The sequence below is a fragment of the Strix uralensis genome, chromosome 1 (genome assembly GCF_047716275.1).
Source record: "Strix uralensis isolate ZFMK-TIS-50842 chromosome 1, bStrUra1, whole genome shotgun sequence".
In the NCBI taxonomy this organism is placed as follows: Eukaryota; Metazoa; Chordata; class Aves; order Strigiformes; family Strigidae; genus Strix; species Strix uralensis.
Genome location: NC_133972.1, coordinates 66,411,110 through 66,555,288, shown reverse-complemented (window position 1 = coordinate 66,555,288; position 144,179 = coordinate 66,411,110). Strand labels below are relative to the sequence as shown.

Here is a 144,179-nt window from a genome sequence, read left to right as displayed (position 1 = left end):
CTCTGGTGCTGCTGCCCATCCCAACATCACTGTCAGCCCTTGCCTTACCCTCAGGGTGAGGGGTGATTCATGGTCTCCACCATGCTCCATCACCGCTAGATCTCCAGAGAAAACCTGCTGAGCTCTGCAGGTCTGGCGTGGTTCATGTTCGCAGCTCATCTCCGCCAGCGGCTGCTGACGTTAGTTTTCACTGGCAGCCATAGCTCACACTGGAGTCTGGAGAAATGAGGCCATTGCACCTTTCAAAGCAGTGTGGTAACTGTGGGGATGGTTTTATTCTCTCTGTAGCCAAGCGAGCAAGAGGCAATAAATAACATTTCCATCCAGGGAAAAGGCAGATGTTATATGTAACAGGGGAATCTAGCCACCGTGGTGAGTAGAAGGACTGGCTTCTAAGGAGAGACAGGAGAGATGAATAATAACATATATATCTTAGCTAACGGCAGCCATGAGAGGCAGCACTTGAATCTATATGTTTTTCAAGAGCATATCCTAAGACAAAGAATATTTAGTGACAGGCCAAAGGGACAGCAGTCAAGAAACTGATGGTTTTTCAATCTGTCTTAGTAAGAAAAATAACGTCCATGTAGATATACTGGAAGTGATAAACGCCAAGTAAGGAAATGCCTGAAGAGTCTGAACACAGACAAAGCAGCCAGAGTGGAAATAGTAAGTTTGCCTTTGTGGTGAGTGGCAGGGGATGGCTTATCGCAGGGCTTTAATCATTCATGTTAAAGTAGTACCAAAGAAACAATCAAAGAGCAGAGTACCAGGCTCTATACATCCTGCAAGATCTTCCCTGCACTAAATAGTGTTAGTTTAAGGTATTGAATGAAAGGTGAGGGATGGAGACAGGCAGCTACCAGGGTCTTACAAGGGAGGACCAGGCAGCTCTTGCACTCCAGCAGACAGTGGGCCTTGCTGTCAAACCCTGGGCAAGGGACTTACAGAGGGTAAAAATTATTTGCTTGGGCAGATCTCCTTTCTCCCAACAGTGAGAGGAAGCAGGGAAGATATTGGTGCAATGACCTGAGAAGGAAGGATCAGCATGTTCATTGCAATGACATACCTGCACCATACCCTCTCCTTCCAGCACTCCGCTCCTCCTCTTGCAGAGCTCAGTGAATGTCATGGGGTAAACTGGCACCCATCTAGGCTGGGGGAGGGAGACCTACAGCCCTAGTCTTGAGGGCACCTGGGCACGGTCCACTTCTCTGGACCCCTTCTTCCAGTATTCAGTACTTGGGAGCTTAGGATAGATTGAGAGGCCACATTGTCAAGCAAGGAGTTGTTTTAGACAACAGTGAGGGACCCAACCACATCAGATGAAAGTGCTTGTAAGAAAGACAGAGAGAAGCCTCTCAGGAGCTTGCAACTCTCTTAAAGAGAGAGGAGGAGAAAAGCAAAGGGAATTTGGCATCAGCCATGAACACCCAAGAGGCAGAGGCCTGAAGAAAGAGATCTCCCATGACTGCAGTGAGTGGCAAATTGTTCAGGCGTCCTGGACAAATGCGGAGTTAACCTTTTCCCACTGCTCCTTTGCTCCCTCCTTGGTTCTTTCACCCACCCATGATCTGTTTCATCACAGGGACTGGGAAAGACCTTAGCACAGAGATGTGCTCTCTCTCTGTCTGCTGGCAGGACCCACTGTGCTGAGTGACACAACCAGCATGTCCTTCTGTCCCCCAAATTTCCTCCCCACGGAGCTCCTCTTGAGATGCTGTTCCCTTAAAGATGTCCATGAGTTGCCTCAACACACATAAATTGATTCTACATGGATCTGCAAGTGACAGACCAGGCAAAACATCCTTGGGGTGTTAAAGCCCCAGGCAGTGTGTGGATGCTGGTGACTCTGGAGCAGGTTGTCACCCTTCTGTGTTATCCACTCTGCCTGGGAGAAGGAGAGGACATAATCCTGTTGGAATGTTTCTATGATCATTCTTTGACTCTGCCACCAGCTGCTTTCCGTGTCCCACAGGCTCTCCCAGGCTCCTGTGACTGAATTTCTGAACCACACACTCATTTGACAAAAATCAAATCAGACGCTGTCATTTTGGTTGATGCACTAAGAGAATAGTTTCAACCTTAGAGATAAATACCTGCATCCCAAGTTCAGTTTGTATTAGAGGGCACAGTCGAAGGATCCAGGGTGTAAGTACCCCAATTTCCATCTGTGCTGCCAACTTGTTACATGCCCTTGGTCTATTCACTCAAATTCTTCACCTTGTTTTCCTCATGTATAATGGGGGGTAAGGATGCCATGTCCCCTGAAGCTCTACAAGAAACAGGGTCTATGCTGTGTAAAACACACACTATATGGGGTGGTGGAAGCAGAAATGCTTCTCTGTCCTCCATACACACTGAGGGCTCACTTGGAGAAGGTAAAATCATGAAGCAGCAAGTATGGAAGAGAGAGAAATCTAATATCACACATTTTTTTAAGACAAGTATTTGACTTCTAGAAGCCACCAGAGGATATTTAATGACAGACTGAACATGTCCTCTGTCCCATGCTGATCAAAAAATGCAAAAAATCTCTAATCAAATGCTCATGAGCACTTTTTACCTACTGTAAAAATGGAATTTAACTAAAAATGGAGAGACAAAGACTCAGTTGACTCAGTGGGACTTTGGCCCCTGCCTTGCAGAGCACTTGAGGACATGTTTTAAGTCTCAGCTGACGGCTCTGGAGTATCAGCTACTGGCTGGCTCCAGGGTGGATTCCCCACCACGTTTAAGGACTGTGGTGTTGGGGGATGAATTTAAGCATATTTTTAATATTAAGCACGTGCCAAGCACCTTGCTAATTCAGGGCTTTTATGAGAAGGTGCTGGTGTCATTGTTTCTTCTAGGAGCCTGTCCCTGTGCACATGTGAGCAGGCACATCACAACAGTCTGGAAGAGCAAAGCATTTTGCAGTGCTTTTCCAGACAGCAAATTCAGGACAAATTTGTTTGGTTTGAATATTTTGGCACTTGCAAATGTAAAATTCTCCTGTTTCCATCTTCCTCTGCTTTCCACTTAGAGCAATATCAATATCAAACTGCTCATGGACTGAGCTCTCCAGCCTTTAAGTAAAGTAAGTCTATAAGTGGGCAAAGGTATTTGCAATATCCCAGGGCAGAGTTGGGCCAAGCGCATCTTCACACATCTGTAGCTGCACTGCTTCTGGAGCCAGGATGGGTCCAAACTGTTCCCAAGTATCCCAGCACACCAGACCTGGGATAACAGGGGCTGATGGTGGAGGGTCCTGTGTTCATTCTGCTGCTGGAATACCTCTTCTCAGACCTTTAAAGGCTGTCAGAGGACCTCCAACTGCCAAGGAGGAGATAAATAGAATTAATAACTTGGACTCAACCTCATGAGCAAAGGACCAGCTGCATGGTCATGCCAGAGAAAACCACTGGGAGCCTACAGCAGGACAGACAACCCTCGGGACAGATGGCAAAAGCTGTAAACATCCTGCAGAGATTGCTCCCCAGGGTGATGGTATTGATGTCCAGAAGGATGACTGAGTATACTTTCTTGTCCTGGGGTGATTTCAAGACAGCCCTTGTCTGTGTGCAAAAGATGCGTTTAAATTCCAGTTGAAGGTGCTAGAATAGCAGATAGCCAGTGGCTCTGAGACCCAGGGTGGGATACCGGCCTGCATTTAAGGGGTCTAACTAGGAAATTAGGCTGCCTCTCCCATGCCTTCTACCTGCCCAGCCTGATGCTGTTCCTCTCATGACCTGTGCTGCTGCTGAACCCAACGCTCAGATACAAAACCTGTCACCACTGCCTTGTTCCTTGAGGGACACTGGAACGACCTGCCTGACGGGGAATGTCATAATTAGCGCTGCCTGTATGCTGCTGAAATGTTAACGCTTCTATTAACACACTTTATTGACTTGCTTTTAACACCACAGGTGGCTTTTCAAGAGCTCAGGCTTGATTTAAATCACATCCACTACTTATTGCTTTAATTATGGAAATGGCCAGAGCAAGGGAGCTCATTTCTGGAGCCAGGCTCTCATGAAAAGCAGGAGGGAGGCAAAGCTGCATGGTTTTATTTTCTGAACAGGTATATGGAGATCAGGAACAGGAATGGGCATGGATGCTTCTCCACAGCCTGGCTCAGACCTTCCCCAAAGATTTACCATGGGCATAAAGGGAATCCACAACTCAGCATTTTCTAACCATGTTAAATTGTGTCTGTGGTGAAGCTGGGGTGAGAAATACAAGGACTCTAACTTCATCTTTTAGCTCAGAGCCGAGGGCTGTGACCCAGCTCTGGCCCCGCTATTGCTGACAAAACTTGGATCCCATCAGGTTGGAAAGCCGCCAAGGCATAGGACCACAGCTCCAGCCTCCAGACATGAGCAGGAGCCTCCTCCGGGTCCTTCTGCAGGGAGATAATCAGTCCGAAGGCTTCACTGCTCTGCTCCCGACTGGAAAGCCCAGCCAGGAAGAAACAAGTCCTCTGTCCTGTCAACCCTCCCTCGTGTTACCTCTTATCTAAACATAGTGCTGGATTCTGCAGGGAAGGCAGCTCAGCGCAGAGCAGAGCAGGCAGAGTTCCTCCTCCCCCCAACACTGCCTCTGCCAAAGGGCAAGGGAAAGGGGCATGACTTCACTGGACACCTCAAAAATTTCTGTGATGAAAGAAGCTGGAGGAGTCCTTCCCTGCCTTTTCATGCATAGCATTCAGCTTTCCAGCAGGGTCTCTTCACTTTCTGGGGTCTGAGGCTGAAGCACGTAAGGCCAATGCAAGTCCAGCGTAAAACCCTCTGTGCAGGAGAGCAGGACCCATGTGCACACTTACAGATGAGCCTGGGTTCAGTCTCAGCAGACAGGGTCTGCACAGAGAGGGTGGAAGATGGGATACTCCTCTGTGACCATCACTGCTTCTGACCCCATCATCACAATGCAAGAGGATGTGTTTTTCCTACCCCTCAGTGTCTGTGCAGTTGCATCCAGCCCTTGGTTTCCATCACACATCCTCCAACATGGCTCCTTTTGTGTATCTCCCACAGTCTGCTCTAGGGGCATTTCACAGCTTCTCCTGAGCCTCCCCCAAGCACATTTCCCTGCATCCCCACTCCCCTTCACTCTTCCACCAGTGCTTGGCCTTTGAGGGAAAGCCTTTCTTCCCTGTTTTTATCTGCATACCGTTCATCGCACTCAGCCCTTGTGCTGTCATGCAAAACTGTGAGGAATGAACCAAGTGATAAAGCAGCCCAAGCCAAAGCATGGAGGCTTCAAACCCTCTGGTTATATTTTGGAGCCATAAATTACACCCTTCAGCAGTGGGTTAAGTGGGTCATTAAAAAGTGAAAACACTGGAAAAATATTCAAAAAGCAGCACCCCTTCCTCTCGCTCCTCCTTCACTGCAAGGGACCTAAATCACAGCCACCTTTACCTGCGTGCTGGGATGCGGTCATTTATGCCAGAGATTTTTGGCATTGACTCGGCTATGGCTGTAAATTTTTATTACTCTGGCTGAGCTGACACCCTGCCAGAAAAGTTTGTTATGGGATAAACTGAGTTACCCTGATGTGGGAATGTGTAGTGGGTGGCTAGTGCATGGCAGGGCGGATGGCAGGGCCTGCGTGTGTCATATTGTCTTGAGCTGGAAAATATCTGTACAGTCTCAGGTTCATTTCCATAGTCACTGTCAAGCTAAGGGGCTGCTGGACTCAGGAAAGTACCGTCCCCTGAGCACAAATGTGGAAGGAAGAGATGATGAGCAGGTCCCCAGGGTTAACACGGGTAAGAACCAGAAAAGATTGGTCCATGGGTACAGCCTGGTACTTTCCAGTAAGTTAGAGGTTATAAATCATTTTGACAAAATAATTAAAGCATGTATATGCTATGATTTATAATACTGCCTCTTGCCTGTAATACCCTAGACCATAGCGCCTCTGGATACAGTGATGTATAAAACCAAGGGAAAACCAGTCTGAGATACAACTGAAAAGACTATTCTTGCCCTTGCAACATGAAGCCCCGAATTCAGAATGACTCCAGATGAAAGGCACTACTCTGAATCAATGCTGATGTAGGTTGGGTGACTCCATTACAGCTGAGGTCTGATGAGAACAGTCTCCATCACAAGTCCAAAACTGGGGCTTGGTTGTCTGAGTGCATCCCCCATGCTACTTGAGTGGGAATTGTGAGGAAGACAGGATAAAAATTGAAGGCACAAATATCCACCTTTTTTAAACCATACAGTATTAAACTAGAAAGAAATCCTTTTGTGGAGGCCATTACACAAATGCACATATGGATTGAGAGCTTAGCCTGACCTATCACTTTCAGTGATGGGCAGACATCATTTAATAATAAGTTCATCAGACCAGACCCCACGCTGTGGGGGCCAGCTGAAAACATCAGAAAGATGTTTACTATTTGATTTTGCTCAATACAGTCATAAAAGGGAGAAATAAAGTAATTTAGCATCAGACTAGTCATTTGGGTGGAAGAAAAGCATTTGTCCTGGGCCTTTAACGAGGAGGTGACCCAGAGAGTTTGAACAGAAGGGAATGGCCCCTTGCTAATGTGCAGTGATGATCCACATAGGTCTTTGTGAGGTTTTTATTTTTATTGTGGCCCCTCTGAGGGCTAGTCCAAAAATTAATAATCCAAAATTATTGTAGAAGATTAAGAAGAAAGAGGTATACGGGATTCAGACATACTGTCAGATCTCAGAAAGAAAAAGATGCAATTTCTCAACAGCTTCATCTAGGCCACCCTTTGAGGACACACCCCGTGTACCTTGAGATCCTGGCCCTCTGAAGAGCCAAGGCAAGGATGGAAGGGATGCATCAGTGGTCCCACCTGGGCTGTGCTCCCTTCTTTCCTTTCCAAGGAAGGCAGAAGGGAGCAGGAGGAGAGAGGAAGTGGGGCTCAGCCCGCTGTGAACTCAGGACACAGCCAGGAGATGACCACCACATGCCAAATCAACAATTCAGGCAGAACAGCTCAATAAATGAGAAACTATTCAAGGAGGAAAATGAGACAATTTGGTTCTAAATTATTTGACTTACCCAAATAACAGCAGAAGGACTAGGTTGGGAGCTTGCTTTTAAAAGTTTCCCCCTTTTTTTTTGGTCTAGACTTGATCAGTTCTGTAATATACACATTCATTTCCCTCTCCCCTTCCAAATCATCTGCCAGTGAGTGACATTTGAGTGGAGTGGCATCCTACTGGTATATAAATTAAGCTTTTATACATTCTTGGAAGAGGTAGTCGTCTTCTGAGATTCTTGGAATTCAAGTAAAAGATGAAAAAAAATTTATTTTTTTAAACCTGCAAAACTTTTTTTTTTCCTAACAGATGCTCTATGCAAATGTTGAAATAAGTGTATTAATATCAAGCTCAGCCATCTGTTTAAATAATTTCTCAGGGGAAAAAAAAATTGCAGCAAGAGTAACATGAAAATATAAAGCTGGGTAGCAGGTTTCAATAGGGTATGTCCCATCAGATTACATGGACTAATGAATGAGGCAGTTACTGCATGGAGCCGCCCCGCATTCAGCAGAACTGGTGATTTTCCAGCAACAGCTCCAAGCACTGTACCTTGCACTGCTGTCACTGCAAGATCACCTTCTATCACATTAGTTTTAATTCCTTCAATGCCAGGATGCTACTCAGTTTTCCAGAGTATAAAGGACCTGATTCAGCATCCAAAGACAGTCAGCTCAGCTCTCCATCCTAGCATCCCATTGGAGCTGATGGAGAGGTATAGGCACCTGGAGGATGTGAATCATCTGTCCTGCTTTGGGATGAGCTGAATCATGCCCTGGGCCCTTGGGGCAGGTGTGTGGGAAAGCTACAGGGCAAGGGGGGAGCCTCTCAAATACCCTAACCTTGCTGCTAGATGGGAGGGAGGAGGTCAGAGCCAGGTGGGCATCATACAGTGCCCTGGAGGCTGTGCAAACTTTGTGGAGGTTAAACCTTCTCCAAGAGCAAGGCTGGAGGGTATGCTGTCTTCCCCCATTTCAGGGCCCTGCATTCCTGTAGGGTCCCTCCATCCTGAAGTGGGGCATGGCAGTGATTGATCCATACCCTGCTTATTTGCTCCCCAAACATATCGTGACCTGCCCACCAGCTCCCCATTAGGTGCTGAGCAATGCTGGAGAGCGCAGGGTGAGCAAACCTGCCTGGCAGGAGGGTGCTACAGCGCTGCCCACACAATCAGCGCAAAACAAACCTCCAGCAAGGCGAAGGCTCATTAAAAATAATCAGCAGCCCTTTCAAGCTCCAGGAAGCAGCGCTGCTGAATGGAGCCGCTCTGAATGCGCACAGATGAGGGGAGCAGCTGTGCAGAGTCGGCCAGCATGCAAGCACGCTGGGGCTCTGCATCCCCAGGGCTGGCGTCTGCACCCCTCAGGGGACCTGCTCCCCATCCCTGTCTCTCCCACTAGCTCTTCCTGGACCTCCACCTCCCTCCCTGTAAGGCAGAGGTGGACTTAAGCATGCTGATGTCTCTCAACAGGAAGAGCGGCAGGAGAGGCAGCTGTTAACCTGGCATTGCATGCTCCGAGCACCATTTTCCTGTTCCCCCTGTGCCTCCCTCTGCATCCCGCGGTTTAGCATCAGACCCAAGCACTTGTCTGAACTCTTCCTTGATGGTTCTGCAGTGAGGATGGGGAGAAATATATCAGCCAAGGCAAGGCAGGGAGTTGAACTGACTTCCATAAATCCTCTGTCTCCAAACACAGATGGAAGGAACAAACAAGGGGACTTCCCCACACCCCCCCCCCCCCCCAATCCTCTTCAAAAATTACAGATATTGGGGGCTGGGTGGTGACTGTCAGCAGCACATGAGGTGGAGGGTCTACAGCCTGAGAGACCAGTCCTCGGCCATGGGACGGGACGACAAAATGCACCCCTTGCCCACAGTGTCCCAGCAGAGAGATGGCCGTGCTCTGCCCATCACTTCCGCATCATTGCATCAACCCAACCTGGACCTAATCAGCTTATTCCAGTTCTTGTTTGGGTTTTTACAACTGCCAAAAAAAAAGCTCACTCACAAGGTGTGAGTGGAGCTCAGCACCAGTGACTTAGGACATGGGTGGTGGAGACAGGTCCCAACACAAAGCCAGCCTCAGTGGCCAGGTCCCTGCCAGAAGTTTCATGGACAGCTCTTAGTCCAGAAGAGAAATTTTCTGCATGTTTCTGGACAGATCAGACAAGGCGTTTGGGAGGCTAATGAGGCATTGAGGAACTGTGCTGGGCTTGGCTCCCAGGCTGTTTTTCTAGCTTATTTTTGCCTTGGCTCATAGTTCCCAAAACATCCATCTACCCTCAAAGCCCAGGCAGGTCTGCAGGGGAATGATGCCCTTGGCTCACTTTGGGGAGGGTGTTATCTTCCCATGTAGAGATCAGTCTGCATCCTACGTCTATACTCGAAAATAAAATGGGTCAGGGCCAGCTTTCTTCATCACACAGCTCCCATCCTCACCTTTTTGTTGTCCCAAACAGGGCTGTATGTTGGGAATGAGACTGGGTACTGTCTGTGGGAGAATTAAGTGGACTGGGACACACATGCTATGGATCATGATGTGGAGGATCACAGGAGCCTGTGCTCTGGTCCTGGTCTTGTTTAGGTTAATGGTCCAGACATAGCTGATGTGCTTTTAAGACAGAGACAAAAGTTCTTAAAAGCCAACATTAAAAGACCCTTTCAGGACTCTCCTGCATATTATCATTTAAACTTAAGCCCTTGAGTTAGATCAGCACATTGTATTACAGCATCATCCTTAGCAAAATTAAGCAGCAGATGTTGACCAGTCCCTGCTCCACACTTCCCAGTGCCACAGGGCAGAGCAGAGAGACCCATGGAGCTGGTCGAGACTAGAAGTGGATTTGCACTCATTCAGTCTAACTTCTAAGTGGCCACAGTGTGGGAACCTCCATCTGGTGCTCATGGCTTGTTTGAGGTACAACAACCTCCTTTAGGAGGACAACCTACTTTGATCAAAAGACCAGAAAAACTGTCTAATTTTTACATTATTTCCTCATAAATGTACAGTGAGGTTAAATCCGTAAGGTGCTGATGACCCATGTTGGGGAAGACACATCTGAAGCTTCATGTGAAGGTAGATAAACTCACTATTTTAGTTTGCAAGGGTGGTAAAAAGGCTCTTTTAGTTATCTGTCTTTAATCTACTTGATAGATTCTCTCTTTGGAAAGCTGAAAGATCTACTTCATTTTTTGGACCACTCGCCTTGTGGCACCAATCTCAGAAAAGCAGTTTCAGTGGTGTCACATATGAGTAAATGACTTTTAGTTCTGGGGAAACAGCATTAGTGGGACCTCACATCATGTCCAGAGCAGTATGCCAGGAAAAATGAGGCTTGAAGCTGAGGAATTCAGCTGACAATGCAGCCGCAGTGCCTTTTTGACCCATGCTGTTGGGAGAAACTGGCCAGTGCCGTTATTTATGCATCGTCCCATTGCTGTAGATGCATTTCAGGTGGAAAGGAGCTAGGGTATCATCTGCTACAACCATCCCAGAGTTTCTCTTTGTGAATGGCCACTCGGTGCTGGATCCAACATGATGGTCCACACATCCCATCAGCATCTCATGGTTGTCTCTAAACCCAGCCTCTGAAGCAGAGTCCCAGGTGGGACCTATCCTCAGGTCACCACCCCATGGTGAATCCAACCAAAACAGCAGCAAAGTCCTCTGGATGTGGAGTAACCACAAGTAGAAGCCACGAGTAGAAACATCTTAATCTTCTCCACCCCCTGCCTAGTTTGGCATGTGAATCTCTCAGCTTTAATGACGCTGCTTGAGTAAGGCCATTGCATCACCAAGGAGGTCCCAAAGGAGGGAGATTGGAGCAATATAGCAACATACCAGCTCTGTGGGTAGCAGCACCCTGTGTGATGCCATGTGGATGGGATTTTCAGAAGAGTCAGAGCACCTTCCCAGTTAACATTCAGGAGAGTCAGTTTGCCAAGGGAAAGCTTGGCCAAAGCTTTGGGGCCCAGAGGAGCCACATTACACCACCCCCATCCCCCTGCCATGTCTTCTGCTCTGTTTCTTTCAGGAAATAGCCATTAATTACCAAAATACCAAGGCACAGTCTTACCCATATCTGCATGACAGTCACCTCAGGGAGCCCAGGTAAGATCTCACCCTCCAGGGGGAAGTGCCAGTTCCTTTCTCCCAAAGAGAGAAAAAGCAGAGAGGATGAGAACTATCACAGGGGCCTCAGAGATGTGTCTCCAGCCAGGGAGAGTGAGTCCAGACCCTGCCATCTCACCCCATCCACATGTACTGTCTTCCTGCATTGCACCTGCCCTGCAGAAAGCCCCATCACATCTTTGCATTTAGCTGCAAAACACAGATCAAACCTTTGTTTGTGTAGTGTGAGACTGGGGCTGAGAAACACCAGAGATCAGAGAAGCGAGAGAGGCAGCAGGGAGTAGCTTTTATTTACTGGAAGAACAGGGAGTGGGGAAAGATGAAGCTTTCCTGCCCAAAGAATTTGGGGGGTTTTTTGGGTTTGGTTTTTTTTTTGAGATGTAAGATGGACAATTAAAGAGTTTCCGACCCTGTTTGCAAGGATATGAGTATTTATGTCTCACCCTCTGGGCAAATCTCAATGCAGGCAATCACAGTTGCCATTCAAAACCATCCCTGGGGTTTCCCTTGCACCCAGAGCCTCTTCCCTCATCCCAGACTTTTTCTCATTTACCCCAGCACAGACAAGAGTGACTGCTCATGAGATAACAGCATAATCCAAGAGGCTCAGCCTCTGTCTGCAAATGCATGTAAGAAATTTCCCCGGTGCACTGAGGCCAAACCAAATCACTCTGGGCTGAAACAAAACCAGCTTTCATCAAATATTAAGCGAGCAAAGATTATTCTTTTTTTTTCTCATTTGGGGTTTTCTTGATCTCTGGCCATACAGCTCTGTTCCATCAAGGTGGGGAAGAAGATGCCTAAAATCCAAAAAAGGCTTCCTGAGTGAGAAGTCCTGGGAAGGAGGATTATTTTGGTTCCAAAGCTGCTACACAGGCTGTCACACTCATCTCTGCTCCTCCCCGAGCTGCCTGCTGCTGATCACAGCCCCAGATCCTGACCGTGAAGCTGCTGGTGTTGCTCAACGGGTCACCAGAGCCTTTACCTCATCACTCCTATGAGTCATCTCGACTCCTTTTTATAAAGGAAAAGCAAGGCCTGCCAGGCTGGAAGCAGGAGAGCACACACAGCAGTAACAGGACCAAACAACTCCTCTAACATTAACAGCAGGTGATAGATTTTCAGTTGCTGCCTTGTTTTCTCTTTTGCCATCACCCCTTTGCTAGTGTGCCTCCATTGCCCTTTGTTTTGTGCTTCATTGTGTGTGGGTTTTTTTAAAAGCAAAATAAAACCCCACATTTTACACCATCCGCATATGCAAAAACAGCAAAGGGAGCCTTTAACAGAAGCTACGTTATGTTTGGAGCAGGTTCCTCCTGCCAGGCGTGACGTGACTCTCCTTTCCAAGTCTTGGCATGTTTCAGAAAGGGTCCATCCTTCCTGCAGGCACTCAGGATGACCAGGGCCAGAAACCCGACAGCTCCACTCATGGCTGCGCACAGTCCTGTGCAAACCTTGCGGGCAGCCGGCCATGGCATGAATCACAGGCCCCATTTGTTTTTGCAGGTTCAAGCTTCTGGTGGGATTGAGGCTATTTTTGTCCCCTCTTGGCTTATCCAAGAGAGGTGGGTTGTCCTACAGCCTCTGGTTTAACATTTTGAGGATAAATCCCTTTGTCCTAAGTTTCCAAAGCCTTTAGAGATGAAAATGGGTAGTTCTGTTATCCCACTAAAGGCTAGATAAAACCAGGCATGTTTAATTTCAGTCCCTGACAGGGAGGTGCCCATGGAGACCAGAATCAGCATAAGAAATCTACTACTTGGGGCTCACAGTCCCTAAAGCCCGTGGGTCCCATGGAGTGTGAAAAGCTGTCTGGGTCTGACTATGGACACCTACTATTGAGCCACTGGGTGTTCAGTGGACAAACCCAGGCACTTCTGGAGGTGTGATTCATCTGGCATATTTTGGACACCTACCTCTTGATATTCACTAGATCTCCATGGCCTGCAAAGGGAGATGACATCATGAAATCCACTGCTGGTGCCCACCCAGGGCATCCCACCCTCTGTGTCTAGGAGAAGAAAATGAAGGTGACAAGGAGACACACAGACAGCAGCTGGGTAGCTTGTTCCCATCCCCATGCAGACCAGGCCAACCCAGTGACATTACCAACGCAGAACCCAGTGGAAGGGAAAAGGCAGCAAAATATCTTGGTAGACCTCTGGACCTTTGAGCACATGAAGTATTAGGATATTCCCTAGCATTTGGGTGCATAAATATTAAATAAGCCGCAGTGAGGAGGAGAGAGATAGATGCCTGCACTGTTGGCACCCTGGGACAGGGAGCAGGAACTGGGCCATTGCATGCACCCCGATACAGCCCTATGCCAGGCACAACACGACCCGCAGGCTTGGACAGCAGCACCAAGCATCCCTCAGGGGGTTTCTACTTTCATACGGCAGCTCTTCAACAGAGGCTGGCCCTGAGGTTTCCTGCTTGTTGTCGGGACCGAGACACTTAACAAATCCCATGTAGCTCATTATGCTCCAGTTCAATGCCTCGTAGCCTCTGGTACCATTTCTTACGTTAATTAGCAGTACCCAGCAGGGGAGCACACATCCCCACCGTGTCTTGCTTTCCCCATGCTGTGAGTGAGCAAGGAAGACCACTGATGGGAGCTCTTCTCCATGTCCCACGGAGATGGAAGAGGGGGACACACTCCACCACACAGCCAGATTTGCTGCAGTCGGTTTTTTGTGGTGCCAGAAGCAACCTTCTCAGTGGGATAGAAAATGTCCCTTGTCAGGACCTTGCACACAGTAGGAAAACTCATGAGATGGGTTATGGTGTGGGCAGCCGGTTGCAGAAGGAACAGACATCCCTTCTCCTTGGGTCAAGTCTTGTGGCCATGTTCCCTATGGCATTACCACGCTGCAGAGTTTCCCGTGGGCTGAGCAGCTTGTAGCACCTTTGGGGATCTGTCTGTTCATTAATTTAGTCTAGATCAATCACTCCTGGTCCTGTGAGGGCCGACAGCTGGAGGTGAAGCCCCTTGACAGCACGTGAAATCTAAGGAGCACTGATGCAGGCACAGGTAGGGGACAAGCAGCCACTGAGTTTGCTGAAAAACCATTATGTCTTGGCTTGGGAGGAGACTGGAGGCAGATGATCTCCAGCTGGCATGATCCCGGTGGTTCCTTGGCACTGAGCACACAGCCAGTGACATGGGGCATGGGGAGGACTTGCATACATCTGTAGCCATGAAACAGAGGTGCCTGAAGCCCTGATGGGCTGAAAAGCCAGTGGAGTGAGTGTGGGTCAGCTGCTGCAAGCTCACCTGAAGAGATTCTTCAGGAAGGTCAAAAGGAGTTGGACATACCTCACAGGGCATCTGCAGATGACACTCTTTTCAGCCAGGATATGGTCAGACATTAAGGGTCAGACCCAGATGACCTGGCTGGTGGTCCCTCAGGCTGTGTCTTTGGTTCCAGAGGAGAGGACGCTGGAGGAAGTGTATGGCAGTAGTACCTAGGCCCATAAAGGCACTAGAGATCTGAGGGAGGCAGAGGGGACCTGCAGAGTGGCAGACTTGGGTGCAGTGTTGCAATGAAAGCTGGAGAGCAATGGTCTGGACCCATCCTCTCCTCAGCAGCAGGAGGAGAACATCCTCAAGTCATGACCACCAGTTCTCTAGAAACGTGTCCCCTCAGTGAGCACCTGCAGAAAAGGGGAAGCAGGGTCTTTCCCTTCAGACCTCTCCACTCATGGGGGTCTGCAGGGACCTGACCATTTATACCAGCTAAAATCCAGCCAAACAGCTGTTGAGGTCCTGCACAGTGAAAAATCCCCAAACTCCAGTTAAAACCCATTAATATCCACAAACACCCAGAGCGTGGAGAGGCCCTGGGACACCCACTCACCAGCAAAGGTGCCGGGGTCATGTCATGGCTACCTTGCCATCTTGCTTAGAAAGCTGCAGTTGCCTCTCTCCACCCCACCCCAATAATTTTTTTCTTTTCTCCTTGAATTAAACGAACCCTGCGGTGTTTCCAGCGTGACTAATTCCATAATGACAGCAATATCCCCTGCCTCCCATGCAGCCCAGGAAGGTGCCAAGCGCCATTAATGTGCTGGTACACATTGCTATTGCATAATCAGCTGGATCTTCCCGGGGGAAAATGAGCTGAATTAGACAGTCTCCTTCTCTGGAATAGCAGGGACCAATGGGGATTTCCACAAGAGAGATTGTTATAAAAAGAAAATCCATATGACGCTGTCAGGAACAGCCTTGAAAAACTGCTGTTACCTAACAAATGCCAAAAAGGAGTCTGTATCTCTATCTAACACACATTTATGTGTTTGTGAAAGTGAAAGGCCTCTTTTCTTCAGTCCTCCCATGCTTCATACGCTGTTACTCTCACACACTGCGTGATTCTGTTCATTTCTTCACTCCAGGGCTGAACTTACAGAAAAGGGTGCAGTAGGGTTTATCCAACACCACTTGAATTGAATTGAGTTGAAATGTGGCCCGTGTATCTGTTCTTCACCCTGGACTGCTAAAAGAAAGTCTGGAGAGCCCTGGGACCACACCTGGAGAGTTTGAGCACAGCTCCCAGACTCCTGGTGAGATCTCGGCATGATGCTTTGCCCCTCAGATACTCCATCTCTGCAAGGACAGGTGGTGATGTGATGTGGTGTGTGACATGTGGCTGTCACACACTGAAGCAAAGGACTGGATTAGTCTCTGTCCCATTATCCCAGAGCGATTTTTGACAAGTAACTAGGTAAAGAACGGAATTAATTATTCTTTTTTTGGCAAGGAAGATGCTATGCATGAAGTCTTATTACTGATGCATTGCCACAGAAATGTGTGTCAGGAGGGAGAAAATCTCACCTGCAACACCTCTAACGTAATTCCCTTCCTTGTGCCTGAAACTGAAAGCCAGTGACTGGAAATGCAGCCGAGAAAGGCTTTAACTTCCAGCCGCTAAGTATTCAAAACTGACACACCTGATGATGGATAGCTAAGCATCTCTTTAAATTCATTATGGTTGCCAGCAATAATAGCCTTTGTTGGCTCTGATTTCTGGGCTGGCTCTCATGAATCAGGGACAGGCAATTCCCCAGCCCCTCCTCCTGGGATTCATGGCTCTGGGTACAGCCCTGTGCTGACATTCCCGTGTACCCCTGCAGTCCCTCTTTGCTCATCTGCTAAATTTCCCTGACTTGGAAGCACTAAACCCTACGCAGGATATATGAATGTTCCAGATTACTCTGTTTATTATTAATAAGTTTCTATACGTGTGTGAAAGTCCCTGCAGCTCCCTGCAAAATGAACCTCCAGATGCAGATTTTGTACTGCTTCCCTTGGCTGACTTTTCCCTCTCTGTAGAGCATGACACAACCAGGTTTCTAGCAGCACGTAGAGGCTAATGAGTAAAGAGGGACCTTCTTTGGTTGTGACCAAAGGTGTTTTCTAAGTGATGGGTGATCAGTTAATTGGAAGTGGTACATGGATTATTTCCTGCCCACCACCTATCGTTTTATAGCCTGAAGAATGGTTTGCTCACATCAGGTTGGTTTGGGAGAGGGATGTTGGTTAGGACATCATCCAAGTAAATCCAACACACAAATTTAATAAGAACACTCAGTGTTTGTCAAATGCTCATTGAAGAACTTTGCAATGCTTTGTAAGTATGATTACCCCATCTTACAAAGAGGAGACCGTGAAAGGCAGACCACAAGAGGAACAAGCGTGGAGCTGGGACTAGCACTGAAATCACGACTCCCAGCATGGTGCCTTTCCCTGTGATTTATGTAGGAAACAGGATGAAAAGAAGATTTTTAGGTGAATCTTTTTTCTGGGGAAACAACAGCCTTCCCAGATTACCACCAAGACTTTTATTTGTTATTATTTTTCAGCTCAGCCAGGCTGGATTAATTGTCCTCCAGTGTAAGCACCAGAGCTGCCTCTGATGCTGTGCTTTCAGATAGCTTTGATCTACAGCACAGCAGTTGCCCAGGGCTTTTTGTTGGAGTAACTGAGTGGAGAGCTCTTAGTTTCCTCTCCCATAAAGAAGTTTTCCCCAGGCTTTGGTATACACGCATCCAGAGAGCCATCACCATGCAGGACACACACACACACACACAAGCTCTGCCCCATGTTCCTGATGTCCACTTCCACAGCTTGTGCACTCTGCTTGACCTGAATCAGGGATGTGAAATCCCTGTTGGGTATGGAAGGACCCTGGGCATATTTTACACTCTTACCTGTTGAAAGAGGGGGGGACAGTTAATAGGATGGTTGCCTGGACAATGTCAGGTGATTCACACACACACATATCCCCCCCTTCTCACAAGTGGCCCACTAAAAGAAATCAGATTGACCTCCACTTTATTTATCATCACCATCACTTACTCTGCCTTGTCAGAGATTGATGACTGTTCCCAGTGTTTGCCCCCCCATAGAGGACCTCCATCAAGAAACACTATAAGGCCTCACTGTCTTTTTGGATAGATGCAATCACAGAGCTATAGGCAAATGGCCAGATTAATTCCTGATTACAGTGCAGAATATATGGCCAGTGATTTCTCAAATCCCACAATCAGCTGTTTTAGGCAGCCATAAAATATAATACTACACATATAATGACTGAAATCTATCTAAAACACCAGGAAGATTTAGTCCCTTTTACTAGGGATGACTCTCTATTCCTCTGACCTTCCTCACAGATCTGTTCTGCACACTCGTTTTGGTTGAAATCCCCCTCCTTGTACCCAGGGGACCTGCATGCAGCATTCAGGATGAAATCTCCCAAGCTCTCCATAAGCATGATAGAAACACTCCCCTGATTTTGAAATCCAGGGTAACTTGGGGTTTTCCTGGCACATTTTTCTGCTGTCTTTTGCTGACTTTGTCACACTTCGTGGGCATGCTTAGATGAGGAATTAATTAGTTGATACAGGATTGCCTGGGAAAAGTCAAGTGAGAAATGCCTTTTGTAGAACATCAAGCTAGATTCAGCATTCAAAATCACAGAAGTGCTGTCACAGGACATAGTTGCTTGGTAAGCCAAAGGAAAAAAAGTGACGAGGGTGAATACCTAAGTGGGCTGGTTTATTCTGGCCAGCTCTGATGATGGGAGATCCCCGCCAAAGCCCAAAATGTCGATGTTAAGGCTACTCTGCAACCTGCTCTGTGCTGCTGGCCCCCTCAGGTTCCTGAAGGAGTTAAATGAAGCCCCAAAATCTCCCTTGGTGCCTTCTCCTAGGGGCTGCCTCTAGCAGGTAGACATGATCCCAAAGGATTATCTCCCGCATCTTCACACCCTGCCCCAAGCAGTGCTCCTGACCCAGCAGATCCACAGAGTGGGAGCTGTTATCACTCTGAGCAGCCCATGATCCTCTTGCAGAAGGCACAGTCTCCCCCAAACCATGGTCACCCAAAGCTCCTTGCCATGCACCGGCACTCTGCCTGCTGCATATCCACACCACAGCCATCTGGTAGGGTGGCATGCTGCCCACTCACAAGCATCATGCCAACAACCCCCAGCCCCCACTGACAGCCCACTTGCAGGGGCTTGCAGTCAGGGTCCTCTTGCCTGGCCACCGGCCCCTCCAGAGGGTCTGCATTCCCACGTGAGAGCCATGCAGGTGGCCAAGAGAGGCTTTCCGAGGTCTCTCCTTCCCTGTAAGCCCCTCTGAGGGATGCTCACACGGAGGAGGAAACATATGTGTGGTTTTGCTAGAGAAGCAGCATGCCATGTGTCACCTCTTTTGGACATCTCCCTTGCTGGGGACCTTTCCCATCCTTTTATTCCTGTATATGCTGGAGACCTAAACCGCTCTGCAAGCATGGGTTATTTTTAGAAGGCTGCACAGCCAGAGGCACCCTTTCACTAGCCAAAGTAAGAGGACACCAAATGGCCCTGACCTTTCTCTCCAAGGCCCCATGTCGGGCCTGTACATTGAGCAGAGCGGAGAATGGAAGGAGGGAAGGAAGGAATTTGTGTATATTTACTTGGCCGACTGCCCTTGCCTGGGACATGAGTTTATATAAAGAAGGTGAGGACACCACATGGGGATGAAGGTTTGTTGGCCATCACAGGGTTCAGAAGCTCAACTGACAAGGTCACGGGCTTGAAAACACTTTCAGAAACCTCCCCATCAGGTCTCTTAGAAATGTTTCTCCTTATCTCACCCAGATGCCAACCTGAACATGCACAGTGTCCTTATGACACCCTGGTGCTGCAGCAGCAGCACGGGTGGTTCTGCATGCATTCAAGCCATCATTTAAAAAAAAAAAAAAACAGTACAAAATGGCAAGAGGTTGATCCCTGCTTGCAGATAGGAGTTCTGAGAGTCAGATAAAAGGAGTCCACATTTGCTCTGCCTTGTGCAGAGCCTCAGTTGCCCCCTTTATTTAAATCAAATCTCATTGCATTGAGGTGAAGTGTTAATTTCCTCACTATTTGATGTCACTGTTCCTGCAATTGTATGCTGCTGTGACAAGCTCTGGCTGGAGAATGTCTTGGCTGCTGTTTGCAGGGTGGTGTTTAGCAGACAGCCCGGCTCTGCTCCACCAGCCCACCTCCCTTCCTTTCCTACCCTTTAACGGGTGGTTGCACAAGGCTGGGCACTGCAGCCCTGGGTGGTAGATCCAGACTTGAACTATCCAGGTCTGATCCCTGCTATTCCAACAGATTTAAGAAACAAATCGCTTCCATCATCTCTCCCTCGGATTCACAGCTGTAAAATGGCACTGTTTCAGTTAAAATTATGCTCCCTGGTCTTGCAGTGTTCGCTGCTACACAAACATAAGAAAGGGAAACTGGCTCCAACAAACTTGCAAGATAATTTTAAGACAGGAGAGAGCACACCAGTGCAGATGAACAGGATAACAAGATTCCTGCTGTGCCTTTTCCCTTGGCTTTATAAACTTGCCCGTAAGTGCACAGCAGCGAACACAACGAACTGCAGGCCCAGAAAAGGGCTCAAGCAGGTACCACAATTTGGATACTTATTATCAACAGCCTCTCTATCAGCCCCAGCCCTTGCCTGGATGTGAAAGCCACGCCAAGGAAGCCTTTAACATGCCTGGAGCTGTAGCAGACAATGGGGAGGCTGGATCCCCGGGAGAGCAGCAGGAGGAGAGGAGGAGTCGCCACTCTGAGACCCGTCAGCTCTCCCGAGCATAAGGAAGCCTTTGTTTGCTTCTCCTTCAGCCTCCAGTTACCCAGAGGGCGGAGAGGCAGGAGTCGGCAGAAACCTGGGATTTTCAAACATTTTCTGAGTCAGATGCAGTGGGAGAGGAGGAGGAAAGATTTCCTGCACAGAGCCAGGCTGGAGAGCATGCAGTACTTGCCTTGGCCAAGAGCAGAAATCTTGACTGATAAACACAAGTGCCTATGCAAACCCTCAGGGACTTGGGGGTCCTCTTGGTTATCTCCCCCCAAATCCATCACAGGCAGCACCTTGCCTGGAGGCAGCATCACCCACAGCCTTGTGTTAGTGGGGGGGGGGGTATCACGATGGGGGCTGGGAGTTTTTCTCCTCGCAGCCAGGGATGTGCACACTGGTCAGCTTCCCGCTGTCCCGAGCACAGCCTGCTCCCAAGCCACCCCAAACCAGGGGTCCCCCCTTGTCATGCCGTCCCTTCCCTAGCTCCTGCCTGCATCTGGGCTGGAGCAGACGGAAAAGTTTTCTGGTCCCAGTGTCTGCTCTGAAACAGAACCTCCCCACTAAGTTTATTCAGAGGTTTTTCAGTTTGGGGATTTCTTTTTTTTCCCCAGTTACTTTGGACAGGAGTTTTAAATTACACTAAATGTCTCCTCCCTCCCTCCTTTTCCTCCTGTGAAATTGTTGTATGAGACTGGAATTACCTGAATGTTGAGATTTCATCAGGAGGAAGAAGACAAAAATGCCATTATCTCCAATTGCTTTTATTTATCAGGTGTAAAGAGCAACTGGAAGCTAAACAGACATGAGCAAGTATGTTCAAAGGGGCTGATGTCATTTAATGGATGAAATGATACGGAGTTTTAGCATGAGGTTGAATTTAGGGTGATGCTGGCAGAGAGCTCCAGGGCTCTTTTTCCAGGTCAGAAGGAAAAGCTGAGGACAGCTGCGCTGACTTTTGCTAAACTCAGTCAAATTTTGCAATGGCTGTTCTTAACTTGTAGTCAGCTCAAAGGCAACAAAAGCAGCTCCAAACCTGAAGAAAAGGATCGCGTGCCTGAAATCTTGCCTGATTTTTTCCAACTGTATTATCTAGTCTAATAAAAGACAATAACTCCTCCTCCCAACCTTGCCTTGCTCATAGCCTGAAAACACCAGAGCTTCAACAATGCTACTATAACAAAGGGAATGAGTCATTCATCAAAGCAAGCACTTGTGCTCGAAACCTTCAGAAAAAAAATTCTCCATATTCATTTATTCTTGTATTTAGCTAAAAAGATCTGTTTTACCTGTACCAAAAGATATTAAAAAAAACCCAAACACACACACACACACAAAACCCCAAACAAAACCCAACTGTGGCTTCTTGAAATTCAAAATATGGGTGCAAATGACTGAAAGATATATCTGGGCATGAATAACAATTTTTCAGTCATAAGCAGAACAGTGGGAACAAATGACTTGCCAAAGGATTACAGCTAGCGCAAGCTCTGGGGATTTCAACAGATAGGTGGATGTAAGGACACCCAAATGTCAGGAAATGGCACCCAAAAACTGACAGTATCCAGATTTCCTGAGCACGCTGGGCAATGAGGAAGCTGCTGCAATTTCATACCAAAAATACTGATCGTCTGCATACAAAAAAAGAAAGCCACGTGGCTTGAGACATTTTCGCAAGTGACAGAGATGGGGACACCACAAGGTGGGCATGTTGTCAGCTGCAAAAGTTTAACAACATTCCAAAACCCCTCTTTTAAATCAGTTAATACATATGGCCTCTAGTCTACAAGGCAAGCAGATGCTCTGGCTTCAAAAATTTCCCTGGATCTTCATAAAGCTTTTCTTTAAGTGAGATCCATGCTAGTTTGTATCTCTAAACACTGGGGTACGCCCCCAGGACCAGCATAGCCTGGAACTGCAGCAGTGCAGAAAGCCACTCCTCTGAGCTGAGGCTGCTCCTGTCTGAACAAGGTGTCTTCGCCCCAGCACCTGAAGAAGTAGTGGTTTTTGGTAGCTTCAGTGAATCTTAATTGCACCCGTCCAAAAGTAGTGACCTCAGCTCTGCTAACCATAAAACACTGCTCGCTTCTTGGGCTTAATGGTGTGTGGCCTGCCAAGGAATCTTTTTTCTCCCTTTCAGAGACAATCTGTGGGAATTTATTGGCTTTTTAAAGCTGTCTGATCTTTCAGTGAAGGAAACTAATGGAATATCAATGACACCAGGTATTTGTCACAAGTATCATTTATGCAGGAAATATGGGTCTGGCTCGGGAAAGCTCTCCTGCACATGGTTAACTGATTCCACGTGCAGGTCCAGGCGGCAGCTTGAATCAAACCCATGCTTCTCTGCGGCTGCAGGCTTATCAGTCTCTACCAAACACAGAAAAGCAAAAAGCATTCCTAATTCAGTTAACTAATTAAATTTAAAACCCCGATGAGGACGAGGTAGCTTGAATTTTCATGGGAGGTTGAATTTAGGACGACAGCTTTGCAGCTGGAAAGAAGAATCTTTGGTTGATTTTAAGCATCTTTTCAAAACAACAGGTAAAAAAAATAATTTTTAAAATATGAAAACATTCATTTTCCCATTTTTGTGAGTCTCATCTTTTTTCAGCTCTAACTATTCACTGAACTACACCCTATTTGGTGAAAGGTCTGCTCTTCCTTAATCTCTTTTTCTGACAAGTTAAGAGTTATCTAACAGAAAATACCATAGACGTGAGTCTTCAGGTTTTAACAGAATAAAGCTTTATACACATGCTACATGCTTACAGGGTCATCTACTCCATGTGGAGAACTCAAGCCTGCTTTGCCAAGGTCTCATTCCAACAGGGCATCATCAGAGCTGCAATCAGGTCCCCAGTGCTGAGATGTACAAACATCCGACACTCAAACTCTGGGCTTTGGGTCACAGATTTGCGTTCAGGTTTTCTCACCAGCATTAAATCCAGCTCGTGTTTTCAAGAGCCTGCTAAGGACCATGCCCAGCAGTGAGCCCTCCTGCAACATGGTGGAAAAAAACTGCTCTTAAAAACATGAAATGTGCCAGAAAGAAATAAGCAACATGGCTCATTCCTCAGATTTTTTGGAACAGTGTTTGAATAACAGAGGGGAGGGAGGCAAAGGAAAAAAAGACCACTTCTGTGCTCAAAGACTGCAGAAATGTTTAAGTACCTGAAGCTTCATTTTAAATTAGTGCAAAACATGGTGATCTGCTGCAGGGTTTGTATTTCAGCTACTGCAAACCTCAGGGGAGAGGTTAAAGGGAAAACACAGGTCCTTATTTGGACCTGAGCCTGAAAACAGTGAATAAATTAAGCCCGGAATCCTCTAACTCCAGGAGTGTGTCAGGAGAAGCCTCCATACAAAGGCAGCGGGAATTTCCTGCAGAGCTTTGACAGCACAATTAGCAGTAGGGCTTGATCGGGTGGGGAATGAGAGCAGGAGTGAAAGTAACCAGGGGGGGAATTACTTGTTAGTTCCCATGCTGCTGAGTTGCAAAGGCCTCTAGCACTTACATTCACTTAGACCTGACTTAAACCATTATGCCCTGTCCCCTGAATTCAACCCCCCATTTGGTGCATCTCTGCCATCACTTGCATCACCAGCCCACAGGGGAACTGCTCCTGTCTTACTCAGCGAGCTCCTAACACTTGCCTGCTTTCATGGGGAAATGGGGCTGTGATGGGAGCAGGGTTGGCCTAACATCACTGATCCCTTTAATTCCTCTGTTCCTTCAAAGTACCAGAAATGAGCCGGAGACCCAAATTATGGTGGAAAGAGGGTTCAAAATGTAATCTTTTTTCTCAGGTCAAATGCTGTGAATGTGTGTTCTGTGGGTTTTATGGACTGATCCTGAAATCAGAGCATGGCAGTGCTGCAAGCTCACATCTGAGCTGTCTCTAGGTATATCTACATTAAATGCTGGCAGTTCCTGAAACAGAGAGCAAGGGAGAGATGGAAGGAGAGAGCAAGCAGAAGGGAGACATGCTACAGATTCTTGTACACTAGAACATCACATGAACATGTTTAGCATTTTTCCAGTATTATCAGGGGAAAATATAATCCAAGAGGCATAATTATATCTTAGGTTCCCCTTTTTTTTACAGGGCTTTTTAAGCAGTTGTTTTGTTTCATTCTTCTCCTTTTTCTATTTTCAAATTACAGTGTTTGCAGAAACAGGAGGAGGGTGACAGTTAACACAAGAGAAAAGCCATGGGTGCTTGAAAGGAAGAGAGGGGGAGAGAGATGCTGCCGTCCCTCGCCATTTTGGCAGAAACCAGCACAGTTCCAGCTATGCTGCTAAGGTTTGCCTTGCACCAAGTGTCTTTCACCACTTGCTAGACCCTCTGTTCCAAACTAAAGGTCCAAGACCCATTATGCAGTCATAGCCACCAGGTTCAGGCAATTGAGATCCTCCTGGATGTGGAGGCTTAGGCACCTGGCTCACATGAAGACATCTACACAAAAGCAGCTAAATTTAGGCCTTATTCTGCAAGCTGACTCCCACCCATGATAATTTGCAAAGGGATTCTTGCTTGATGACCTATCAAAGGACAAGACCTTGGAAAGAGAGAACTCCTCTGGGTTCTCACCATCCCAAGATGTCTGGAGCTCCAATTTCCCTGGGAACATCCACAAGAAGTTGGTTAAAGCAACTCAGATAAGTTGGCTATTTTGCAAGCCTCCATCCTGACAGGTGAGATGTTCACCCATGGTCACCATCAGTCAGCCAGGCCTAGGGGACTGCTCTCCCTTTTCCCTGTTGTTGCTCATAATCATTTTGTGCTGCTCCACTGGCTCAGTGCTGCAGCTGGAAGGCAGCAACCCTTCCAGCTGATGCCAGGGGAGCTGGAAACACAGCATGCTTTCACAAATTAAAGTTCCCAAAGGCACCTAACATTGCATGTTCTATCCTTCTAGGCTGTCACCACAGTAACAGGGGGCTTCCCAAAAATAATCAACAACATGATTATGAGCCACTCACTTGTCATCTTGTAATTAGCAGCTACTCAACATTTTGGCTGAAAAATGGTACCAGCAGGCATCAATAGTGGATGTTTCAGAGGGGACTTTTACACAATGCACCTTGTCATTTGTCACCTGTGGGCATCTGTGGTGCATGGAGGACCAATTCCTTCCCGATGCCAGGATGCTTTCTGTCCTGAAGCATGAGATCTGATTAGAGCAGAGAACCATGAAAGCTATTATGGGTCATAAAGCCACTGAAGTATAAAAACCTCTATTTACTGTTTGAGATCCCAGCTCTAGTCATTGCCTCCTGTGGCACAGACAGACACTCTCCAAGGAGGAATTTCTCAATGTTTATTCTCAAGGCATGGAGGGGGTGATGTTTTCAGCAATGTTTTTATTCATCATTCCAATGATGGGCTTTGACAGTGTTAACCTCTTCAGTGAGGATGTACACTCATCTACCAATCTCAGAGGGATGTCATTGACCAAAATTAGCTTTGCACTTTAGGGTTTGTCAAACTGCAATTTTACTAAATGCTCTGCTGGTTGCAAAGTGACAGTCCCAATGAAGCTAATGCCATGACCCACTGGCTTCAAAGCAGTGTGAGCAGACCCCTTGGTCCCTTTATCTCCTCAGGATTTGCATCTACTGAGATATATCACAATAATATTTTGTTTTGTTTTTTTTAACAGGATACTTTTTCTTATGTTTTCTGAGAATTTCAGAGCTGTGCCTAGACCATGTTTTCAAAACTTCTTCCATATTTACAAGGCTCAGAAGCACTTTTTTATGTCTGCACTTATTTACCTCACTGAGCATCAGAAGCAGCACTGAATTTGGGGTTGGGGAACACAATGACCAGGTATTTCAGGTCTCACAATAAAATCAGGTAAGACAGCAACACAAATAAGCTGCAGGGCTTCAGCAAGGACAGGGAGAAAGGACTTCTCATGCCATTCTCTAGAGGGAAAAGAGCCCAATGAGTGCAGTAGTTTGGTGCCCAGACCTAGCTGGACTGTAAGCCAAAGGGTAAGATGTCAATCGGTCCAGAAAAGATTTAGTAGTATCAGATCTCCTGGTCCTTCCTGTACAGATACATTGTGCCATCACACAAGATGGTGCTCAGAGCTCAGAGGAACCAACAGAAAAAAAGTCCCACCGATCTTAGCTCATAAGGCGCTTAGTCCTATTCATAAATCCATGTGTCAGCATTAGGCAGTGTAAATTGCTAGAAAATGCCAGCCCGTCTGCCCAGCAAAGAGATGCTATTTTCTTGTATGATGACAGCCACTCTCAAAGTGGCACCACTGCGACGTGACACCACTGAAGCATACCTGGCTGATGAGCATTTGTGATGAATTAAACTCTCATTGCCCTCCTGTTTTCTCTACAAATGTCCCATTAGGATCTAAGCAACAGTCAGAGTCAAGAATGCAAAGACAATTATGCACTGGAATTTAAACAAACCATTAATTACTAAGATACTCTGGCAGATGATGGCTCCAACAATGCTTATTACAAGAACCTTCATCAAGTTATCTGCTTTTTCATGTAAGCAGAGGTAATGATCTTAACTGAGATGAGAAAAATAATTAAAAACCATATAACAAGATGTTTTATTAATGACACGCACGTCTCCATCGCTCTAAGAAAATTGGGCAATCTGTTCCTACACCACAGCTCTCCATCAAGGGTTTATATTTACCATCACTTTAATAATGACTTGCTAAAGTGCTATCTCAGTCCCTTGGGTTAGTTTGAAGGAGGAGGGGAGAAAGGAAGCATTTATTTATTAATGGCACCCATTGAGGAGCAGTTCTGTGGCACAAAGTGCGGTAAAAGAGGAACAGAAAAAAGCATTGCAAGAGGATCCCTGCTTAGCTCATAGGTCTGTTTTTAAAGAAGGGCCTCAGCAATGCAATAACAAAATGCAAATTACTTCAAAAAAATCTCTTGGAAAAATACTTCCTCCCCCCAAAACCCCACACTGGTTTCCCTTTACAAATCTAGGTCTATTCTCAGTTGAGCTGGTGTCAAAGGTCTTCAGTGGGAGCAGGAGCAGATCCATGAGGGAATTTGCAAAGTTCAGTGAATCTGAGTTCAGTGATGGGACTGCAGAGCACAGCCCTGGGACATGAAACTTATTTTCATTTCCCTTCATAGAAAGCATGAGGTTGACGTGTCTGAAAATTGAGATCCTCTTCTGATCTCTGATCAAACCCTTAACAAGACAAGCTTTTCTAGACCACTCCATCAGCTCTCCTCCGTGCTGCCTTGGAGGACTGCATACAGGAGCAGCAGCTCCTGCAGTCCTCAGGCTGGCACTGACAATGGAGCCACCGAGGACATGACTCACCAAGGTGCTGAGCACCTCCCCTGTTCCCACTGAACTCTAATTTACTTAATCACCACAGATTAAAGTGTGTATAATTAAGGACAAGCATTAGATCTGATGGGGACCTGGTTCTTGTTCTGTTCACACACTATCTGGCTGGGCAAGTCCAGTGTCCCTCACCTAGTTTCAGGCTTTCAAACTGAAATGTTTTCTTACTTTTCCAACAGAAATTCAAAGTGTACATTTCACCTAAAAGACAAGGGTGTAGAATAACCCAGTTTTCAGAACCCCCAAAATTTTTTAGGGGAAACTTTCTCTCTGTCCCAGGTATTTATATGAATGCGCTGGGTCCCAGCAGGAATTCAATAGCTGTGTTTATGAGTAGGCTGAAGAAGCAACCAAATATTGTTATGAGTAATACAGAAGGAAGCTCTCTCACCACAGGCTCACTGCCCAACATGACCATAGCTCTGCATGGAGACCAGGAGGGACCAGGACCTTTCTCTGTAAGGTCTGCTTTGCTCTGCTAACCTGATCTTTACTGAAGGCGCAGCCTCAAGCAATATGGCACTGAAATCAGTCCCACCTCTTCCACATATTGCCACATAGCCTTGAGTGAGTTACTTAACCTCCCTTGGATGCACATTGAACAGCTAGGGAGACATGGATACTTCCTTTATGCCATCATTTGGCTGATGAGATCGTAAGGTCTCTGTGGTGGCATCCATCTACTGCTAGGTGTGGACACACTTCTGACATTGTAATAAACAATAATAATGATATTTGGCTTCTTTAAGGCACTTACCACAAGCAGATATTGAATTGTTTTCCAAAAGGTGTAAAATTTCATTATTGATTGGTAAGCCTTAAACATGGCACAAGTGTCTAGAGACTACCGCAGTGTCTTTCATTCACTGTTGTCTTTGAAATACAGTAAGGAACTGAATTGCCTCATAGGATCATTCAGGGCTCAGGGCCACCAATGGTTCATGACTCTCATTCATCAGAGCACTTTCACAGACATGTCTCCCTGACCTCCAGGAGAGCCATGCACCCACTTCATTTACACACAAGCTTCAGAAGGCATCTGCTGGGCTGGCATGCTGGAGAAGCTCAAGTTTCGCTTCCCAAAATGATGAAGCACTTGTTTAGCACTTGTTTGGTTGGATGGTGCTGTGAAGTTATTTGACCCTGTCAAAGTTTCATTATGAGAAAAGACAGAATAGTTGAGGTCTAGCATGATCACGGCTTTTTTTTTTTTTTTTTTTTTTTTTGTGTTTAAACATAAATAATTCAAACAGAAGAAGCCTAATGCTGAAAAGAATGAGGGCACGCACAGGACTGTGCAGCACAATGAGCATTGCAGCTGCCCACCCTGACACTATCATTGTATGGCCAACACAGCCTTGAAGACCTGCAAAGGACCTCTCATAATAGGTCACAACACAGATGTGCCAAGGGCTTCCCAAGGGTCTCGCAGCTCCCTTCTAGCACAAGTTGGGCTTGTAGGATGCAGAGTGACCATCAGTGTCAGCTTTCTAGTTAAAGAGACTGCTGCAAGGTCAGACTGGGAAAGCAGGATGCTGTGAGCACCATCTGTGTTGTAAAAACAGCCATGCTGAGGGAGTGAGAAGCAGTCTATCAGCTGGGAAGAATACGAGCCCAAGGCCAAAACCAGGGATATCTGCCCAAGAAGAAGGGAGGAATCTCTCCCTCAGCAGACCCTGTGGGCTCACAGCCTCTAACAGCTGGCAATTTGGACAATGCAGACACCTGCTGCTGGCAGTGCCCCGAGCTGTACGCAGGGAGCCATGCACAGAGGTGGCCACTGTAGCAGTGGGGACGTTAATACTTCCCCAAAGCTCACCACCCCACGCATACTGTGGTGAGGCCCCAGCTCCGCGGATGTCTCATTGGGATGCCAGGTGACGCCAAAACCGTCGAAACCGCATCTTTTCAAAGCAGAGAAGGAAACAGCAGGGAGTACACGTCTGCATGTGACCTGGGTGACACAAGCCTGCAGGCACAAATTACATACTTTACAAGCGACATTTGCTGTCATGGGGGGAGGTTTGAGTGAGGCTGTTTAAAATTCAACTAAACTCTGCCTGGAAAGAGGACGGCATGTGATCTTTTCTTTTTCACTCCCCAGGGTAACACTGTTATGTTTCTAGCAAGGAAATCCCTCTCCTGCTTCCAGATTTGGCAGTGGGTTTTGCCCCAGTGATGGGATTCACATGTTGCATGTGAATCTCTGGCTGCTTTGCAAGCTCCAGGCCAGAATCCCTGTCAATAAGCACCATGGGAATTGATTTACACCATCAGAGTGTCTGAGTTAGACCAGCTAGAGTTACACAGCTCAGGAGATACTTAGTAGATTTTTCCTACCAGCTCCACTGTGCAGATGGAGAAACCAAGGCACAGTAACCCCACATGCCTTTCCAGTGCACACAGTCATAACAAGAGGTCATAACACAGATCTGCTCACCTTGTTCACATCATGTGGAACAGCGTCCACCTCTTCTTTTGCACTACCTGCAGTGAGAGTGACAAAAGAAATGGCAGCCATGCACAGAGGCTCCACCTGGGATCAGAGGCTCTAGGTGATAGTGAGTAGGGGGTTCCTTAGCACTCTTTTCTGGGTTGTCATCCAAGTTTTTCTCTTGCTTGACATGCAATACCCAGCATCAAGGGGCTTCTCTTTTACTTAGCCTCGAACCTTACTGACTGCGGGTATTCTACATGTCTATCTTCTTAGCATCTTTTCATGGGATATGAGGCCAAGATCATGACCAGTGATGGTGTCAGGACCCATTCTGAAGGAGATGGGACTACCTGCTAGCCTCACAATTACATTCAGCCTTCTCTCCTTTGAACTTTTTCCATTGCCTCTTTAAGCTGTTGTGCAGTTTCAAAGTGGGTGGCAGAGAAGACCCAACATCCCATTTCAAAATCTGGGATAAAAGAGGTATTCTGAAGAAAGTAGTCAGAAAGCTTCAAGAAAGGCATCTGTTCTGGGTTATGCTGAAGCAGTTGGCAAAATTCAGGGATGCTTCCACCAGGAGGAATTATTGCAGGATCAAGATCTCTGCAGTGCAATCCTGTTTATTGAGAAAGTCCTTTTTTTCTCTAGAAATGGTGGAAAAGAACTGAAATCTGTTTCTGAGTTCACAGCTCTAATCCATTTTCCAGATAACTCAAGACATGAAGATCATATGTATTATCGCTCTCCTTCTCTCCATTTTCTCAGCAAATGCTAACAGCATTCCTATGACTACATCCATTGGATATTCTATCTCCAGTTTTCTGGTCTTTCTGACTCTCTTTGGATATACACACTTTGATATTCAGTTAAAGTCTCCCATTCATATATGGCTTGCACATAGCTTTACTTTGATTTGTCATAGATGGCTGTATCGCGATGATGTTATTAAGTCAGTTATCTCGTAACACAGAATTACTTAATAATTTGCTCCATTTGTCCTCATTGATGGAAACAATGTGTTCAACCATGTGTTATCTCAGTTCTTAAGAATTTTAAGCAATCTTGTAAGGCCTTGAGCAGCTCCAGCTCTTTATTTTTATCAATGGGATGATCAGAATATATGACTCACTGCAGTGCTAAAGGATCCTTCAATCTACTGAAAAGAAGCAGGACATGCCAGAATTTCAAACCAGGCAAATTCAGATGAGACAATTACCAGTCACAGGGAAAATCTATCAAAGGAATTGGTGGACTACATATCTCCTGAAGATGCATGTCTTCTGATTAAATGACTGTATCTAGAGGGGAAAGCCAATGCTGACTCCTATCGTGCTATGCACATTTTAGACACTGTAGAGATCTAGTCTATGTGGTAAAGAGAACCAAAGGGTTATTCTCATCTTCCTGGAGAAAACATCTAAAATTGGGCAGATGAATCATGCCCTTGGAGTGCACGTTTCCTTATCACCTATGGTAAAGGGAGCCAGGAGTGGCCACATTAGATATAACCATCTATATTATAAATGTCTAGTTAGGAGACAACAATTTTGGTGGTCAGCCCAGTTTCCACACGGACATGTCTAGTGCTCTTTGGATATGTTAGGTATCTGCACACATATCTGCTGACAGATATAAAGAAAGACCTATGGGGACCTGCACCTCTCTGGAATTTGATGTCATCCAGACCTGGGGCTCCTTTAAGTCCTTTGTCATGTCTGCCATGGCAGATGCCATAGGTATTCTGGGTACCAGCTGCCTGGGATAATCTGAAGCATCTCACACAGCAAAAGGTTTCAGTACTTAGAAAACTGAGTCCCTCCTAATGCAGTCAACAGAGTTGTCCATCTGACCAAATGAATCACTCTCCAGGGTCCATTGGCTGGATGGACAAGATCTCCACTGACTGTAACTCAGACACTCAATGCTCTTTTGGACACCATTCTGCAGACACTTGAATTTAGCTGTCTCCATCTGTGAGCTGAAGCCCACCCTTCATAACATGCAGGGAGCTTAACTCTGTTGACAACATAGATATCTCACACCTCTTGAGGGTGTTGGAGGTATCTTGCCCAACTTCCAGCAGCTGCTCCAAGAGGGAGGGAGCCTGTAGGCCTGCATCATTTCCTACCAGACCTGTGTGAATGCCTCAGATTCCCACAGCATCTCAAAAAACCCATACATCTCCAATTAGGCAACTGAACAGTGCCCTGTATGTTTTCCAGGAACCGACGCATTACTCAAGAATTCATTGTTGGACACAACGCAGAAATACGTGGGTGAATTTTTATGGCATGTGTATACAAGTACTCAGACTCAAAGATCCGATGGTGTTTCTGGACATAAAGTTTCTAAATGCTCCTTACCTATCTTACAGGATGCTTGCTTTGCTCAGTTCACTGGTGTAGGCAAGACACTTTTACCATGCTTTATCACAGGATCTCAAAGCGTAAATGATTTATATGAATACCAATGTTTATTCTACCAATGGGAACACTCAGTGAAGTTAAAATACAGCCAAACAAGATGCACCAAGACAGAAAACCACAAGCTGCATTTCATGCATGTCCATAAACAAGCTAAGCTTATAAGAAAAACAGGTCCAAATATGTAAGGAGGCCAAAGCAAGCTCTTGATTACACAGCTTCAAGTTCATAGCCAATGTGACTATTAGACTCTTTTCACTTGAGCAAGTTATAATCCATGTTGGCATGTGTGAAATAAGGAATTGGTGGCACGCGTTAAGAAAGAAAAGAAATGGAAGAACATGAAAAAGTAGCTTTACTAGTGTTTCCAGTGTTGAATCATTGACACTCAGGGCTGTGGCCAGGTTAGGGTGAAAAGGCATCTAATCTGGGTGCCCAACACTGACAAATCCTACTAGGGAAAAATGCTAACCCTCTTCCCCTGGAAGCAGCGAAGGAAGGAGGGTTAGAGTTCAGCTGCTGCAAGGGATTCCCTTTCTCCACCCTCACCAGGAAAGCTATCCCTCTTTCATGCTCCCCACTCCACCCTGGCCAGATCCCAGTCCCACAGGCTGTCTTAAGCCTTATCCATAAAGGCTGCTCTTAAGATGTTCAACCCATTGTTTCCCAGAAGAGAGGGAAAATCCTGGCTGTTTGGAAACCAATGGCAATATTCTCAGAGACTGACGGGAAAGCAGAAGAGGGTTTCAGCATTTTCTCCATCTTCCTGTGTCCGAGTCCTTACTGGTGCAGACTGGGAGCAAATTCTGGCCCCTTTCACAAGCAGTGCTTCCCCTATAAAAGTAGGAGTTTCCAACAGAACGAGTTTCCCTAATCATTTCTGGCAGCCATTTCACAGTCAGCCTCTCAGTGGGCAAACCGGCTACCAGTCCCTCCACTAAAACCACAGCAAACAAGGTCTGGAGAACAAAACTCAAGATGACAGAGAGAGCCTTAAATGAAAAGGAAGGAAGGAAGAAAAAAAAAAAAACAACAACACAGCAGGCGCATAATCAAGTGAACTAAAATGCTTGTCCATGCTACCAACAGCCAGATGACAAATCTGGCCAGCTGTGGTGCGAGAGGCAGAGCAAGTAGCTCAGGAAACCATCCAGGGGCTGAAATTCACCACCCTACGATGAATTGCTGGGGCCAAGACTTGACTTTGAGGTGGCTGGGAGTGGAGAGGACAACGTGGTGCTTGCAGCACCTGCCTTCTCCAGGGAGATGCCTGTCGCCTGCCAGGTCCAGCACTAGAGGGTAACAGTGAGTCAGGCTGCTGGAGCCACATGGCTGGGACATTGCTGATGGAGGTGGAGGAGTTGGAAGTGGTGATCCCAGAGAGGTAAGAGCAGGCAAGAGCAAATGAAGGGGCAGGTTGCTCTCCCCTCACTGCCCTTGCTATGGGGCATTTGTGGGGCTGGGCTGCACCGAGGAGAGAGCAGCGGGTGTGCTGGGAGGGTATCCCTGTGCACTGGTGGGAGAAGAAATAAGGTGGCATGAGAAATGGGTCACTGAGCTTTGAGGAAGCGCAGGGCCGTGGGGTGAGATCTCAGGGAAGGGGATGAGGAGCCTGATGGCAGGCACTTTCTACCTCACACAGCATGATTTTGTGCAAAAAGCCAACTTACTGTTCTGCTTCTGCACACAGAGCAGGAGGTGCGTCCACTAAACTCCACATGTTATTCTCAAAGCCTGGTTGCTTGTATTTAGCAGCTAAATTTGAACGCATAATGCAACAGAAGCCCAGTGTAACGAGTAAATCCACAGCTTGCTGCTTCTTTCAGTTCAGGACCTCATCTCCTGGACATGGACATGCAAAGCCCTGCCAGCCACCTGAGCTACCCGTGATGGCAGGAGCCAGACCTGCTGCCCATGTCAGTTGGCATCGAGCCTAAGACCTCATGCGTATGCAGAGCATACAGCAGAACAGCTCTTCTTAAATAGTGCTTGTATTCCCAGAGGGGCTGTGCCCGGTCATGCATCACTTGGTAAAGTTGTAGTGAATTATTTTTTCCTTTAACGCTCCAGTATTTTTTGAATCTTTAATCAAAATTGTAAAGCCTAAGAGCAGGTTCTCTAGCAATTGATGCTAGGTATCTAGTGGTTAGAAAAGACCAGCAGTCAGGACTCCTGGGTCCCATTTTCAAATCTCCCACTGACTCTCTGAGTGACCTTGAAGAAGTCAATTAATTTCTGTGTCATTTTCCAGACAGGTAAAAATGAGGAAATAATTCTTCCCCAGCTCACTGGGGGATTGTGAGACTTAATTGTTTGCAGGGCACTTCACTATCCTCAGATGGGAGGTAAAGGACTGGTACTATACCATCGCTGGAAGAAGGCTGAAGCTCAGCATGGAAAGCCATGAATATCTGAGGACTGAGACTGCAGTCCTCAGAAGGCATATCTGTCTTTGCTGCAAGGAGGCAGAACCAACTCAACCCTACATCCCATGTCCTATATGTACAGATAGCAACTTTCCAGCTGAAAAAAACAGCAGTGCTCTGCACCTGGGAGTCTAGTTCTCCCCATCAGCTGCCCCAAGGCTGCCCTGCCCCAGACTTTCATCAGCTCTGGAGGCTGATGTCTCCTTGCAGTTGTGTTATGGAGACAGAGGCAATGAGAAGGAACCAGCTGCCTTCATTCAGAGCCACTAGCACGTGTCCATGCATCTCGCATCCCTCCAGGCTTCCAGCTTTGGCACATCTGCCAATCCTCACTGCTTACGTGCTGATACCTCACCAATGGGGATGCATTACCAGCTGGCAGCCTCTCAGCATCCAGCCACAGCTATGAAGTCCCATCTGGGCTATCAGCTGCTCTGTGGAACCTACCAAAAAATCCTTCAGGGCCTTAGTTTTGCTGGAAAACTGATTATTTTCACATATAGAATGAGGTGATCCTTTTGCTGGGGTGCTCTGCTGAGGTCAGTGGAGCTGTGTCAGGCCACACCAGCCTGCCCTGGGGTGTAAATGACTCCTGCAGGAAAGGATCTCTGAGTTTATATATGTGTAAGTTTATTTTTGCCTTGAAGGGAAGCTTGTCACTGCCCTGTCTGCAGAGCTGGTCACTGCACAGGTTTCCCCAGGCAGAAGAGAAGAAGAGGACCTGCCACCAGGGAACCCCATCCAAATTAACCTACTTATCAGGCATCTCTCCTATCTGCACCAGGAGAGTGGCTGTTTGTTTGCTTTAGGCCATTTCTGTGTGAGGAATAACGAGAGATGAGCAAAATTCAGAAAATTTCTGCTCCCATGGGAAATTTCAGCCTTTCAGAGGTCGGTCTTCATCTCAAATCAGGCCAGTTCAGCAAAATTAAATTCTGGTTGAACTCACCTGAAACTTTCTCCCTCGTGAAAAACTGGAATCTGGGAAAGAAGAGGGGAGAGGAATGGGGGAAATTTCTCTTACTTACAGGAAACTTCCCTTTTAGAGAAATTGCATTTTTCACTTGTTCTAGTCCCAAAATGCTCCAAAGCTAATGCCAGGAATTCCCTCATCTATTTATACTCAGTTTTGCTGTCTGGGTCTTATTGTACCTGGCATTTGCTGTGACATATGACTGTGCTGCAAATAATACCAGGAACATTTACCTTGTGGAAGTATTGTGGAGGGAAGATTTCCAAGGGCCTTTTGTTAACCTGCTGTCACCAACCTTCAGGGACCATCCCAGCTCCCTCCCACCCTGTCAGCAAGGGTCCAAAGCCCTGTGGCTTTTCAAACACTGCAGTTACAATGGCGTGGGAGTATTTGGGGGGGGGGCTAAATGCTGTTTATGGTGAAAAAAAGTAGCAACACTGCGAATTTGTCAGTTTTGCCAGAGAATTTGTCTAGAATTAAAAAGCATAAGTTGCTTGAGACAGATTTCACTATGAAATGTCTCTTTGTTCAGAAATTTCCTTTCACTCTGTTTTTCTTCTTAACATGAAAAATGCTTAACAGCGAACTGAAATGTTTTCTCTGGGACTGAGTGAAACTTTTTATTAGATCAGGAACAATATGGATGTGTGTAATTATCTTTCAGCATTGCCATCAAACCAAAACATCTCTTACTCACCTCGTTATAATTGAAAGCATTGTGGGACACCCCATTAAAACTGAAGCCGTTTGCAATTGGCTTGAATCCAAGCAAATTACTCTTAACTGAAACTCTTGTTTTTACACAAGGAGCCATGAAAACATTACTATAATGAATATCTGTCAGAGCTTACTTTGGGAGACAACTGCCAAATAGTGGTTCAGAATCTAATCTCATCAACACTGTTGTAATTACAAGTAAAATCAGGTCCATGAATTGCTGTTTTCTTGGTATTAAGCTAATGTCAATGTGAGACAGACCAGATCCAGGATGAGGTTCATCTGATTGCATGTAAATGTCTATATTTGAGTTCCCTCTGCAGACACAGAAATCTAGTTATGACAGTCTGTGGGGTCTGTGGAACAACTCACCTCCTCCTGAAATAGGTGTCTAAAACAGTTTGGCTAAACCATGCCTTAAAAATACTTATGTCTCTACGCCGACTGCAAAAACAGTCCAGGGTGACCAGCTCTGATGGAGACACCAAGGGTGTAGATGTGAAGGAAGGAATGCAGGTGCCTAAATACATGCATCTCACACCCTTTGAGATGCCCTGGTGTATCTCACCTGGCTTTTTGTTGCCACTCAAGGAGGGCTCAGATCTTTCACATTCCCGTCTCCTATCTGCCAGTCTCATGCAGATGCCTGTGATAACATGGGGCATCTAAAGTAAATCTTGATTCATTCCCTTGAAGTTGCTTGAGATGAAAATCATTCCCAGCATCCTCAGGATGGCAGGACTTGGAAATGCACAGTTTGGAAGTGCTCCTGATGGGACCGTATTTCCAAAGATGGATCATGTAACGGCAGGCTGCAGTGTGACAGTCCTGCCCAGATTTTTGGGAGGTTACCCAGCCGAGTAAATCTGTCTCTTGTTACCTTACATAAGACACATGGTGAGAAGAGGAACAGCCTTGGATGCTGTATGGTGTTTTCTTGGAAGGTTCCTGCATTAACTTCCAACCTTTTGTCACCTTCAGTATAATCGCTTCCATGATTTTCCTGCTGACAAGTCACACCTCTTGCTTGGGGTGGGGGGCAGCACCATGCCAAACTGCCCTCCCTTTTGCAACAGTGGAGCTTGCTTGCATCACGCTAGGAAACAGGAGATTTACACCAGTGGGATTGCACAATCACCCCAGATAGGGGAGTGTAACATGTCAGCAGTGTCCATGTCTTTATCTCTGTAGGAAAGACATAGAGGAACATGCAGATCTTTGTGGGGTCAATAGAAAAAAATATCCTTCCTCTGCAGTTTGTCTGAACATGAGTGGTGTAGAGTGGATAGCACCATTTGACCAACAGCCTCAGTGCTGTTTATTTGCTATTAGACCAGAGCTGTCACTGCTTTAAATCACACATTTCCCTTTTGCTGTCATTTATAATCAATAGAGTTATATAGCTTCTTTCATCCTAAGGACCCCATGGTGTGTTATAAGGCATGATCCAGATGCAGCTCTCCTGTTCTGCAAGTAGATTGGCTCACAAAGATATCATGATGGGCTTTGTCCAGGGGGAGCCCATCTGGGTTTTCTGCCCTCGTTGTTTTTTTGCTCATGGGTCTTCTGCTCAGTGGTGGTTTCCCAAGCAGTAATGCACAGAAACACAACCACCCCATTCAGATTCCCCTGTTAAAAAATATTTCCTAGAGGATGGTTTGAAAAAGAGATATGGTCCAGGGCAAGAAACTCATGAAAGCGTGATTTCTGCAAAGGGTCATATGTACAGATGTTTTAGGGACCAAATTCACATCATATCTTAGAAAGAGGGCAAATCTGTCTCCAGAGATTACTGACTGAAGTGAAAATAGACTGAACAGAGGTTTGATTTTAAAATCCTGAGATCCAGTGAAAACTAGACTGTAAATCTGAGGCTCTCTAATCAAATCTGGATACCTCAGCTGTAGATATCTATCTCTGAGCTTATTTGCTAGACTCTATTATAGTCCATGAAGACAAACAGGGTATTTTACGTCATAACCCAATAGGGCATGTCTTGCAAATGTCTGCATTGGGATGAGGTAAGTTGCTGGGCTGAAAGGGGGTCCAGGATGTCTACTCAGAAGTAAACGTTCACATTGCAGATGTGAATCTTACCAGTCTGTACATTGTAGCAGCACCTGTGAGTCCAAAACAGAGCAAGGGATGTAAATAGAAGACAAGAGTCCTGTATTCATCTTGATCAACACCTTTGTGTTCTCTATCTTACACCTTTCAGAGCAATGGAGGAGATCTGGCAAACAACATTGGGCTCTTTGTTGTTTTGGATCCATATGACAAGCCAGTGAAACAAGCCTTGTCAGACAATCTCCCTAAAAGTAGTCAAAAGTTTGCTTAGTTTAATTACCCAGGCCAGAAGGTGGTATAAAAATCAGCAAGTGCAGAACCACTGTTTCACACATACACAGAAATAACAATCTCGATATTTAGACCACTGAAATAAAAAGAGTAGGCTGGAGATGGGATGAAAAATAGTAATCTGTAAAACATAACCCATTTTAATGTTTCTTTGGAGATTATGAGAATTGTGAATTTACAGATGAGATGCAAGTTTCCTATTTAGCAAATTAAAGAGAGGTTTCTAGGCTTTCCAGGAGCTTCAGCCAGCTTCAAAACAGAGCGGACCAAAACTAGACATCACTCAGACTAATCACAATCCTGGTCAGAAGAATAGATTTAAGAATACTCTCTGAGCACCTGATTCACAATTGATGGGAGTCTTTCCACTGACTTCTCTGGGTTTTGGACACATGTGGAGCTTTTTCCCCTTAGACAAAGATGATCTTAGACCCATGCCTACAGCTGCTAATAAAGGCAGTGTTTGCCTGTCTGCATTCCAGAGCTAATGCACATTCCAGCCCATGCAGAGGACTTTGCCTCACCTCCGATGCACAAGGTCACCTCACCTTTGATCCTCTGCGTTGGTGTAAGTCTATCTGAGGAGGGCTGTGTAATGACTCAGCAGCTTGCTGTCTGCTATGTTTCTCTCTTTAACTGGATTTTTTGCTCCAGTGAAGCTCTTCTCAGAATGGCTGAAGCTCACATGCCTGATCTTGAAGCTAGTGAGAGTGCAATTATTCAGCAGGTGTAAAGCCAGCTGATGCCAGTACAGTGCAGCTCAGGCATGCATCAGGCAGGATGATGTGTCAAATGATTGTTGTTGTTGCCACGGGAATAACAACACAGGAGAATAGCATCATGTAACATCACAGCAAATTGTCACATGTCAGTAGAGCATCCATCTTCACCTGCTTCACCTCAGCTGGAGAAGGGGACCATGATTTGGAGACAATGTGTACATTTGGGAGAAGTTTTCATATGAACATGATGAGTCCTATTTGTGCTGCTAAACCCCAGCAGTGACTGGTACTGCAGAGCTCATGAGACGTGTACCAGAATCTTAAGATGGCCAAAAGCCACAAGACAAGTGACCTATGGAAAGACAAATTGAGGGGAGGGCTTAAGAAATAGCACATAGACCAGATACATCAACTGTTTCTTAGCTTCCCATTGTCCCCTGTGGGAAGGGGTCTGGTCATCTGTTTTAGTCCTAGTATGGACTCATGATGTCAGCCTGAGCAACCTTGCCACCCCCACTCTTTCCTCAACTGAAATTCTAAATCACACAGCTGCCTCAACACCAGCAAAGCCTGAGAGGTCTCCACATAATCTAGACCAGAAGGGAAGATGTACATGAATCAACATGCAACCCAACAGCCCTAGCTGGGCCACGCTAGAGACTTTAGTAGAAAACTTGCCCGGAGTCTTGCCTAGTTTCCTTCACTCCATATCACTGGCACTCCTACTACTACCACTAGTAAAGTTCCACCAATCACTGGCCAACATACCACCACATGACACAGCTCTTCAAACACCTTTAGAAGGACATGGCTCTGAAGACACCAGAAGTACCCCCAACACACTCACTGTGTTAGTTCTGCCCGAATTTCAACCATCATTAACGTACGCTGTTGGGAACTCTTGAGAAAAGCATGGGCAAATACTGAGAAATTACTTAATGCCAAAAAGCCTAAAATGTCTTGGCTTTACCTAGTTTATGATAGTATCCAACTTACAGCACAGGGCACAAAAATAGCTTCCAAAGATATTATCACTTTGTTATAATGGGCTAAATTCAGCCCTGAGGGGCTGTAGAAATTAATGGAGTTTGGCCCAACATGTGGTTAATGAGGGTGGTCTATTTCAAGCCCATAAGGTACCACACTTCTGCCACTACAGATTGGCTGGGAATAATTCACCTCTTCAGAGACGCTGTATTCACTTCCAGCTCTGGCTATGTTTGCTCTAAATTGAGGCAGCAAAAATAGACATCAAAACCAAAAACATTTCTTTCAAACTCCAAACGCCTCTGGCTCTGATTTTGACCTCGCATGCAGTAGAAGCTTAAGTGAGTGAAGAGGTTTATTTCTCATTTGTGCCACTAAAAATGAAATGGGCCCACTATGTTTAGCATTGCTTTAGAATGCAGAACACTTAAGACAGTATCTAAACACTTAGAAAATATTAGCCCTGATTAAACAAGGCTAACATTTACTTCTTCAGATCTCTTCCTGTGGATCTCTTTGTATCTTTTGATTTCTGTAACCACCTGGTTTCTAACTTCCCTGCCCATACCGTTAAATCCACTTCCCCAGAAGTCCCTTCTCAGGAACTTCAGAATCAAACTCATCTAGCATCACTTTTCTAGTTCTGCACAACCCTGTCCTCTAGAAAGTGTGTAAGCCTGTGTTCACCTATTCAGACCAATACATAAGTGTTTACCTGTAAGAAGAGGTACATAAGGATGCTTTCTTGGAGTTGTTCCCTCCTTTTGCATCTTAGACTTAGCCTCCAGTTTGAACTTGGCCTTTATGTCTTTGCTGCTGTCTGTTTGCTTTGAAACAGGGCACAGCCACAGAGGCTCAAAATATACCTTCAATTCTTATATCCAAATTCTTCATCATGCCCTGCATTTTCCACAATCACCGAAAAGCTCCAAAAGAGCAGAATGCTCCAGAAAGTACTAAACTGCAATTCAAGTGGTGGCAGATCTTCCAAACAATCTTGTTATTTTTAATGTGGATGATTTGTGTAAAAGATCTCATATATTCCCTCTTCCTCTTACAATTTATCTGAGCTATTCTTAGCTTAAGAGGTAACTGAGGAAGGATCTCCCCTGAATGTCTGAATATGACCTAACAAGTTTCAGCTACACCTCTTCTAGTGGACTAAATTGTGCCAGGGAGCATTTTATGGTCCAGAGGCCAACTACCACAGTCTGGCTGTGTCCATACTATCAAAGTCCTTCAGCCTCCAGAAAAAGGTGGCCTCAGCCAAATTGTGTACAGGGAAAGGTCCCTCATCCATGTGAACTTCCAAACAGTGAGTGGAGGCTGTTTGGGACAGCGCTAGGTGGCCTGGGCCAAAAGTTGTACAAGGGATCATTATAACAACCGGAAAAAAATAAAAGGCAAATTCTAATGGGTCAACACTGTTTGTTTCACTATTGCAGATGTATCCCTTAAAACCTTCCCATCATCACCAAAAAAAAGACTGAATCAATTTTTTCTGGACTACTTGCTGTTATGTTCACTGCTGATAAAAGCTGTGCTGAAGTGGAGCACATCCGCATCTTTACTTTGGGATAAGCTTATGATTTCAAATGCTCATGAACTTTCTATGGCTCATAAACTTAACTCCCCAAACTTCTTGACTTTCAGCAAGCCAAAGGTGGGACTTGGGACTGTAAGTATGGACTCATGTAGGCTACAGCTGTGTAGATCAGGACTTTCTAAGGAGGTTAAAGAATTAAGTGCCTGGCTCCCTTCAGACCCAAAGGCTCTACTTGGTCTTCACTGATACAGACAGTACCTCCCAACAGCACCATTCTATGTTCCAGCAGAGATGAAGGGGAAGGTACTATGTTTGGTCTTTTACCACCTCCAAGCATACTACATTAATTACTTGGACGACAATGAAATAAAGAGCTGATTTGAGATTCTCATCTACTTAGTAATTTGTTAACTTCTGATAAAACTGAGCTTTGTCTTCTTATCTCTCTTTGCCAAACAAAGAGGCCAAGGCCAGCAAGTGAACCTCATCTTTCACACTACTCACCTGATTCAATCAGTCACGTATTTTAGTTGATCATTACATTTTCTAGATAACTACTTGCCCTCTATTCTCTGATGTAAAAAATATTTGGTGTGCTAACCAGCATTTAATGGGAAGGAGGAGAAAAGACAAAGCTCCACTGATATCATATCTTTGTAATCAGTTTCATTGGTGCAAAACTGGCAATAATCTAGCAGTGTGTTTGGTCCATAATCATCAGCAATAACTTGTCTCTCTAGAATGAAAACATAATCTTTATCCTCAATATACAGTCATTATATCTCATTCTCCATGGACCACTGTAATACAAAAGTTTCCCAATGAACAAACTTCACCATCTTATTTTTTATCATTATGATTTCTGAATCCTCAAAATATGAACCTAGTCTTTCTCAGGGAGCTTTGACCCCACGTTCTCCATTATACAATTCAGATTAAAGGCCTAGCCCTTACTCATGGATGGCCTATGTTTCTTGGGAACTACCTCTCAAATACAACCGCTATCAGCTTCACTTTCTGGCTAACGTATCTGCTCCCATCTATCAGGCCTCTCATTTGGAAGATATTGGCACTTTCTTGGGAACAGGCTGACATCTCTAGCCTACAGTCTTTAAAGTCACAATTCCTAGTCACCAAATCTAAGGGAAAAGGGAAACTGAAAACTTTGAAAATCGACTTCACCATCAATTCTGAAAATCTCAAGTTCGGACTGATGCTCTTATGGTGGAAAGAGATCTGTATTCATTGGGTAGCAGTGATAAACTTTTGCTGTTGTTCATAACAGCATAATTCTGGAAGGAGCTTTAGTTAGTCCCTACAACTATTTCCTTTGGCTAAGGGTAGATTTACACATATGTAACAGATATGACCTTTCTCCCTCCTACTCCAAAGCTTTGGCACCACATGTATTTATAGCATGATGCATACCCTGTAAAATAGGAAGGCAACTCCAGAGAACAAGTTGTTGCCAATAGCGAAGAACTGGTTAGTTAAAAGGGTGGTTAATGTTCTGAAATAGTGAGTGGTTAACAACACATCAAGTGGCTGTTGAGAGAATGTTCATATTTACTCAGAGGCCAATTATTCACTCATAAATTTCTCGGTTTAATTTCCTTTTAGTCTATTTCCTCTATTACATATTCATAATCATCTTCTCATAAGTTCTCCTCCTACAGCTACTAATTATTCTCTATGTTCACCACATACCCTTCTTGTGCCATATAGATGGTGAATATTAATTTCTGTAGAGCAGAGATTTTTTTTAATTAAAGCGATGTTCTTTAGAAATAAATGCAATAACCATCAATTAATTTTAACAAATAAGGAAAAGTCATTAAACAAGAATGCCAATCAAGATGCCGAGCTGAAATTCAAATTACATCAATCATGCTTCTGTTGTTCCAAAAGGTTGATTTAATCAATACAAAGTCCACAGGGTTTCAGTAAGGGAACCATTCACACATGTTACTTTTTATTTCTCTGGAAGATGCAGTTACCAGCTCTGTACCGGGGGCAATCAAACAGCATCTCAGCTACTTTGGAAAAAGGTGTGTTCCACACAATGTGCTTCTGAGAAATCAACAGAGAAGACATCTCAGACTTTGCATGGTGTCTTCACTCCTCCACATGAACAAGATCAGGTACAGCGAACTGAAGCACTGAAAATACATCACTGAAAATAGGGGCTTACATTCTCTGGGGACTCAAAACTATTTACTTCTACAGGAGACAATCAGATGTCGTTCCTTTTTCAAGAACGATCTTCCAAAAAAAAGATGCATGGGCCTTTTAAGGTCTGCAAGGGTGTTTTTCTGCATCAACGCTTCACTATTCTATTTGATCAAAGTAGTTGAGAGGGAAGGACATAGTCACCAAGAAATTGGAACTAGATTAAGAAAAGCAGCCTGGTGGGTCTTACAAAATGCAATACTTTGGATCTTGGCTTCAAGGGAACGGGGTAAGAAACTTGCAGCTCTGGAACTGGTTATCATCAAGTTTTTTATTTCATACAGCTACATGTGACTGAGCACTTATATGTGGTCATTCATACTGTAGTTACACAGAACAACAAAAAAAGCATACAATAATGTGCATCTTGCCAATTATGTTTTAAATACCTATTTGGCCCTGAGCAAGAAAGAAATCGTAACTTCTGCGGTAGAGCAATCTCTTGGTCCAGAAGTTGGATTGTGTCCTAGAGCTGTCTCATAGATCTGCTTTCCAGAATTGCGGCCAGACACACACAGCTCCCATTGTAGTAATTGATTGCACTGTGAGCTTAATACTTCAACATCCCAGGATCTATAGATTACAATACAATACACTATATCATAATATATAGCAAATAGCATTGAAGTCAGTTGGCACTGGCTAAGTAAAGACCAAACAGAAGATGGATATTAGAGTCCAGAAAGAGGCACAAGGGATATGTTAGAAGCCAGTAGCTAGCTGTGCAGAGTTTAACCTGTCTGTGATATTTCTGTGAGGGCTGCAAGCAGAAAATCCCATCCCATTATCTCCAGAGAAAGAAGAAGGATCGTGAAGAGAGAAGGGTGAATTATTAAAGGATAGGCCAAGTATGACTGAGAGCTTATTAAAAAAGGGAGGAGGATGGGTAAGCGGAGAAACAGCTTGCTAGGCTGGTTCTATTAAAATCTAAGGCCAAATCCTCCGTGTAAATTAGCATAGCTCCATTGATTTGGGTTGACTGGTTGACTTCTCTGGCTTTATGGCAGTTTACCAGCTGACATTTTAGCCCATTAACTTGAAGCATTTCATGTTTTCCTGTGAGTTTGGTCTTTGTTTGTTCTGCCCCCCATACTTTTTTTCTGCCAGAACTGACAAAATTCTTCAGCTGAAACATCTGAGGAACGACATCTCATCAAAGATGGACGTTTCCATGGAAATATCTGTTTCAGATGAAATTTTTTGAGTCTTTCACAGATAAAATATAAATAACTGGTTGGACAAGTTTTCAATAAATCAAAATAGAAACTTTTCTGGAGAAGCTGAAATGTTGTTTGGGTTGCATTTTTCCTCTCTTTTCTCTAATAAAGAACATTCAATGCCTGAAGAAAAAAAAATGACCAAAATGAAAATTTACTTAAAACTTCCAAGAGGAAACAAAACCATATATCAGGTTATTCCCTCACAGATACCCATATTTATAGCCCTGAGGGCAGAAAGAGATGATGAAGAGCTGGCAGCAGTTAATGCAACGTAGCAGTGAATGCAAGCTGGTAGCAGTGAATGCAAGCAATGAATGCAAGAGGAGGGAGAGGGAGAGATAAGAGCTCCTTGCTTCTCTCTAGATGAGGGCCTTTTCCTTTTTTTCCTGCTTTTCCCTGCTCCTTCCTTCCCACTCATTGCAGCTAGTGCCTCAGACTGTAATCTGCTGGAAAAAAAAAAAAAAAAAAAACAGAGCAAGCTGTGCCTCCCCTGCACCAGCCGTTGCTGACAGAGAGATCCTCTGACATGAATCTAGTGGGGTTTTTTCTTCCTCATTTTGAGCACTGATTTACCCATACAAATGGACTGATATTTAATCATATGGGGAAATACATTCCAGGGGTGAAAGTGCTGTGACTGTTTCCTAAAATACGATACCAAGGAAGAAGAACTGGTTATGGAAGATTATGCACTGAAAATTATTTTACAAATGAATATGTAAAATAAAATGCAGAGTTCTGTTCAAACACATAGAGGAGTCTGACCACAATGAAAGTTGGTAACTAGAGCCCCGAGAGTCTCCACTGGGAGTCTCAGTCCAAGAATACTAGAGGGAGTAGGAATGCATCCCGGATCCTGGACACACCCTACCACCTGCACATCTGCTAGTAGTCCCATGCCCCAAAATAGTGCTGGGGAACCACTCTTGGAGGTCTTACCCAATATGTGTAATGACAGCCAAGGCTGTGCTTTACAATGCAAAGATAGTATGGAAGATAAAAGATTCAGCTGAGTATTTCCAGGGCTTTACCTTACCACCACTACCCAGAAAGCTCTCTGTAAATTAAATGTTCCAACTTAATCTATCCCTGCTTCTGTAAATGCAGTACCAGCTTCCTTGGCACAGTTCAGAATAGCAAAAAATGTAAGAAGCCTCCTACGACTGGGGAAGAGAGCTAGAGCTACCAGCTGCTTTGAACATTTGTAGAGGAATACTTGGGGACTGGGTTGCAAATACACCAATATATTCCACTTTCCAGAAGTCTGAAGTATGTTTGGCAATATACAGGAGAGAACTGCTGTTGGTGTGAAACAGCAGTTGGGAGGCTGACTAGAACAGTGCATAATCCTATACATGGATGAATATGGTCATGCTATTTTATTACTGTGCATAAGGTCCCATAAAGACTTACTTTTCCCACATAAAGAATAAAAGAGATGTTTAAATCATTGCTTAGCTTTAGGCAGCACTTAGCTGCTGACCAATGTGGATATCCCATCTGATGGAGCTAAGGAAAAGACATACAGATTTGTCATCACTGCCAAAGTGGTTTAGTACAGCAAGTGCTAATGCAGAACGAGACAAGACCTACTTATTTTGGTGGAGGCAAACTCCAGCTTTTCCCGTGAGCTAGTTAGGTGAAGTCAGTCAGAATAAAAAAAAAAAACAACAGTTTGTTAAATGATAAATGCAATTAAAACCAAAGAAACTGCACTGGGGATAGGTGTTATTCAGTGTGTGTGAGGGGGTGCCAGTATCTGGCTCTGAATAGTTTTGATTAACAAACCTGAGTCTGAATTGTTAGAGAACTGTTCATTTCGTTAAGCCATTATTCATGGCCTGTGACTGGTCATAAGTAATGTTCTGCATCCTGATGAGACGATTGAAGCTTACACTGGAATGATGAATGCCTGACAGCAGATAATGAATAGTGTACTTCCCTCACAATTCACAAATGCTCTAGGGTTTCTGAATTGTAAACTACCAGGCCAACTCACTGAACAAGTACATTGAAATAACATTCCCAAAAGCAGCAGGATTTCAGCTCTTTCTATGGGGTAGAGTTTAATTTCCCTAAATCAAAGCAGTACAGGTCAAGCAGGTGTCCTATTGCTGCTTGTTGGTTTTGTCTCAGGCCCAAGCAGTCTGCAAATACAACCCAACCGCTTAGCCACAAATTTGTCCTTAGGGAGCGAGCTGGGGGGGTTCCCCATGAGGTCAAAACCCTATTCTCCCAAAAAAGTACTATCACCCCATGACCCAGGCACTTCCACTTGTAGTTGGAGCTGCATGAATATCTGGAAATAATAAACCGCATGGTCACATGAATAGCAGCCAATGGAAGCCAAGTAATTCATTTATCAATATATTGGCCAACAGACTGTTTTAATTATTTAACTATTCTGGTAAAAGCTAATGCATAAAGAACTTAAAAGGTGCATGGATCTTGCACAGGGCCTTCAGCCAAGGGGAAATTTCACACAAACTGCCAGGCAGTTCAAAGTCTTCTCTGCATGCAGATGGAACAGAGTATGCTCCTGCTACATGGAGCTGCAAGATGACTAGCCAGTAGCAAAGCATTGCAAATGATGCTTGGACCAACACACTGTGATACTGTTTTCCTGTTTTATCACAGTCTCTAAACACCAATTTGGCTTGTACCCAGTCATATATATCCCCCCAAATGAACGTAATGCAAGTATACAAGGAAAATGTTTAATTTACTGACCCAAGGGAAAGTGAAATGTAGAATAGCTGTCAAGTGAAGCTTGGAGAAAATCACCTGAGAACACCAAGATGCACATGTTGCAGCTGAACATGAGATAGACAATCACATGCAGAACACTTTACCCATGACAGACAAGAAAAAAATTGTTTGGCTTGAGATATTTGTACTTCACAGGTTGATCTTTCAACCAAGCTGAAGAAGCAATTAATTGAATTAACATGGCATATCAATCTCTGGAGCACTCAGCACTTTGCAACTGTGTGAAGTCTGTTGCCGTGGCAGGCCTGCCTACACATCTTCAGTTAATAGCGCTACAATCTATTTGCTTCCATTTACAGCCATGTCTTTGCTAGCTGTAAATGACAGCAATGGTACTCATCGAGTTGGTGGCTTGGGACAGGCTTCAAGTTAGGAATGGCTTACGTGAGAATCTCAGTTCAGTGGTACCCTCCTGGGATGGCAGCTCCAAAAATAAACAGGCAGAGGCTTCCAACCGACCCACTGACACAGCATCAGCTACATTTTTACACTTGGCACCTTTTTAACAAACGATTGCACTGCAGTTGCATGAGGCAATAGTACACGCTCTGTGAATCCTTTGTGTCTGCTCACAGGGCTGAGCTTCTGCATCCCAGTGAGCCACTCAGTGCTTCTGTTTCTGATGGATGGGTGATAGGACCAGGAATTATGGACTTAGCCTGTCTTCCAGGAGTAGTACACAATTTATCACACTGTATTCCTTCCTGTGTCTTTACTGGGTTGATTTTCAAAATCTTGAAGTACAGTTTCAGTCTTGAACTAGAGAGGTAGCATATTGGTAGTCCCAACCCTGCCTAGCAATTGCCTATGTAATCTCCATTGAATTACTTTTTCTATGCTTCGCTTTTCCGCATGAAACTATATTTCCTTTTAAACTTAAACCGTAAATCTTTAGGCTGTGAGTCACTTCCTACTTTTTACACAAAATCCAGCACAAGACTAATTTTGAGAATATTATTGAGTTATCCTGATCTCACCACCAAATATTTTTATTAACCTCAATTTCATCCTGGTTGTCCTACGTAAGCACATCTTCCTAATGATGCTTAGACCCTTCTGTTATTTGTAGATATTTATCAGAGAACCTGTTTCCTGGCCCTTTTACTGGAATACAAATTCTACAGTGAAAAGTATAGGATATCACTCCAAACTATTTGCAAATGGCCCAGTGTCTCCTGCTTTGTGAGTCGCCAGGAACCAGTCAAGCAGCAGCACCTCCATAACTTTGCATATTCAGGAAAGCAAAGTTACATGGAGCTCCTGGTGTTCACTGGACTCCTTTTCATTACACAGGTGGCAGAAGAAACAATTGGAGGAGAGAGTAATACTATTCCCAAGCACAGCCACAGAACTTCTTTAAATTATCTCTGCTTTTCTGAAATCTAAAGCTCTTTTCCCCAACAAATGCCACCAAGTTTCTTTGCAGCTCTCCAGCAACCGGGTGCTGAAAATCACCCTACATTTGAAATGTCCTGCTGGAAATTCTTCAGGGGAAAGCCACTAAGATTGAAATGCTGAGAGTTGTTAGGAGCTGTTCTTCAAGGATTTCCTATTTCCTACTCTTTCTGTGGTTCATTTTCCTTTCCTCTGCCTTACCACTTCTTCCATCTACCCTTCCCCCTCATAGCTTGTGTACAGAATTCATACATGTCTAGGGCTCCCTTTTATTACATCTGCAGATACTGTCTCCTCTTTTCCTTGCTCAAGTCTACCCACTTTAACTCCGATTTCTCTAGTTCCAGCCACACGGACCACCGCACCACATGAGAAATGCTCTTCCACATTACTGACACTCCCACATTCCACTAGCAGCTGCGTGAACAAATTTTCAATCAAACAAATGGTCAGAGTGGCAAGTAAGCATAGCTCCAAAGACTTCAAAGAGTTTGTGGTTTTCATGCTAGCATTTTTTGTGGTAGTCATTCACTGCTAGTTAGGTCTAGTATCAGCCTTAACCAATCAAGCTGCTTCACTTTCCAAAGCCAGCCCATAATTAAAAAAGGTCAATCGACTCTAAATGATGATGCAATGATGTGTTCTCAGGTGCTCTTCTAGGCATGAGGCCAAAAGCAAACTTACCATTTATGCAATTTGAAATGAATGGCATAAAATTAGGCACTGACTAGAATTTCTCATTGTAGTTCTTAATCGTTTTGACTTTATTTTTCCAACAGTCAGCAGGTTTTTCTTCTGAGAAATCCTTTTAAAAAAAAATTAGATGGCTACTTACCATGACTATCAGTTGACTCGGATGACAGGACATTTCACTTACAAGACCTTTCATGTTCCTCACTCCTCCTTTTCTATTTCTCAATCAGACCAAATTCTACCGCATTTATTCATACTATTGCTTTATTTCATAGCTCACACTGATGATTTCAGTAGTGACTCCTAGAATAAATTACCACTTCAGTGTGCCAAGATGACCTGAAGTCCTTGTTGAGGGCTGTTTCAGGCCTTTGTCATGTCCTTCTTATCCCATCTCAGCATCCACAAAGTCAGGACTTTCTCACAGCTCATCAGCTTGTTCCCCCAGAATTGGTAGACAAATACCTTCCCATGTTTACTGTGCTTAATGGGAAAGAATAACTGCATCACTAACATGGCACGCATCTACCATCGCTCTTATTAACTTAGCAATCCCACCATGTACCTATCAGTAAGAATGGTATTTGCTATCCTGTTTCAAGGAGGCAAGTTTTACATGTGACAATGGTTGTATTGGTCAATGCCTCACTGAATCGGGTATTATGTTAAGGTTTCCCACATTTGGGGGATAAAATACCCGCTTCTAAGAATGGGTACTAGCGATTGAAATGAGAATTGAGAACATTTAGAAGCATTTTAAAATATGAACATCTAAGTGTTATCGGAACATTGTGTACCTATCCTATTTCCCTCCAGTGAAAGTCCAGACCAAAGTGCAGACTTTTAAGTGCTGTGAAGATACCCACCTGAGCTGGTATGCAAGGTAGAGCTTAGTTATGGAGCCTCTTCTTGGAAATCAGTTGGGACATTTGGAAGTATAAACCGCAGAGCAAAATCAGTTGCTTACCAATCATGTCTCAGAGAGAATACAAGAGCACAAAGTCAAATCCCCAAAAGATAGGGAATGCCAGAGTTAAGATGATCATGACCTAGTCCGGAAAGGACAAGCTGCTACACTTGATGCTATGTAGCCTCAGCGGAATGTGCAGTTAACTGGTTACCGCAGTGCCTTATAAAACCTACTCCCAGGCTTTCCACAGTTACTATTAATAGGAGTTATAAACAGCCACAGAACCATAACACGAGATTAGCTGTTATTATATCTGTTTCACAGATAAACTATCTGACAACCAGTAAAACTGAAATGGAAACCAAGCCCCTACAGCTGTATTGGTAGGAATGCTACAGCAGGATACTGGAGAACAGGGTGCTCACAATGGGTAACCAGGTAAGGGCAAAGCCAAGTTTTATCCTATTCCACTGCTGTGCCCAAGGGAAACAGAAGTACAATTGAAAGTGAAATCCTGCTACTGTTGTCATATCTCCACTGTGGTCCCTTGATGACACAGAATTCCCACCTCTCATCTCTGACCAACAGCAAAATGTTATAACGTGGTTGTGGTCTAAGGCTGCAGATAGACAAGCAATGACGCTACTTGAAGTTGCTGTTGCCAGCTGTCTGTTTCTGGCCCTGTGGTACTGCTTCTGCAGTTTAAAAGATCCACAGTAAACCCTAATCTGGTTTAGGCCTAATTATTTAGGCTAAAGAATTTAAAGAGTCACCTTGAGTCAGCTGGTTTTGACTAGGTGTAAGCTTTCTCACAAACGTCTCTGCTAGTTGAATACTGGTGGCAGCTCACCTCCCGCTCTAAGATGTGGATGAGCGCCTCAGGGCAATGGGAGACTTTGCCAGTCTTTTAAAAGGTTGGAACACAATTCAGTTGCTTGCTAAAAAAAAGCAGGCTCTCTTACAAAGTTGTATCATTTGCAATGAGGGAGGACTGGATATGTCACTTGTAGGTCACCAGTTGATGAGCTCTACAGAGCCTTCCACCTCTTGGTCACCAGTTGAATTCAGCCCAGCACCAGGCATTTTAATTATACGTTTTCTTCACACTGGGTTGAGTGCTTTTCAGGCATTGTTTCTCATGTGGGTGTCTAGCATCTGGCACAATCAGGCCTCATCTTAGTTGGGTTCCTTAATCAAAGTTTCCAGATTAGCAGTCTATAGGAATTTGGGGTTGAACATAAATTGTTAAAGTTAGCAAAAAACCCATTCATCTTATCTACATCACTAATTTAACCCAAGTCAAGGATCTACATTTTCTGCTATCAAATTCACAGTAAAAAGTCAATAATTAAAAAAAAACCCAAGAACACAAACTTTGCAGTTATTTTCTCAAAAACCCCCACTTTTATTGGGGAGCAAGAAGGGAGACAATTTATGTTACAGTTTTTGAAAGCAGGTTTCATGAATCTTTCTCAGCTTGACAGTAATACCGATTCCTCCCAAACAACTCAGCCTGAAACAGACAACTCATAATGTTAAAGTTAGGTATAGTTACAGTTGACTGAAAAAGGAAATTGTTATGCAACTGCTACTTTATGAATTGCTGCCAGATCTGAAGATAATACTAAAAGCAGCCATTTTCTTCTGATTGATTTGGTATACTCTTTTATCCTTCTGTGGAACGACAATAGTAACCTCTAAATGATAGTATTGCTTGGAGTTTTCTCATTTCTTTTTGCACAGACAAAGAGAAATAAATGCATTGTATTCAAAAGCACAAAATCTTTGGAATTCACAACACTTGGAGAAACCAAAAGTGATCAAGTAAGTACTAGTTTAATAAATTCTGACATGCACTTAGATTCCAACAGGGAATATGCTATGTTTTACTTTGGTGAAAGCAGAGTCCCAGAACACTTAATGTTCTACTGTTTTCTCATCAAAATCTCTTATGCCATATCACTGCATTGAAATCACAGCTACATTTTAAGTAGATTGCGTTAACTTTATGAATACATCATAAAATAGGAACTCCATAACTTTGTATTGACACTGTTTTACTGTTGCAATTTACCATTGTAATGGCACTATTTAGGAAACAATGAATGAACTGCAATGAGATAATTAAGGAATAATCTCCATTACTTCGAAATATACAAAGCAATAAACAGCTGCCAAAACTGATTAAGAGCTGAAGTGAAGTTAAGACATTTAATCAATCTAATAAACTATTTATTGCAAGAATATAACAGCTTACACTAACTATGAGACATTTATCTTATTGATACAAACTGCAGTATTTTCCTTTCTTTAGGATGTAATAACACAAGACCTTGATTGTTCTTCTATTAAAGTCAAGGATAAAACTCCCATTGTGGGCCCAGGGTCAAGCCTTCACTGAGCTGATATCAATGAAAATAAATGCTTCCTTTTAATGTAGAACAGTTCTGCTAAAAAACATTCTTCCCCCTATTATAAAACATCCTATGGCATTGAAAGGGGGACACATTTTAGTGGCAAGGACAAATGTCAGGAGTCATGATGAAAATCTGGATCTCCTACCAGCTCGTACTGCAATTTCCTGCAAAGTATTGTTTTGTCTGTGCCTCCACCCCCCATCTGTAACATGGAGATGAACCCATTCACTTGTTCCACAGGATTATTTAGGATTTAGTTCATGTAGCATATAAAGAAACAGAAGATACTGTACATGCTTCAGTGTCTCTGAAGTAAAAGCAGGAAGGAAACAACATGGATTGCTCTTGGTTCTGTTACACCTGTCTCATAACCAGTACAGAAATGGGAGTGAGGGGGGTGGGAGAGGCTGAACAACACTGCTCAGAGGAATGGACCTGTTTCCTATGTTACAGCAACGCAGCCAGTACAGTTACAGCTGAGCTTCCTAAATTTGCACTCTGCTTCCCACTGCCCTGCAAGAGCATGGACTTTCTACAGCTCCTAGTGTGGTACTGGTATCCTGCTTTTCAGCTCTCCACTTTAGACTGGAGGGGCAAGGGAGACTGCATAACAGTAGCAAAGGGACAAGCACAGGGATAGATGGCCCCTCCTGGCATGTTCTCTCATCCTACTTCCACTTTATGTATTGCCATAAACAGCAGTTCCCCCTCTAAACTGAAGTTAGTACCAAATTCCTTAATAAGATGAATAAACAGCTAGCTGTTCAACTGGAGTTTTACAGTGTAAGTTGCAAAAACAATCTTACCAGCATTTAAAACACACATAACACATTGGCTCAAGGCGAACATCATATTTGTCAAGCCTTGCAAAACATGCTTTTCATCAGACAAGATGTTTATATCTCCTCATACCTGCATAGAAAAGAGGCATTAGAGTACATGTTCTCCTACCACACGTTATAATTGCCCTTTCCATGCAATGAAGTGGAAGATGTTTTTAGTACTGGATGACTCTCAAACCTGCTCTGAAGCCACCCCTTTGTCTTAATGTTAGTAGGAAGCTACTTTGGTTTTATCCAAATATAAATATGGATACAGAAACTCATACCAAATAATAACAGACATATGAATTTATTGTTTCAGCAAAAGCTTCCATGCAAATTAACCCTCAGATAATTAAAAATGCCTCCAGTGCCTGGGCAGGTAAAAGATCAAGCACTTGCTGGATTACAACATAACTAATGCTGTGATAAAGCTTCATAATAGCTTGGGAGCAGGAGCTCTCAACATTTATAGGTAGCAGGACTAATTCAATCAGCCAGCATGTACTAGCTCCTATTCACCTGTGCCCAATCTAGCCTGTAAGGGACTGTTTGCAACTGCAAGACTCTTGTTTTGAGAAGCCAAAGCTAAACAGCAGGTTGAAACCTGCACAATTGGATGCAACGCAAGCAGTGGCATTGCACTCATTCCCTGTGCAAGTGTTTGTCATAAGAGCGGGACGGGCAAACCTAAAATACAAGTCCCAGAAACCTGCAATACTGGTATCTCCACATGTACTGCTGTTTAGGGAGTGTTAGTTTTGTGAGAGAAAACACAGCCAGATTTTAAACAACTTTTTCTATGCTGAACAAATGCAGCGATTTGAAGACTCACAGCAACATGTTTAATGTGTTGACTGTAGGAATACACTCACTGAGAGTGAAAAAAGGCCCCAGAGCTTTAAGCAATTTTCCCCAGAAACAAGATGTGGCACTACAACAGACTAGAAATTCCTCGAGGCTGGGCCTGTAGTCTACGGTAAAGCACTGCAACAAGAACAGCTGCTTGCTGTTACTGGAATTAAACACAACGGTCATTTCTGCAACCTAGCTTGGCAGTTGAAATACTGTGGTTTTGCTACTGTTAAGTAAAACTGTTCAGAGCTATATACACATTTTTATATATGTATTTTAAAAATGCACACAGGGAGTGGCTTTCTCTTTTAAGGCAAAAAAAAAGATTGTTGTAACCAATAATACTAAAATTTATATTGCCTGGGTCTATGCCAGCTACAGCAGGATTTTCCCCAATTAGTTAATGGAATTTAAAAGGAGATCTCTCCTTTTTGTAACAAGGTTGCAATAGCACTTGTATATACATTAGATTTTTTTTTTTCTAGGAGAGAAAGGAGGCTGTAATTCCTTATTTGCATTCAATACACCATCATGCTTTCTTAAAGGTTTTCTCTTGATTTTACACTCTGACAGCCCTATAAAAGAGCCATTATCCTGGGTGAGCTCCCCCACCTACCTTCCCCACCATCATGCCCATGACCCTAGCCAACAGCAAGCACTTGAGAAGGGCAGGAGGAGCAAGGCACGCACACTGCGGTCTGTCTCCTGATGCACCAGCAAACAGCAGCATCGGGAATTCCTGGAGAGTGAGACATGCTTTTCAAGATGTTCTAGGAAAAAAATAAAAAGTATTTTCTCTGAAAGAATCTGCCAAGACTGCCCTTGGTACTTTCTAGTTACACACTCACCTCTGAAAAACACCTCATAGCCACTTGTAAAAATATTTCACTCCCCACATCTCCTCCTCAGACAATTTAGACCTGTTCCCGAAGGAAACCAGCTCCCACTCAGCCCAGCAAGGACACGGTACAAACTGGGGGGCTGAGCGAAAACGGCGCACAAACCCCTTTCCCGCCTCCCGAAGGCCTCACAGCTCCCACGGCCCCTTCAAATGAGCGCTGGCCCCGCCCCGCGGCCCCGCCCCGCCGCCGGCCCCGCCCCCTCGCGGCAAAGAGGAAAAAAAGCCTTTTGTACGCAACAACAATAGCCGCCCCCCGCGCCCCGCCCCGCCGCCCCCAGCGCGCCGTCCCCTCAGGCGCCTCGCCACGCCCCCCGGTGTGGCCACGCCCCTCGCCGGGGACCCGCCCCCCCCGTGGCCCCGCCCCCTTGTTTACCGCGCAGCGGGGCCCGGGCGCTGCCCGCTCCCCGCCTCCATGTTGGAGCGTCCCGCGGCGCGGGGGCGGGGCGGGGCGGGGCGCGGGCCGCGCCGGGCGGGCTGACAGGCTGCGAGCGCGGCGGCGGCGGTGGCGGGCTGTGGCGCAGCGCGGGGAGCGCGGCCGGGGCGCGCGGCGCGGCTCGGCCCCTTTCCCCTCCCTTCCTCCCCTTGCACCGCGCTTTGCTCCGCGCCCGCGCACGGCGGCGGCCCGTGACCCGGGAAAGGGGGGAGGAGGAGGAGGAGGAGGAGGAGGAAGAAGAGGAGGAGGAGAAGGAGAAGGAGGAGGAGGAGGAGGAGGAGGAGGAGGAGGGGGCGGCCCGGCGTCGCTCCGCTGAGCCCGCAGCGCTGCCCGCGGGAAGGGGGGTGGGGGGGAGGGAGGGCCGGGGCGGAGGTGTGAGGGGGGCCGGGGCCGGGGAGGGGGGGCGCGGGGATGAGATAAGCGCGGAGGAGGAGGGCGGCGGCGGCGGCGGCGCGGGGGGGTATGTAGGGAGCGGGGGGCTGTACCGGGGGACGCGCTCGGGGGAGGCCCCGCGGGGCGGCTCAGGTGGATGCGGGGGGCGGTGTGAGGCGGGGGCTGGCCGCGGGGGGAGGTGCGGCGCGGAGGGCCGGGGGCACTTCCCCCGCCTCGGGAGGCGGCGGCGGCGGCTCCGGCGGGGGCTCGGGGGGAACGTTGCGGAGGGCTTCCCGGAAGGGTGAATTGGATTAATTACTAGGTTTTTTTAAGGGGGGGGTTGATTCACCTCCCCCCCCCCCCCTCCCCTTCCCCCCCCCCTCCCCCCCCCCCCCCCCCCCTCCGGCCTCCGTGGAGAATTGGCGCCTGGAGGAGGCGGCGGTGGCAGCGCTACCGGAGGGGCCCCTGTGCGCCGTGCTCCCCCCTTCCCCCCCCTCCCCCCGCTTGGCTTCGCTCCTGGAGGAGTTGTGGTTTTTTGTTGGTTTTTTTCTTTCTTTTTTAAATACAAATCTGCATATTGATTTTTAAACAAACAAACAAATCCCCCCCGCACACAAGCCTGCCTCTGGGAGGGAAATAGCCAGGTAGAATCTCACTCTGTTTCCATGGACAACCCGTCCATTATCACCCAGGTGACTAACCCCAAAGAGGAGGAGATCCTGTCCTGCACTCAGGATAAAGGTGAGCTGCCTTCTCTCTTTCTTCATGTTTGTGTTTGTTTTTTTTTTTCTGGAAATCACTGCTTAAAAATGCATGTAGTAACAACTTGCATTCTTCAGCGACCGTATAATCGTCTCTCTAGGCTGCTGGGAATAGAGGAGGGCTTGTTGGGTTTGGGGTTTTTTTTTTGTGGGATGAAAATATTTGCGTGAAGGTCTCTGAAACTGCTTGCTGGATACAGCTGAGAACTTGTTACAGCATTTAAATATTGACTTTAATCAGCAGTTATTTAAATAAAATACTCTTGCTTCTTGAGGGTCGATGAGGTAACTTTGTAAGGTGGTCACTTTGCAGTTAGTACCCTGCTTCAGGGAGGGGATACCCGTGCTGTGTGTGTTGGAAGGTTTTGAAGTCTCTGCTGTAAAGTTTTCAAAATTTTTTCTCCAAATTTTTTGCAAGGAAAGGTTTCCTGATTACTCTCTGCTTTTCTGTATTTCTTCATGCCTGACATTTAAGAATCTGTAGCTTTCAGGTTTGTTGTTGGAGCATACTTGTGCGTCTCGGAAAGAAACATGGGCTACTTTTAAAAGCGGGCTCTATTATACTCTGGAGATAAGTAGTTGTTGCTGTGCATAAGCCATCACACTTGTTACATTTTACTCCAAAATAAGACGAATCTAGCCTGGCCAGAGGAGCTGCTTCTCCTCAAAAGTCTAGGTGTTGACGATTGCCCTTAACCTCGTTTACTTTTGGAAGCTCAGAGGGATCTTGGGCTGTAAGTGGTTGTGTCCTTGCAGCTGGCGATGACAAAGGTACTGGTAAGTGGCAGGGTTCAAGTTCTGGGGGAGTTGTGTGTGATTCTTACAGATTTTGGAAGTTATTTGGATGTCGAGTTTATGCCTTGTACAGGCAGTGCTGATAGAAAGGGGAGAACGGACAGAAATTAAAAATGAAGTGTGTGGCGATGATGCCTAGTAGGTATGGTAACAGACCTCTGAGTGGTCTTCAGAAAATGGTAGATGGATGTATCTCCCCCTAAAATTGATGCCTTTAGTATCCAGAAAGCTTCCATTTTTGTGTGGCTCATCTTGTATCATTGGAGAAGTTGCTCCCTGTTACTTTCGAATGAAAGGCTATACGTGAAATCTCTGTCATCTCACCGGTGCTGACTGCAGAAGTGTGGAGGTAGAGTTAAAAAACAAGACATCACGTGGGGGGTGTTTGCACGAAAAATTATTTTTTTGTTCAGTATAGGAGTGCTCACCTAACTCACTCCCATCACTTGTGAAGCGATACTTGCACCATGAGGCCTTGTTTGTCTCTGAAGTTTTCTGATGTTTTCTTATGTTTTGGTAATGTTGAGCATGGGGTATCTACAGTAAGTTGCTGTTGCTCTGCCTATGATGTCTCCTAAGACCTGGGTTGGAGTAGACTTACGTGATACCGTGCTCAGATGTTGTTGGGGTCTTAATGGCCTATATAATTGTACATACTGGAAGAGCTTCATTAATATTGTTAGGAGCTGGTTGAAATTTTAGTGTGTAAAAGCCAGTTGGGACAAGTAGAGGAAAATTCAACAGTTCAAAATAAGAGTAAGCATCCACATCAAATAATTGTCTTCAGACTCTTTGGTACAGTGAGCTACGCTGTGTAGCGAAAATATGCATATAACTTGCATAACTGTGCAGTAACTTGCATAATGTGCATTGTGTCCTTGCTATTGGTTTGTCTTTGGCAGAAAGTCGCAATGGTCTTAATTGCATAGCAGGGACTTTTCAGGCTGCATGTTAGCGAGTGTGGACTGGGGAGAGTGAAAGGAGGGTAGTTGGAGTTTGAGACAAGAGGAAACTTCAGCATGATCTTAATACAGGACTTGGATTAATGTTTTTTCTGTATTTTTTTTTAAATGTGGTTAAAGTGCATGCTTTGGATCGACTATGTGCTCTGTGGTGAGACTCTCAAATCGTGCCAGAGCAACTTTTGCAGAAAGAGAATTGCAGGTCTGTCCGTCCTCGGCTCTGGGAGGAGAGTGCTGCTTGCTCCTACCTCTTCCACTACAGGTTTTCCCACTGCTTGAGGTACGGAGCTTGTGAAAACCCGTCGTGCGACCAACCTTCCTTGCGTAGTTGCATATCGCGTCACCCAATTTTCTGTTAGATTTCTTAACAGTTTTAGCAAAGCCTTTAGGTCCGGTGAGTTATGAGAGAGCCTGAAGCTGAGATGGTGAATACAGATAGGTTCTTAGTGGGAGGCTGATGTTTCCAGTGAGTCTTCACTGCTAATTCCAGTTGAACTGAATGTATTGGTACAAAATGGCTAACAAATATGTTAAGGCATAATGAATTAACTCTTTATTTAAAGAGTACAAGAATCACCTGAGCCTATCTTCTGAAATTTTTAATACAGTGAATTACAACAGCACAGTACTGTGTGAGTGAAGGCTGTCCAGTTTAATGAAAACCTGCTTTTTCCTCCAAGTTTAGCATTTGTCTGCAGAAATATGTTCCAGGGTACTAAGTGGCATGTAGTGGCTCTGGGAGTCAGGGTTTTCTTAGGGTTTTGGGGACCTTCTGTTGGTGTTTCCCATGGAAAAAAAACATTTTTTTCTTCTTGTTAAGCTGCAGCGAAGCAGTTTTACAGTAGCTGAGCAACTGCTAAATAATGCATGTGTATACCTTCAAGTGTTTGATTTTTTTCCAAGATTTTTTTGAAGCTTTTAATCAGCCATGAGTCCGTCATGTAGCTTGATTTATTTTTTTAAAATGTATTTCTGTTTTAAAAGGAGCTTGATGTGCAGTCTCTGCTCATGCCCAATTTCTCTTCTGCAGGGGAGTGTGATTGGCAAGAAACAGAGCCATTCTCTGGTTGTGGGTCAGTTAGGTTTTTAGGTAAATAATGTGCTTTACAAATAAAAATACCCAGATGTTTTCTTGCTAATTCGGATATATTAAAAATCAGCTTTTGGGATAAGTGAAGCTGTGAAAACTTGTAACACAGGAGCTTATTAATACTAAGATGGAACTGTCCACATTTATTTTTAACAAATAGTAAAAAATTTTGAAGGTGGAAACAGATCTCGGTACATGAACCATTCCCTAATACGTTGCCACATGGTGGTGCACTGTATTTAGTTGTCTGTCAGAATGAAAGCTGAGCATGGAAAGTTGCTACAATCATATTTTATTATTATTGTAATGTTTGTTCTGAAATGCCTGTGGTGTTCATGCTCCTGGAGGATTTTAGTCCCTATTTGTCTCATTAAATTGGTTCTGGGAAGTAGAAGCTTATGTTCTCCCAGTTGGAAATGAAACATAGGTGGTTAAAAATATTTTGAGCGCTAGATTAATGGAGAATTTAATTCCCTGTAAGTAACAAAAATAGTAGTTCTTCGCAGAAATATTTTATGTTGTGGTCATTTGGCGCTTCTGGAAATTGGAAGCATTAACAAGACTTGAAATTAAAAAGGAGACATAAGTATGTGAGAAGGGGTTGTATCAGTAATAAAAAAAAACAGAAAAAATGTAAATAACTACAAAGAAAAACTGAAAATCTGAATTTCTGTATAATCCATTCTACAAATAAAATCAACCTTATTTTATAAGGGAAGTATTAATTCTTATTTATTAGTTGAACAGTGACCTCTAATGTAAAATCTATACAGATAAATCTATAGAAAACAGTGCAATCCTGACAAGTCTTTGTACTGAGTGTAATGTAGGAAGTGTGGTCACAGATGGGTAATAGGCATTTAGTCCAAAGAAGTGAATCTCCCTTTTTTACCTATGTGCTTTTATTTGATCCTCATAAGTGATGCAAAGTTTCGGCTGTTTCCATGTGCCAGGTTAATTAGTAGTGTAATAATAGTCCAGTCCTCCTTCAGGTACCAAATCCTTCAGGCTGTGGTGTTGCATTTTCTCTCTTCAGATCCATCTTTCCTGACTTCTATAAAATTTACCTGTCAGCTGAGCATCTATTTTCAGTTATTTAGAGTAACTGAATGTTTTAGTGTCCCTACAGAAGTGTATTTTCTTCTGCAGTAAGTTATTTGAAAAAGGTCCACAGTGGAACCTAGACCATTGTAATTTTTTTTTTATTTTTTAGTGAACAGTGTAATTCCCTGAGGATGTTTTTGCAAACAGGCAGACTTTTTTTGCCTTCCTTTCTTTCAAATAATATTGGAAAAAACAGCAAGGAGACCAGTATTCATTATCATTTAAAGTAACAAGTTCTTAAGATCTCAAGTTAAAAGCCAAAATAAGTGTCTTTAGTTGTGTCTTCAGTAAAAAGCATTTTGAAAATATATGAAAACATTTAGAAAATTCTTTTTTGCCATTACATCATCAGGATTCAGAGTACTCAAACCTTTGAAGATATGTTAATGTTCCTGAGACATTGTCTCAACAAATTTTTATAATGTTAACTTAAGAATTTTAACTTTCAAGTAGCATTTAAAAAAAATGGATGTGGAAACCACTCCAGCACTACATTGGAATGTGAGTTGCTTGCAGAGGGTAAAATTTTAAATCATTAACTAATGACATAGTTGTTATATGAAACCAGAGAACTGTACAGTAGGTTTTATGTTCCAGGGAGACTGTAGTAACCTGTAGTAACCCAAGATTTGATTTAGGGTAGCAGTTAACAAGCTGAAGTGTACTGGCAGTAATGTGAATGATAATTTGCATGAATATCTAATATTCAGTCCGTGTCTGTAAGCTACAGCATTATCATTTCTTCATAGCGCATGTCATCTCAAATTCATATTTGTTTCAATGCAGTGATTTAACTGAAGTGTTCAGAAGTTTAACATGCCTTTAAAAAGATAAAGTTGACCTACATTTTGTAAATTCAGTATTCAGAAATGCAAATAGCATTTTCTGAGATAATCGGTAAAATGCAGCGTGATCGATGCTTCATCTTTCAGAATTTAATCTGAACATTACAAATAAGCCTCTGGATAATGGAGTTTCTTTAAAGGGATACAAAACTAAAACGCTGAGAAAGTGAAAGCTAAGAGAAATGAAACAGTTATTTGGTCAGTGTTGGTGACAGACATTGCTCCTGTTTGCGTGGTAGATAGATTTAACTGTGGGAAGCTTATTTTTCTGTTATGAAACACTTAATTTATGAGTTTTACTATCTTGTAAAAGTCATCATTCAAATATTAAAATGGTTGCAAATTAGTTCTAGCCTGCAATTTTTATATGTTGAATCTTAAATATTCACTCTGGAAGCAAGTGCACCTTCGTTTTTTGCTAAATTTTGGGTTGGAAGAGTTGTTGGCAATGGCCACCGTGGTTGGTGCTCAGTATAACATTTTCCATTAAAAACCCAGTTTTGGGCAATCTTGGGTATGGAAATGTTAACTTGGGGAATGAATTTGTCCATTACTCAACCCTACTCAACGGAGTATTTCAGATGCATTGCTTTGAATCATATTTTAAGTGTTTCTATCCACAAGATTTAACATTTTCCTTTTTCTAAGAAATAGGAAAAGCAGATAGGTCTAACTCTCTACGTTCTTCCTTAGGTTTTTACCCACTGTGCAGATCAGTAGGGGAAGATGTGGCTTATCCCTCCTTCTCCTCCCTGCCTGTGGGATATATCTTGCTGGGAGGAGAGAAGCTAGGCATGTGGATGTATGTAGGACAGGGAAGGAGCTGCCAAAGTGCTCCAGCCTATTTGAGGGACAGAGCAGAGGGTATGAAGTCCTGGCTCTTGAGGGCTGCTGAGCCCATACGGGGACTGATGGTGGGACAGGGAATAGGTTCAGTGTCTGCAACGGGCTCCCTGACCCCATCCATCCTCGTACCACTCCTGGGCAGTGCTACTCTAGCGATGAAGTTGGTGGGTCTCTGTCTGCCCACTTGGGTGGTTGTGTGTGTTCCCTTATCCCAGTTCATAAGTATATCCAGAAAGGGGCAGGAATTTTCCGAGCTGAAATAAGAGAACAGCTGATAGAGCTAATGAGCAAGCCTATTTAGAAGTTTAAAGACCACATCTGGATTGGTAGTAGGGATTCCTCTCAGCGATGGAGACCTGGCTGGAAAATCTCAAAAAAAACAGCAGCATCTCTGAAGTCTCCATGTGTCTATTTTATTGAATGATATTGATATAAGCTGCATTTTCAGTGCTCATCTTCCTGACCAGGAGGCTCAAATAGGATGACATGGTATCAGGGGGTTTAAACGCTTTGCTGAACTTCCAGAGCTTTTCTGTAAGGGGCTGCGGGCAGGCACAGAGGAAAGATGCCTTTTGTGCTGTAATGTAGCCAGAGATGTTTTTAAGAGTTTCACATTGGAAATGTCAATCTTCTATAAATTCTACTTTTGCTGGAGTTTGATGGAGTCTTGCTTTATTTTTACCTGGAGAGGTTAAGACATAAAATGGACATAGATGTGACAAATACGGAAGGCGTAACATCTAAATAGATCAGAGTAAAAATATGTTCCACGTGGTCTACTGTGGTATAATTTTGGCCTTTTTTGTATTTCTAGAATGTTTGCTATAGGACAAAAAAAAAAAAAATCAAAGTGAGTCTTACACAGTCCAGTCCTTTCAGTACCAGCTACTACTGTGTAACATAGATATTAGCGGTAGAAATACCAGCTTTAGACAAATGAGCAGCGAAAGTTCTGTGTGTGGTGTTGGGCCTACATAAAGTTTTTAGGCTTTATTCAGTACGTTATCAAAATGATCGCTTGCATAAAAGTGCCATGTCTTGTTTTCTTTGTACAAGATAATAAAATATGATTTGTAAAAAGAAAACACCATTATTAGAAGTGATGGACTGTACTAAAAACTAGAATTCTATTATCTAGAAAATTTATTGTGAGTTAAATATGAATAAAAACATGGTAGAGTTGGATTCTAAGTATGTCAGTGGTTTTTAATAAGATTTTTTCCTTATTTCTTTTTGCAAGGAAGAACTGTTGCTGTCTTCTGAATGTTTCTTAGTATATTTAAAGACTGACAGGGGCAAATAAGATACTGCAGGACATATTTTGACCAGAAGAGCAACCCCAAATGAAGGATGCCTGATCTGTCAAAACCTACTGTGTATGTAACTTTTTAAAATGCTTATAAAAATTCAGGTCAGTTTTGTAGGAAACAAGTATTTCATGAAGGACAACCTGAAGTTACAGTTTGTATATTGATGGTTTTGTTTAAAGTCGAGTCATCTCTGGTGACTAACTGGTCAGCCAGTTCTGTCAGTTATTTTCTGCTACTGTTTCAGGACCTCCTTATTTTCTTGGTAGAAAATGATGTATTGATTTTTATTCACCACTGTGCTCTCCCCCACCCCCGCAGCTCTCTTGCTTCCTGAGTTGTCCTCCAGGATTCCCAGCAGAATTAGCAGTAAAACTAATCTTGCTGTTTCCTTGTCTGCTGTAATCAGCAGTAAAATTTTAAACTTCTTGTTTATTTGATGATTTGCAAAGCTTGGTCATCAACTTGGTGTATAGCATTCCTCTCCTGGCCTCTGGGAGGAAGAGGGAGACATGTATCTCCAGCGCTTGGGGGTGAACACCTAGCCTCAGAGAACATTTTGGGTAGATGGATCAGTTTCCATCTTCATAGCTGTCAGAAAAAAATTCTGCCACAATGGATGCTATTACAGTGGACACATACAGAAGAATCCAGGCATGTTTCTTTGAAGTAATGTTAGTAAAAGAATTTTTTTAAAGGTATGAATTTTGTAGAAAGTTGTTCTGAGCGTGCAGTTAACAGTTTGCATGCAATGCTTCCTTATTTTTGTCCACAAAAGCTGTTTTGTATATAAATGCTTGAATATTTACATACTTGCATTGGTTGCCCATGAATGCATGTACATGTGGTTACCAGAAAGCTTTGGTAAAGTTCAAAATGGTGGGTGTAGGTTTTGAAGTTGTTTTGCAGTCTAAGGTTTGCTTGAACTGTGAAGTTGGCAATTTTTCCTGTGATGGTTCAGCTAGAAGTGTTCTGCAAAGAAGTGGTCAATGGTGACACGTTCCTAGAACTTACATTTGCTTCAGCCAAGCACATTGAAAGATCTGATACTTACTACCTGGAGAGAAAGGAACTTTTAAGATTATAAAGGATCTCAATAAACCTTCACAAAAGCCTTACAAATTAAAAAAAAAAAAAAAAGGCTCATGGGACTTCTTGTAAACTAAAACTAAAATTGGTTAAAGATACACATTAACAATTTGATGAATGCAGTGTAAAGCAAAGCATTTCAGGAAAAACAGTGTAAGCAAGTATTTTACAGGGATTTTTGGAGTGAAGCTTTGTCCTTTGTTTTGTTTTGTTTGTTTTTTTTTTAATTCTGTGCCTTGCTGTATTTTGCTTTCTTGCCTTTTTTTCTTACCATAAGTTTCTGGATTGCAACATCTGCCTCTTTGTGCTCTGATGATGCTGAAGTTTAAGGGACTCAGAGGCCCTTGGCACTAGTGGCAGTGTCCAGGAATAATTCTGGTATGAGAAGCTATAGTAGATGTTTGTGGAGTGAGATGGTGCAGTGATGAGGAACCCGGGACCATACTGCATGGATGGATTGGTGCCTGTTAAGTTGGCCAAAATGACAGAGGAGCTATCTTATAAGGAGAGATGTTCTCACTGTTTCTTAACTCCCTATTAAAGTCTGGGAAGATAAAGGTCTTCATCTTATGTGTGATGCAGGATCGCCACCGCTGTATAGCAGTTTTGGTTCTTAAAACCAAGATGTTTATGTCTTTGTAACAGTTGGTTAAAAAACTTGAGTGAATGTTTTGCTGCATTTAAAGGGAGGAGGTGCATGAAAAATAACCAGTAAAATAGAGTAAGTATGCCAGGGCTCTCTCCACAATACAGCATGGCTTCAGAATTAAAGACACAATAGACCTAGACCCTTTGGGTAAAAGGACGCGTTTGCTCATGCATCGTATGGGTGACCTGCATAATCCTTGAAGATGTGGTTGCCAGAATAGTTTATCTGGAAATTCCTAAAGAGGATTAACTGACAGCAATTTGCATTTATTATAATAAAAGTAATCTTATGAAGGTACAGAAAAATAATGTTATAAAGGTACTGATCGCATTTCAGCATATGAATTGTGTGTCATCAGTCAATAGGGGAAGGAAGGGGAAGATATCTTTACATAGTGACCAACTGAACATGTCAAGTATCTGTACTTAGAATTATCGTGAACTCTCATCAACAGTTTTCCTGTGATGGGTTCTGTGTGCTGGAGGATGATTCCCTCTGCCAAGTCATTTGTTGGCCAGTTGCCAATTCTCATGACTTTTTATGATATGAAGCTGATTTTGTTGAGAATCAATAAGCTGAAAATGATTTGAGAGTTTTGGAAGTGGGAGGAGGAGGTTATGTTAGTTGGGGAATTAAAAAAAGAAAAGGAAAAGAGTACTGAATGCAATCTACAGCGCAATTCATTTGCTAATTACACATTGACATAAATTGAAAAGTCCCAGAAGGAGGGGGTTTACAACATAACTGTAAAACAATTTGCATCTGTGTAGAGGTCTGTGCTTATCCACAAAGGAATGAGATTTTAAGTGGATTTGTTTAATCGGGTTTATCGTGAGTACATAGTTGTGGAACTCCGTTTCCCTCACATTTCAAAATCTCATGTCTTTCTGGAAGTTTCCCTCTTGTGTTGAGATTAAAGATGTCAAGGAAGCAAGTATGGTGAAGTTTAATGGAGAATGAAAGCGAAACCTAGAAAAACCAAGAAATGTCCTTCTAAATGTTAGAGTGCGTTGAATACTGGAATGTTTCTGGCTCCAGATTATCATGATAAAACTGACAGCTTAATGCGAACTGTGCCCTGAAGTTCAAATGCCTTTCTTTCCTGCCCCATAAGAAATTTGAAACACTCCAGCAAATTCACGATGTGTGTATTGGAAAGGATGATAACGATTTAGACACACTAACTAGTATTACTACAAGGAGCATTCACTGTTCGTATTATGATAGTGTGGGGGTTTTTTTCTGTTAAGTCTTTCAGACTTGTTGGTGCTCAACATATTACCCTACAGTTGTCGCCACTTTTTCTTTTGTAAACATGTCATGGCAGGAAAAAGAATAAAAATTTGAACAAAACTGTAAGTCAAACTTGGCAGTTTTGAAACAACAATCTGTTCAGGTCTCATTCTTGTATTTACTTGTACTATTACTGCAGCACTTTATTATAAATTACCTGTTTAGCATCATTCTGGCAGGCAAGTGAGCTCTGAGAGCAGAGTTTTTTTGAAAATGTCACTACCTCAGTTGTTTTGGTAGTGGTGGATTCTTTTCAACGCCTTTAAGTCAAACAGTTGTTTAGTTTAAACTTAACTAAATACTGTTCCTATTGCCTGTTACAAATCTGTAATATTATTAATAGGAGAAAGATGAGCTTTCAGACAAAACCTGCCCCAGATGTAAGAAACAACTTCAGTAGATTCCTATGGAGCAGGTGTCTTTAGGTTCATCAGTAAGATACCATTTCCATTAGATGCAGAGTAGCATTAGTAACTACAGTATCACATCTCAAGAAAAGATGAGATCAGAAGAAGGTTTTGCTTTATAATTTCAGTTCAAAGTGTCATTTCAGGAACCATCCTAAATAGACCGAATTAAACTAAGCCATTTAATTTTGCACTAATATGCTAGATTGAGCCCTGAAGTGCAAAACTTCATGTTGACCTTGCACTACTGTGGTTCTGTTCAAATACAGTTTCCACAGTGGTTCTTTCACCAAACTCTGTTCAAGTAACGCTTGCAATCTTCCTAAATGGTGTTTCTAAAAATATTTATTGAAGCTTTGCAACATAAAAAATAACTCTCCTCTGCTCCTAAACCCAAGAAAACAAAAAACCAACACACACACACACACCCCCACCCACCCCCAAAAGAAAAATGAAACAAAAAAAAATCACAGTAGTATTAGCAGGGATGTAAGAACCAGCCTTGTGATGATGACCAGAAGGACATAGCAGTACACGATTTTTAGCAATGTAACCTGGCATTCAGTCTGTACAAAACACACTCCCCAACCCCTTGAGAAAGTGTGATGTTAGTGTATGAGGATATGCACTTGAGTAGTGTTTGTACTAAAATATAGAAGTAACACTGGTTTTGTTTTGGAAATGTCTTCAATGGGCACTAAAGAAAGATAAGAGTAGAATACAGCTGGGTTGACTCATCACAGGACATGCTGAGATATTAACTTTAGCATGTTGAATATAGGACTACCTGTTTAGTGTAGGCTTTGTTTATCCTTAGTGCTATGGATGGGCAGATGTTGAAATTCACTTCAAATAATCATAAAAGTCCATAGATAGAAGATAATTTTTTTTCAGCAAACAGTAATGCACTTACTACTTACCAGAACACTTGATTTTTATTTTTTTTTCCTTTGCAGATATGCAAGGTTGAAGTAAAATATTTCTATTGTCCACTTTAAATTACCAGTTGGAGTCAAGGTGGGAAAACAAAACCAGAAATCTGTGGTGGTGTTTTTAAACTATTTTCAAGTAATTGCTGGACCAATACATGCTGCTCTTATTAAAAAAAAAAAAAAAAAAAAAAAAAAAGTGCAATTTTTTACTGTGAAGATGATTTCCTAAGTCCCACTGTAGGTGGTCTTTGTATGATAGCCTTCAAGTAACACAAATGGCTTTATCTTCTCTTCTGCTAATCAGGTCAGCAAAGATTTCTGGTTTGGATGATTATGACAGTTTTGAATGGATAATAATTCTGACTGGAAAACAGGTTCACAGTTTTCACCTTTTCAGTAGCTGATTAGGCAATATTCAGCTAGCTGGCTGTTAAGTATTTTACAGGAGTAAACAGGCTTTCTTGCTTTAATTAAGACCATATGTGTACAGCAACTGTGTTTGTCTGGGAATCTCTATCCTGTATTTTCAGTTAAATAGCTAATAAAATGTTGCAGTTGTGGAAATGACTACCAAGTCCAGTAGGCAGATGTCTTTGAAAGCAGTTTCGGTTTCGCTTTCTATTTCATCATACAAAGCAATGAAACATTTCTTGAGGTTTGATGGTCTTGTGCTGTAACAAACACTGAGTATTTTCCTAATGTGTTAAGGTTACTGTTGGGACCCAGTATTCAGAAACACTTTTTTTTAAATCTCAAGTTTACTAAGTGGCAAAACACCTATAGATTCTTGTGTTTTCTTTGCAAAGTCTGCGTGAGTTAACTTCTCTGTAAACAATTGTCTTGCATGTTAAACAATAGTAAAAATATATTGAGCAAGAGTCGAATATGAACATGTTAAATTCTTGATTTGTGTTCTAGTGAAAGGGAGCATCAGGTATTTACTAGAAGAAGTCACTCTTTAATTCTTCTAGAAAAAATTAAAACATATAAACTGAGTGAAGGACTCTAATGCTTAACCTGAAGATGCTTCTTCAGCAATGTTTGGGTAAAACTGACCCTTCCCTCTGGAAAACATCACATCTATTCATATCACTTCCCAGAGGTTAAATGCAGCCCTTGGAACACTCACAGGAAATAATACCAATGTGCTTCTAAACCATGACCCGCCTTTTGGTCGAAGTGGCCAAATATGCCACTTCTGTTGATTACTGGGAGGACCACATACAATTATTCTTGCCCCATGGGGAGCTGGGAGGTGCCAGGGCCTCTGCACTCACTGCCCATCTCTAACTCCCCTCCCCGCTGCCTGGGGTTGTTTTGCCATGTTTATTCACAACCACCACCTGTATATTGATTTCAGTGTTTTGGTGCTTTTTGAGGAAAAGCTGAGCCGCATTTTCTGTTTTCCCTCAGCTGAGGATGCGTGACTGGAAGAGATGGTGTGCTGCTCATCTTTGATGCTCTTAGTTTGGCAATATTTTCTTAGAAACAAGGCTTTCTGCCGTCACTTGTATTTTAAGTATGGTTATTTGCCGTGCTTGGAGGAGTCCTAAATAATGCAATACTTAAATATCTGGTAGAACTTTTTCAGTCAAGTACTTGAGCTGTTGCTAGCAATGTTGGGAATGTTTTCGTGTCTGAAAAATGGAAATGTTGCTGTGCCTTACCAGGTGGTCAGAAATGGGAGAGTTTTTCTTCCTTTGGTTGATAAAGTTAGAGGTCGGGGCATCTCTCATTTGTTCAATGTGTTCGAATATTTTTCTGTTTTTTGATAAAACAATCTTTGATGCTCAATAAAAATTAACATGTGGCTTTGTCATGTGTGCCAGTGAATAAAATGGGTTTGTTTTCATAATTGGTGGAGGAAAGGCAGGCACTTGTAGGATGCAGTTCATTGCACTGTTGTAGTTGTCTGCTTTAGGATGATATGAATCATGTCCTGGAGACTCCATTAACAGTAAAGGAAGCGTGCAGTTTTTCACTGACCTCTGTGCCTGGTTGTGTGCAAAGATAGGTTGAATGGCGTTCAAAATCCTAATTTGACAATTTTGTCATCAGCTTCACACGCTGTACTTGCCGCACTGGTGTTTGGCTGCACTGAAATGTAACCAGGGATACGGACTTGCAGAGTCCCACCATTTATCTTTAGCTTCTCCTCAGAGGAGGAGGAGAAGAAGAGGGAAAACTTGGCAAAAAAATTTCAGCGGTTGTTGGTGGTGTTCTGCTTCTCTAAGTTTAGCAGCGTTGGGGGTGGTTGTTAAAACAGGCTTTCAGATTTTAAAACCCTCTGTTCTGAGCAGCATTAGGTAACGTGATGCTTCAGCATGCTGGAAGTCCATCAATGCTGCAGCTTCCAAAGCCAAAATACCTGGATGAATTTAATCAGTAATTCAGTAAAAATGGAAGAGATTTTAAAACTTTCCCTGTTGCAGACAGGAATTGCATAGTTTGCTCACTGATAAACTTCAGGCAGCATATTTAAATTGTGATGTGTGGAAGTTTCATGTCACACTGAAGTCATATCGCTTTACTCCATAGAGGCAAACCTGATCTCAGCATCAGCAGGGGCTTGTTGTTTTGCCACTGTAGAGAAACTTCTTGTGTCTGTTACGTAGGCAGGAGAACAATATAGAGGGTTATGGAAAGGCTGCATTATTCCAGGGGCCTTTCTGATGGTTTTCACAGTTTCTATAGGATGTTAACAAATCTCCCATTGCAAAAAGCTGCAATTGGATTTAATAAAATATCACCTCTTCTAATTCCTTCCCTGATGGATTTTGTCAGCTGGCTTCCTGAGTGAGTACCAACAGTTTTATATGCTTACTCTTCAGTATTTCCACAAAACCTGTTTTAATTGTCTGTTTCTGAATTAAATAAGTATACTTGTAAGATCATGGTCCTTTGCATAATTATTTATGAAAAGTCTTTGTAAGAAACTTTTAGTTCCCTGCTCTTCTGAAGTTTCCAGCACTGAAGAAAAATCAATACTCAGTTATGGAAAGGGAAGGGGATTCATCTGGGATGATTGCTAACACTGGCTATGGAAGGAAATGGGATGCTGTTGTGGAAGGAAGGGGAGACATCACACATACATGAATATTTTGAGTGGATTCTGACTGGATTCATCTAGTATACTTGTTGATAGTCCTACTAAGGGGAAAAAAAAAGAGATCCAAAGTCTGCATCCCATTAAAACAATTGGTATACTTCTCTTTTAGCATTTATATTTAGGAAGCATAAATTTACTGCACTCATAGCAAAACTGAATTTTCACATCTCTTTAGAACTAAGACTTTATATTTTTTATAAATTTCACTTGATTTATACTTTCAGTGATTTGGGTGATGGCTTCAGGTTGCTTTCACCAGTGGAGGGAAAGACGATAGCGATAGAGAAGCCTTTGCAGAGCTGCGTGGCCATGCCTGGAATGCGGAGGGTCTGGCCAGTACTCTGCTTGCAGGGCTTCCATCTTCCTAGTACCCATCTTCCTCCTTTTGTGAACTTAAAGCTGTAATATCTTGTCTCATCCCGCAGGTATGCATGGCTTGGCACCTGTACAGGACTTTGTGTGAGCTTAAGCTCTAGTTCAAGGGGAGGCATTTTAAAGCAGGTACTTGCTGTGCGTTTTGGGTTGCGAGGGTGTGAGTTTACAGCCACCTTTAAACTTCTGAAATTCTACTTTAGGACTGGATTAAATCATTTTGTAAGCTCAGCTGTATGCTCAATGGTATGATTTTAATGATGCTGGTCTGTGATACTAAGGATAAAATTTAGCACGCTGCTGGAGCTTGAAACAGATTCATGATGAAAGTTCACAATTTAGTAAATATTTACAAGGCATTTAGCAATTAGTCAGATGCTAACACTTTTCACCCTTTTTCTGTGATGAATGATTAGCAAGATGGTATTTTTATTTCCCCTGGCAGGCTATAGTATTGCTTGCTCTACCTCTACTATTAATGTCCCAGGAAGTAATTTAAGGGAATGAGGATGCCTGAATAGTAAGGATCTGGAAAAAGAAGATAGACTGATATTTCTGGGATAAACAGAAGACTGAGAAAAAGGAGAATAAGGTAGCTAACATAAAACTGGAGGAAAGATGGATGAAAGCTTTTAAAGAATTCAGTGTGGTGTAAATGTCAGTTTAAAAAAAATTACCTTTCAGATGTCACACAAGCCATTTTTAGGTTTTCTTATTTGGCAATATAGTTTTTCAAGATAAAAATACTAAGCTTTAATTTTCTGCTACATAAAAGAATTTAAAAGAAAAAGCGTATTACTCATACAAGACAGGCAGACTATTGTTAGAAAAGGATTTTTTTTCAAGAAGTATTTTTTTTAACCCATTAGTGGCATTTCAGTCGTCATAAATACTTGTGTATAATTCTTTAAATAACTGAGAGGTAGGTGTTGTGTATGTGTACAGGAGCACAAACTATATGTAGATACCTGTTATTCAGCTTCAGGTAACAGAGTTTGTTGTTGTGATAGTTGGTGTCCGGGTTCACAGCACTGTACAGTAACTCACATTGGAAGGGACAGCTCAAATCAGGGCTGAGGACACTCTTAGAGTTGTCCAGTCATGTTTTGAGTATCAGCAAGGATGGAGATTTTGCAGCCGGTCTGGGACCTTCTTCTAGTGTTTGACCACTGTAATTCCTAATATTTAGGAGGAATTTATTCTGCTGTAACTTGGATCCGTTGCCTCTTCTACTATTCCTGTGTGTACCTCCAAGAGTCTCACTCCATCTTCTCTGTAACCTCCCCCTAGGTGGCTGTATCTGCTTAAAATGTTAATCTAGATGTACAAAGGAATAATAAAATGCTTGTTTGTCCAGTGTTTCCCTCTCCCTCAAGCAGTTCCCTGTTCACTTAAATATAATTCATCTGCAAAGAGCTTTCTCTTCTATTAAGTTTGTAGTAACTTCCATTCTGTTCTCTCAACTACCTTGACTGTATTTTTTCCTGAAGATAGGAAGATACTGTAGCTATAGGTTCCTCAGTTTATGAAATAATGTGATTTTGTCATGGTCTGATATACTCATCTAAGCCATTTTTTGGTTTAGCATAATCACATGTTGAAAGTACTCATCCTACTGTCCCTACACAGCTTTTAAAATTTTCTAAACAAAATCCCATTTTCAACAAGGTAATACTGTCTGTCAAAAAACCCTCAAAATCATTAAGTCAGTTAAGACAATGGAAGCTTAGTACATTTGAAAGGGATACTCCTCTTTTCCAGTACTCTTGTTAAGGATTTGACATGCTGGTTCTTGAGACACTGAACCCAAGTTACTAAGTGCTTCAGTAAATACATACTATTAATCCATTAACTTTTTTTAATTGCCCAATGACATATCCAGAAAAATTATTTGTATAAGGGTGAAGACAAAGGCAGAATCAGGCTGACAAACACTAGTGCCCATGTGTTGGACAGGGTTGTATGTCTGACCTATAGTTAACATCCCCTTGCCCCCCTACACGCCCCTTTTAATTGGGTTAATTTTCTCACAAGAGAGAAGATGGGAATGTGTGGTCTGTGGCAAAGAGTTCTGACAGTTTTAGCAGATCATGTAATTGTGGCTTTACATCTTGAACATGTTAAGGTAGGTACTGTTGTGTGTTAGGGTGATAGTTAGAGCATAAAAGTAAGGAAATAGAAAGCACACTTTTACAGTGTTATAGTGCTTATATCTTCATTACAGTAAAAGCCAAAACAGTTAGAAAGCATGGTCTCTCTGGAAAGCTAGAAACAGGTAAGCTCAAGAGATGCTGTTAATAAGTGTTGTATTGGTTCCTATTTCAAACAGAGCAACAGCATGTGCTTACTTCAAAACAGACAAAACTCTCCAAAAATGAAGAAGGGAAAAGGCGGGCGGTGGGGGTGGGGTGGGGTGGGGGGGGAGAAAAAAAACCAAACCCCTTCATGGGTTTTTTTTATCCACTTTGAGAACATCCTACAGAATACCTAGAGATGCTTAGCTATGGCTGTAGACAAACTATTTTTTCTAGGTATGTATTTCTGTGAAGGTAATAGTGGTATCGGCTCACCTTTTCAAAGATGGAAAGGGAAATAATGAGATGTTATTGATGTTGTTATTATTATGTGTTTTTTCACTCCTTGACAAATGTGTTCCTAACTATGTAGTTGTCTCACTCCTGATGCTGTTGTTACACAGTGTATATCCATACTCAATCTTGAAATCAACTTCAATTTGTCTGCATTTAAAATTAAGATGGGATCCTTTGCCTCTGAAATTCAACTTTTCTCTGCTTTAAAACCTTGCAGTTCATAATATCTTGCAAAAATTTTGCATGGCAGTTTGATATATTTTCTATAAAACACACAGAATCTGAGGCTATATTCTTTCAGTGAGTAGTAGTTATGATAATAGCTCTTATATAGTATAGTAGGAATGTGAGGAAACTTTGGGCACTAGTATCACTGCTCTACCGAAAATTAGACTGAGGACATTAACGGTATCAGGTAGTTATGTCTCCCTCCAGAAATGACATGATGATCCATTGTTCCTGAACAAGAAGCTTAAACAATGGGTTACTTTTAAATAAATTGCCATCTGACAACTTTTTACATTTTTTTCTGTTAGTTGTTTTTTTTCCCAAATGTATAATGATTTAAAACAGAATTTGAGATTATACTGTAAGGTGATACAGGTGTGGACATCATGTAGAGAAGGTTGGGTTTTGGGAGAACAGCAGCATAGAAGACCTTGGTGGTTTGGGGTGTTTTTCAACACTTACTTCATTCTGCCTGTTCTTATTTTCTGTGCCAATTACATCTTACGTTGCCGATAAATTCTGCAGGTCACAAAAGAGATGTGAATGTCAGGCTGGAGTTTGTATCCTTGAAAATATTCATCTTTACTCCACTAAACTGTGACTAGTATTTGCAGCTGACCTAAGTCCTCTCTTTACAGTACTGTGCTTCCCTGATTTTCCTCACCTGGCAAGACAAACCGCTGACAGTCATATCTGCACAAAGGTGCAGGAAGAGCAGGGGTTAAAGGTTGCAACAGGGACAACTTACCCCTTGCAAAATGCTGTTCTGAGGTTACAACAAACAACTGTTAAGACTAAGTAGGGATTTTTTTGCTGGTATTGGTGCTGGGGGTTCTTTGTATTTTTTTTTTTTTTTTTTAAAAAAAACCCCAACTTGTAGATAGGATAATCTCTTTGCTGCTTGAGTTTAACTTTCCCAGGACATGTAGGATGACAGTAATTTAGGTACTACTTTTTCTCCTAACTTCTTTGGCACAGAACCTGCAGAGGTGAAGTTGTTTAATGCTCCATATAACCTGCAGTTCACACAGCCTCAGAAAGAATGTATATACTTTTTAAAATTATTATCTTAGCATTTAATCAGAATACAATGAACATTAATTTTCAGTACAGAAGATTCAAAAAAATAACAGGGTGGATATTCCTATAGAAAATCTGTACCTCATTTAAAAAAATCCCTTTGAATCCTGTCTTTGAAGAAAAAAATACATACAATTCCTTTTGTATCTCCCAATAAAATTCTGACATGTCCTTTCTTTAGCTTCAGCTTTCCATTTTGCAGTGTTCTTTGTTTTATTGCCATAATACCAACTAAGTCCATAACAAGCCAACTCTTTAAACTGTGTCATGATAGCAGGTTGTTTGTATTCTGTTCATTCTGTCAAATAAAACAATTTGTGTTAATTACTGCTTCGGTTTCTCACACTATTTGGGCATACAGCTATATTACACTCAATAGCACATTTTCTGATTGTTTGTTTTGGTGACAGTATTAGTGTTTCACTCCAGTGTTTTGCTTTAAGATTAACATATCATTAAGCTGCGTAATAAGATACAGTCTTTATTCTCGTGCAGTGAAATGGCAGGGGAAGGCAGGGCATAGTTTTGCAGTTTATTCAAGGTAAGGAAAAAAAACCAAAACAAATAAAAAAATCTCTGAAAGTGGATTAGCCAATTACTTGGCACTCTTTGTTAAGGGATAGCAAGGCCAAAACTGAAACATTTACAGTAAAACTCATGTTCACGGAGGTGGATTATTTTTCCATCTTTGCCAAATGTTGCAAAATACTGAGTGTTAGTACCAGAATAATCCATGTATCTAGTTTTTGCATAATTTGAGGGCAAGTCTTCTCTGATTTACCAGCCATATTTGGTATTCTTTTATAATAAATTGTGTTGTATGTCTCTGGTATGGATAACTAGAGGTCTCTTTAATAACTGCAGTTTGGTAGATTAATAGTTAAAAGAGTATCTTTGCTTTTGGAGGCAAGAAGTTAATCTCTGACAGCATATTTTTGACGTGTTACTGAAAATCATTTTGTATGCTAGCTCTGCTACTATTTTCAGTGTGTGTTGTGGGGTTCTTTTCAGCAAAACTGCTGTCAGTGATAACCTCATGGAAGCAAAAATAGCAGCTAATCAATGTGTGTTTTATCCTTGGAGTTAAGCGCTTAACTTCAATGGAAAATAGATTTTAAAAAAAATTTAAAATTTTTCCAATGCGATATGACAAGCTGCTGCAGCCCCAACTTCTCTCTTTCCTCGTGTGCATTTGGCTCCCTTCTGGACATAAGTTTAAACAGGGGTTCTCTTAGGTGGAAGAAAAGTTGTGTGTTTCAGGTTTGTCTTTTTATTTTTTTTTTTTTTTTCATGCTTCATAGGGCTTTGCCTTTAAAACGTGATTCTGTGTAGAATAGATGGTGGTTGTTTCTCTTCTGGTTTATTCTCTTCAATTACTGTCTTAACCCAAAAAACATAGGACACTAGGTTACCTACTAGCAGTGCTCCACGTAAAGTTTAGCATAAAAGCATTTGGAAATCCTGTACTCTGAAGTATTTCAGAGAAGTTGCTTCAAAAGTTCTTGAAACATGGGGTCTCTCTTGGCACAGGGACTTGGGTTGCGGTCCTGGTAGTTGTACATCCTGGTCTGCCACTGATAATTGATTGGCTTCTCATTTCCTAAAACAAATGCTATGTTTGGAGTGGGGTTAATACTTATTTCTTACATGGCTCTCCATAAAAAAATGAGTTCTTAATGTGCTCCTACTTTTTCTTAAACCAAGGTTATAGCCCTGTTCCTTAAAAGAAGGGATCATTGGGTCACTTCTTGGAAGTATATTGAGGCTGACCTCTTACCGTTGTCTTCATAAATGACACTGTTTTTCACAGAATCACAGAACCATCTAGGTTGGAAAAGACCTTGAAGATCATCTAGTCCAACCATTAACCTAACACTGACAGCTCCCAACTACACCATATCCCTCAGCGCTATGTCAGCCCGACTCTTAGACACCTCCAGGGATGGGGACTCCACCACTGCCCTGGGCAGCCCATTCCAACACCTAACAATCCGTTCTGTAAAGAAATACTTCCTAATATCCAGTCTAAACCTTCCCTGTTGCAACTTGAGTCCATTCGCTTGTTACTTGTCCTATCGCTTATTACTTGGTTAAAGAGACTCATCCCCAGCTCTCTGCAACCTCCTTTCAGGTAGTTGTAGAGGGCGATGAGGTCTCCCCTCAGCCTCCTCTTCTCCAGACTAAACAACCCCAGTTGCCTCAGCCGCTCCTCATACGACATGTGCTTCAGACCCTTCACCAGCTTCGTTGCCCTTCTCTGGACACGATCGACTTCCTTGCGATTCATCCTTTTCTTCCCACTCTCTTTTTGATTTCATGAGCTACCTGTGGAGACAAATGTGCCAAACAGATTGTTAATTGTTGCGGTTGCTTTTACTGGAGTCTGTAATAAGACATCTCATGATGGAAAGGTGGTTGTACATGTTGAAAACCTGATAGATGAGCATGTCACCGTTGACATGAAACATTACAAATGTGCCTGTAGTAATTTCATTCATCACTACAAATGTGATTCTCTTCATCTGCTTGGCATGCATGTTTATGCAGAATGACTGAATAGATTTAAGCATGCCTGTGTGTCAAATGATAGTCTCGATTGAGCATGGCGGTAGAAACTTCTGTTGTTACAAGAGATTGTTGTGAGTTTTGGGACCTCCTCTGTTAGCTCTGTTGTGTGGAGACGATGGTTGTTGCTTGGAACATGATGGGAACCTACTGGCATCCATCTGAGCTGTAAGCATCACTGGTCTTGAACATCTTTTCTGTTCCTTTTTTATTGGGACTCCTTGAGTTTTACAGTTTTATTGGGGTTTTTTAATGTTAAAGCTCCCTGTTGCACTGAACATTTGGGACGTATACGGTTGGTCAGTTTATATTCTACCTGTAAGAAAAACTTTATGGAAATGCATAGGTGTTTGACTGCTGAGCTTGTGGACGTTTTTTTTGATTACCAGTACTACACACTGTCTTGAAAGATAATTAAGAAACAGTACAAAATTGCACAACTTTTTTTTTTTTTTTCTTTTTCCCCTCCCAGGCATTTGAGTTCAGAAATAATTTAGAAAAAATCTTAAAACAAACAAACAATAAAACCACTAAAAAATCCCCACCAAACAAAAATACTTTTATTTCAGCATGGTTAGTCACGAAGTGGAAACATTGGTCTTGGTGACAGCTTTCTTAAAGGGAGCTGGGCAGCTTTGCCACTCAGGCAGAAAAGACTGTAGTCATGTCCTCATTTAATCAAAAGGGGAAACATACCCTGTTGAGAGGTGCTTATATGGGGATTTGAGCAGAATTACAGATCACTTTTGTGTGTTACTGCCTCTCTGGCACTTCTTAGATTCTGAAAATACAACCTAAAATTGTCTTGGTAAAAAAGTAAGATTAATCCCTTAAGGATTAGTGTGCACCTCTCTCAGAAAAACTTTAATATTTCATCTAGACATGAAGATCTGTTAGAGCAATTCTTTTTTAGAAAGATCTGAGTTTTGCATTTGTGAAAAAGGATCACTCGTAGTGCACGTATTGCAGCAGACATGGTAAAAGCTGCAGTTGTGAAAGGAGGGGATCTGCAAAGGGCAGGAAAATGCAGGGGCTGTCACAGGAGGGAATTTCAGTTTGGGCACAGGCCTTCACCTGTGACAGATGACACCCCTTTAAGTCAAACATGAACTTTGGAGATGCTGGAAGTTGTCTTCATGCAGAAAGAGCGTTCACACTGCATGTTTTGTAGGACGATGAAGATGTGCTTTGTATGAACAGGAGCAGTGACAGTGATATAGAGCACATAAATAATGTTTGCACTTGCTATTTGAAGATTGCTGCAGTCTACCTCATAACAATGTACCTTCAGGACTGTCCTTGCTCAATAGCTGTGTGGCAGGAGAGTGTCGGCTTCAGGAGCACTAAGTGGTGAAGCACCGATCAGCCTTGTGATGGGTCTTTGTGACACAGTGATTAAATATTTGAACTTCATTTATGGAGTTATCAAAAAAGAAAGACTGAGACAAAATGTTAGAAATAATAAAACTTACTGTACAGTGGTAGCACCATAAAGCTTCTGTAGTGGCCAAGTTTCATGAAAACATGTCTCTTCTTAGCATATTAGGTTGTAAAAGTGAACACTACTGATGATGTCAGTACAGTCACATTTTGGTAGGTAGTTTTTCTTGGACGTCTTTGTATCCTTACTCTGCTTTTGTTCAAGTACCTGATAGCATCTTGCAATTAGCATGTGCCTTATATACTGTATAAGAGTCCCGGAGTGATTCAAACCACAGAAGATGGTGGTGAAGTGATTTTTGCAACTAGACCCTTGGTGAAGGAGTACAGCAGGACACGTTATCCAGCACATCCTCCTAGTGTTCAAACAGCCTGTGATGTAGGAAGGGAAGCTGAGAGAGAGATCCTTCAAGGCATGACTGAATCATAGGTAAGGAGGCACCAAGACCACAGCATTGGAAGGTGATGTAGAAAGGGTAACTGTGGAATGGTGGCATTCAAGGCGGGAAGAGGGAGAAAGAGAGCAAAAGACCATTAAAATCAGTGCACTACAAGATGGCAAACCTTGGTAAACTCCAAGAAGTGGGAGTCACGACTCGCAGTGTTTTTATAGATGCAAACCTGAAAGCAAAAGAGGAATTAAGATGAGGTGGCAGTTTAACAGAATTTTTTATTATGGAGACAAGCACAGACTGTCCCAGTTCAAATGAAGGATAGAAAATATAGTAACTCACTAACTTGATAAGTTTCTCCAGCACAAGAAGGAAGGAAGGAAGCCTGCAGAAAGTCTGTGACCTAGTTTCTGATAGGGATGATTTGAGGTGAGATAAGTATAAAAGAGTATTTTTACTTCTCCTATATTTTTTTCTTGTTGTTTTTAATTTTTCTAAATTAATTTTTTTATGTTCTGTGACTTGTGCTTGCCAAAACATACACCTAGCAGTAGCTGTGGGGAATACAAAGAATCAGTGAGTATTGTAGTAATGAACGGAAGACAAAAGATTTGGTCTGCTGCTCAGCAGGAAGAGGAAGTTACCAACTTCTGACACTAAAATATTTTATTAAAATGGGGGAAGGGAAGCTTGTATCAGTCTTTGGCTAAGACTTTACTTGAGAGCAGATGGCAAATTAAATCACTGGATGATTAGTGGCTTGTGTGAAACTATACAACTTCAGAGCTGTGAGCTGTTACCTTTGACACCTTGGGAAGTGTAAATAAGCTTCTAAAAAACCAGAAGAATGAACATAATACTTAGGCTGCCCTATTCATAATTTCTAATTTCAATTTTCAGAAAGAAACATGGAAGCATAAGAAATATTTTAAGAAACCAAGGAAACCGATAATATCCAGCAGATTTTTCTTTTCAAAAATAAACCACGTCAAAGAAGGTGAACTTTTTTCTGTAACTTGATAACAAGGAAAGGAAAAACTAGTAGATTACCATGAGCTGAAGTGAAGCTTTTGAGGCTCTAAACTAGAAAAATGTGGTCTGCATATAAACTTGTATAAAGTGGGTGCAGAAATCTTTGCATAATTCAGGGCCTTGAAGGGATATGGCAGGTGGGACTGTGCAGTGGTCTGTTGTAGGTCTGGCACTGGACAACCATTAATGACCTGGATGACGCAGTGGAGAATATGTTGAATCTGCAGGTACTGAAATAAGACATACTGGGTGTTTCCACTAAAAATAGAAAGGGACTGGATGAGCTAAATGTATATCCTGTGTTTTTCATGTTACTTCATCAGACTATTTCAAGATTTTGTGGAATATTGCACTGCAGAAACTGAGAAGAAAGCAGAACTAGTTGTGTTGCTAGTCTGCAGAAAATCCTGAGATATTTGTAGTAGTCGGATTTGACACACAGCAGTAAAAAAAATTATATGGCTGTTTACGCATTCCAACATGACAGCTGATTTGTGAGAACGGTGAAGTCGTCCTGCTGTACCCTGTTTTGGAAAGACTTCTGAACTGCTGTGTAAAGCTTTGAGCACTGGATTTTGATTTCAGAGCTTTCCAAGAAGCAGGGAGAAAGGAATCAGGCTAGAAAAGCTGACCTGCAGTGAAAGGCTGGACAAACTGAGAACTTTTTTTATCCTGGGGGGAATCTTGATTTCTATTTATTTATACATCTGTCCATAGTTTCTGTGACTGATGTGACTGCAACATTTCATAGTTTGCAACAGAAATTACAATAGTGCTGGTATTGGCATACATTTTTTGATGCAGAAAAGGTGTGTTGGTGTGGTTAATTCTGCATGTAGTTAATCCATACATAGTCACTTTTTTTTCTGCCTTCCCACCTCTTCTTGCTATTACATTACTAACATTACATAAATGGCTATGGGATCTCTGTAGTTGAATGTGAAATAAAGGATGAGCATTTATAAAGCATCAGGTTCATTCATACCGCTGGAAGTACAGGTCAAACAACCTAGAAGAAATGAATTCAGCTGTCACTTAAAGCAGTAGCCTTTCTTCCCTCCCTTTTGAGAACAACCCTTTTCTCTTAGCCATATCAAATACTTCTTGCAGAATACCTTGAGGGCCTGATGCTAGGGACAGTGCTCTATACGTCCTTGTTTTGTGGTGTCCTTCACACATCTTGTGGTACTTCTGGTGAGTGGCTGGCGTTATTTAGCACACCACAGGCATTAGAAGATACATCAGCTCCTTTTGATGAGGCTCTCGATACAACAGTCAGTGTCTAAGTCAACAGTAATTTGCTGCTGTGCTGTCTGCATCTTAAATGATATCAAATTATTTAGAGTAAATCCAGTAAAAACTGTAGTGAAGTTGGCTGCTGATCTTAGCAACTGAAGGAATGGTGAGCCTTGGAACTGGGCAATCCATCCTTCTTAAGTGTCATGTATACAATTAAGCAAATTGCAGGTGTCTTTATGTATAGTATAGTAGTTTTACCTAGAGTCAGTAATTGAGGACATGCCAAAATAATTGGAAAGGATGACAGGAAGGATTTTTTTACTCTTATTTTAGGCCATGAGGTTCAGGAAGAAGGAATTGAGGAAACTGCTGGGACACACACACACAAATAACGTTACAAAACTCTACGTTTCCCGATACAGAAATTTGATGCTTGTTTGGTTGTTCTTTTTCCCTCTGGAACATACTGGAGTGGTCCTGGCGATATTGTAATGGCCAATACAGAGGAAAAGGAGATTCACCCTCTTAGACTGAGAAGGAAGACTGAGAAGGAAACAAGCTGCTCTGAGGATGGAAGGGGCTGATGGTAGAGTCCCAAGACTGGTGTGGAGCGGGGAGACAGAGCAGTAGAGGGGATAGATGGCCTTAGGGCAGAGAAACTCAACCGCTTTCAGACTAAAAGAAGATAAATTAAGAGTTGTAGACACCTCCTTCCTCCCTTTACCCGTTCAGTCTGCTGCATTGGGTTCCCAGGCTGCTGTAACCAAGCTCTTCTGCTTGCAACCACATCTTCCCCATCTTCCTACCCATCTCCCACAAATCTGCTATTGCTGCCACTTCCCCAGCCCCACACAAAAGCCAGTGAAAGTACTCAAGTGCATAAAGTAACATATGACTTACATGACATAAAGTGACTTTATGCTTACATAAAGTGGCTGAAGTGTAATGTTGAAACATGAATAAGGATATTAGGACATTCATGGCTATCTGGTTGTAGTGGCGTTGCAAGGTTTGTTTGTACTTTTAGGTACGGATTATCTGCTTTCTGTCCTAATGAATAACATTTAGTGTGTTTGTTCAGCTGCAGGAATTTGTTAATCTTTCTTTCCTTGAGTTTTCTCCCAGAAATAGGGAGAAATAATCTCACTGTGGAGAAGTTTAGCAAAGATTTGACTGCAAGAGCTTTCGGTGCTTTCTTTTTTTCTGGGAGAATATGTTTGTAGTGGTAGCTGGAAGAGAAGAGAACTGAATGTGCAGGATTAAGCTTGAGGCCCCAGCTTCCTGTATAAGGGGAGAGGAGCTCACGAACCCGAAACGCCAGCCAAAAGGAAAAAGGGTAATGGACAAACATAGACTGTGCGGTTTGCTGAGCTGTGTGCCAGCTGCTGCTGGGTGGACTTCCTGCTGTGGGACACGACTGCCATTTGGGGCAGTCACTGTCTGTGCAAAGCTGCCCTTTCTCTGTGCTGAACACAGGGGCTAGATGAGGGCCGCTCAGCAGATTGGCAGTTTCTCATGGTTTTAACAGTTCAGAAAGCAATAGGGTTTTATTTCTGAGAGGGTTGAGTAGAAGAGCTCCTCATATGAATTTTATTATTTAAAGCAAATGTTGAGAAGTAGGAAAATAGAAGTTCTTGGAAAAAAATAACATGAGGAATTAAGTGCTCTTTAGTTGAAGAGCTGCAGGTTTGTAGGAGGCTGTCTCTCGAACACCGCAAAGCTAAGAGACTCGGGAGTGCTGTTTCCAAAACCTTGCTGGGACCTCACTTCCCTTTGAAAGCTTAGTTAGAAATGTGTTTTTGACAGGGTTTACAGCTTGCTTCCACAGTCTCTGATCTGGGAACTGATAATCAGTGTTTACAAGCTAGTTCTCTGCAAACCAGGTACTAGAGAGTCTCTGTTTCCCATATCTTTCACCTTTAGATCTGTCTTTTTACAGGGAATGTGAAGAGCCACCTGAAAATCCAACCCAGAGTGAAATACTTAATTTTAAAAGCATTTGTAGTAAATTAGGTAAATGATAGAACACTCAGTTTCCTCCCCTCTTGCTGTGATAACGAGCAGAGTATCCCAGCTAGTGGGGAACACGGTACCTTAAAGAAGAGAAATTAAAAGATATCTTTAAAGGGTATTTGGGATCAAAGTTGACTTAGTCCTGTAGTTGCAGCCATACAGTCAAGCCCATAACAAATTTCTTCCAGTCACCGTAATAAAAATGACTCTCTTGTCCTTGATATCCCTCCCCCATTCTACTCATCCTTCCAGCAGAGGCAGTGCATAGAAATAAAGACAAGAAAGTTTGTTATATTTGTCCTTTATTCTGCAGACTGTAGTGCATGTGCACCTTTCTCAAAGGACACCTTGTCCAGTTCCCTAAGTGTCCTCAACTTGCTGGTGGCTTCCTGGAAAAGATACTTGAAGGCTCCAGGGAGTTGACCTCAGCAATACTGCCTTCTAACTCAGTCTTGCCAGACACAAACACTTAAAAATACTTCTGTGGTAGCAGTCTAATTGGACTCTTGCTTTCTGATTTCTGAAACATCTGGGTTCATATTCCACAGTTTGTTTATTTTTATACAAGCCTAAGAAGGAATAAGAAGCCTGAGGCCGTAGTAGAGCCATCACCCTGTAGAGTCAAGGTTTAAACAAGTAGCATGAGATCGATGCGGCTGCCGTTCTTAGAACGACTCTTTTCTTCCTAGAAGTTTTCATCCTTTTAACAGGCAGTTACTTTGCTTCCTCTGCTCTCTTACATAATTTTTGCTGCTGTAAATGGTTTTGCTTGTGGGATTTGGTTTTATTTGCGTACGCTATTAGTAATGTGGACTGTAGATGCCTACTTGAAATCAGGATTCTCTTGTCTCCTTCGTGTAAACAAAATGGGTTTTATGAATGGCTGGAAAAATCTGATCCACTTCAGATTATAACACTGAGTTATGGACCAAAATGTATTATACTCCTTATTGTGGATACGGTAAGTGATTATCTTTTTTGGTGGCAGTTACAAAGCTATACGGTATTGTTTTAGAATTGATCTGATAAATGATGAAGTATTTTGTTACAGCTTAATTATGGAAAACAGGAGCTTATGGTTTACCCTTATTTAAATGTGTACATAAATCTTTTCAAAGTAATAGGGCAAATATAATACTGTTTCTGGAGGCTTAAAAAGAAGATTTGTTCTCTAATATTAAATTTTTAATGTATTATTCATGAGGAAAGCAAAGCTAAAAGCCTTTTTCTTCCCTCAGCAGAAATGAACTGGAAGAATACATTATCTGTATAGAAAAAAAAATAATGTAAAGGACTAACTCTTGCTAATACTGAGTGGTGCAAGCAAGTACTATTGGAATTTCCTCAGGGAAGAGAAACCAGAATTTTGTTGAAAATAAGCTGATACGATCATTGAATAATTCATACAATATTACTGGAATTCAATTCCTAAAAAAAGTCAGGGTAATTCTAGTTAGAATATGCTTTCTAGAATGACAGAGTGGCTGTTCATTGAAGTTGCTTTAAACTTCATGTCTAAGAATTATTACCTCTGGTTTGAATACAGGGCTGGGCTACATATTTTTGTTACTTGTATCACTTTCAAGCTAGCTTTTCCAGATGTGTGCATATGCATGCAATGTGTTCATGCATATATGTATACACTGTTGGTTTATTAAGGCAGGCAAAATGTGTGTGAGCTTTTCTATCTATGGAATAAATGGAATTTGGAGAAATACTTAAAGATATTTTGCATTATGTAATACAAGAAATTCTTTCAATATGGAATATTTTAAACCTGGTGCGAACTTAATGTTTGTAATTATTTTCTGCTGTACTATCACTATAAACAAGAAGCATAAGCCAAGTGACATCATTGTTAGTGATCTTTTTCATTTGGACTTTTCAATGTACTTTCTCATTCCTAGATCATGCTTGGTTTAGTTGCCTGAAATGACTTAAGGAAAAAAAATACTGAGTTGCATGTTTAGACAAGAGCTCTCAAGATACGTTTTTCCATTGCCTTACTACAATCTTATGCGATAATTAATTTATTAATAGGAAAAATATTGGTGATTAGTAATATCCAAACACCACAATCATATTTTGTGGAACGCATAACTTAAATTGTTACTTAAATATTAAGGACCTCATCTAGCAGTGTTTCCTAGATATGGTTAATGTCATTTCTAGACATTGGATAAAACAGTGCATAATATCACTGCAGGAATTTATGCTACCTGTGATAAGGGAATAAAGTTAGGATGTTACAAGCTAAGTACTCCTCTAGACCTTACTATTAAATTATATGATCACCTTTCAATTTTTAGTATATATTCAGCCCCAAGCTCCTAGTGAAAGACTTTGTGTGTGCCTTACCTAAGAATAAAAATGAAGCAGGAAATGTTCTGTAGGTGTTTTTTACCCTGGGTTTAAAAAGTTGTATGTAGACAAGGAACCATGGCACAAAACATATGAAGCCACTTGTCAAAAAAAAATGGAAATTTGGTGTGGAGCAGAAAGTAAATCTAGTTCTCTTTAACTGGTTGTCTTAATTGGTGGGGTTGACCTTTTTCTCTTTGCTTTACAGTACATGTATCCTATTAAGAAGTACAATACAGTATTGTCTTTTGTCACTTGATCCAAAGTTTTAAGGGAACTTCAATTCTATGTCCCCAGTTGTCACTTGGATTAGTTAGTATCTTCTGTCATTACTCGGATTTTTGTATTGTTTTTCCTTTTAATAGGAGTATCCAAAACTTGTGGTTGCAAGAGAAATTACACATTTCTAGCTCTTTTTTTTTACATATTCACTTCCAGCGACATTCCTTAATGTTTGCAGTGAAATTTCCAATGACGTAAAAAAAAAACCAACTGATACAGATGTTTGTACCATAAGCAGAAGAGCAGGAGGAATGTCACAGATTTGTAGGACTTGCAATTTTTTTGTTATTCATGAAGATACACCTATCTTTGGGATTAAACAAAAGACTAAAGATAGTGGTGGGAAACTTAAAACCTGTGACCAGAAAGCAGGCACAAACATTACATGAGTGTTGTAATAACCTTCGTTGTAATTGGATGGTGGTGAGGCATGTTTTAACATGTGGCTTGTTGAAGGTATTTGGAAACTGTGCTCATCCTTCATTAAAGGAGGGGATGAAGCAGACTCTTCAGCACATGGACTCACCTATGAATGTGAGCTAACTGATAAAACATAAGATCTTTGAACAATTGAATTTTCTCAAATGAGAAAAAACCCCCAAGTTCTGTGGATAATTTGCTTGCTTAAGTACTAACTCGGTGACCAAGGCATCCGCTGTATGAAAAAACTTTCCACTTTCACCTCTTGGCAAAAGGAGAGAGAAAGAGCGGAGAAAAAACTGCTGTGAAAGCCCATCCAGAAGCTTTGCCCCATTTGCGGACGCTTTTTCACTTGTGATTTGTGTTGTGATCCTTGCATTAGTACACATAATACTTTGGGCAAATAATCTTCCATGAAATGTTCTGTCATCAGATTTTTCTGTACCGTGACATTTTTCTTGCAGTGCATCATAGAGAACTTGCTGGAGTCCCCAGGAATCCGGAAAGCTGGGGTACACTACGTGGGTGTGGGAGGTTGTGTTTGGTGTTCGCTGTTCCTGATTCAGCCTTGTTGAAGAACCTCATGCTAAGACCTAGTCCTGTGTTTTGTTTTGCTTTTCTTATGAACAACATTATGTATTTCGGATATGCAGATTAATAGTTTGGAGTGGTTAGGAGATAGTTGCATTGTTATGGGTAGAGGAGCAGAAGGATTAAATGAAGGGGTTATTTTGCAGCATTTTTAAGATAAGCAAGCTTGATGGATTGTTTCTGGTCTTGGCCAACTCCAGTGACTTACAGGAAAGACTAAATCAGTGTTGTGGGGGATGGTGATCTTTCCCCTAACTGTGAGTGCTTGCAGTATAAACAGCTGAGCTATTCAGCAGCAGCTCTCAGTGGAGGGGAGGAGGAAGGCATTTTTAGGGTGGGTTCCAGTGTAGACAAATCAGATGAATTACGCCCTACAAGTGCTTATCAGCTTCGCTTTGTGAACACTGCCTGCGGTCAGCTGGGCTGATGACTGAGCTACCAGGAGGTTAAGGAGAATATCCACAGAAACTACTTTGGAGCTATAATGATGTAATTAAAACAAAAAAAAAATAATAGTTTTGTTCAATGTGGAGACCCATTACCACCCAAAAACTTCCCACCACCAGCTGTCTGGGTCTTGGCAGGAGATTTTTGGCAGTGTGTGTCTTAAGCACACCGGACCTTGCTTTGTTTGTTTTGTAGGGCTGGAATCCCCTGCTTGTGTTGGGGCTGTGGGAGGGGACTCATGCCTTCTTTCTTGCACACATATTACTGGAGTTTTACTTCAGCAGAAAGGAGAATGTCTCCATAGTACTGCAAGAATTAGCTCCAGATTTGTACAGTTGATCTTTGTTAAGTTTTGTTCTGGGAAAATCATGTTTGGTCATGCATTTCTTTTGTCGTGTTTTCCTGTGTCCCCAAGAAGAAATATGGTCATGTAAGAAAGGCAGTAATGAAGCCAATATGCAGCTATTTGTCCTCCCCGTTTTGGTTATATAGGAGTGGGAGAGATGCCAGATAGTTATCTTGTTTTGCAGCAGGCATGCAGTCGCATACAATGCTTTTCTGCTTTGGTTCTGTATAGCTTCAGGAGATTAATTCAAATGCAGCAGTCTGTTTAGATTTTAGTAATTCATTGAATATGCTGGGGCTGCGCAGAGGGAACTCAATGGGCAGGGAGAGGCTCTGCCCAAACTGATAGCACTCAGCCAGTAGTCAGAAGAAAGCTTTTAAAATCACTTATGCTGTTTTATAGTACAGGACATAATACTTATTATTCGGGCCAAAAGGGATTTTTAAAGCTATTCGGATAAACAGTGCACACAGCTGTGGCAGGTGTGACCATCTCAGGCAATGCTTTTCTCAGTGCGAGTTTTGCTGCACACAGCCAGGTATCCCAGAGGCACCCGTAGAGTTTTCAGTTAGAAATTGTTGTTGCTCTCCACTTCTGTCTCCATTTGAGTTAAGACCTACATCACAGTGGGGTTTGTTGTGTGAACACCTGCTTGAAGAGCTGGTGCAGGCATCTTAACTGCAAACTGGCAAAGTCCAAGTCAGTTGGAGCCGTGCAGAGAGCGTGAAGTAACTGAAGAGGAGCAATGCTCAGTGTTGGTGCTGGCTGGGACTCGGTAAGGTTAGAGCTTATTGTTTTTGGAGAAGGAGAAGGGGCAAATCCTAAAGATGGCCTTCTAAGTGCTTGAGTATATTTGTAGGTATAGGCTTAATAGGATTTAACGCTGATGGGTCCATATGCCTAGGATTTTCCATCTAAGCTAAGTGCAATAAATGTACTGGATCAGTCATCTGGTTTGGGCTCCTGCATGAGATCATCAGCTGCTTCTCTCCTCTGAGCTTAATTGGGACCTCTGCTGTTAGAAGTGCTGGTAATAAGACAAGGATCGTACCTCCCTAAGAGATGAAGAGTAAGTGCTCTGTGAGACCTGGCTTTCTTTAACGCCAAGAACAACAGGACAGTAAGATCTGTTTGATGTAAATGGTAAAAGTCTGGCTCTTTTATCCCAAGAAAGAAAAAAAAGAATGCAAAATGGTGGGGGTAGTATTGTGTCATTATGTACTAAATAAACTGCTCACCCTTGCCACTGCATCAGTGACGAAGGAAAACAGCTTTTTTTTTTTTTTTTTTTTTTTTGCCAGATTGGGCAGAGACCAGCTGATCTGGAAATGTTCTGCATAAACAGTTTGGGCAAGAATGTAGGTTGAAAGAGTCTGGGACCTGGGTGAGCTGTAAAATTAGAGTAATTTCTGTTGCACCATGCCTTGGTTATCTCTTAAAATTAGCACAAAGGCACATCCTGAAGAAGTAAGCTAGGAAAGAGTTTTAATTTTGTTCATGGGTGCAGGTGCTATTTTTACCTTTTATTCTACCTTTGATAAGATCAATATATGGCCTTTGTTTCGGGATAACAGGAGTGTGTTTTGTAGAATGTATCCACATAATTACATGTCATAATTTTTGCTCCAGTAAACAACAAAAAGTTACTGTACTGTTTTGGTTTTTGGTTGGGTTTTTTTTTTTTTTTTTCTGGTAGAATTAAGGAAACAGTTTATTTTTATCTTCTCCAAACTTGTGGTCCTCAAGACACTGGTTATTTAACATCTTCAGTTCTTATACAGCAATCAGTTATTCATGCTTTCTCATGACTTATATGTAAAATGTAAGTGGGTAGCTTTCTGCTTTACCAGATTGTTAGAAGTTGAAGCATGGGTATTAAATTGTGTGCATTCCTCTTAGTACAAAGTTTAGGATATTTCAAATAGGTCAAAAGTACTTGATGTTCTGGGTGTTTGGAGAAGCAATTAAACGTGTCTGCAGCTGTCCCAACCTGCAGCTGAACTGTCAGCTTGGTAGAGGCATATAAGTACTTAAGTCACCAAAATGCTTTTTTAAAAATCCCCTCCTGTTAAGCTTAATGGAATACGAAAAATTAATTTATTTTCATTTTTTATTATCTGAATCCCTAAACAGGCCATAAACTGTGGCTTTGTTCTAGAAAGGAATTTCTAGAAGTTGGGCACTGGGTGTTTTTTTTGGTCAAAACTGTAGTAACTTTATCATACAAAGCTTGCAGTTTCCTGTATCTTTTGTTTCATTCTTAATCTAGTTTTAGCTTTCTGAATATCATATTTCCAGGTGAGCATGTGCTGCTTGTAATGGTCTGGGAATGCTGAAGGGTAAAATAATCTTGAGTCCAAAGTACAAGGTCAGAGGAGCTAGAAATTAATATTTTCCGATTTATTTCTTGGGATCAGTTGAAAATACACTTAATATTAAGCAGTCCCTGCAGTCCCTGCTCTTACAGTGGTTGCTGGCATTTGTTGAATTACCTTATAGACTGTTGATAGTTACCATTTCAGGCTTTTTAATTCTTAATGTGAAATATTACACTTTTTAATATAAATTAGGGGCTTGCTGAATGAGGCGAGTTGAATGTTTTCTTAAAGGTGGTTTTGATGTTTAGTTAAACTTCGTGTTTTGGTACAACATACATATCCAACCAGTGAGGACATAAAAATCTTTGTATCAGACTCCTGAACATTTTTAAATAATGTCAGATGTGTATTGGTTTTGGCTGTTCCTTCCTCTATAGTCAGGGTTTTTTTTTTTGTAGTTGATCAGGATTCAGGTAGACATTTCGATGTTTTAAACTTAATATGAGTACATTACACTGTCTTTCAAAAATGACAGCATGTATCCTACTGGCCTTTTTAAATACACCCCAGAGAAGAGGAGTTTGAATGCTGTGGAGAAGAGGGCTCGTGCTTCATCAGGGCAATGCTAGGTATTTAACAAGTTATTAATGAGAATGTGCAGTATGCTTTTGTGTTTGCTTTTTTTTTTTTTTTTTTTTTAAACTTAGGAGTGTAACAATAGATGCTTTGTTTCAGAAAGATGAGCCACAGCATAAAATTTTTGTCAGAGTTAACTGGCAGTGCTGCTGTTCTGCAGGTGACACTTCAATTGAATTGAAAACCCACAGTGGTTGATGTTGTAATCACTTTAGATTTGATATAGTTACAAATAAGTGTAGATCTTACTGAAAACTTAAATTCATCAAAATTCTTTCTAGCTTAACTGGTGTGCATAGATGCAATGAAGAAAAAAAAGCAAATAAAATTGAAAACATTTTTCTCTCTGTAATATGCACTTGTAGTACACATCCATAAGTACTACAAGTATTTTTTAAAAAAGAATTTATGAAGGGTAATCTAAGGTTGGGTAAAAGATACTCCATGGAAGCTAAAGCTGGAGGAAAAATTACTTTAGCAACGATTCCTCTAAGTCAGATTCTGTTCCAGCAGATACACTCAAGTGACTTCCAGACTGCTCCTTGAGAAATCCCTGCAACTAAAGATGCAACAATTCAGTTTATAATCAAAATCTGATGTTTTAATTTTGGTACCAGAAGCACTGGATTTAAATAACCTGTTGAAGTGATACTACTAACTATATGCTGGGTGTAACTTGATTTCAAGAGCACTTTTAGTTGTTAGAAACAGCTATTACTTTTAGATTATATTAATGACTGAAGCACAGATTTAAAGAAAGTTTCGTCTTCCTACTGAGTGGGGTTCTTTCTTCCTTTGTATCTGGGTTTTGTAATATAGAGAAATTTGGTGAGGGGCAAGGAGGAATGTGAAAAAACAGTATTTGGTCCAAATAACTACATCTGTATTCAAGTCAATGACTTTTTGAAGTTACAGAACTTCTATTTTTCTTCCAAAGAAAGAAGGTAAATATTTTATAAGTAGTCATGCATGTTACTTACTCCATTAAGACAGAGCCTTTTCCAGAAATTACATGATTTAAATGGCTTTCATTCTGTAAAACATGTTACCAGAAACACCGTCATTTTAAATGTGTACTTTCTCGCAGAGTGGATGTTTTATGAGAACTGCACTCAATATCCACAAAACAACAGTGGGTTGGGAGAAATAAGTGGTAATTGGAATTAGGCATCAAAGGAGCTACAAAAAGAAAAAGGCATCCTAGTTTAATTTTACTATTACGGATGTATCTTTTCGGGAGCAAACTTTGGATGAGTGACTTCTCTGGCAGGAATGAGAATTGTAGCCTGTTCCAAAATATCCCTAGGGAGCGAACAAAAAATTCAGAAGGCGAAATGGAGAAACAAAACTTTTTCTTGCAAGGGAGCATTTAGGGAGCATAAAGGGATGCCTTTAACAGCATTTTTGCAAGCTGTTCCTAGGAAAGAGATGAGAAAGCTTGCAAAAATAGACTAATATTTTAGATTTGATGTCTTGCTGAAGTATTTGCAGCAAAAAGTACAGTTGGGAATGTTGCTGTGTCTCTGTGGGAACACCTTACGGCTGTACTTTGGGAAAGTAAATTAAGCTTACTCTCCTCAGATGAGCAAGGTTTTGATAAGGCTTTGGTTGGAGGTGTACTAGTATTTTTGAGGGGAAAGAGAGTAGAAAAATTTTTTTCTACAACTGGGTTTGGTGAACCACTTGTCTCATACTTTTCAAGTCAAAAAAAGAATACCAAAACTCACCTATGTTTGAGTCAAACTGTTTGCAGCAGGAGGCAGAAACTCATCTTAATTTGGTCACGGGGAGGGAAAAAACCCCAAACACCTATTTGTTAAACTGAAAAAACTTGATAAGGAAATGAGCTGATCATGCGTATGATACCCAGCAATATTCTTCAGGTTTGGATCACAATTTGACTTGAAAAATTAATTGATTGGATAACATGTGCAGCTGGTGGATAGCTTGGTGTTTTACACACTGCACTGTGCCTGTGGAGCACAGAAAAAGGGGCTTTTACAGCTCTTCAGTAACTTCATACTGATTTCATGGCATAACTTAAGGAAAACGTGGCCTGGGGTTGCAGCGGCTGCGTGTCTGTGCCACGTGCGAGTGTCTGTCTGTACATTCATACCATGTGTAATAAAACACACTGTCCAAAAGTGCTTTTCTTTAGCTTGTTTTTCACTCTTTTTTGTTTAATCATCATTGGTTCAAAGACTGTTGTTTGGTTTTGGTTTTGTTTTTTTTTTATTATACCAGCTTTGAATTAGTTTAACTGCTTTGGTTGAGTGATGGCTTCAGATGCCCGCGTGTTGCTCTCTTGTATCTGCTTTTCCTGTGTTTTAGCTACTCAGCATTCAGCAAGTTGTTCTTTTCTGCCTTTCCTACCATGTTACATGTAAGCACAATCCAAAGCAGAGCAGATCGGATACTGTACATATTTTTTCTCTATAAACACATGCTTGTTTACATTTGCTTTATTGCCGTTTTGACTCTAATCCTCTTCCGATGCCAGAGGGTATCAACCGTGACTAACAAACTCTGCGATGCTGCCATTTTGACCCCGTGTGCTGCTCATGTTTCCATTTGTTTGTTTCTCCTTTGCCTTCCCTCGCAAGTATTTAACAAATTATTATTAGATGTCTTCCAGGATTTAAGAGGCCAACCTGGGAGCAATTCAAAAGAGTCGAGATACACAAACATATGTTCTGGTTACTAGCTCGTGTTTGTTACTTTATGGTTGAAGACAAACTTAAGTGCTGAGTCCTTGTTTGTTAGTGCTACACATAAAATGGAAATAAAACAATCCTCTTTTTGCAATTAGGTCTTTTTTGCTGTACAAAATTCAGTTCTGATCGACTGTTGCAGCTTAACTGTAAGCTGCTACTAATATTTGGCAAAACCTTCTTAAACACTCTGACATACATGCAATTACTGCTCACTTACAGCACCCTGCAGAAGCTCAGCATTGCAGGTTTTGCATCTTTAAACTTCCAGGTCTTTGCTGATCCAGCTTCACAAAACCGTGACGTTACACCAACATTGCAAATGCATCGAATTCTCTCTATCAGCAGAAAAGGCTGGTTTGGATTCATAGGCCACATCTGCTGGTGAACTTTGTGCAGTCTGCCTTCTTTTTTTTTTTTTTTTTTCTTTTTTTTCTTTTTTTTTTTTTTCTGTCTTTTACTAGAAGAAAGGTTTGTTTGTCGGCCGCCCGCTCGGGGCGGGACAGGAATGTAATGCATGCACAGACTGCACAGTATTTCCTGTTCAACTGCCGCTCCAAACCTCGGCGCTGGGAAAATCTCCAGACTGAGCAAAGACTGAGCTGCTCAAACAACAAAGAAATGCTGCAGCTTCTGAAATGCTTCGATTTTCTTTTTTTACAGAAAATACATCTTTTTTAAGTGAATCTTCATGGTGTGCTGCTACTTTAAATGTATCATATTTTATGGATATTACTTCTACACTATTTATAGATTACTGTGGCTGAGACTAAACATTAAATTTACTGAAGCACTAGAGGTACAGAGGCATGGCTCCATAATGTCACTGCAGAAAGTTATGTTTATTTTGTAGCATAATACATCTCCATAATGTTGCCTGCGTAGTTCAGTTAGCATCATTTTCCATTCAGTTAAAAATGGTAGTAATCTTTTGGTACTGGAGCTACTTTTGCATTGTTTGCTGTATTTTATTTTTCCCTTAAACTGTTTTGAAGCACTGCTTTTGCATTGCATGAATTTTACTTCAGAAGTGAAATATTTTGTTTTAGAAAAAGGAAAAAAACTTGGAGTTTGATCACTTCTCCCAGCAAACACTAAACTGCAGCCTTGCCTTGTGTGTAGTGTGAAAGTGAGATGAGTTTTATTTCTTTTAATTCTTTATCTTTTTTTTCAAGTGGTTCTGGTCCTTTGTACATGTGACAGCTCTGTTAGTGTTTCAGGTTACCAGCTGATGGGCTGTGGGGTGTGGCTAGTTATTTATTTTATTTACTAGTTTTATTTTTTTAAGCATGTGTATGTTTTGAGAATTTATATCCATAGGCTTCTCTGGAATGTATGAAGTGCTGTGGCTCTTCTCAAAAAAAGAAAATAACTAGGAAAAGGTTCAACTGTGAAATGCATGTATATGCATATATGTGTACATATATGCATACACGCATTAAGAAAATGTTGTATATGTTTGTAGCACTTTTTTAGTGTGTTCAGCTGCTACTTAGTCCTATGTGAAAAGGAAGCAAACGTGCACAGGTCAGCCTTGAAGATCAGGGCACCCTGTTACGGGCCCTTGATCCTTGATGCTCTCTCGCAGGATGTCACATGCTGACCAGGTGGATGGATGTGCATAGCTGGGTCTCTCCTTTAGCTCAGAGGAGAACCCAGGCAAGGCTGGATGGGCACATTCAGCTTCTGTTTAAATGCTGTCCAGCTGTTCATGTAGAAGGCAAAGGTACAGCAACTCCCTGGCTCATCTTGCTGGAGGAGTTACTGGAACACTGCTGAAGGTGGACATCTCCTAACTTCTCCTTTGTATTCTCATCCATCTTCTGTCCCTGGATGTTCCAGTGGCAAGGCACAAAGTATGGCACAAAAATGAAAGTGCTAAGTATTAATTAGTTCCTTCCTGGATCACAAGGAGACCTACCTTTCAGTCTTGTGAAGATACAAATCTACATGTGCTGCTTCTTGAAATTGGAAGTGGTCTCAATGTAGCCCTGTTAGCTTGTCAAGCACTGGAGCAGGAAAGAAGGTGGCCAAAATCTGCGCTAATTTGAACTTGAAAGTATTTCACTCAAAACTTAGTTCAGCAGGTTAATTGGTTGTTAAAACAGTTTTTAACTTTTCAGCTTCATTATGAAATGCATATGCCCCTGAAGCGTGAATCTGCCTTCAGTCTTCAAGCTGAATAAATACAAGTAGTTGGGCTCTGACAGATGCATTTCTTTTAACATAGCATTTCCTAGTAGCAACCCTCCTAACTTCTTGAATACTGCAACACTGCAAGACAGCACAGGTGTTCAAATCATGGCTTATATGAGAAGCTGACACATATGATACGAAGATTTTACCATCATATATATCTATGTCCAACCAAACCTCAGTGTGCAGACTGAAGTGTACCAACTGCTTTGTGGTTTTGGAATTTGCCTTGGGATCTGTCAGGTTTTTGTGCTATTTTGAGCCTTTTCATGATTTCTTATCCCTCCTTGTCAGTTAAGAGGCTTCTGTGTACAGTTGCTGTTTTTAACATTTACTAGCTGTATCTATCTCATGATGCATCACAGACTTGTAGAGAGAGAGCAGTGCTGAGTTCTCAGTTGTGTATTAAAAAAGTTACTTCAGAATTTCACTACTTCTGATCACTAGAAAATGAGCATCCAGTAACCAATGGCAGATATTTAATCCACCCAGATTTGAGGACTATTACAAATAATTTATGTAGGGCAAAAGTAGTTTTTTACTTTAAGCTGTCGCAACAAAAGTGTTCCCAAGGCTTTGTTTGGTTAGGCAGAGGTCTTTTTCCTTTGTACAGCTTTAGCTGTCTTGAATTAATGTTCATCCCGATGATTCTTCTCCTTTTGTCATAGGTACTACATGAAAGTGTATTTTTGTAGGACTTTCGCAGGTATGGAAAGTAAACTGCAGTGTTCTGATACCCACTAGATAACTCCTCTTTTTCTTGTGTAACCATTTGATCTTACTGTACTGGTGCAACTTCTGAACTTGTTTTTCAGAACATCATGGAATGACTTAACAAGTAATGTTCAGTTTTTCCTAAAATTTCTAAAAGTTCATAAATCATATTGACATATTTTCAGATCCAAGTGCAGTGACCTACTTTATTGAAAGTGAGATGAAGAGATTATCTCAAAAGTAAAAATAAGTTACTTGGTTATTTTTTCCCCATGTCCCCACCTGTCTTACACATTTAAGCTTTTATTTATTGGCCCCTAGCTGTGCAATCAGTTCCATCCAGAGCAGACTACTAATGCAGTGTGTGGGAAAGGGTTTGATGAGGAGGGTGAGTTAAATGTTTTGGAAAGATTTTTCTTTCACTAAACTAGTCTAGGATCCCTGCCTTCAAAGAAATAATTTCAGTGGAAAACCCAAAACCTTAAGTTTATTTAATAATGTTTTTGGGGGGGAAAGAGGTTGCCAGCTTCAGTTGAAATTAAGATAATTCAGGGGTATATCATGCTGAATATAAATGGAGCAATTTCCTTGGGTTATATATGTTTGAAGGTTAAACCAGTGTGGGCAGTTGTTTCAGGTATGTAACAGTGCTGTTATTGCTATATTTTCTGCAAAGCTTAAGTGGAAGATTAAACTTTTCAATGATAAACTGAAAATGGCATTTAAAGCCAAAGTTATATGGGCATCATGTACAGATTTGGCACCAAGTATTGTAAAATAATTTCTATCCTCATCAATACATCACAAAAACAGGAGCTCTGTAAGAAAAGTTAACGGTTCTCTGTTACTTAACTGTTTCTAGCTTGAGTCATAAAGGTTATAAAATTTTATTTTTCTAATAAGATCAGATACAGTTTCTTTTTGGAGAAAGGCTTTGTTTAATACTGCTTTATTCTGACTTGTGTCTTTCCATTTTGTGTTACAAACAAACTTGTTCATGAAGGGTTCATGATACACAGATGTTAATTTTACTGCATTTAGCAAGTTCATCTGTAAACGCACAGAAAGTCTCTTTATTACCCAATTTATATTATTTGGGAGAACTGGCTATTGCTTTAATTTAATTAGGAAAAATTCAGTGCTAATTAGTTTGCTCAGGCACTGCAGAGGAGTGGGCTGCATTAGGAGCCCACCAGTCATCCCATGGTGGCTTGCTGCAGCAGCGAGGGGTTTATTGTATGACAGCTGCACAACAATCTGTTGTAGTTTCACACAACTACAGCAAAATTTGATGGGAGAAGCCTGAGCTAAACTACTTCAGAATAGAGTTCATGAGGGAAAAGCTTTTTCTTTACTGTGTAACTTGTGCTGCTGTTGGAACTGTGCAATGTTTCTGCCTCCAAAGGATGGTTTGAGTGAAAGGAGGTTTGAGAAGACGCTGTAGATGACTTCTATTAGCATACTCTTGTATTAATTTCCATTATAGCATTTGTCTGTAATATTTGGGGTGTGGTGTTTGGGGTTTTTTTCTTCCTGTTCTCTTTGTATAACCAGCCAGTATGGTTGCATATCTTCCATTTAAGCTTATGTGATTGCAGTAATTTATTTTAAAGCCTGGTTTTATCTTTCCTTGAACCCCTCCCCAGGCTTAGTAGTGCTGTGGGTTCGTTAGGACTTGCCAGAAGACCTCGATAAGCACAGTTCTGTGGACAGTCTTTGATTCCAGAAACTTGCAGGCCATTCAAGAATTAACTTACCTGCAAGCAGTGGGTACCACACAGGTTACAAGCAGTCTTTAGAAATAGCATCTGGAAATTATAGGCGAGACCCTGCGCTTTCAAATCAGGAAAATACGCACCAGAGGGACTTCCCTCCTAGGCAGGAAGAGCTGTTCTCCTGTTTCTGACTCTGTCTGCAAATAATCTTTTACAAATTCAGATAATTTGACAAAGTGCTTTCTGAAGGCTCTTGCAGGCCTCCATGAGATGCCTGGGAAAGAAGTTACACAGAGATCTGTGCAGTCTGCTCTTTGGTGTAGCATTAAACCATATGGAAAAGGAAATAAGGTGATAAGATTTGTAAGGGAAAGGGGTGTGTATTTGTTTGTGCATCTGTGTATAGATTTAAAACTTAACTGTGAAGAGTTGTAGGAAGGCGACATGATTTTGAATGACTAGCCTCTAAAATAGCAGATGAAATTAAGTGTAGAGCCATGGGAAATATTCTGCATGGGAAGAGATAGGAGTTTTTGACTTACATTTGTAGTGATGCCTGAAGTATCTACTAATGAAGAGATCGTGATGTTACAATAAGATCTTCTGAAAAATCACATTAGCCCAATGTTCATTTGTTATAAAACTCATATAAGATATTAGGAATTATTAGAAAAGTAAGGGAACAAAGCATTGTGTGGGTGTATAAATTCACGGTGCTCTCCTTTCATCTTGGATATTGTGTGTGTGTTTCTAGTCCCTCTCCTCCCGCTCAAAAATATGAATTGGAGACAGTAGAAAGATAAGAAACGAGGAGGATCAGAGTTACGAAACAGCTAAACTGTTGACTGTGATGGGACAAAGTCATGAAAGAGGAATTTGTTGAGAACAGTTACATATGCAGTTGATGTCTTCAGGTAAGAAGGTCCTTAAACTGCAGTTAGAGTGTACCTGGGGTAGTGTTAAGGGAAGGCATCACTCTGTCTTATGTTGTTCCTTTCTTCAACTCTTCTGCAGATATCTGCTGGTTACAGTTTTCTCTGCTTTCATGGATAACGTCTTTTCATATTGCAAAGTTGTTTTGCCTGGGCTTTTCCGGTACACGGTGTTTACGTGTTTGGTATGCAGTGTTTAAGATAGAAAAGGTCACTTACAAGCTGTCTTCAGCATTCAGTGGTGATAGGGGTAGTGAGTATAGTACTTCTGTGGATGTCATAGGAGATCAGTTCCAGAAATCAAGATTGTAACTCCCAACAGATGGAAGGGAAAAAAAGAAAAAGTCCTTTAAATTCCGTATTCTGGATGCTGCTCAGACTTGGAGTTTAGATAATTCAGTTTACCATTCCAGCATCATTACTACCTGGTCTTATCTATAGGCTTTTAAGGAACACCAGGTTTTGTCCTCTGCAGTTTTTTTTCTCTTTAAAATTTGCTAGCATCCAGAATACCTAAATTCATGGTAGTGATTCAATATTAATGCCTCTTTACACCTTTATAGTTGTTATATTTGTACTGTCACTGCTTCAAGAAAAGCAAATCTAGCAAACAGCACATGTATTGCATGTGGTCCATTGTAACTAAGGAAGGAGAAACTATTTTCTGTGATGCATAACACACTCACAGTTGCTAAAAATGAGACACAGTGCAAATCTTTTCTACATATGCAATACCTGTGTATGTGAATACAACATGGCCACTTGATAACTTCTGTTCCATACTGCATCCAAAATTATCATTTATTAAGTCACAGTAAGGCCTCTGTAATACATTATTTAAAAAAAAAAAAAAGAAAAAAAAAAAGATCTCTTTAAAATACCATCTAAATTAGTGGAAAGACCTGTTTGAAACACCATTGTATTACAAATGGCAAAATTGCCAAGATGAGAAACAGTATGAAGGATTATGTTTCCTAGAACAACTATTTCAGTAAGTGAAGGTGAGCGGCCAGATTTGAAATGTATAATTTGATCAAGGAAGACAAGTATTCTAAAAGGATTTGAACAAATCAGTAGGTTTTGTCTGACCTTTTTTTAATGTTTACTTAGATTTACTCTGTTTACTGCCTCTTTTATCCCTATGTAGAAGATACAAGCGCTCATTCTTAAATGGTTATGTTGTTCCTGTTGATCTGCTGTGCATGCAGCTGAGGCTGTAAGTTATGAATTTAAAAACACTGCTGTAATTCATACCCAATTGAAAGGCTTGCTCCAAACAGCAGCTCAGAGCAGCAAGATGTGAACAGATCTGAGGAATCACTAGAGACGAGGAGTTCCAGTGTCTCTTGGCCACGTGTGTCTTTATAAAGCCATAGGCATCGGAGCCCACGCAGCATCTCTGCTTTCATTCCTTTCCATTAAACACTGTAGTTGTTACTGGGCAGAATTTCTCTTGAAAATTTGGGACTTCATCCTGTAATCAGTTAATATGGTTCTTTGTGTGTCCAGACCATCCATGGTGTGATCTTAGCGTTATGAGGTTTGGGGACAAACATGATGGTTCAGGTAAATTTTTTCATTGCGTGCTGTTGGTGTTCATTAACCTTCCAAAGACTAAGCTCAAAAGTACTCTGCAGCATTGCTTACACAAACATTTGGTAATTAGTTTTTCTTGCTTAACACTTCTTATTAACTTTATAGAAACAGATCCTGCATTGAAGACCTATCTCAATCCCAGCCTAGAATCTAAATCGGACTTTATTATAAAATGCAGTCTTGGCTTCTGGAGAACTATTTAATGCACAAAAATTGTTTGCAGAATGAAGTTTAACGTTATGTTCTCGTACCTTATGAAGTCCAGGAAAGACAAAAGCTTATCGTAAATGCAGTGTATGAGCATTTCTGTTTTAAGCATTCAGATGTGACTATTTGCTGTCATATTTTTAAGTAGACACTGAAAACAAAATACAAATTCTTAGGGAGGTTTCTGTGGCAGTAGCTGCAGGGAACATGACACACAGCACTATGCTTCCCATTCTAATTTCAGCAATGTTTAAGGTCAGAAAGGAGTTCTCCTTGCCTGGATGATACTGCAACAAACTTGTTTGTGCTTGCGCTACAAGTTTTCTTGAGTGCTGTTTTGAAAAAGTCCTTCATAGCTGCACAGGTATCCTTTGGGGATTTGTAAATGCATGTTTCTGCAAATTTGTTGCAAACAGAATGTAACATTCTGATTTTATTCTGTTACTTGAGTACTTTCTAAATGGTGAAAGTTTATAAAACCCATTTAGTTTTCGATACCAGTACACTTACCTCTTAGTAGCAATTAATAGCTGAACGTGAACATAGCTTGCTCCCTTAAGGCTGAAAAATATTTAGGCAAATACGGAAATACATATAGAACAGAAAATTACGTTGGACCTGTTGGACACCTTGCAGGTGCTTTGAGAGGAGAAAGTATCAATGTCTAGCTTATGCTGACTCTACAAAATCAGAAGATTTTGTTATATTTTCAGAGAGTACTTGAAAGTTCACTCAAAATCTGCACCATGAGGCTTTCTTGTCAAAGTGCACGCGTGTACCTGCACAGCTTCTGACTTCAGAGCGCTATGGTATCCCTTAAGTCTTCCAGGAGAGATTTGTTCCATTTCATACACAGCTCTTCTTTCACTGATATTTTCTTTACATTTTAATAATTATATTATGTGTATATCTTCTGCCAATTGCCCCGATTGCACTTGATATATTTGTAATATCAGGAGGAATGTAGATGTATGTGGCAGTTCCCTAATAATCTGAGAGAGGAAGAAAGATGGGGAATTATATATTGATGTGTGTAATGGGACTTACCAAGAATTTCACTTACCCACTAACTTTGGGATGGGGGGAGTGTTTTGTTCCTTCTAATGAAGAATGTAAATAAACTATGCCAGGCGTGGATGGCTATTAACCTGCTTGGTGCTACAACTTTCATAGCATCCTTTTTTCTCAGTGTAATCCACCTTCTAAAGGTTTTGGTACTTTAAGATGCACTACTGCGTAGCTGTAAAAAACGAACAAAAAATAACTTGTTTGGGCTTGTTTGCATGTATTTTAAATTAAATCATTTGTTGACCCTGAAAAGGAAGCCATTAATCTCTTTAGTCTAAGATACTCCTCTGCTTAATGGAGAGGGTAAATTGGTTAAGGTAAGGCAGGACAGCAGAGAGGAGTGCCTGTCTCTGGCAGGGTGCATGGTATTCATGGTAATAGTTGTGGTTAAGCAGTTATTTACAAGATGCATATGACATGGTTGTCTCTCGTGTTACCATGGGATGTTAGCAAGGGTAGTGTTCAGAAGCATATGTTGCAGTGGTATAAACAAACATCAAAATAAAAGGGTTGCACGAAAGGCACAAGATGAAAAGGGTGAATCTGCCAGTCCCTGCCCTGGAAGAGTGCTAAATATGTCAGGTGTTGCAGTCTTATGTAGGAAACAAATACATCTAGCTAACAATAGAGCATTAAAATATTTGGTGACCAAATCAAGTATTACTTAAAATATTATAAAATTTTTTTCCAACCTTTTATTTTAATGTGTGTTCAAGATCTAATTTTGGGGAGTTCAAATCTTAGGGAAATCACTAAATGTGCATTTCTTTTCTCCAAACCATTACTTTTATCTACAGTTTTTAGTCTTTAAAAATGGTACATTTGCTTTCATTGAGCTGTATGTAATTTTTTACCAGTTCGGGTTTTTTTTAGCCTTGTAGACCAATAAGCAAGTTGAAAAGAAAGGCTGGGACTCCTGTTTATTTAGTAACACCCTCTGCAGACTTGCTCCTCCTGCAGCCAGTGTTGCAGCTCACAGTGCTGTCTCTGTGTTGTGACTTTTGTCCTCCAGCAATGCTGTTAAACAGTGACAGAGGAAACATCTCAGATCCTTTTCTGACCCTTGCAGGAGTATAAATGTTCCACACATGATCGTGTATTTGGCTAGAAAATATGCCTGTGCATCAGTAGGCATTTATTGCATCTCTTCTGTTTTAGATCAGTCCTGTTTGCTTCCTCAGTCCAGATACCTATTTTAGCAGCAAGTTATTTAATGTAATTCATAGTATCTACTTTGGATGTTTCTAGGAAAACTCTCAGTGTGTAGTATCTTAGTATGGGAAAACCTTTGTGCAGAGATCCAGGTTGATCAGTAATAGGCTAATGTCACCATGTGAGTTTTGACAAGGAAAAAATGTGTTGAAACAGAAGGACGGAGGTCTCGATATGATGGAAAATCTCTGTGAGGTTATCTTAAGACTTGAGAAGGACTTCTGAGGTAGTAACCATGTATTTCAAATTCAGTCATTGTGGTCTGGAAAACGAAGTCTGTGCTACATTAATTTATTTTTCTGCTGTTTGGTTTTTTTTTTTCCTAGTGTCCCAATGTAATATCAGCTTGAAGAAGCAGAGGAGTCGAAGTATCTTTAGCACCTTATTCTGCTGCTTTCGTGACTACAATGTCGAACCACCATCTACCAATAGCACCAGTGCTCTTCCTCCTTTGGTGGAGGAGAATGGAGGACTTCAGAAGGTCAGGATTTTCTCTTATTTTGCTAATATATAGGTCTTTTGTAACCAGGGTTTAACTCTGTGCTTCTGAAGGTTTGTTTTAATAGGTTTCCCTCATGGGGAACATGTTATGAGTTAAACAAAAAATTACTGTTTTGATGGTGAATTGCTAATACTATCTATTCAGCTGCAATTTAAAACTAAATTTCATGAAGGGTATTGGCACTGTACATTTTATAGGCAAACAACATATAAAACCTGAGTAAGACACTAAAAAAATGTGGACCTCTTATAAAATTTAAGATGCTGAGTTTTCTTTAGCTTTGGTTCTCTTTCCTAACTACAGGAAGGTTAAAATGTGTCCACTGGATGTAGTGGAGCCTGTTTGAATGTCAGTTGAAAGGGTTTTCAGTGACATAAAAACAGTTCAGAAAGGGGGAGAACTATAATTGTTTGGACGTTTTTCCTAACCAGTTCACCTATATTTAATGCATGCTGAGTCCAGATGTATTGGATTTTGACATTTTTCCAGGTTATTAAGTTTTGTTTACCTAGTAAGTCAAACTAATTGATGAAAACTTTTAGCACTTCAAAGCACTGAATGTCAGAGCAGCATGTTACTTTCATTGAGTTCTAGTAATTATATTGCTTTGCCATATTCATAAAATCACAGCACTAATGAATTTATATGTTCTTTTTAAATCTGATAACACTTGAGAGCATTTGCATTACGAACTGAAGAATTTCAGTTCAATATAGCAAACGCAGGAATGCCATCTTTTCCATACCGTGGTGTTTTTCAGCACTCTCAAAACTCCCCTAGTGCTAGACTCTTGAAACCCCATTCCCCTTGCACTTTTCCAGGACTTTTAAGAGATTGCAAATATAGGTGTATCCATGATGGGGAATAGTAGCAGAAATAGAGATATCTCTATCTTTTCACTCTTCTGGACTTCACAGTAATTTTTTGAATTTGATGCAGCTGATTTCTTATCTGCCTCATCCAGTCTATTTTATTTTGTTTTGCATTTTGCTGGTTATGTTTGAATTCTGAAAAGCTCAAGAGATAAGAGCAGAGGAACTGTTTGGTGTGAGGGAGGAAAGGAAAGCAAATTAAAGTGATGGAGACTTAAGAATACATGTGGAGGTAAAGACTGAACTGCAACAGTTCATGCTGAAACTGCTCACGCAGAGGTAAAGTGTGTTGAAAATTTCACTGCCAAGAGAAGGAATTGTATGTGTCTTTTTAGACTTCTTTCTGTAGCCAAGGTAGTTGACTGAAATGAGGGAAATCTAGCTTAGATGTGCTGAAGGGAAAGCTGAGTGCTGTGTAGCATGTATGCGCACATTCACCTGAGAAACAAAAGGAATGGGAAACTAGTAAAATTTCCCTTTTGAGTTATGCTAGGGGATGGAAAGGATGCAGAAGAGAGTCTGCTAGCAAAATTGCAGCTGAGAGAAAATGGGAGTTCATGAGAAAGAAAAACATAACGAAGAGTTTGTTTTTTCTATAGAAAATGTGAGTTAAAATGGTCTGGAGTCAGTAGTTTTCAGGTTGCATTTTGTAAAACATTTAATTACTTTCTAAATATATCTTATGCCTTGAGCAAGTGATTGCATGTATGTTCACACAAGTTTCCATCCTCACTCTGTGCTACCTTAGTGAGCAGTCTTGAAGTTGTGCAATACTTGTACGCGAGCCCAAGACACAAATCACAGATATGTAGAATTACCAGATTACAGCTTGCTAGAATAAAAAAGTTCAAGGAATATATTAAAAAGAATTATTAAAGAGTGCATTTTCTTCAAGTAGAATGAAAGGCACTCAGATGCATACGGATCTTCCTAGAAGAAATTAAGTATAGTTGAGCTTTTGAGTAGTTCTTAAGGGAGTGCAAATAAGTCTGTGACATTTCTATTTTAAATGACATATTAAAGACTAGTAAGTTTTGTATGTGTTTTTATGTGCTGTTTTTATTTTGAGTGCTAGCATGGTTAAACATAAGTAGGAAATTCTTTTAAAGAAAGAAAAACAGCATTGAAGACTTGGATATTTTTGAATATCCTTATGCTGTCAGGCTAGTGCTTTTAGAGCTGTGTTTTAGAACTGTGCAGGCTGGCTGGATTTGATCGAGTTGCACTGAGCATCTTGTCTAGATTCAGAAGTGATAAGTAAGTTGGGGGAAAGTACATGCAACAGTGGGCCTCAGTTTCTAAATTGGTGAAATTAAATGTTCAGAAATGACAAAATTACCTGTTTTAGAAAAGGAAGCCTGACAACACACTGCTTAAACTGCTCTGCTATTTAATTAAAGCTCTTTTTGCATTATTCTGCCTGCTGGGTTAGAATAGTTTAAATTCTGTTGAGCTGCTGTTCAAATTGTCACTTATCTGCTTTCTCTTTTGTATGTTTTATTAATTATTTATTACATCACAGGTGACTTCTGACCATGGCCCAGTCAGTTCATGTGTTGGGACCCTTTCCTTCAAAAATAGAAAAAGAAAATTGCACGATAATGTTGAATAGTTACCATTAGAAACTAGTGTAAAACGGCTTGGATGTACTTTCCTTCTGTCTTTAGTGTTCAGTAGAGTTGTTACATGAAAACTGGTGATAAAGAATTCATAGGAAGGAAAGGAACGGAGAAAGCTTCTGCTGGTTTAACAGGAAATCAGTGTTTGTTCTGTGTTGCTCCTGGCATATTCTTGAAGTTGATGAGACAAGCAAACATCCTTCTAATTAGTAGTCTTGATTCTTTAAATGCTAACATGTTATAAATGAGAGAAAGCAAGGAAGAGTATTTTATAAAGTAATTGGAAACACAGTTCTGAAATTTTGTTCAGAGTAATTGTGCGATTTAAATTTTATTATTATTTTGTTGTATTAGAAAAAGTTAAAACAGTGCTTCAAATGAATCAGTACTTCACTTAGTATTTTACCAAATTATGTGACTTGATTATGCTTGGCAAATGAAGTGTCATGTCACTACTTCATAGGATTGGAAGAAACACTAAACTGAGCATGGGTTTGAATAAACAGGGTTTTTCAGTGTGGACTTCTGTTAGGGGGAGAAAAAGCCCAAAAACTTCTTTAAAGTATTGAGTTCATTTTAAACCTTCTACTCACAGAGCAGCTGCTTGTCCAAGTGTGACTCTAATACTGGTAATGAATGGTCCATTCTGTCTCTGAAGTTTCAATACAACATTTTTCAATAATAACTTGTATTTACTGAAACTATTGTATATTTGTTTTTCTTAAAATACAACAGCTTTTTAGTGCAGCACAAAGATGTATTCTAAGATGTAATATCTATTACAGTGGGTATATCGGCCTGTCTGCAGCTTGGATGCTGAGCCAGATGTGTCATTGGGAGCACACAATGTTCAGCCTCATTAAATATTTGCTATTTTTTTCCTGCCTCCTCAGCAGCAGGTAGCTCACCAACACCTTCCAGACAGTTTTTTCTTTAGGGGCCAGAGTGTAGGGAGAGGGAAGGGGTTTTTTTTGTTTTCTTCTGAATAAATTCAAATTTCAATTTCTGTTCTTCAGTTAGCACCTTGACTCAATTTGTGTATTTTCTGGGCATGCTTCTGGATGTAAGGTTTTTTTGGGGGGGGTTAGTTTGTTACCTGGGTTTTGAAGTGTTTTCAGGTACAGATTTCATCTACAGGCTTCAAAGAGGGATCCAGATAGAGAAAGGTGAGAAAAGCTAGATGCTAGCTAGCTTTTTCTTCCCTTTGCTTTCAGTCGTGGTGGCTGAGGGAGCTCTGACAAGTCTATCGGCACTTTGCCATTTCAATTACAACCCACTTCCACTAGAGTCATCTTTGCTTTTGTTTCACAGTTAGATCCAAATAGGGCAGATGGCTCGTGTTCAACAAGATGAAGCATGAATGAGGAAAGGGTTTTTTATACTTGTTGGGTTAGAGGAGGAGGTCTTGATCCACACTCAACAGGGAAGAAGACAGAATTAGAAGGAGGTTTATTCTGGGGGCAGCAGCTGCCCCCGCTGCTTTCCCTGTAACAGGAATGAAGCCAGAAAGGTCGTCCTTGAATTTCCACCTCACTCATCCTAACCACTACAAAAATTAGGTCTCCTTCTCCCCACTGCTTTTTTCTGCACAATGCTGTCATCTCCAAGGTGATGCTGGAAAGCTGTTTCGATGACCTATTGTCGTGTCTCCAACACTCTTGTCTGCTTCAAGGATCACTATTTATAACACAGTGCAGGAAGAAGGATCTTCTCTGTCCCATGTGAATATGGTTCACCAGAGTGAGAAAAATGGCTTATAGGGAGCGCGTTCTTGAGGTCAGAAGTAGTATGTCCTTCATGCAAGAGACCTAGAGGAGCAGCATGAGCATAGACTCTCTGATGGAGAGACTATTAACAGCATGCCTTCCAAATAGACGTAGAAGCTAGTCTCGCTTTTCGGTATGGAGGAAGATAATTGAGATTAATATAAATAATAGTACTCTTTCTCCTGCTTAACCTTCGCTGATCAGGGCAAGAAACTTCCTAGTGTTTGGTCTGTTGGTCACCACCAGCACTGTGGTAAGGCAGGTCTATTTAGAAAACAAAACCCCGCTCTGCATAGCTATGTTTGGTTCCTCTCTCCCTGCCTAGTCATTCTGTCCTTCTTTGCATCCCAAAAAGTCTTCTATAGTAAGAGACAAAGCTTGATATTCCAAGTCAATGAAAGAGTCAGATAGTAACTATATTATTGTTTTTAAAGAACCTATCATGGTCTTGTATAAGCTTCGTGTTAAGAAATGAATATGATAAATCCATTCTTTCAAACAGCTGCTTCTCTAAGGGGTTTATTCTTGAAAATGAAACAGCTCCTTATCTTTGAATACAGACCGTTCTCAAAAAAGGCAAAATAGTGTGATCTGTCATTTGATGCTCATTGATCCCATATGTGACCGTAGACAGCATTAATGAACAGACACAGTACTGAAAATGTTGTGTGTCTCAAACTAAAATTATGTCTCTGAGTGAAAAGGTAGGATTTATCATTTCATCTGTATATATTGTGCCATGAGAAAAAAGTGCTTTCAGTGGCTGGACAAATCAATTCCTGGGTTATCTTAGTGATACAATGGGGAAGTTTTGGCATTCTAAGAACTGCTTTGTCCTGTTACCAGCATCAGGAGCTCGTGCAGTCATCTGTCATCTAGTTCAAATGATACTGTTATGACCTACTTCCCTTCCTGTTCCACAGCATCAGGAAATGAGGCAGGACACTTTTTAAAAGTTTCCCATAGCAGGCTTGTTTTTAAAAAACATTTGCCTGTTCAAGAACACTTACGCTTTACCAGCAGACTCTTGCCATTTATCTTTCTGCTTGTTTTTCCATTTGTCATCATTACCATTTTGATTTTTGCATAGGTACTTTTAGGGTTGCTCTTAGGAAATTCGCTTGTTTTTCTTGTTTTTTTTTAAAAGAATATCCGCAAGAAAAACAAAGCAAACAGTAATGCCAGTCCTTTAGCAACTTAGATTCTATATTCCCACGAAAGTTGGGTTTAACAGTAATACTGTGGAGTGCAGCTCATGCTTCAAGAGATTGTCAAAATAGAAAGTAAGTTACATCACGGTGTCTCTTGAAGTCTGTGGGAAAACCTGATGTGATACACAGCTATATTTGTGTCCACGAGTAAAATAATCTTGTACCCTAACAGTGGATATGCCTCTCTACCTCTCATGCACTGTTTTCGTCTCTTGACAAAAGAGGAGCTCCAGTTGTATTTTATTCTCTCTACTAGTGAATGCAAAAAAAGCCATTCAAAACAAAACATGGGTTTGCAAATCTTTGCTCTGCCTGCATAACTATATCCTTGATAACAATTTGGTCACAGGCCAGCTAATCCAACTAGCACCTACTAAATTCACTCCTTTCTCAAACGGCACATGAACTTCAGATGATGTTCCACTAACAAGATATTAATGTGCTGAATTATATTTCTTTTTGCCATTATCTTGAGGAAAATTTGGATTCTTACCAGTTTTTGTGTTTGTTTTTATAGAAATCAGGTGCTTTTTACTACAGCAAACTTCTTGATAGTTCATAGTAGTTGCTGCTCTCTAGCTTACTTCATCAGCTTCTCTGGATTTTGGTCAAACTTCGGTAAAAATTTCTGCTGTTGTAGCAGTAAAAAGAGGACTTTAAAAATAATATTGAATTATTTTTGTTTGTCAGTAATGTGCCAACATTATGTTAGACTCCGAAACAAGTGAGCACAAGACTTTTTCAGCTGGAAGAGGATGTTCTAATGTTGAAAACAGCTCTTTCAATAGATTGTGAATTTGCTTGTAGTGAGAGCCTGTGTTATCTAAGTATTTAAAGAATAAAATCATCTACCTAAGCAACATCTGTGCTAGAAAGGTTGGCTGCTTCTTTCTTTTATGCGCAGTGCCCACCAGAAAACAAATACTTGTTTTTTCACAGGTTAGAAAGATTAGAAAATACAGTGCCTACTTTCCAAAATGTATTACATGTTGAGTTGGCAAACCTGGGACCAGCCTTCTCCATTTGGAAGCTGTAAATGGAATTGTCTTTGTATGTCGGGTCCCAGGATGAGAAGAAAAGGTCAAGCTGGCCAAGACTGTCTTGCTTTCTCCCAAGTACAATACAAAAGTGAGACCATGGGAAGAGCACTGATACCATTGCCTCTTTCTGGGTGAAGAAAGGGGGTTTCCTTGGATTAGTTTATCATCATCGTGTCCTTCTCGGACATTTTGCTGTTCCCTAAGTGAAAATGCTGGTTTTTCTGAGGCAGTTGTTTCAAATGAAGTCAACTTCAAGGAGTGGGGGCTTCTGCCCTGCTATCAAGGTCTGGCTGAGCCTCTTGTCGCTGCAGTGAAAATAGACAAATATACCCATTAGTAGATCTTAAGGCTGAAAAAGTTACAGTAAATACAGGTACTTTCTTATTATCATCTCTTATTAATCATAGCATGGGTTTTACCAGTCCAGTCTTCTAAAAACCATAAATGCCGATACACTAACCAACCATTTCAGCGACTAAAATGCAAGATCCTGTTTTTATTTTTTTTACCCTGGTTTCTTGAATACTTTGAACTTTTGGTTTAAAATGTTTGAGTGCTACGTTTACTGCTTCAGACCTTTGTTCTACCCTTAAAAGCCATTACCCTTACAGTGATTTTTTTTCTTTTTCCCCAGGGTGACCAGATGCAGGTCATGCCTATACCAAGTGTATGTATTTTTATCCCTTTTTCTTTTAATAATTTTCATAACTTTTGCTTTGATTCATCTTATGTTGCAGTCTAACAGGTCTGTTTTGTGTTGCATGTTAACAAAAGGATTTTATGTTCTGTCTGTAATGTTATATACTCAGAGATGAATTGAACTGCACGTGTTGTACAGGGACTAAAAGAAGAGTTTGGGTTTTATATGGTTTTCATTTCGCATCTCAGTTAAATTCGTTTCTCAATTTCTATCATTTTGAAAATGCATGAAGGAGTCTGAAAGTATTTTAATAGAGACAAAAGGTGACTCATCATCACTATGTGAGACACAGTTACAAAAACCTTTTCCTCTAATTTTTCCCTATATTCCATTTGAAAAGAAGAGTTAGAAACTGCGTAATTTGTTTGAAACAAGCCACGTCAGGAAAACAAAGAGTACACTGACCACAGCTGCATTACTGCACTCATTTGAGATGGTATCAGCTGCTGTTTTATGGGCCTTAATATTTCTGCTTATCTTCCCTGGATTAAATTTAGAATGCCGTTTGGCATCAGAATTAGTTTTCAAAACTAAATAAAAGAAAAAGAAAAAAGTTCTTCAAACTGGAGCTTTTAATTTAATTAGGTTTAACCTTTTTTGGTCAAAAACCTGCTCTTTTTTTTTTTTTCTTTTTTTTGTGTGGATGAAGACTTAGGCTTTTTAAAACTGGAAACAATTTTTTGAGCTCTTTTGCTGTTTATAATACTTCATTATTGCAGAGTTTTCCAGGAAATAGCAGAGCTGATGTGTGGAGTTACTGACACAGCCCTCTTTCTTGAGATATTTCGTAGCCTCTAAAGACCTGAATATTCCCTAAGATACCATTTTTTAACTCTTTCCCTTCCTGCTCATGTAACCCAACATTACTAGACCTCCTAAAAGAAACCTGTCCATGCTGCAGTGCAACAGTATCAGGAGACTGCCATAACTCTGTGGATCATTTCCCTCCTTCACCACTTTTTCTTGGATTTAAGAACTGTTAGAAATTACTCTTTATTGCTTACCTATTATTTCTAATACGAAATTAGTTCTAATATGGCTCATGCATATGTTTGCATGCATGTGTGCATACACACACATGTACATGCATGTAATTTGTATATATGCAAGTCTGGGAATAGAAAACTTTGGATGTATGAAAATAATGATTTCTAAATTACTTTCCTTTTACATACCTGCTAGGTTCTGTTTCATGGCTGTAGTGGTAAAACATGTTATGGCTGTGCTCTGACCTGGAATAAAATTTTGCCTTAGAGTGAGTGTAGGTATTAATGAAATAAGATTTCAAATGGAACAAAAATTTGAAACAACAAATGAGTGCAGCTTTGTCAGATACGAACATGCTAGAACACTGTCTTTGCGATGTTAAAGCAGTGTTCTGTTAGATTTGGGTAGTGGTAGGAAAATGAACAATGAGAAGGGGTTTCTTTTTTTCTTTTTTTTTTCTTCCTAGTGCAACAGTAATTTTGCTGACCTATATTCCCAGCACTTTAATAAGGCAGTAAAATTAACTTCTCTTTGCAGTCATGACGTAGAGTTCTCACTGAACAGGTGACTCTAAACACACTCATTCCTCTCCCTTGCCATCTGATGCCTTCTTTCAGCAGGACATGCAAGTGTTGTCAAGCAACCATCGCCTGCAGGCAGTTGTGTGACATTTACTACCTAATATCAGAGTGGTTCTGGCTGTCAAACAGAAGCCAGTGAACATTAGTATGTAATAGTCTAAATAAAGACAGAAGTGAGCTGTGTATGGAGAAAGTCATAGGAACAAAGATGCAACATTATATTAGAAAAATGCCTAAAATTAAAACAGTTCTTTTTGCCTGTCTTAAAAGGGCTGTTTGTCCTGAGCATTGGAGCCCAGAGGTTCACTCTGAGACAACTCTTAATTGTGTGTTTAAGACCCATTAATGTAGAAATTTTTGATGCTCTGCTACATAGGGTCATGGATGAGAAATAGGCTGTTTGAACTGTATGTATTGTACATGCAAGGAGAAAAATCTTCTAAACAGGCACAGAGAGAGCTTGGTCACAATTAAGTTGGATATTTATTTTTATAGGGCTCATTGCAAATGTAATCACTTCAAGTGTTTAGAGAATTCCGTAGTGACTCTGAAAAGAGCACTGCCCGCTCCCCACTCATTAAACTTTCAAGTTGAAGCCTCCAGTCAAAATATGAGCTTTTATGGAGCTTTATCATGCATGTATAAAATCTGGCAGTCTGTTGAGGTCACCTGTTTGAAAACTTCCATTGCTTTATGTACATATGTGCAAATCAGTGAAGTATACCTTCTGCTCAGTCAGATTTTTCCTGTATTGCACTTAATTTAAAGATTTGAATTAATATGAATTTTCACTTGGTTATTGATAGAGATAACTGCTAAGCAAGGAACGTTCCAGCTTCAAGTTAGATTCTCGGAAAATGGAAACAGTGTGACTTTGGGTTTTTTTTAAAGATGAACTTTATCCTGTTTGTATCTCGTATTCTGAAACTTTCCAGATAAGGCATAGATTAAACAGCAGTGTAATTGATTTTTTCCTAATACTGCAAAATGTTTTATTTACAGCTGAAATAAACACACACAAAATTAGAAAAAACAGTACCAGCTGACACACTGTGATAGACCTGACTTAAAAAATACATTGAGTGTAGCTCAGGATGCCTGTGCTTTCATGGATTTTTCTCAGCTTTGTTTGGAAAAGGAGTGTGTTAGAGAAATCAAAGTAGTCCCATAGCAACTGCAGCACTCATTTTCATTCTTTTGAACGAAAAGGTAGATGGAAATACAAAGCCATACTCATCTACCTTTTTAAATGAGTTGAAGTGTCCATTTCTTTTGTTCAATTTAAAATCCTGGTATTAAGGAGTGGTACCAAAATTAGTCCTCAGAATCCCTGCAGAAGTTAAATTTTAGCACTGGGATATTGTTTTTTCACTTGTCCTCATCTACATTTAGAGAATTTCGTGTTACAATTTTTTCTAGAAGAAATTTTTTGAACTGCCTGTTTTATAACAGGAGCTAGCATCTTTTGGCAGCTGTGTTTTAAGTGGGAATAATTTATCTTCTATTAGAGTATTTCTATGCATAACTGCTGGATGAAGCTGTTAGCTGTGTAGAGTGCAACCAAAAGTGTGAATTGAAGGGAACATGAACAGCAAATTGATATGCTGCACTTAGTCTAGACAACATTTCTAGTATGCAAAGAAAGGGCTTATTAATTCTGATACTTGTCTCTGTGGGAAATAGGGGCATACAGGGAGGAAAAGTTATGATTGTTTTATACAGTAAATTTCTGAAAGGTTTGTGTTGACCAGCTGTTTATGCTTCAACCAGAAGTCCTGTTTTCTTGCCACCACCACCCCCTTTTTTTTTTTTTTTTTCTTAGGGAATATACTATTTCCACGGGACTGAAGCAGTGCAGCAGTCGTTTCACTACAAGGTCTGTTAAGCTGATCAGCCATGAGACCTGGCTGGAATGCATAAATCCCAAACAGTGACTAGTTTAAAAGCTTTAACTTGTATACAATTTATGTCTTGTTGGAATTGAAGACCAAGCTAGGACTTACAGTACTGAGATACCACATGTTAATTTTTTGCTGAGTTCTGCAGTCTTCCAGCGAGTATTACATAGTAAATATGAGTTGCTGTTAGCCACAATTAAATACTCTTAATCATCTTGGATATCTCTAAAGCTGCTATGTTTAAAAAAAGAAATTATCAAAGATCCATAACTATTTGCTTTTAACTGTGATGGAAATCTGGTAATTAGAACTCTTCTTGGATATGTCTCCATTAGTGAGGAAATTAAAATACAATATTGAGTAATGCTTGTTCCTGCCTAAAAGCTTTGCTGCTCTTGGCACGTGGAAATTGCTTTAGATCAGAAAGCTTGATCAGCAAAGCAAATGGACTGATACCCTACATACAAATCCTTTAAGTTCCTAAAGCCTCAGAAATGTCTTCCTTGCTCCAAAGTCCTACACCAGATGTTTAGCAGTCTTGCAACTTGCAGTGACTTCGTCTTTGGAATAGTTTACTTATTCCTGTTAGGTTATCAGGGGACAAATGTGTTTTCAAAGTTGAGGGCAACAGAGATACAGGTTTTGAAATGGAAAATTTATTTCTTCTGATCTTCAAATGTGCAAACTTGTTGGCCCGGTGTCTTTGAAAACAGGATCAGATTGAATTCAAGACACCAAAGCTTGTAGGAAGGTTGGTGTGCCCCGGTGGGAGACTTTCCCCAGGAAAAACCTGGAAGTGAAGTCTTGTTAGATAAAGTCAGGTCAATAAATACACATTATCTCCTAAGGCAGTATTGAAAAGGGAGAGTGAAACTAGCAGTAACCAGCATCTCTGTGTAGGTACCGCAGGTAAGCTTGTTCTTCTCCCAGCCGCTGCTTTTGAGAAGGCAGAGCTGCAGGTGGATGAAGATGATGGGCATGGCCTGTCCATCACTGTGCAGTTAAGGAATTTAGGTTTTCAGAATTGAAGGTTCTCACATTTTGTAGTCCTTTGTGTATGTCCATCCTTTTCTTGATGACAGGCATACTAGTTTCCAGATAAAAACAAATATATCTGTGATAAGACAATGCTTGTATTTTTCATATTTGTATATGAAAAAATAGCTATTTTCGTATATATTTTCCGTATATAGAGATATTTTCAGTTTGAAAAATAATTCCATAGCAAGAAGAAATTGCTGGCTTTGAACTTGTTTCGCAGATTAACTTAGTCAAAAATTCGGACTAAGTACTAACAGTCTTAAGAGTACAAAAATGAACTGAACTATTCTGTAAAAAAAAAAAATGCTTAAGGTTTCTTGGCATGTTCCTATATTTTTCTCTTCAAAGACAAGAAATCAGTATCAGAACATGGGTTCTGAAGATTGTCTTTAAATGGGTTTGATTTTTCTTTCAGTAAGCTTTTAGTCTATTTAGGTAGCAAGTCTGGGTCATTCTTACTATGAAAAATTGAGGTGGGGTCTCTACCTTTTAGATTTTGAAATAGGAGTGAGAAACTGAAATTCTTTAGATATGGTCCTAGTTGCAAACAAGCAGAGGTAGAGCTCAAGTAGTTGTTGAAGTAATGTATACATGGGACTGTCTATAATCTAGAAAAGGTGTCCTATAAATTTTGGCCTGGTTAGGTTACTGTGATGGATGGATACTTTACAGGCATTAAACAGAAGTTGTTTTTTCTTTAAGGTCATCGTTAGATGTGTACTAAGGGAAAATACATTGAGAGAAATGGCTTGGAAGCAAGGCAGCTTTCATTTTGGTAGCTGAAGAAACTGTTGTTGATGTTAATTGTAAGGAACTAAATCAGTTTCAGTGAGCACTCCTAAAAATCCCCCAATAACTTATGCTTTAGCTAAAGACACTTTTATTTAAGTCCAGAGTCTCATTTGTTAATTACTTCATTTAAACAAGAACTTACTAGGCATCATTGGCCAGTATCTATCAACTTAAGACAACCTCTGAAATCAATCAGTGGTTAATAATCTGTACTTGCTGCTGTAGGGTGTTCAGGGAGTGTCTCGCTGATCTGTTTGTCACCTGCTCTCCGCAAAGGGGTGGCCTCAGATCTCTGCAAGCACCTCTACAAAAGGCTATTGAAAAGAACGAAAAATATGATAGATGCATCCTTATCAGAGCAATGTTGTCTGAACAGATAAAAAGATAGCAAAAGAATGAAGTTAGAGTTCTGTATCCAACTCTTAATTAACTTGATTTCCTCTCAGTCTTGAGCTTCTCCCTACTGATACTTTTCTATAGAGCTAGTCCTTTTCCTTCATCAAAAAAAAACCTCCTTAAGTGAGTGGCAGCAGTGTTTCAGCTCCAAATGGAAGCGTTCTCTCCCATTTCTGTTATTTCAGGAAGTATCCAGTACCGAAGTCTAAAGTAACATAACTGTATTGCAAATTGGGATGTTAAAGTGGGGAATGAGTGATTGGAAGACTATGTGACTGTCTGCATTGCTTTCAGAAAAGTTGTCAATTCATGTAATTGGTACCATTTTTTAGTAAGGGCAGCATACTGTAGAAGAGCCTAGTTTAGGTTCTTTATTGAAATTTTAATACCTTTACTGGGAATGTAATCCACATGAAAGCTCTTAGTCAGCACCCTCACAAGTGGTAAAAATGAGAGTGGAGACATGTCCTGGAAGATAAAATTAGTAATGCTGTCTTCCTTCAGAGTTGATTTCTCCACTTTAGCATCTTTCATGGCAAACAGAAATAACAATTTTGTAAGTGTTCATGAGTGTGATATGGCTGGAAATAGTGTTGACTGTGAATAGGATAACAACAGCAACCAAAACCGAGGCATTAGGAAGAGGGCCACTGGAAAAAGATACCATTGTATCGAAGGTCCTGTTTTTCTGTGTTGTTTTATAGCTAGTGATGGTGTTTTACCATTTTCTTTCCAATGCTTTGGAGGTCATTCTAAGAAGTCTCGCATTTGGGGGTGGCGGGAAGAAGTCTGTATGAGTATTGTGTGAGCCATTAATTTTCATATGTGTACTTGCGATGAGCCCAGAAAAACATTAAACTTTGAGTCATATATTTCAGTTCCCAGTAATTACTAGAATAGTAATGTTGGCAGAAGAGTGCCCCTTCAATAGAGGTTTTACTTGTTTTTTTGTTGTCTTCCTCTCTTCTTTTTGTTTTTAGCCACCAGCTAAATACCTCCTGCCAGAACTGACAGCATCAGACTATGGGAAGAAGTGTGTGGTCATTGATTTAGATGAAACTTTAGTGCACAGTTCATTTAAGGTAAGTAAATTCAGAAGTGATCTCTTGCAACTTGAATCTGTCAATGAATGTTGTAGGAACTGTTAAGCCTCTTAACAAATCAGCTAGTCTTACGGGCTCTCCCAGGATGCCTGGTAGTTCTCATTGTTACTCCTATGATTATTCATCCTAATTTAGCTGTAAGGGGAGTAACACAGATATTGTTATTTTTTTTTTTTATTCTGAGAAAGTCACACTGACTGCAACAAGGCCTGGAATAGTTACTTATTTTATGGCTTTTAATGGTAACTATTCCAACAAGGACCTGTATCTTAACAGGTATAAAACTTGTTGCTCTGAAAATACCATTTTGTTTTTGCTGTTTAAATGATGCCATAGTTAGTCTAGGAGAACGGAAACTCAGCACAGCTTTATGCTAGGTAGATGTACCTTAAAACAGTACATTTTGGGCGCCAGTGATTGCTGTGTTCTGTTGCTGAGATGATTTCTTTCTGTGCCAGGCTGCTGTCCTGATGACAGTGTTTTTAAGTATTTAGCTTTCCCAACAGGAAAGCAAATAGCTTTTAACTGTTGCTGATGAGTCAGTCATCTTCTAGAAGCAACTTTTTATAACCCTTCAGATTTCAGCATGTGGTGGAAGTAGTGGTATTTTTCTATTGTTTAAGTAGGGCTAAAGTTAGAATTAGGAGAATTAAGAAATACCAATAACCTAAACTGGCTCAGAGTACTGGTAGCATTTCTGATTAGCAAATGTCAGACATGATGAAGCATCTGCTAGTTTTATACTTTGACTAAAGAATTTGTAAGAATCAGTAGTGCATTTCCTTACTGGTAGCAAGCTAGAGTTACCACCAGCTTTATAGTCTTCTAGTTTTGGTTGCACTCCATTTTTCACTGCTAGCATAAACACAACATTTTAATCCTGCAGTATTTAGTTGCCAGCATTTAAATATGCAAACCATAATTCATGTTGTGGTTAGAATTTGGCAACAGCCTGTCTTTGTTGACTTAAAGAAGGCCTTATAAGGAGATACTAGAACAAATATTCCTGTGCCTCAAACTGAAACTAAGATTCTTCTCTGACTTTATTGTGCCTAATGGTATATAAAAATTCGTGGTGTCATACAGGAACCTCTTAACCTCAGTGCCAGAGCCTTGTCTTCTATACCCAGACTGAATTTGTACATGAGAATTTTTCAGGGAGATTAGAAACATAGCTGGATTGGGAAGGGAGGGACCATTCCTCCTAATTAAACAAGAGTCAAAAATAGGAAGGGAAAGCTGAATTTAAAAGTCTTAAGTTTACATAAAAATAATGAAGTATTAGATTTAGTGTTATCTGAACTGTAAAAATGAAAGTTTGCTTTCTGAGTGCTGTAACTTTGTACTGTCATTTTTTCTGGTTTTTGAAACAATGAGATTCAATTTACATGTTGGGGGGGTTTTTTAACCATTTTAAAGAAATACCTGTTTAATGGTTGACAGTGTAAATCCTTTCTTGTAGGATTGAGGTTTGCCTCTATTGCAGAGTGCTTTCTTAGTGGGCTCATTTTAATCATCCCATTTATTGAAATTATATTTAATGGTTATTTAAATGATGTTAAATAGATATTTAAGAAAAATCAAAAGATTATTCTACATAGTCTCAAACACTGAATAATGTTTTATGTTAGGAAAAGAAAACTAGTCCTTTTTTGTGTGAAGGAAATAATGTTAGGCAAATGTTGGAGTTTCTGCAGTAATAGAGCCTTACAGCTGTGATGGCATTATCTTAATGAGAAGCTGTGTGATGGGAGTACGTACAAGAAAACCAAGTGTTGGAGGAAATGGCTTTAGATGTTTACTGGCTAGTACTGTCCAGTGGTGCTGTTTGGATTTTGTTTCATAAAGGGAAATACGATGGATTTCAAGAACAGCAGGGGTTTTAACACCTATGTGCATACTGCTCTGCCGAAATAATCAAGTTACTTTTGCAGTTTCTTCTAGCTGGGTTTTTGTGGTGGTTTTTTTCACTAAAACATGTCTGCTCTACCCAGGCAGGTCCCTACTTAAAAGCTGTAAAAGCATACATAAATTTGTGACTTTTTGGTACAAAAGCCTTTATTTAAAACACATGATATTTAGAATTCATAATTGTTATGAAATAGGCTTCATATTTCAAATGCAGATAATTTTTTTTTTAAGCACAACCAGAGAGGCAGAGTATTTAAAGTGCTCTTTTATGAAAGTAGCAACATCTGAAGGAGGATAATTCTTGTCTTTTTATGCCCTTGCATATTTGTGAAGCTTTAAGGAGGTACTAGTCTTTCATGTTAAGTGCATATTAAAAGAATAAAGTTTGGGGTGCTTTGGCAAGAGTAAAAAAGGAATAGATAGACATTATAGTTATCATTCCCATCATAAAACAATAATAGAAGCAAAAATCATAAATTATTAAATCAAGGAGATGTAAACCTGGTATTGTATAAAATGAATTAAACCACATGCAGGTCTGGAATGTAATCATATTCAAAACTGGCTGTGAAACACTTTTAGAACATTTAAAACTCTGAAGCATTTTATTAAATAGAAACAGTTCTAACTGAAGTAAAGATTTTAAATGGAAATACGTTGTCTTCTTTCACACTGTGTCTCTGTGGTTCCCACTTGAGGCATGCACGTGCTTCACGTGTGCAACCCCAGAAACCTTTATCCAGCAAATTGTTGCGGATATTTCTCCTATCTTCCCATCATGATGAAGGACAGAACCTCAGTCCCTGCTCTTTTCCTTATCGCTTGTGTCAACAAGAAAGCGACGTAGTACCTGAAGTATAAGTGGGGGAAGCAAATATGTAGTTAAGACTAGTTTGGTTAGTGTTACAAAGTCTAAGGGTGAGTTTTATTTGTTAGCAAAATTTAAGTTGTCTAAACAGAATGTGATTTTCTCTGACCATCTGGTTGGTGTTGCTTCTGTTAAGAAAGTTTAATAATAGCTGTAGTTTTATCAGTGGGCTTCAAAACCCTAGAAACTTGCAGTGACCTATTCCTTTTCTGCTGCTACAGAATATTTACCTTGCTTAAGGGAGTCATGCATATATAAATTCTTCAAGTGTGTACAAGTCTCTTCAAAGTATGCACGGAACTGGCACCCACTTGAAAACTGGTGGCTGAGTCTTATTGACAGTTCATTTGGGTTTCTTTTAGGTGAAGCTTCAGAACTTTTTTGTGTAGCTGTTCTGTGGCTATTAGAGATGCTGCAGAGTATCTTCTCTGTCTGAGGGGCTTCATGCAGGTAACAGATGGGAGCCTCCCCTCTGTCTTTTTCAGAAGCAGGAAGGAGGATGTATCTTGTAAATTGCTTGATGTCAGCTTAAAAAAAAAAAAATTGTATCTGTGGGTATTTGAGGAATTCTTTAGACCATGGTAGTGCAGTGGTCATCAACAGGATGGCGCTCTCCAGCATCAGCAGCTGTGGAGGTTTGGTTGCCAATACTGGTTGGTCAGGACAAGTAGATTCAGTGTAGCTTCTCATTTGCCCTCTGACACAGCGCTTGCAGACATTGGATCAAACCATCTTCCTTATTACTTTGCTACTGAGAGAAGGTGTTGCCCTCTGTATAAATTCTTACGGTCATTTTGCTCTCCTTGCAGGAAGGTCATTTGGCAGTGGAATTAGAATCTCGTTTTTCCAGGGAATGTGATAAAAGTGATGCTGTTGGGTTAATACTGCAGGATTCTTGTTTCCTACCTTCTTTTTTCACAGAGTACACGTTTAGGCTCACCAGTTTGGGATCTTCTTCTCAGTCTCGTTACCTTGGCTGCTTCTTTGCTTTCTTGTGTTGTGGTTTGAGCTCAGAGGGCAACTGAGCACCACACAGCCGCTCACTCACCCCTTCCACCTCAGGAATGGGAAGGAGAAAATAAAGCAAAGGGCTCAGGAATCAAGATAAGAACAGGGAAGGATGACTCGCCCGTTATGGTCACGGACAAAAGACAAACTCATTAGAGGAAGAAAAAGAACATAAATTCTATTTGGACGTTAACAACACTTAACAGAGTAGGACAGTGAGAAGCCACATCTTGAAAATACCTTCCCCCACCCCTCCCTTCTTCCCAGGCTCAGTTTTGATACTGATTTCTCTACCTCCTCCCCTCCAGCAGTACATGGGACAGGGAGTGGGGGGCGTGCAGTCAATCCCACTGCTTCTTCCTCCTGGGGGAGGACAGAACTCCACGCATTCTTCTGCTCCAGCATGGTGTCCCTCTCACGGGAGATGGCCCTCCACAAACTTTCTCCAGCATGAGTCCTTCCCATGGCCTGCAACACTTCCCAAGCTGCTCCGACATGGGTGCCCCCCTTGTGCTGCAGTCCACCCAGCATCGAACTACAACAGCATGGGCTTCCCTGAGAGTCCCAGCCTTCTTTGGGTGCAGCCGCCTGCTCTGGCTTGGGGTCCTCCACAGGCTGCAGGTGGGCATCTGCTCCACCATGGACCTCCATGGGCTGCAAGGGCACAGCCTGCCCTCTCACCATGGGCTGAGGAGGGTCTCTGCACTGGCACACCCTGCCCCTTCCTCCTCCTTTCTTTCACTGACCTCAGTGTTCACATAGGTGTCCTCCTTGCAACTCAGCCTCCCAACTCCCCCTCCTCCCAGGTTCCCCTTCTTAAATACATTATCGCAGAGGCATGGCCACCGTTGCTTATTGGCTCAGGTTTGGCATGGACGTGGGTCCAACTTGGAGCCAGGGGAAGTTCAAGAAGCTTCTCACAGGAGCCACCCCCATAGCCCTCTCCCCCACTACCAAAAACCCCCACCACTCACACAAACCCAACACATCTTGGCACCCCATTGCCCCCCCCGCCCCCCCAACCGGGTTTGAAGGCTGTTTCTAGTCTTGCAGATTATTCAGTGGCACCTCCTTGGTGGTACTTGAGATCAGTCTGTTGTCTGATCCAGAAAATCAGGTGGGAAAGTCTACAAGTCTAATAGAGCTGAGTGAAGGTGTTTTCCAGCCTTAGCATAGTAATGCCATACCAGTTAACAACCAGACTACTCCTAGCCTTCCTTTTAGGCTGTTGCCCATGAAGTATCTTGTCTGTTAACCAGTCATGTTAAAACTATATTTGGCAGTTCTGTGTCTCAGCCATTTCCAAGCTGCATATCACGGAATGAGTTACAAACTTCAGCTGCGCACGTTTACATGATTTTTTTTTTTATCATGGACGTAATGCACGAGCCATACCAAAGGATTCTGCCAAGTTTGAAGTCCAGTTGATCTAGTAAAGACTGTTAGCAGTGCATTCCCCAGTTACCACTGCTGTCTAGCCAAGATTAGACTATGTACTCTTAAACTGTCTACAAGGACACTTTTCCAATTTCCAAAGTAATTTTACTTGACCAACAGTTTTTCATAGTAAGTCTTAAGAAATAAGTTGTATTCAACGGGCTAGAAAAATAGATTCAAGGACTTGGATAGAGTGTGCCTGCTCTTCCCTTTTGAATTCAAATGCATTTTTTACATGATTAATTTTATTGGTATAGCATGTTCTTAAGGTATCACATCTTGAGGATCATTTAACTGTACAACTTAAGTCTTGTTGCAACTTGTTGCAGCTCCCGATTCAAATATAACCACTAGGTATTATTTTTACCACTGTCTTTATTTTTAATTAAATATTAATTGATGGTCCAGAATAGAATATGTGAAGCACATAGCTGAATTTCTTTGTCATCATCCACACAGACTTGATCAAAGAGTTATCAAATAGATATTTTTTGTGGTAAACACAGCCAGTGGTAATGGGGAGTTATTCAAGCAGTAAAGTGTATTACATTGTATGAAGCTTAAAAATAGCTGTGTAAGGCTTCTGACTTGTGTGTGCAAAGGGTGCACACAGAGTGGATCTGTATAGTCAATAATGCTTATTAATTTGTTCCTGAGAAGTAAGTACTCTTACACCTCTGAAATTTTCCTTCTAATGACCTTATTTTTAATGTTGATTTATTTCCTTGTCATTCTTTCTAGCCAATTAGCAATGCTGATTTCATCGTTCCTGTTGAAATTGATGGAACCATACATCAGGTAAGTGCTGTTGTTCCTTTGACATTGTTCTAGTAGTGGAAGTGTCCTTAGTGCCCCAGAGCATTATCTTTCTCCATTTGCTGCTTTACGTTCAATAACTTGCCCTTTTACAAAATACAAAAGCTGTGTGCTCTGGAATGTATCATCCAGACGGGCATCCCTGTTTGATCAGGAATGTAGTTTCTAACTACTAAGTCTCAATTTTAACTTTTCCAGTTCTCAGGACTTCAATACTTGACTCTTTGTCAATTTGAAAACGTTTTCAAACAGGAAATGATCTAAGGATGGGTTTTCAAATATTGCTAGGCCCAGAAAAAAACTAATTGAATACTACATTTCTCATCCCCTCCACAGACAAACATGACATATTTTGGCTAATGTCTGTTGGTAGTTTATATGGACAAAGCTTTATAAAAGTATTAAGGAAGAACAGACATTTCTTTAGTTTTTGTGGCAATCTATGTTTAAGTTCTGTCCCCTTTTCTTCCTGTAAGTAATTTAAGTTCCTCTGATATGACTTTTTAGACACTTCAGCATCTTTAAAAGATCTGTACAAAATGACGACGAGACTAATTTTTGTGTCCTATTCTTTAAGAACTTCTCTTAAGACTTTGTGAAATGGTTTTCAGTAAATGCAAAACACCCATAATTTGAAAATCAGTTCCCTGCATGTATCTTAGCTTGGTGTCTTTAATCAGTAGTCATTTCTGAAAACGTTGAATGAAATAAATCACAGTGCCATAAATTTTCCTCTTCAGACAGACATTAATGTTCCTGCTAGAGACAGGTTATACTGTTTAATGTGAAGTTGAGCCCTTCTCATATATGAATCTTGCATGTTTTTTAAAACACATTCTGTTGGTTGTTGTAGGTTAAAAATAATGCAGTTATTGATTTGCAGATCTTCCCTAGATATGATTTAATGGAGATTTTAAATAATTTTTGAAATGTTGTCTTTTATATGGATTTTCACTTGGACAAATAGGTTCGTATTTTCATCTTGGAGTAATTGTTAGATCATAAAGTTAGTTCATGTTTGATTTCCTGTTATGAAAACCCCGTATCTGGGGTACTTAAACCTGTAACGTTCACCAGAGCTGAATGCCTAAAACATGTAAGTGATGTTTTAGGAGGTTTGCATTGTGATATTGTTGGTCTTCATTTGATGTGGGCTTTAGTTGTGTTTGGTGCTGTTAACACAGACATTTTCTCTCCTAAAACTTTCTAGAATGCTTTTGAAAGGGAATAAAATAGGTTGCCAAACAATTTTGAATGGCTTATGATTGTGATCACTTAGCTTGTCGAGATTGTGTATTTATATTTTGAAACAAAACCCATAAAAGACTGTTTGGGCATTACACTCAAGCACTTCAAAAGCCTGTTGCTTTTCTATTCCCTGCTGCAAACTTGCAGATTCTTCACCAAACATAATACACTCAAGATGACTGGGGAAGGGGGGGGTGGGGGGGTGGAGTGGGGCACACAACACACACAAAACAAAAAAAAACCTGCTCAAAGGGAGTGGATTTGTGCATACCCTAAACAATGAACAGGACGAAGGATGCTCTTGACAGAGAAGGTCAAGTGAAGTTAGCCTCTGACTGTGCTTTGCTGGAGACTTCCTGCAGGTTTCAAGGAAATTGCTTAATCCCTTTGTATTTCAAGTTCTTCATCTCTAAAATAGGTAAATATCTCAGTTGCATCTGGGTGGTAGAAATGAAGTTAATTGTAAGGAATTTGTGATGCTTGAAATAAAGGTAATTTATATGGTATGCAGAATAGGCAAAGTCTTGAATTCCTGTGTTTGTAATACCTCTGCAGGCAAAGTAATGTACTATCATCCAGGCTTAGTCTGACGTGCATTAACACAAGCTGTAGAGCTTTGACAGCTGGTTCGCACTTCAAACCTGTAGTTTTTTATTAATTTGGAGCATAAACAAGCCAATATCAACAATTTTTGTTACCTGTCAGAATTTGTCATCTGTATAATGCTTGTCCATTTTCTTAAGCAGTTTATATACTCAAAGATTAATCACTGGCACTGGGAAGTACTTCCATCTGTTCAAAATATCACGGGATATGTGAAATGTTGTGGAACCATGCTGTCCATAGTCCACATCCCTACCTGTTTTACCAGTAAGCCTGGTGTCTTATCAAGCAGGAGATTGTATGATACAGTACTGTTGTACTTGAACTCTGCCTTAGACAGAACCCCATGAAAAACAAATGGAGAACACCATTTCAGAAGTGCTCATTCAGAAGGAAATTTGAAATTATACAAGATTCTTCAGATCTATAACAGAAATTCAAGTTCTGGGAAATTCAGTTGCTGTATGCTTGAAAGAGTTTTGAGACTGACTTATCTAACAAGCTTTGTTCGTGGTAAATGTTGTAATTTTTTGTTGTGCAACAAAGGTATTCAAAAAAGACTGTCTTTTGTTTGGGGAGTTTATTTTCTCTTATGTCATTTATAATCCAGAGGTCAGAGAGTCTCTTGTTCTTCTGTGGGGAGGACAGTTCAGTCATCATCTTAAAGGGTACTTGGGTAAACCAGCTTCCCTGGATTAAAAAATAGCTTTTCTGAACATCCCTTGTCCCTCTCACATCTTTCTTTCTGTAGCTTAATTTACATTGTCTTTAGAAAAGAGTTGTCATTTTATTTTACAAGGATAACTCACGTGTGGAGGTACCCCTCTCTCCTTCTGTTATGGGTCTTCAGATGCCTGCAGAGACTGTGCCCGTCTACCCGTCTACAGGGCAGCTAAAGTTACAGGAGATGAATCCCACGCTTTGTGTTGGAAATGATGGCACAGATACAAAAGGGCAGTTCTAATGCAAGCTGACACTCTTCTGGCCAATTCTCTCATTTTTGTCTGGTTCTCTGAATAAAAGGAAATCAGAGCTGGTCCCCTGCTCTACCAAATTGTAAGTGAGAAACTGTGGGAAGTCCAGTGAAATGTGTTGCAACTGAGAGTGCACTTTAGAGGAAGTTTACTGGGGATGAAAGTAGTGGCTGGAGAAAAGATGTTCAACCTGTTTGGTACGCTGCAAGAACACGTCTTCTCTTTCATCGCATGCTTCCCATTTAAGCAAGTGCAGAGCAATCACAACCCTCAGATTAGAAACTGTGCATTAAATATAGCTTTAATCCCCAATGAGTGAAAATTTTTAGGGTATGGTGGTCCTTTGTCTTTTATCCAAATTGACTTGCAGTGCCTTTGTGCCTTGCTGTTGGTGTCACAAAGTAAAGAAGGCTGTCAGGAAGAGGGTGATTTGGTGTTACTTGAAATTTCATTATTGAATGTAATTTGTTTATTAAGTGAGTAAAACTAGTTTTTAAGTGGTTTTGGTTTTGTTTTTTTAAATTCAATTAACAATTGCTTATTTTTAGTTGTTGAAAGCCAAAGAAATGTTTGGTGTGTATCTTTGAATGTAACGTACAAAATGTTTTTTATTGGTGGGGGAAACATTGTTTGAGTAATAAACTTCATTTCTATGAAGGACAAAGTTCATTGATTTTCTTACAGAAGGCTGTAGCCTGGTTCAAGTAATCCAGGATAGGCTGTATCCGTTCTAGCTGGCCTATTCTTGGTTACTTGCACTGGGAGGCAACCACAACTGTGTGAATCAGAAAAACGAGGCTCAAGAACGCATGTTACTTTCTGCTCACTGTAAAGAAGATGCACCCAGCCCACGAAACAGGAGATTACAGAAGCTGGAGTTGTCATGGGCAGATTTCTTTGTCATTACTTGAAGATTTTGTTATTGCAAAGCTGGTTTTGAAAGGCAATTCTTTGTGTCCTATTTAATTGATTAAAACTAAGCTGGGTTTCTCTTTGGTTTGCAAATACTGAGTCTTTTTAGGTTAAGACTGCTCTGTGGTATAGAAAATGTATGTGGATATACCAAATGCTTGAAAACAATTAAAGATAATTACTTGTGTTCTGCCATTAGCAGTTGTAAGTACAGAATCCTGTGAAAACATGCCTAGTGCTTGATTTGTGCCTTAACATTTTAAGAGTAGGGTTCATTTTAAATTTAAAAAAAAAAAAAAAGACTGTATTCCTCTAAATTCTTACTGTGATAAGGAAGAAATTAGTGAGCATACAATACAGAAAAACTGGAGGGGTTTTTTTTAGTGCCCTGAAGACACTATATAAATCTCAGAAAAATGCCAGGAGCCAGTTAGTCTAGAGACTTAAACTGAAGACATCATGCAACAGAGGAAAAAGCCAAGCCACAAATAACCATGGAGCATTGAGATTCAAGACCAGCCGCTAACAAAGTAAAGGGGAAAAAATTCCAAATGAGGAGGAAGAGGAGAAAAGAGCTGCACTGTCAGCTGAAGAAAGCTTTTTATGTGAAGTAAACCAAAGAGATTTTGTAGCCCAGGATACCAGTACACTTGCAGTTGCTTCCAGGATCTGAGTAGGACTTCTCAAAAAAAAAAACTTCAAGGAGAATAACCATCCGGAGTATTAAGATATGTTGTTCTGCAAAAAACCCTGTTGTTTTTAAAAAAATTAAAAAACCCAAAGGGTGAAGGAGTTGGGGCTTTTAAGAGGGGGAGAGAATTATGACAGAAATTCGGTGAGACCTCATCTAAGAGATGGTATTTATTATTTAATAAGACATTTACCATGAGAAGGAAATCTTACCCAATAGGTAAGATTTGAGGCAGGACACCAGAGGAAAATCATGTAGAGGAGGTTGAGGGTGCTCTGTGGTGGATCAGGAGATCTAAACTGCTGAAGAGAGACAATACAAATTAAAATGCTGTGTACTTATAGCTAATACTGACTAGTTGCAGTATTAGGAGACCTACAGATCGCCAAAAGAGCACATATTGCAAATACTTGCTTTTATAAGCCCACTTTTGTCCACAAGCCTGTGGTTAAGGAGCTCTCGATCTGTAGCTACTGGGTTGATTTACTGTATGCTCTCTTTATGGACGAGGTGGGTTATGTTGCAAGCAGCAAAGTTCATATCCTTGGCTCGGAGTTTGTAATTACATTCCAAGTGGAAATACTTCACTGACACAGGCATAGATAGGGATGGAGAGCAAAGAGGAGACTTGTTTTGCTGTAACTGAAAACACTAGATTTAAAAGGGAAACAAATACTAGATTCCAGCACTAAGTATCCAAGAATGACTTTTAAGATTTTGGGGTGTCCCTTTTGTGCCCTCAAAAATAAGCGTAGGAATATAATTTAACAGTAAACAATTAAGAACTTCTTATGAACTGTAGAGTTAAGTAGTAATGTGCATCTTTCTTTCCTCTTACAACTGGCGAGTTTGGATAGTATCTTTCTGGGTACCCAAATGCAAAGGGACTGCAACAGGCTTTCTACCGGTGTCTTTAACGATGTGAAGATATGAAAGGAAAGGAAATACTACCAAACAACTTTGTGAACAACTAAGTGAAAAATGAATTGCATTGTTATAGGAGAGGAAATGACTTGGTTTATGCCTAATAAAATAGAGGAAGCTTTGCTATAGTTATCTGGAAGGAGAGTGGTGTTGAAGTACATCTGTTAACTGTCTAATTCAAAAACTGTCACATTTATTTGATTGATTAGGTGTTGCTGTGGTTGTTTAAAAAAAATTTTAAATAAATCAGGTTTGTAAATTATTAGCTGTATCAGAGTTTGAATGTATTGTTTGAATTTGAGAGGCCAGAAGTAGTTTAGGTGAAGTTCATAGAAATAACTTAAAGCAGATCAAGTCTTCATGCTATGAGCTATATGCTACATAAAGTGGAAAAGTAATTAACATTTCTGCTTTAGTCGTTAAGGTACAGCTCCATCATACATGTTTTTAATAAAACTTTGCTTTCAGATTTAGGTTTTCAATTTCAAGTCCCTATTATACAACTTTTCTTCTTTTGCTAAAGGCTTTAATTGTTACACTTCAGTTCAAGCTGGCATTTCTGTATTTTTCTTCTTCAGGCTTTTTTTTTCTCTGGGTACCTTATGTTGTTTTACCTCTTTAATAATATGAATTTAGCAAAATGCATACAATTAATCTAGTTCTACGTGTCAAAGAAAGAAATTCCTGAAATTGCATCAGTCATGCAATTCTTCCTGAATTCAGTTCTTTGCCAGACTTCTTCAGTTGAAATTTCCAGTGTTAAGGAGTATTTGCCAAACAAAGAAGATAAAATGCTGCCAGTGTTTTCTCTCAAATTTTTTATCTAACTGCATACAAGATAGGTAAATATTTTTCAAGCAGACTCCCCTCTTCAGTTTCCCAGTTTATTCTGAACTACTTCTAAGCTTTCTGAGCAGCAGTTACCTCATCTTGGTATTTTCTGTGAATGCAAATCATCTTGCTTGCTCTGAAAAGAGAGGAAGAAGGCTCTAATATCTATTAATCCGGTTGTTGACAGTAGGCAGCCAAGCTGCCTGTATGCTTGTCAGCACAAAAAAGCAATATAACATTGCTGAAACCAAGCTGCTCAGGAGGAGGGAGATGCTAAAAGAGATCTTTATGACAAAGTCAGAGTAGAAGATGCTGTAGACTTTGCCACTGAATTTTGAAAGTGACATTTACTAGACAATCGGTATGGTGCTATGAAGATTTTTGTTGAAAGCTCTCTGCAGAGCCAGATAACTGATAACTATCCATAGTGAGATACGGTACTTAGCGCCTGGAATTTAAAAAATGAAAGAATTAGCCACAGGATGAAAACGGTTCCCTATTGTGCAATTCCTGTCATCTTAGAGGTTTCATCAGATTTATTCCTTCTGTAAAGCTCTTCAGGACTGAGGACACCAGCACCAAAATAATTTTGGTTGAGAGATCTGAATCCTCACTTCTTGAGAAGCCCGACTGTCTCTCTTTGCTTTTAATGAGATTTTTCAAGAAGCATCACTCCAGATGATGCACAGCATTTGCAATTGCATAATCAGCATGGGTCTTGGCAGCCCATGCATTCAAATTTCTCATTATTGGATGGCTACTTTTATCTTGTATACTCTTTTTCTTCAGCATTTGATTTGAACTGCTTCCATGTTAACTTTTGTTTCTTCAAGTGTGTTAGGATTACAGGAGTGTTTGTTGTTTTTTTTTTTTCCTTTCTTTTTACCTTAAACACCATTTGACCTAAATAGTCATTATCATTCCAGGTTTATGTATTGAAACGACCACATGTGGATGAGTTTCTTCAGAGGATGGGAGAGCTCTTTGAATGTGTACTCTTCACAGCCAGTCTAGCCAAGGTTTGTTCCTCTGTTCATCTCATTAGCCCTTATGGTGCTAGTCAGTGGACTTTTGGTTGGGTTTTCTATAGATAATTATTTCTACAGTTGGTACTATCTTAATTTTTCCCCTTCTTTTTTGCTTCTTTGTCTGACAGTGTGTACTTTGTCTGCTAGTGTGTGGGTAAGTGTTTCCATGGTAACACCATCACATATGGGCTTGTCTCATAATGTAGCCTCCATGCATTGCTCATAATGCCAATATGAAAGGCTTACAAGTTACCATGGTTATAGTGAGAAATTAGAACAAATAGCGTGCGAGTAAAACAGTATATTAAAGCTGGGCATGAAATAAAATACACTGTATTTAACACTATGTACATAATCAGTGATTCAGAAATTTACTGCATCTAAAAATTGGGAACACATTTTTGTTCTGTCAAGGTACAATTGCAATCTGGAGTTAGAAAATCAGACATTTTTTAAAGCTTGAAACATCAACAGGAATATTTTGTGCCCTCTGGTCTCCAGTAGCAGTAGTACCTCGTAGGTAGTTTTGTGGTAGACATTACAGTAGTAGACATCTTAAATTCTTCACTTCCTTCAATGTATTGTATTTGTGGTGTCTTGTTTGTAAAATTACATTTCTAAATAAAACTCTAGTATAGTAAGCTTTTACTCCAACTTAGTGTATAGATGGTGGAAGGGGACAGGACCCTGTTTGATCTGCTATAGTGCCTTCTTATCAGAGGATTCCTCCCTGCACTCCATTTACCATGTTCTGTTCAGTCACATTGTGAAAATCTAAATAATGGCACAATTTCATACTACAGTTAGATGTCTAGCAGTTTTCATAGTCAAAAGATGATTGATTTCAACATCAATTTGGTTTCTCGGTTTAAAATACAGGAAAATGGTAATTCATGCCCTACAAAAACAAGTTAAAGCTACCATTTTCAAGTACATGCTTATTTCATGTTCTGGTTTATTTGGATACTATATCAATTGTTGGATTCTAAGCTGTGCCTCAAAAGTATTATATATAAAATGAGAATTTCCCAGTATTGTACATGGGTATTTTCCCTAATAACATCTTTGATCTTTTATGGCCCCATTATGCAATTTGGTAATCTTAAGGTTTTACTGATCCAGTCGCTCCAAGGGCATCATTTGAAAAAGCTACATCAAGCTCAGATGTGTTCATTGCAGTTTATCTTCAGAGACACATGGAAATGAGTCAGCTGTGGAAATGTCTTCATAGAGATTGTCTGTTAGCATTGGCTGATTTTATGGTAATGTTAGGTGAGACCATCAGCTTCTAGGTAACTCCTAGGGTAACTGTAAGTTAGCCCTAAGAATAAAACCTAATTGATAAATCACAGAAAACATTAGAGTACAAGTTAGCTTTCTGTAGAAAGATAAGCGTCCTACTTTTGCGTTAACCTCTCTATTATAATCACTTCAGGTTTGCAGGCATGTAAGTTAATTAACAAGGAGCAGGGAAGAAAATGAAGAAAAGGCATTTTATCTGAGATTATTCTGTGTCCCTTCTTTGTATAGTTCTGTGAATTAGTCTTATCTGTACATTACTAACTTTATGTTTCTAACTTCTCTCTTTAAGTATGCAGACCCAGTAGCTGACTTACTGGATCGCTGGGGTGTGTTCAGGGCACGGCTCTTTAGAGAATCCTGTATTTTCCACCGAGGAAATTATGTGAAGGATCTGAGTCGACTGGGACGTGAGCTGAGTAAAGTTATTATAGTAGATAATTCTCCTGCATCTTACATCTTCCATCCTGAAAATGCAGTAAGTATTCTTAGCATTTGAAGTACTCAAGCGTAACTTTAACTTTCTGGTCCTTGCCCAGACTTTCTAATTCGGAAAGTAGCCTTTCAGAACGCTAACTGTATTAGTTTCTGTATTTTCTTGGACTGCAGGTAGGTTCTGGTATTCACTGCCAAATGGTGAAGGACTAAGGCAAACTGATCTTGACAGTGTGTCAGAGTCGTGACTGTTCATCTGCTTTCAGTTTTAGCTTCTGGCATGAAGTCCATCAGTTTTGAGAAATAATAAGCAGTGTAGAACCTGCATAACTAACCTAGCTCTAAAAAGCGAAGCTGCCCTCCAGCATAGTTTTTGTTCTTTGCAGTGGTGATAACAACAGAAAGGATGGTTACCTTGAACTGCTTTTGGTACCCCATCTTTTTTCATTGTGTGAATGAAAATATTTTATTAGACAAGATAATTAATGCTTTACTGGTTACTATCTGAGTTTTGTATTTGTGGCTAAGGGGAAGAAGAAAAATCATGATCCTGTTGTGTTATTATGCTTCTTAAGTATTTTTTGTGATAACTCACTTCATAATCAAATGTAAGTTGACAAGTTCATCGAGTTTTAGGAATAAGGATAAAAGACAACAGTACTTCAGGGGAGAATAATTAGGAACAATGCTCACTTTCACTGTGTGTTTTGTATCTGCTCCAGAAGCTGTGATGGAATGGTCTGGCCTTTCCTCCCTCCATTGCTGCAATCAGAACTGATGCTCACATCTGTTCTGTAGCTGCCAGGATAGCAAGCTGGAACTCCCCTTAGATATACTGACTTTTAAACAACCAGGCTGTGCAATGTTTTCTTTGATGATTTTAGGCTGCCTTTTTTGTGCACTGTGAATATTAACGTAGGAAGTTTTTATTAGGGACGCTGTTTTGCATGGTCCTGCCTCTCTGGAATAGCACTGGGTTTTTACATGAGCTATTTATCTTGCAGCATTCAGCTTTTAAATTCAGATCTCAATACTGTGACACCCTAAATGATTGGGTGAAAACGTTTTTCTGGTTGGTGCCACACATGGTTTAAAGTTGCTATTTATAATAACCAGGAGCTGTAGCTCTAATTTATGTTCATGGTTAAAATTAAAAACCTGATCCAGATCGTCATTTGGTATCTTGGAATTCAGTGCCAAGAAAATAATGAGCTGTAGAAATTTGGGAGATGAAATTAAGGGCCTTGTCAGAGTGGTTTAATCATGTATAGAAAAGTGCTGCTAGCTAACTGATATTCGAGTCTCTGCAGAAACCAGAGCTTGTAACAAGATCCAAGATAGTCTTTAAAAAACCTCAGTATACTTCCATAGTGAAGATACACAGAATTCCTTCCCCAAATCCAGCCCACCTATTTAAGAAGTGTTATTATATGCATTATTTTCTGAACCTGCTCTCGAGGCTTGTATTTTAATTGGAGAACTGTTCTCTATTCGCTGTTTAAATATTTCCTCCTCAGCCTCATGCCAGAACAGGTTGTTGCTGCATGCCTATGTTTAGTGACTCACACCGATAATACTTAGAGGGGAAAAAAGACTTGCCTGTAAATAAAGCGTCAGTACAGCTTCATAACCTGTATCTTCCTTCTAGTCTATTCTGAATACCAAGGAGGCAGAGCAAATTGAGCTTTCCAGTGTTGGGTCATGTAGGTTACCTGGACGTGTAGAAGAAGGTCAGCTGCATGTCAGCTGTTTTACAGTTGGGTTTGGAAGGTCACCTGTTTTACAGTTGGATTTGGGGTTGATGTTGCATGCTAGAAAATGTGGACTTGAACCTGGTACTCTACTTGAATGATAGTGACTAGCAATTTGCCGTACTGTGATGACAGTGAGTATTACAGGACATCTACACAGGCAAAACTCACACATTCTTCATATCATGAAGTCATCTTAGTATTTGTTGGTTGCTTTGTTTCAGGTGCCTGTGCAGTCCTGGTTTGATGACATGACAGACACAGAGCTGCTAGATCTTATTCCTTTCTTTGAAGGACTAAGCAAAGAGGAAGAAGTTTACAGTATGCTTCATAAACTCTGCAACAGGTAGCCCTTAACTTTGACTGACTTCTGCTACTAGATTGCAGTTGCTAGAGGCTGTCTCCATCTTTTTCAGCTCTTTCAAATGTAAGCTTTGGGGAGGTCACCCCTGTCAGAAGTGCTACTCTTGATCTTCCTGTTACATTGGACACGAAGGACAATCATGAGTGATGCTATTAAGCCTTCAGAAGCCTGACTCCTAAGGTCATGAGTTCAGACTACTTTTTTAAAGGAAAAAAAAAAAAAAAAAAGCTATTTTAAATGGGACTCTTTTAATGAATTTCATAAATGGACATCTTTTACTGGATCAGCTTTTCTTAAAACATGCCAAAAAAGAAGCTTGTATTTCAGCAGTTGAATTTCTCTCCCTTTCTTCCCCTCCCACTATGCAGACAATTTTACCCCCTGCTTAGAGCAGTTGACCTGACTCTGAATTTTTTCTTACAGAATGAAGTGCCTTTTTGAATGTTATTTTAAGATAAAAATTCATTTTTGTATAAGACGTATTTCCAGACATCTTTTAGTCTTGTATTGTCTAAATGCTTTAAAAGGAAAAAGGAAAAATTTTATAGAGCACTGTAATATATAACAAAGGAAAAAGTTGAAACAAAGATGCTGGGTTCCTGTCTCCACAATGACATTAAGTTGTATTACATTTTGTCATGCTCAGAAGGTTTAAGCGTTTGTGGGAGGGGTGATTTGGGTTAATTACATGGTTGTTTCACTGATATGATTTTGGGCACACTTTTGAACATATCTGCAGTTGTTTGAGTATTAGGAAATGATGGAATTGAGAAAATAAGGTGGCTAAGAGATCTAAAGCACCTTTTATTCTAGACAGATGAAGTTCTATTGTCTCTGCTTACGCACAACTGCCATGCCTCTTGTTTTTTGGAGAACCATTATCTTGGGAGAATGGGGAGGAGATCTATTTATTAGTTTAAGACTCTTTTCTTAAAGAAAACCCATCTGGGTAAGCTGGATCTGTATTGAGCTGTTTGGAGTACTTTTTTCTTTTGATTGCTGCTACTGTATACTCACCAAATGGAGTTGACCATCGGCTGTTATACTGTTTTTGCCACTGTGCCTGTGCTATGAAACATTTTCTGTAAGCTGCAAACTTGGGCAATAAAGAAGATGCAGGCTTCATAACCCACCCCCATGTATTAATCCTATGGTATCGGATATACCAGAGAACTCAGTTAAAGGTGACCTGTAAAGGATTTTTTTTTTTTTTTTGATTGGGATGAAACCCTCTCCTTTCTTTGGTATGTAAAAATGCAAAAAGTGTTTTTCCCACATCTCTGGTTTCTATTTCTTCTTCCCCAAGGTGTAAGGTACAGATTGGGAGCCTTATTGAGTCTTGCTAGAAGAGCAGAAGTTACTAGCCTAGACTAAAATTGGTCCTCTGGCTTTGCAGTTGAGTAAGTCAGGTTCTCTGAATCTGAGAACCTGCTTAGCATCTTCTGTAGTGTTGTAAGTACTCTACTTTTAAATATTTTAAGCCTTTGAAGAACAAGGCACACCTTTTTTTTTTTTTTTTTCTTCCCCTTTCCAGTGTCACCTTTTAATTATTATCTGCACCAGAAATCTACAAGCATAAAAATTACAGCTAAGTTTGGCTGTCATCAGAGAAGACTAAATGGAGTAGTTGGTGCTTCTAATTAGCCTAGTGCTAAATTCTGAATAGTAGATCCCCTTTGCCTTTTCTATTTTTCTTGTAAAGTCTTGATCACTCGGAAAAAAATTTTTGCGATGGACTTGGATTGTCATCCTTGTCTAAAACATTGGTGAAGCAGCTTAACAAATTCATTCATAGAAGGGCAGGCCAGCCTACACAGGCAGTGAGTAGATTGTTGTAGGTGCAGTATAAAACTGAAAGATGACTTGCCCCCTTGCAGTGCAGCTGTGCTCCAGCTGCTCGCTGTGTCTTGTAGCGAGGGATTTAGAGGCAGTCCCGTGACGCTTATGAGTCTGTACGGCATCACCGTTTTGTTTTCTTACCAGTTGGCATTACCTTAGTACTGTATAATTCTGTGCCACAACAAACAACAAAACTGTCAAATTAAAAAAAAAGAAAACCTTACATTTTAAAAAAACGGGGGGAAAAGGACGTATGGATTCTGGTTAGTCCATTAACATTTACTTTCAGTTTAAGATTGTTTAATTTTGTATTTGACTTCAGAGTAATGAAGCTGTAAGCTGCCAAAAAGTTGTTCTCTGAGCAGTATTTTCAACTGTGTTTGTAGCTTCTAGACTTCAAATACAGTTTGCAGGGAAGTATTCAGGTTGTAGTTAGTTGTGCAGGTATGATAGGAATGGCTGAAAAAATTCAAAGACTTTCTCACTAGCATTAGGCCAAACAATCTTGCAATTAGACAATAAGTAACCCCACTGAGACATGCCATTTAACGGTTGTGACCTGTTGTATGTGAGACGAACCATGTCATTAGTTTGCATTTATGAAAGCAGCGATTTCATGAACCAGTTGCCTTAAGTCTGTGAATGAATGTTGATTATTAAAGTGTCTTGTATTGTTTTAAAATCCGCATATAATGGACAACTGAACTTCTGCACCAGCTTCTGGGAGAACGGTTCTGATGATGTTCTGGTCAATCATACTTGTTCTGTATTGTTTATTTTGGCTCTTGAAATACACAAATTTCAAAAGAAATCCCTTAGTTTAGTACAGCATTAAAATGACACTTGGTGACAATACAAAGATGAAAAACTTAGCAACAGCTTTGATCTCCGCTAGTATCTTAAGAGTTTTTTCTATAATTTCTGGTGTTTGGTTGTGGGTTTTTTTTAACTCATTCCCACTGAAATAAAACTTGGAGTGCTTGCAGTCAGGTTTGGACTTCCCTGGGTATTCAGATTTGGCCAAAGGCATCAAACTGTCGTAGTTGTTTATTTTGACACTATCATTGTACTTGAAATTTCAAGTGTTACGTTTGCGTGAATATACATACGCTATATATTTAGAGTTTCTAGATTTTAACAAAGCAATATAGTTCTGTCCATAAAGTCAGATAATGAGTGGAATGTTTGTAAAAATTGCAATACGGGTATTTGATTGTATTTTAAGTACAAGATTTTAAAAAGTTAAAATAGGAAAAAATACTTGTTTCCTAAATCTCTTGCATATTTTGAAGTGCAGTTAATGCATGCAGGTCACCAGGGCTGTTATAAACCCTGGTTTTCAATTCTATTTCTGGATATTATAGAAGTATTAAAAAGTCTTCTCCAGTTGGTCATTCTGTTCAGCTAAAGAATTGCTGCCTGGCCTGAAGTTCTGTTGTCCTTTTTATGTCGGGTTAAAAAAGGTTTTTTGCCTGTATAGGTATTTTTAAATTAAGCTGTAAGGCAGAATGCCTTAGATTCTTGAAATTCAACTGAAGTGTTACGATTAAATTGCCATTTGTAAACTAGGGCTGTGCACAGAATACTTGTTAACCACCAGGAAGCGTGGCAGGTTTTGAATGGAAGATCCTAGCAAATGTACAATATTGCTGTGTTCATTTAGGTAGCTTTGGAAGAATAATTTGTCTATTTGTTTCGCCCTTTAATCTTTTTTTAAACAGCAAAGTTATACATGGAAGAAACTCAACACCTGAAGAGATTTGGTTATTGGTGTATGCAATCACTTTATCACAGCATGATTTTGATTAGACAGGTTGGGGACAATAAAGTATCTGAATGACACTGGTGTGTACTGATGTTGAAGCTTTTGAAATTTCAGTGTAAAAAAATCTGTAGCTATATAATTTACAAACACATAATCCTGTGTTTTACAGATTCTTTTTAAACTAATAAACCACAGTACCGCACAGCCCTATTTGTAAAACAAAAACAAGTTTGTGCCTCTGATTTCCAAGGTGCTGTGATGTTATGCCTTTGTGGGGCGAGGAGGGCAGGTGAGACTTGCATGGGGCAATTGCTTAAAAATCTCTGGGCTAACTATGCAAAACCAGCTGTCAGTTTTCTGTTTCACATTATATTGTAAAAATCCAGCTGACTTCTTTTCTTTCTTGTTAAAGATCTATTGGGAACTTCGTAACAGAGGAGTAAGCAATGGGAATGTTTCTTTCTTTTTTCTTTTTTTTTTTTCTTCTAATAATGGAGCTGTTTACACTTTAATGCAATGAACAATCCAGCGATACTTGAGAAACACTACAGATACCATATGAGTGTTTTCAGGAGAGAGAAGTGTTGTCAATCAGGTATTGAATGGTTTCTTTACTGTCACAAATAAAAAATTTTAACAATATAGTTACTTGTGCATGTAATACTTCTCTGGGAAAAAGAATTTCTGCACTTCTCCTTCAGTAATAGTCACTGTCCTAATTTGACAGGGGCTTACTCCTGCTAAAGCACATCCGTGTTAGATAGTAAAATCACCCATCTCTGTTCCACTCTTCTCCCCCTCTCCTCTTTTTAAGACATGTATAGGACTCCTTATTGACTGCCCTGGCACCTGCTTGTGCAAACAGAGCTGATGAACTACTGATGAACTCTGCTAAGTAAATTGGTGGTGACTCTGGCAGATGTTCCAGCTATTTAGATCTCTTGGATGAGATCATACAATAATTTGTTCAAGTCTCAAAGCTGTGTGACTTCTTTTGAAGGGCTTACTTCAGCTACTTGAATAGCTGTTCTTAACATCACTGCCATACCCAAATGAATATCTGAATAAAACACTTTATTTGCTTGGAAAGTCTATTTTGGGAGTTTTTATCTGACACAGTAAGACTTAGGCAGAGCCTTCCTTTCTAGGAAAAGGCACATATTATTAATGCTTTTATGAGCAGAAAACCTCAGGCCTGGTAGAATAAGCAGCTGGCTCAAGATAGCACATTAGTTGTATGATCGGTTGGAATGACCTAGACTGCCTTTACTTTGTACTGGTGGGTTGGGTTTTTTGAATATTTTTTGTTTGTTTTTGTTTTACCAATCTCCTTAGCTGCTACTTAGAATAAAGATGCCTTTCTTTTACTCAGTAAAACAAGCATTTCAAAATTCATAAAACAGCTCATTTGTAGTGGTGAGAAAGATACTGTTGTTCTATCCTGACTGATTGAAACTAAGTGTCTGCAAAACTGAATACACGGTAGTCTATATATGTACATGCCTTCCAATATTTTTTTCCCCTTTTTATTGTGTTCTGAGTCAGAAGGAAATCCAGCCTCTCTGAAATTGCCTGCAAGATGGGATAGGGTTTTTCCAGGTGGGCTGCAGCTCCAGGGGATCCTGCAGTCTCCAGCAGTTTTCCTGGCAAGTGACCTTCACCATCCAGACTTCCTACCAACCCAGCTATGCTGGCAGGAGACCAGGCAAAGTTCTCCTGGACTCCTCTGTTGGTTCTGCTGGAGCTCCTGCAAAATAAATGATCTTTGGGTAATATAGTGGTTTGTACAGGTTGGCAAACTCAAACTTGAAAAGCTTCCAGGCGTGTTTTGTTTAAAGCCTTCTCAAGTGCTATTTCAAAGAGAGCTGTGCTGAGGAGCGTGTTGTCCTGTAATTGCCTAATGCCGTGTTAATCAGCGTTTCTGAAGCACAGGACATACACTAACATCTTGGACTTAATAGAGATCGATTTGACTCAGTCAAGTAGGTCCGCATCTGCAATTACACACCTTCCCAAACAGCAATTTAAGAAGGTTAGATTTGGTCATCATTTAAATCAGCAGCAAACTGAGTTTTTGCGGTGATGGCTGTGTCAGTTTAGCTGTGTCCCCTGGACCTTGCTGGACCCTGTGCTGTAATCGTACCTCCCACTGCTCTTCTCTGTGCAACTGGCATCATTTAATTTTGCAACCACCTTTTAATTTAGTGATGTAGACACATTTGACCGGGATGTAAATTGCAGGAAAATGCTGGACAAAGAAACAAAACGCAGCTGGGCCCCGTCAGCCTTGGCCATCATCTCAGGCTGGACTCCAGCTGGGACAAGGCTGTTGCTACTTGAAGGCGAACAGAGGAGTCACCGTTAAGCCAGAAACATATCACCCCCTCTGAGAACCACTGTTCTTCTAGATAATGAGGGTTGATTGTTTTGTTCATACAAATGCAATGTACACCACCTATGAATTCCCAGTGTTTCAATAAACATTGCACTTGAAGAGTCTGAGGGTTGTTGGAGGAGTTACTGACTTGACGGTTGTTTTCTTTGTCAGATTTGAATGAGCTTTTGTGATGAAAACCAAATTGCTTTATAGTGTAACTTTGTGATTTTTTTTTTCATGCTTTGATTCAGTTGGACAATAAATGTGTTATTTTTTTCATCTTCTTCATGTCTGATAATGCATATAGCTGAAGTCCCCAGAAATCCCCCTCTCCCTCCACATGCTGTTCTCCTTGGGGGAAATACTGGGGCGGGAAGGCAAAGACTTCATTGAATCAGGCCAGCAAGTTCTCGCTCCATTCCTGTCCCCACCTTTTGGATTTACTGGGCTTTAATAAAGATTAAAGCCTTGACTGCTGAGCATCAAGGGCTTCTTCCTCTAGCAGCATATTTGGCAGGTGGGTTCAGTTCCCATTCTTTTTTTGTTAACCTGCTGAGATTAGAGTTAACCTTGCTGCTTCCAAAGCCACTGAAGCCTGTACAGAAGCTGTCGATGAGAAAGGAGCAAGAACCTGGATTCTGGGAGGGGATAAGGTGGTGGGAGAAGACAGCTGATGCAGACTGGTGGGGTTTCCTGTACAGCCCTCTTTCAGTTCCTGCGTGCAGTATCCCTCATACTGCGTTCAGGGCACGCCCCGAAGCAGACGGTTGATTCCTCACCTGGCTGCCCTTGGTTTGCATGGATAAACGGGGGCCTCGGAGCAGATCAGGAGGCACATCACTGCATTTTCTTCCAGGCTGCAGCGGCATCTGCCTCTGTAGCACTTGGCAATGCCTGCTGTGAGTACATCCCTCAGTCGTGATTTTGAGCAGGTGACCTGACGCTGGTCGGGCGTTAACGGTCAAACAGCATTTACACCCTAAAGCAAATCGGAGGGAACTGGGGGGAGCTGCCTTTCACTTGAGCTGAATTGGTTCAAGATGACCATGTGAGGCTGCTTTTCATCTGGCACACATCTCCAAGTTAGGCCTTCAGACAGTAGCATGTAAGTATCATGCTGAAGAAGTTTGGTGTAAATTAAGCACATGCTAGCAGATTAGCCCACAGAAGTAGGAAAGTCTGACAATTTCATGTGTGTTTTTAATAGGAAAATCATTCTATAAATTGGTTTTAGGATTTTTCCTAATCTCTACCTAATCACCTGGTTACTACATGCCATACCATGAGTTGCTGAGAACTGTAGATAGATGTAAAATTTATGTGTGTTTTTATGTACCGGAAATTTTTGGGCACAGTATCTGGTATCTTGGGCCATTTTGTTCCTTCATGAGCAAATCCATTTATAAGAAGAGAGGAAGGGTTTTTTTGAGACTTGAGCCCATTTCTAGCTTAGTGGGGCCACATGCTGTGTAAGA

The 144,179-nt window shown here is 41.0% G+C and overlaps 1 protein-coding gene across 3 annotated transcripts; it reads left to right on the top strand.

Annotated features, from left to right (window-relative positions):
* Positions 1-57,609: 57,609 nt before the first annotated feature.
* Positions 57,610-142,988, top strand: CTDSPL (CTD small phosphatase like). Of its 3 annotated transcripts, XM_074869521.1 has the most exons (9): positions 57,610-57,963; positions 105,442-105,596; positions 112,760-112,792; positions 116,216-116,269; positions 119,501-119,602; positions 125,589-125,645; positions 132,773-132,865; positions 134,466-134,651; positions 136,584-142,988. In XM_074869521.1, exons 1-9 carry the CDS (start codon positions 57,888-57,890, stop codon positions 136,707-136,709), a joined length of 882 nt encoding a protein of 293 aa, XP_074725622.1. In that variant the 5' UTR covers positions 57,610-57,887; the 3' UTR covers positions 136,710-142,988. The 3 variants fall into 3 exon arrangements, with proteins under 3 accessions (XP_074725622.1, XP_074725636.1, XP_074725628.1); XM_074869527.1 differs by lacking the exon at positions 116,216-116,269 and having other exon boundaries at positions 57,612-57,963; XM_074869535.1 differs by lacking the exons at positions 112,760-112,792; positions 116,216-116,269 and having other exon boundaries at positions 57,611-57,963.
* The last annotated feature ends 1,191 nt before the right edge of the window (positions 142,989-144,179 follow it).

What these genes read in the sequence shown, in the direction of transcription:
- CTDSPL (XM_074869521.1), top strand. Translation starts at nt 57,888, where the DNA reads ATGGACAACCCGTCCATTATCACCCAGGTGACTAACCCCAAAGAGGAG. An exon ending in AGCAGTCGTTTCACTACAAG is followed by an intron (nt 116,270 to 119,500) that starts GTCTGTTAAGCT and finishes TTTTGTTTTTAG; the next exon opens with CCACCAGCTAAATACCTCCT. An exon ending in TCACAGCCAGTCTAGCCAAG is followed by an intron (nt 132,866 to 134,465) that starts GTTTGTTCCTCT and finishes TCTCTCTTTAAG; the next exon opens with TATGCAGACCCAGTAGCTGA.